The 144,179-nt window shown below is 45.5% G+C and overlaps 2 protein-coding genes across 2 annotated transcripts; both read left to right on the top strand.

Annotated features, from left to right (window-relative positions):
* The first annotated feature begins 44,549 nt into the window (after positions 1-44,549).
* On the top strand, positions 44,550-101,815 carry LOC135903473 (epoxide hydrolase 4-like). The gene is made up of 7 exons (XM_065433796.2): positions 44,550-44,784; positions 48,256-48,860; positions 51,670-51,794; positions 60,859-60,971; positions 76,113-76,281; positions 91,292-91,428; positions 101,497-101,815. Exons 2-7 carry the CDS (start codon positions 48,657-48,659, stop codon positions 101,763-101,765), a joined length of 1,017 nt encoding a protein of 338 aa, XP_065289868.2. The 5' UTR covers positions 44,550-44,784; positions 48,256-48,656; the 3' UTR covers positions 101,766-101,815.
* A 17,904-nt stretch (positions 101,816-119,719) lies between these two features.
* Positions 119,720-125,665, top strand: LOC135903524 (E3 ubiquitin-protein ligase PDZRN3-like). The gene is made up of 3 exons (XM_065433836.2): positions 119,720-121,421; positions 125,381-125,497; positions 125,611-125,665. The coding sequence occupies exons 1-3, from the start codon at positions 119,851-119,853 to the stop codon at positions 125,663-125,665; spliced, it is 1,743 nt and encodes a 580-aa protein (XP_065289908.2). The 5' UTR covers positions 119,720-119,850.
* The last annotated feature ends 18,514 nt before the right edge of the window (positions 125,666-144,179 follow it).

The raw sequence follows: 144,179 nt of genomic DNA, 5'->3' as shown, positions 1-144,179 counted from the left end.
ACTCCGCCATACCTTCTAGCGTGTTGTGCATGCCGAGGTGGAACAGTTGTTTGAAGCTCGTGTACATGGGAAGTTCGAGGGCTCTCTTGACCGCTTTTCTGGACAAGGCATTTGCCTTGTCCCGTTGCGACCTCTGCCATTTCTATACGGCGGCAACAGCGGCAAAGTGACACATCGCGAAAGCATGAACGAGCCCGACCAAGTTGTCCTCGCTCATTCCTTGCTGCCAGTTGGTAACCCTTCATACAACCCTGATGGCTCTGCCCGTTTTCTCGGTGAGCCTAAATACCGTCTGGTTAGTGAAGCCGCCCGATTCGCTCATCATACCCGAAACCCGCAGAGAGTCCACCTTGAGGATGAGACAGCCCTCACCTGTCCTTAGAGTACTGCCGATGTAGTCTACAGGCCTCCAACCATTCGGTTTGGGGCCCCTGCAGTTGGGCCTGTGCAGTAGTAGCACAGATTTCCGCGGCGAGCTTCGGGTCTGGGCGGACTCAGATATACTTCTGTGACTTTGATGGCTTCTCGAAGCGCAGCCTCTCATCCTGCGTCGCTACCACCGGTTCACCATAGGGTGACGTCGTTTGCATATATCTTGTGTTGAATGCCTTCGGAGGGTTTCCTCGCTCTGACTTCCTCAACCGCAAACTCCGCGTCCAGCTCCAAGTTGTCAGAGTTCCCGTAATCCATTAGGGGGGTAGGCTCCGGGCCCGAAGCCACCGGTGTGTCGGTGGGCCCTTACGTTTTGGTCGTGATGATGGCGACGATTGCCTTGTGCTCGCTATGGTACGCACTGATCGGCTCGGCGACGTAGCCTAATGTGACGTTCATCTTGCATAGCGTGCCACTTATGGTCCGCTTATTCATCATGACCTTCGGCGATGTTTGACGCTTGCCGCCGCCGCTGACACTCCAGTTGCTGCTCCCTTCGTCTTTCCTCATATGTACAGTCGCCCAAATCTTTAACTGGTGTGCTATACGTGGGCTTCAAATAGCAACTGCAGAACACAGATGAAATGCGCTGCTCGGTAGCTGCTGGCTTTATTATTGTGCTCCATCGGGGACGACTGCGGCTACTTTGGGGAGCCAGACGGAACTAGCCACGCACGTGATTTGAGCGTGAACCCTGAGAGGACGTACCGTGTTTTTGTGGACGGAAACCAAAAAGCAACCCTAGCCAAGTATAGCTTCGCCATAATATTTTACCCGATGACCTGTTGAAGTGCCGCGAATGAACCGTGCTGCTTTTTGTAAGCTGCTCGAAGTGGTAAATCGTTGTTTCAGCAGGGCGACCTATGGTGCTGAGTAGGACAGTGGAAATAGTTCTAACTTGTGGATGATGTAGCGCACCAAGCGGTGGCCTTAGATACACCACGAGTCATCTGTCGTTAGAGTGGGTGGCTAAGACAGTGCAGCGCATTGCTCTTTCGTATACACGTTCCAGTCATACAAACCGAAGCAAATCCACGAGTTTACCATTTGACGAAGGTGCTGGTGCAACATACGCAGATGCATATACTGAGAACCTGTCAATTGCCCAAAAACCGTCGTTGCCATTTTTCGACGTGATACTGAAAATAACATCGTCTGAAAAACCTCTTCGATCATATTATTGAGCATACATTAATACGTTCCCGATGCGTCAGACTTATAATAAAGTGTTGGTATTCTGACCTCTCAGACACCGCATGTTTAGCTGCGTGGCGCCCTACAATATACGCAGACAGCGTATGTCATTGCTGGAATTTATGAACAACATTATTTTGCACTGTCACCAATTCTTCGCAACAATCCTTGTGCCACCGCCGAACATTTCCTTCGACAGCGTGATGACATCCTAACAGGACGATTCCGTGGGGCTCCTATCCGCAATGATTGCTGCTGCAGCACCAACAAGAACGCTTTTGAGGTTAAAAAATTTCGTGGAAGGCGTCAGATCGCCATTGAGATTCGAGCTCTTCACAGAGCGTTCAAGGTATAAGAATGTGCTATGAACCTAGACATGTGTAGTAGACGCAGTTGGGGTCCGCTAAATCGAGCTGCGCCTTATTTGTAGCGGCCTGGAATCTCGGAACCTCATGGAATCTTGATACCTAACGTTCTGAATTTGGTTTGTCTCGGAGATTTGTTGTGGGACTAAGCGCTTACTCGAGATGCTTGTTTGGAATATATATATGTAAGGCTGGACGCGACTTTATCAGACCTCACCGTTGCTAGGGGAGAGATCATATAATACAACGAAGCCTCGCACAGCTGAGTTTATGATTAAAAAAAAACGAATCACTTCACATCAAATTTTCGTGAAAATACGCCTAAAATTACAAGAAGAAAAAGGAGGGGTTTAGCCTGTACGATGGGAACTGTGGTTCCGAATGATTATACCATGTATACTATGAGCTCATATGGAAAATAATGTAGAATTTCTAGTGCCATTCTTTTTGGAGAAACCCCTGAGCCCACTAGGTTAAATGTTATTCCAGATGTCGCGGTGGCGCACATCCTTCGTCTGTAGATAAACAAAAATAGGCAAGATATAAAACTAAATACTGTTAGGATGATATGAAACGCAGCAGTCCTTGAAATTCAAACGTGAATTGCACCGCGAGCAAAAACAAAATCGAGTGAAAAGAGAAATGCGTACTCTGACGTTGGTGGACATCTGTCACAGCATAACCAAAATTTTCGAATAGGTCTGCTAAGGGGACCTTTACCTCAGCACCTGTATTTTCAATGATCCATTGCTCTGAAATCGTGGTATCAAAATCACCAATATGAAAGTACGCTCTGATGATTGACTTTCGGCATGCAATTAGTAGTCACATGAGCCACAGGCAGACCACTCACAAAATACCTTTTTGGGACAGCTACTAAAACATGTAAAATTAAGCCATTTACATGTATTGTAGAAATGTTTAGAAGCTGAGAAATTTAATCATTACTTATTAAAGTGCGGTAAATCTGTTCTTTAACATTGTATTATCATCTAAAAGTGCTGTGCTTATGATTCTTAAATTTTTGGCCCTCAGTTTTTCGCTGCCGGGTGTGAGTACACAATGGTATGCGTCAACGCCCTCGGTACAGACAATCTAACTGTAAGTCTATTTCCTGTTGCTGATAAGATCTGTGAGAAATGCAAATTTTACCTTAATTGATATTTCTGAAAAAATCTACTTTATTTCTAATAATTGCAAACGCAGTGGTATCTTGAAGGCTAAAAGTGCGCCTTGCGTTCTTGCTGCAAAAGTACAATGCAGACTCACGCCAAACATTCAAGGCGTTATAAAAAGTAGGGTTGCGTGCTACACATGGCCCATTGAAATGCTATAACTCTGTATTTATTTATTTATTTATTTATTTATTTATTTATTTATTTATTTATTTATTTATTCATTCATTCATTCATTCATTGATGTATACATGCTGCAGCCTCAATGAGGCTATTGCAGGAGTGGGATGAACAAGAAACATAGAAACATTTATAAATAAGCTTGCGTGAATTGTTTCAGTGTAGTGAGTGGATGTTGCCCGGTAATGAATACTAGATTTCAATTGTTGATAGAAAAAGTATTATCAGTATTATCGGATTCACACTTTTGTTCGTGCAGCCCGCGTGAGAAACCATCCAAGAATATTAACGAAGCACATATTCCGCACTTATGATGCGATTGACGCTAGTCGTAGCTTTTGACTACTGATTTTCTGAAACCTTCACAGTTTGGATTATATCATCTGCATGAAAGGCCAAGTTTACTACGACAGTGTCTGGAAGATGGATCCAGCTTTGTTTACATCCCCACGTGTCGCAAAAAAAATAATATCCTGAGACGTAAATTCAGCTCCGCGAACTTCTTTTTGAGTTGTTTTTATTCATGTGCCCTAACGGCCCTTTTATCGTATTACATAGGGGGTTCCATTACATTACATAACATAATACGGTGAATAAATAATGAAAACAAGCGCCATTTCTTGAGATCTGAACTTGATAAAACATACTGAAAAATACACTGCGAACGCTAAGAACATACTAGAGAAAGTAGAACTAAAATGGAAGTGGCAACAATAGAGAATAACACAAATCTAAGCAGTCAGCACAATACAATTCTAACAGTCGGCGTGCAATAAGCACTTCAGTTTGTTTACAAAACCGTCATGGTTATTGACAGAAACAATTTCTGCAGGCAGGTGATTGCAATGGTAAATGGCAAGGAACAATGGCGAATGACGCTAAGCTTGGTACGAGGGATCTTTGGTCTTGCTTTAAAGCTCTCGTCTAATCGGGGAAAGAGGCGATGGGCCGGTTTGATATGAGATTCTGTGAATGGCACAGGTTGTTTAGAAGACGTTGTTGGGCGAGTTGCTACATATTAGAGAACGTTGTTAAACTGTGCGAACAAACGGACCACAGAGACAGCATGGGACAAGGATGGGCGCAGACTTGCAACTAATGTTTATTCCACAAAGACCACATATAAGTACACCCCCGACATACACCACTGCGGGTGCACGAAAAAAGAAAAGATAAAAGAGAAGAAAAACTTTGTACATGCAAAACGCGACCTACCTTCGCTCGTCAATAAACCTCATCTCGCTGTTGTGTAAATAAACTGAGGTATCATTGACACAGTCTTGTCCCTTCGGTCTAATATGGTACGCCTCGAGTAGCTCTCTGGCTCGGCTATCTCGGCAGCGGCACAAAACCTTTACTTCCTTCATGGTCGGTGTGCACGTGCACGCCGAGCAGTGGACTGGCAGGCGCCCATTCGTTTTGTTTCTAATTGACAAGTCATGCTCACGCAAGCGCACATTCACGCACCTTCCTGTTTGGCCTATGTAAATTTTACCGCATGATAAAGGTATCTGATAAACTACTCCAACACTGAAATCTACGTGGAAAGTGGAGTGCTGTGTTGCGCACCCTTGGAAGCTATCTTTACTTCTTCCTATGCGCGAGGATAGGAAGAAGAGAGCTTGCCGGGAACCGAGAACGCCATTTCACCTCCATACCGTTTCACAACCTCTGTAAGGTTATGGGAAGTCTTGTAAACATAAGGCACAACTTTACGTTTCTTATTTTCGCACTCCCTTGCGTCGTCAGTTATATTGCCTTCCGTCTTTATTTTCTTAAGCACTGCCTGCACTACTGCTGAAATGAACGATTGCAGCAAACCTGCTTCTTCCAACCTTGCAATCTGCCTGTCCAAGCTTTCCTGTATCCTGTGTGTGCAGGAGTTTCTTAAGGCTGATATGATACACTGGATGGCTATTGCCCGCTTTACCGTTTTCGAATGAGCGGAATCATAGGGCAACAATTTCTTCAGGAATCTTGGGCTGTATTTCCAGCACACATGCTCGTCACAGAAGCTTATAGCGCTGTCTAAAAACTGAATATTATTATCCTTTGTTAGTTCATGGGTGAAAGTCAAACCATTGCCCAGGCGCTGAAAGATGTGTAGTACACCTGCCATGGCGTCGCAATACGTGGAAGTGGCATGGTTTTTTAAAAGTACAAGAAAATCGTCAACATAACGAAACACGGTAACAACCTTGTCACGATGGATTGCTTCGTTTACCGCTCTGTCAAATTCAGATAAGTAAACGTTGCGAAGATAGGCGCAACGCAAGATCCTATACATATACCTTGTTTCTGCACGTAAAAGTCTTCTTGAAACTGGATGAAGGTAGAGTTGAGGTAAAACTCAAGCAACGCAAAAACCTATGAGCAGTAAACCAAGCTAAATTCTGAAAAACCACTTCGCCATTAACTTCAATACATTTCTGAATAGCCTGAAACAATGAAGCTTGAGGGATAGAATCAAACACATCTTCTATGTCAATGGAAAAAGTAGGCCAATATCGTCATTCGACTCTATAAACCTAGTAACAGCTTCCTATTTCTTTGTTTCAAGACGGCCGTCCACTTTAGGGTGCAATAATTTTTTCTGCACATACTTGCTTACTTCGTTCTGTCAAGTTCTTCTTTCACTCACGATAGACCCAAAAGGGATATCCTCTTTGTGTGTCTTGGCCGTAAAAAACACGATCAAGCCATCACTTTTGCGTTTGTTGACTAAGCTAGCCAGTGTGTGCAGTTCCATCTCCTTGCACATAGAAAGGGCCTTCGCCTTTATCTTTGCGGCTTTCACTGGCACAGGCTTGAGGTTCTTTTTCACAGCAGCCGTCGCCTTCTCGTAGAAAAGTCCCGACGGCATTACCAGAAACCCTCCTTCTTTATCCTGGTGTAGCAGTCTGAGGTCGTCCTGTCTAAAAAATCCCGATGGTTCCTGACGTTGGGTCCTTCCCCTTTGGCCTTTCTTCAGTCTTCTTGACTGTGTTTATTAGGCTGTCCACGCCATCCAATAAACACTTTTCTTGATCCTATGCGTCCGCTTGCTTGGCCAGAATCCGGTTTAGGGTAAATCATTCATGCACTTCCAGTGAAGTTTCTATGCTGTACTTAGGCCCTTTCTTCAGGGTGGACAGTATTCTTTCGGGCACCGCAGCTTCTCCGAGCAGCATAACATTACCCAAACCTTGTGGCTTGGTGTTCATCTTTGCTAAGGCATCGCGGAGGTAACAGCGCCACCAACGTTCCGTCGTCTGAGCTTCTAGCCGTTTGGCGTCACGCATTCTGATGACAGCCAGTTATGCAGGATAATTTGCAAAGAAGATGAGTCGTAACAAGGTTGTAGTTATGACAAGGACTGCGCCGGTCCTTGTCCCATGCTGTCTCTGCGGTCCGTTTGTTCGCGCAGTTTAACAGTGTTCGCGAATGACACAGGGTTGCAATAAAGTCAGTGAAATTAAGGTAACACGGTAACAAGTCTTCGCGCTTCCAGTGAACATAAATTTAGACGTGATTTGATATCAGTTATGCCTGAGTAGCGAGAGGACTTCCTTGTGATAAACCTTGCGGCCTTATTTTAGAATAATACAAGTTTCCAGGAAAGGCATGCTTGATGCAGGTTCCAGATGATGGCGGCGTATTCTAGTTGCGATCGCACTAAAGTTGTGTATGTTAGTAGTTTGGAAGAGTTAACTGCTGGGCTAGTTGTTGACCTTCCATACTGAGAGCATTTTTCGCCAAAAAACAACACACACAAGAAAGACGACGACAAGAGTGTACCGGTGGTGTTCTCCGCTCCCCGAAAGCTTGCCCAGCTAAGCCGTCGGAAAACTTGCGAAAGCCAAATGCCTGGCTATCAGAAGATGCATGGCCAGGGTTTCGTAAAGTGTGCCCCAAGCATCGTATGTGCAATTCCTCTGTTCTGCAGGAAATCCTACATTGGGAAGACGGGGCGTTGTGTGGACGACCGGCTTAGGGAGCATGTAAAGGTTATAAAAATAATGAAGATAAGCGACCTGTGGATCACTGCAGGACTTGCACCGATTGTTTTCCATTGTTCCGCGATGCGAGGATTTTGGGTAGAGGCAGGCATCAGACATCGCGTGAAACATTGGAAGCCTTCTACATCAAGAAAGGACGTCCGAACTGTGTTATTGATAACTCGGTTTTTCTTTACGAGGCCGAGCTGAAGTTTCTATCGTGCCTAATCTGATAAAACTTTGTACCCTATGTTGCCTTTTACGCATGCCCGGTGTTTTGGAAGGCTATCTATGTCGAGTGCTGTCAGCCTCATTAAAGAGTTGAAGTAAAAAAGCGCCCGTAATGTCGTCGTCTTCCTTGTATGTGCTGTTTTTTGGCGCAAAATATTTTCATTATGTTAGTAGTTCGGCTTGCGGATTTGTGGAATGTAAGGGATCCCTAATGAAATCCGAGGTCTTCGACGTTTCAGTGGTGAATTAATAAATGTGCTTATGCCATGTCAGATCTTAAGACATTTGAACGTTTAAGTATTTTACTGCGGGAACTTTCTCACTGGCCACGCTGTTCATCGAATAAGAAGAGGAGCCAGTGAATTTAGTTGTGGTAAATGTTACAGTTTTTGCGTTGGAAATATTATTCTTCATTTGCCATTGTTCACACCACTTAGCGAGTTCGTCAAAATTGGACGACAAGGCATTAGTATCTGAAGGGTCATTCATATTTCTGTAGATAACACAGTCATCGGCAAATAGTCTAATAGTAGACGTAAGGTTGCTGCGTGTGTCATTCATATAATGAAGAGAATCGGCCCATGCACAGATCCTTGCGGCACACCGTACTTTACACGGGTTAGTACAGAACAAGATGCATTGGCAGAAAGAAACTGGTGTCGGTTAGTTGAAAAATTATTATCTAGTTTGTGACATTCCTGTTTATATTAGGATTTGCAAGTTTCATTCTAAGACGAGTGTCAGCATCCTTGTCAAATGCTTTTGCGAAGTCGACCAAGCCGGCGTCAATTCTTGTTAGGTGATGAGACCTTTAATAAAGATAGAAGCAACGTTAGCTGTCTGTTATCCAAAAGATATCGGAGGCTTTAATTATCAGAGAAAAGTACAATTTGAGAAAGTGTTAAAGAGCGTCTGATTCACGTATATTGTTAACAGTGTTCAAAGGCCTTCTAGGCAAAGTGGTAAACAAGTATTTGTTCATTCCAATCCTAATACAGTCTGGGCTTAGAGCTTATTTGTGAGCTGTTAAAGTTGTATCAGATATTCTTCTCTGTCATTTCCACAAATAACAAACTTGAACTTGTAGTCCTCACAAGTCTCGACATGGGCCAGCTAAATTGTGCTTCATATCACTACGCAATACATTCTAGCGAAATAGAAGACTCTTGTAGGGGGACTATTGCGAAATGTGACCGCACAGACTGGTGAAGTGATTTATCACTGCATAATATTTTTCAAAAAGGGAGATTATCGTCCGGTTTTCAGTATAAAAAATACAATTATGCAGGTTTCATCTATCTAGCGCTATAGTTCTTTTCAACAGAGTAGTGTAGGGCAGACATATATTTCTACCAATATTATCATAAATGAATATGTTGGAGATCAGCCAGCATCATCACCTCATAACGAGTTTGACGGAGGGCCGCCACATCTATCTGTATGTTTGAAGGGCTAAATTGAAGTTTGTGAAAGTTACGCACCGAAATTAGGTCTTAGTTTGTGATCACATGTAGCAGTTCACAACAACGCTGTATGAATAGATCAGATACAGTGCATCTTTTTCACTAACCACCGTTCTCGCAAGACCGGAGCATGAAGTGCTAGCATAGCATTATAGGCAATGACGACATGACTGATACCAGCCGTATTGTGAAATGTGGTCCCAAATCAAATAACCACCACAAGAACACGCAAGGACGTCTAAAGCAGATAAGGATTGCTTGTGTAAAAACCTAACCAGCTTAATACATTAACGACCACGATACAACAAAAACTATCAGTCTAAAATGATGGAGTTGATCACACGTGTTAAAATGCATCAGTACACTTATAATACATCTTGGAGGATACTAAAATTAGCAGCCTGATGCCTCTATCAGAACTATTTAAAACAATTGTTGGATGTTGGCCTTTCTTATTAGAAAAAAAATATTTATCACCACAACAAAAGACACTTGAAACAAAACAACATTAGACATGATTTTGCGTACTACTTAGGAATGGTGGAGGTAACCAAAGGATGCACTGCCGGAAGATGAATCTGTAAGATTTAACCAGAGCATAGAGTGCAGCGATTTTATTGGAAGGCTCTCAATCACGGTATGGTTTCATTAGTGTGTAATTAATCAGCAGAACTCCTACGCCTGTTAGTAGTATTCCCAGTCTGTATCCCACTATGTCAGTGGCGAGGTCAAACATCTGAAGACAGTGCAGAAGAGGCAGGCATATCAGGCGCAACTTAAGCATGATTGTATATATCAAGACCGTAGCTGCAGGCTGGGCTAGTTAGTAATACATAGTCTGATGTGAAGAGACTCAAAGCCAACACAGGGATTAGAAAAAGCAACGAAAAGCTAGACTTCCAACTGACATTTATTGGTTTATATGCCAAATTTATACATGTGCAGATAAGCTAGGAAGAAGACGCATGTATCAGCAAACCATCGACAGCCCCTTTTCGACCAAGGACTGCAGTTCTTGCAAGACAAAACACAATAAGGTGGCCATTGTGAGTGCACCGGGGCTTAGAAAACATTTCGATACTTTTTATTCAAAAGTTTGCATATCACTGTCCGGACAACTATAAATTTTACACACCTGCCAAAACTCAATACTTCCTACTCATGGCTTCGTGTTGGTTCGCTCTTGTGGCGCCATTGCATTGTACACGCACAACTTAATGCAGAATTTTACTGCTTAGAATGTTTTACAAAACCGTTGTTATGAAAGGAGCAGCAGAAGACAGCGATTGGACGAGGCTGGTAAATCTTCTAGCTAATAAAGCAGTCAAACCTTGAGCAAACGTGCTAAAATACCCCTTCATGTACATTCGGTTCCCCTTGTCACTATCCGTGACAACTAAATTAGAGGCTACAGCTTCTAAGGATTCCAATTCAGGAGACGTAACGGATGCGTAGTTGATATAGCACCCCTTAAATTCCTACTTGTTGCTCCCACTCGACAACAACGGTGTTTCTATTCAACCTAGAAAAACCTGAAACTCACATCTCTCGTGACTGTTACTACCTGTAATTGTATCAAATTCATGACACAATGAACCTTTCGGTGCATCTGATGCGGAGAGAGCGCTATCCCAATTGTATCATCTCACTCAAGATTTGCCGGCATTTCCACTGTGCCCAACTACCAGCAGCATTACAGTCTTCGAGGCGTCGCGGCATCTTCGCCTAAATTTTAGCGTTAGGCCTTCACTTCAGAGGGGTGAGTTAAACGGCCTAACGAGACATGAACTTGATCTCAGTTTCTTAGCTCGAATAAGACTAAACACAGGAAGGCACACATGGTACACCAAGTGACGTGTGTGTCATGTGTGTCTTCTCGTCTCCAGTTTTGTTCCGCTAACAACTTACATGAAAATGCCGAACTAACAAGCCCAATTTGCTACTCGAGGCACCCAAGCACTCAATTGGAGGTCTCAAATAGTCCACTGACTTGTTACACCTGCACGGACAGAGAACTCCCACCACATAAAGCAACCCTTTAAGCAAGAGACATAGACACATCAAAAGAAGAACGTTCGTTTCTAAATCTGCAAAATACCCGGGGATAAACATATTCATCTCAAAAACCAAATATGCTGCGGGAACATAGTTCGACAAAAGGGGCGGTTGACGACTGAACAGTGGAAAGGAGGTCACCTCAAGCCACCTAATGGCTTCACTTCAAAAACAAAAAAGGGGCTGACAAATGGAATAGCACACGTGCTATGAAGTTTGTAAACAGGGATAAGGTGCCGGAGAAAGGCTGGCCAATGTTTCGATAGGAGGACCTATCTTCCTCAAAGGCGGCCTCCTCATCCTCGGCGGGCGTATTAGTATTAAAGGGTTAGTGCAGTGACGTCACGTGCGGGTGTTGCTGGCGGCTGGATTTAAACAGAGAGACTTCAGAGGAAACGAGCGCTGTCGTCTGACGCCTGTGCGCTTCGTTCCCAAGACGAGGGGACAAGAGCGGGAGAGTGGGTACGCGGGGAGAAAAGAAAAGAAAGAAAAGCAGAGTAAAAAAGGAAAAAAAAAGAAAAAAAAGAGAGAGGGAAGGGGTATTCAGGGGTATCGTTGGCGGCATGTGGGTGTGGCATTTGAAGACCAGGTCAGGCGGTCAGTGCGTGAGCAACACAAAAGAAAAAAAGAATAAGACAAACGCAAAAAAAGTTTAGATTGACTTCAGTAGCATAGCAGCAATACGTTGAGTAACTTTGAAATAGTTAAGATGGTGACGAGGAGTCTACGGTGCAATGTATGGGGTGTCTGAAAGGCAGCGGCATGATCTTTCAAGGGGCATTGCCCCAGTCGCTCAACGTAGGTGTCGTTACGCCGGCATCTAGAAATGGCGATATTCTGAGTTGAGGCGCCGAAAAAGGCATATTGACTACAGAATTTATTGATGAGGGGGTTTAAAAATATATATATAAAAAAGGAAGGGAAAAGAGAAGGGTAGGGGGTACCGAAATCGGAATAACAAACAGGAGGGAGACTTGCACAGAAGCGGGGGGGACAAATGTACATGAAAGAAGGGGGTCGTACAGTTGATAAAGACGTAAAAAATTGAAAAGTATAATAAATTCAGTAGTAGGCAAGAAAACATTTTTCGAAATGGAAGAGTAGGTGAGGTTAAGAATAAAGGTTAGCTGGTGGCATAATGTGTTTTGTGTCTTGGCTGATGATATGAGAATTTCCGATTTATGTTACCGCTTTCAAAGATTCTAAGTTGCCGCGTGCCAGATTAATTCCTGTCGGGTGTAGGCAAATAAACTTCTGTGTGAGGTATGATTCCGCATACTTCCTTTCGCGAGGGGAACGGAAATTTGTTTGTAGTATATAGAGCCTTGCTTTGTCAAAAATATGCCCGTGTTCATTAAAGTGGCTGGCTACTGCTTTGGGTAAATTGTGTTTTGTGTCTGCGCGGTGACCGTTGAGTCTTGTATGAATTTGTTGTCCAGTCTCACATATGTATCGTTTGCTACATGCGGTGCACTCTAGACAGTAGACTACGTTGCTTCATGTGCAGGTGAAAGCCGAAGTTATCTTCTGTGCGTAATTCGAAGCTGTACTTTTTCTGTAGTAGTAGATTGAATATGTTTGATGTAGAGCACCTGGGGTGGTCACAGGGATTGGTTCCCAACTTCCTCTTTGTTTGTAGTTTGGCGTGCACACGAACATCTTTAATATTAGTATTGCATCTGTAGGCTACTCTGGGAGGGTCGGGAAAAATCTTAAGTTTCTGGTTGTTGGTGAGAATTGGGTAGTATTTACTAAGGATGTTATTCACGTTTGGGAGTGCGTTTGAGAATTTAGTAGTAAGAAGAGGCGTTGTCATTGTGATCCTCTGGAGGGCTTGAGGACCTCGGCTCGATCAAGTTTGGTTGAAGCGATGTAATCTGTTTGAAGGTCACTGTTTGGGTGGTTCCTGTTTGATAGGGTTTGTTTAGGGTGATCGAGTCTATCTATGTAGTCTTGGTTTTCAACGCAAATGCGACGTAGTCGTGTGGCTTGGCCTTTAAAGATGCCTTGTTTGCAATGTCTGGGATGGTGGCTGGTATATTCTAGGTACTGTTGTTCGTCGAATGGTTTCCTATACAGCGTTGTCTTTAGCTCACCATAGTCAATGTATATTGTTGTGTCCAGAAAGTTTATGCACTCCGTTGAGGATTCTGATGTGAATTTTATTGTTGGGTGAACAGAGTTTAGAAATGCTAAATATTTATCTAGACTGTTTTGACCATGTCCTCTTATTATGAGCATGTCGTCTATGTATCGTAGGTATGTGTGGCGCTTGATAGTGGAGCGTGATAGGAAATCTGTTTCTAGAATCCCCATCAATATGTTCGCGTAGGTTTGTGCAAATGGCGTGCCCATGCTTGTGCCATGTATCTGTAGGTAGTAACTTTCCTCGAGTTCGAAGTAGTTATATGTTAGAACTAATGCAAGGAGAGACAAGTAGACTTCGGTAGAGTGTTTTGCATTGTGTTTATACAGCGTTTGTTTTATCGAAGATAAATCATCAGGGATTGGAATGTTGGTGTACAGCGACGTGACGTCTAGTGTTGCGAGAACTGTGTTGTGGGGTAGTGTGCCTTTAGTATTAATGTTCTCTATAATTCTCAGCAGGTGGACGTATCTTGTACAAATGACGGAAGTGCTTTTGGCAAGTCATCAAGGTAGTTGTTAAGGAATGTGGAGATGCTCTCTGTCGGGTGTTGTTGTTTGATACTATCGGACAGCCTGGGATAATAGCAGTGTATAGTTCACTGGATGAAATTTTATGAATTTTAGAAGGAGGTAAAAACGCCGGTCAGTTTTGTTGCTTGGTGTAAGAAATTTGTAGTCTGACGGTGTTATCAATTCATCAGTCAAAACTGATTTCAGCCTATTGGTAATTGTCACTGTGTAGGACAATGTCGGATCGTCGTCTAGTTTGTGGTAATGTTCTGGGTTGATTAGTTGTCCGTAAGCCTCGTGCTTGTATTTTTCTACTGGCCAAGTAACTATACATCCACTCTTATCTGCTTCCTTAATAAGGAAGCAGATAAGGAGTATCTGGTTCCTTATCTCTTCTTTAATAAGGAAGAGATAAGGATAAGCAGCAGCAGCTACGCCACTGTCTAGAGGCATGAAGATGTGTCAGACGAGGTGCGGGCACTTCACTTCAATCCAACAATGAGGCTTCATGTGCACAATGTGCACGACATCTGGTGCACCCTGCCTCACCCTGGAGGAAGCTTACTATCATGGATAACCTCATGGTTTCAGTCGCTGAAGCATCGTACAACCTTGCACGGACCAAAGTACCTCCTTAGTCGCTTTTCTAAAAGCCCTTGCCAACGGAGGTAACTACAAGCCCACACTTTCTCTCCTGGCTGATATATGATGTATCGGTGCCGTAGATTGTAACATCAAGCGTCGTAGCCCTGTTGTCGGGAGATCCTGACGCGGGTGAGTAGTCTCGCTTCTTCAGCCCGTTGAGCTAAAGCTGCAGCGTCTGTGCCTGTATTACCGCAGACATGTGGCAAAATCACGGCCAGCATAGTGGTCACTTCATGGTGAAGAAAAAGGCTAAATACAGTATTTCGCGTTGTTTCCTGTAGTGCAGGGTTATAAGCGAATGTGATGTATGGTGGGATGTCATCGCAAGTTTGATGCTTTGCGTTTCACTTCTAAATAAATTCTCACCATGTTCGCGATAGTTTTGTTCAAGCGTTCTGTTAGGCCGTTCGTTTGCAGGTGATGGGCTGTGGTCTTGCGGTGAGCTGTACTGCTGAGCACTGTCTTTAGGAGTGTAGTCATAAAGGCAGTCAGTGTCCATTATTATCACCGTTGGTACACCGTGCCTCTGTACCACTTCTTCAATAAAGAATCGCGTTGCTTCGACTGCGGTGCCGCTTGCTTTCTGCAAAACGTGTCAGGTTAATCGGTGGCAACTATTACTCACCTATTGCCAGTATTGCAAGCCGGGGATGGTCCGAGAAGGTCAATCCCGATTAGGGCAGATGGGGTCGTTGGTACTTCGACTGGTTGTAGTAACCCAGCTGGTTTCATATTCCGCGGTTTCCATCGTTGACAATCGAGGCACGTGCGCACGTAATGTCTCAAAATGTGGCAATCCTTGGCCGGTAATATGTCTCCTTGTTTAGGGCCAGTGTTCGCGTGTAGCCGAGGTGGTCAGATGTCGGTTCATCGTGGCAGGCTTGCAAGACCTTATGATGGACTACAAGTAGGCGGCGACTTCCGTTTGCGGAGAAGTCATTCTTGTAGAGAACATCATTACGGAATCAGAATGATGGCAAGCTTCTTGCAAATGTTGTGGACGGCCTTCTAAAAAATCGATTAGTAGAATCAGTTTGCTGTCTTCCCGCGGCTGACGAGCACTGGTGGCCGTGTCTAGAACTCCTATAAAAGTCATCAGCATACCTTGCTGGTGAAGCAGCGCACTGACACGGACACAGTGAAGACGAACAGGAAAAGACGACACTCGCAATAGCAGCGAGTGTCGTCTTTTCCTGTTTGTCTTCACTGCGTCCGTGTCAGCGCGCTGCTTCACCAGCAAGGTATGATGATCACTCACCAACTAGCCCAAATTTCCACTTTAATAAAAGTAATGTCTTCGTCAACTTCAGTAACTTCCTGCTCAATCGCTGTCCTTGAAAGGCAATCGACGTCTGAGTGTTGTCGTGCGGATTTATACACCAATGTCATATCAAATTCTTAAAACCTAACGCTCTAACGCGCTTGTCGACCAGACAGATCCTTCAAGTTTGTCAGCCAGAAAAGTGAGTGATGATCGCTGACAACACTGAGGGAACGACCATAGAGATATTGGCGAAACTTCATAACTGCTCATACCACCGCAAGGCATTTCTTTTCTCTGATTGAGTAATTAGGGTCAACAGGTGAGAGCACCCCGCTTGCGTATGCAATGCCTCTCGGCTGAGTCTGGCCACTGCATGAGCACAACGTTTAGACCTACGGTACTAGCGTCTGTATGAATCATAGTAGGAGTGTTCTCGTCAAAGTGAGCCAGTACATGAGGTATTTGCAGGCGCTGTGGGAGATAATCAGGCGCTGGTTGTTCTTCACCCAATACAAAGGCAACGCCTTTTCTTGTAAGGCACCTTAACGGTGAACCTATATGGGAAGAATTGGCAGAAATCTTTGGTAATAGCCATGTCGCGAATATTATTTCATCTGCTAACATAACGCTTGGCTTCTTAGAGCGTCATCTCCACTCTGCCCCCCTGCATGTTAAGCTACTCGCATATAGTTCGACCAAAATTAGAATACGCATCACCGATCTGGTCCCCGAAACAAGTATACCTTGCTAATTCACTTGAATCAGTTCAAAACAGGGCAACTATATTCATTCATTCCTCGTACTTTTTTGATATCAGCATATCAACTCTGAAATCGCAGTTCAACCTACCTACTCTTGCACTTCATCGCCACATTTCTAGTTTGGGCTTATTTCATAAATTATTTTATTCCGAGCTATCACAGGAACACTACATTTGCCCTCCCCCACCAAGTTTCTCTCTTCGCACCGGACATCAGCAGCAGGTGTCTCGACCACGAGCACACACAAAAACGTTTGCTTCGTCATTCTTCCCCCGGACTGCTTGCGGCTGGAACGGCCTTCCCCAAAAACTTGCTGCCATCACATGCCCATCTATGTTCCTTAACCAAATTACGCGTGCGCTTGCATTACAATAATCATTTTTGTTTCTATAACTCATTCAGAATTTTGCAGTATACTGTTCTTAACCTTCATGTGTCCCACCCCTTATGTAATACCCTCACATGAGGGTCTTTAAGGAAATAAAGTGAAGTGGAGAGACCTAGGAAACACCTCACTGCTCCCTTATCCATTGGCGCTGGAAACTTTGTAATGGCCGTGATCTTGTCGGGGTCAGGGCAGACGCCTTCATGACTCACAACCTGACCTAAGAACCTGACCTAAGCTCCTCGATCACAAAGTGACACATTTCTGCTTTCAGTGCTAGGCAGGCGGACGGTATCGTTCGTAGAACTGCCAGCAGACATCTGAGGTGTTCCTCGAACGTTTTCGAATAAACTAGGATGTCATCGAGGTATACAAGGCATGTCGCCACTTCAGGCCTGACAGAACCATATCCATCAGTCACTGAAAAGTTGCGGGAGCTGAGCATAAACCGGAAGGTAGGACCTTGAATTCGTAATACCCGTGAGGCGTTACGAAAGCAGTATTTTCTCTGTCTCTCTCGTCAACGTCGATTTACCCATAGCGACTTTTTAGGTCCATCCGCGAGAAGTAGCGGGCATGCCTTTGCGTGTCGAGAGGGTAGTCGACAGCCTGTCGAGAGAGTAGTATGCCTTCCTTTTTTTCTTTCAGTTTAGCTTACGGTAGTCGACATAAAAACGTCGACAACAGTATTTTTTTATCTTCATTACCGGGGATACCCAAAGGCTTTTTGTTGGTTTGATAACGTCGTAGTCGAGCATTTCTTTCACATGCTCTTCCATGGCTTCACATTCTTTTGGTGCTACACAGTACGGGTTTTTGTCGGATTGGTCTCGCTGTATCCTCCGTGATAATCCCGTGCTTCGTCAGTTGCGTCTCACCGGCCGTCGGTGTCGACGAGAAGCAAACTGGTGCACTAAGGCCACAAGGTGGTGCCTTTCCGTTGGCGATAAGCTAGCGCTCAGATCAAGAACAGCTAACGGTCCTGAAGCGTCTTGCTTTCCCTGTTGTGATGGAAAACATTCGCTGAATTCCGCAATTTTGTCAAGGTGAGCAACTTCTGCGCTTTCTGTAATGTGTCGTCGTTCCTTTCTGAAGCTTGTGAGCAGTAATTTCTTTGCTCACGCATTAGTTTGAGGAGACATCTGGGTATAGCAACGCCTTCAGTGAGCAAAAGCGTTATTATCTGTTCGGCAACGGCTTCCCTATCGCACTCTGTGTCGCAGCTGACGGAAACAAGACCGCAAGATAACGGTGGCGCGGTCACGTCATCTATGAAGAGCAAAGAATTGCGTTCTAGTTCAACACTTTCGTCCGCAGAAAACGTTAGTATACCTCCTGGTAGGTTCATGACACGCCGTCGTCGCGTAAGAAATCCAACCTAAAATTACATCTTCGGAACATCCAGGAAGAATAACAAAATTTGCGACTAATGCTGAATCTCTTATGTTAATCCCTTCAGTTCACTTGAAAGTTGGTGTCAATAGCTGGCCGCCAGCACTTATAATGTGCGGCCCTGATCACTCCATTTTCACGTTGCGAAGCCTCCCCGCCAGTTTCTCACTTACGATCGAAAAGTACACGCCAGTATGTACCAGGGCCGTGTCGTCATGGCCGTCAATTGATAAAGTAAAATCGGCGCTAACAATCTCGTGAGTCGTCAAATCATCCAGCAGTATCGGCTGCTCGTTGGACGGCAATGATAATTTTCGGCACTTCGACGTGTGGCAACCTTCCCCGCGCTGTGCGCTGCCTTCACTTTCCCCGGCGTCGGCTGGCAGAACGCATCGCCTTCAGGCCATGTCAGTGTAACTGCGTCTTGCAGGGAGGAAATGATGTGACGGATAGGGGAAGCGTGACCGGTAACCGTGAGAGTCGGCTTGCCAGCTCGTCCAATTCGCACCGATGTTCGCTCGGCTGCCTTTTAAAGTGCGACGAGAATTAGGGGATGGAAATTCTGGGTACCCTGCGACGCGATAAGGGACATGACGACAGGATAATGACGACAGATGCGGCCCGCTTCCCCACAGAGGAAGCACCAAGGCCTATAGTCAGCCGTGCGCCAAATGGCGGTTCTGCGAAGCAGTGGTCGCGTCCGTAGTTCCAGACGGAACCAAGGTGATTCCAGCGCTGACTGCAGGTCGTGCTAAGGCGTCGGTATCGGAGGTGGCGGTCGACGGAGATCTGCGTACCTGGGCTGCCACGTCTGAGGACGTGGCTTGGGAGCCGAAAACGCTTGCCTTATTTCTTGGCGCACAACTTCAGCCACCGACGCAGTTATGCATCATTCACTTGGCGTGGGATTGAGCTTCTTAATCTCTTACTGAACAACTTCGCGTATCAGGCGGCGCAATGAACCCTCGTCTGCGACCGTCAGTGCTGCATCGCTTGGGGGTCCATTGCTGGTCAGATGATAATACTGGCGGCAGCGTAGGTGTAACTCGCGCTCTATGGCTGTCGATTCTTTCATAAATTCATCGACACTTCTCACTGTGTTCCGCTCAAGACTAGCAAAGAGCTGATGCTTTACGACACAGATGAGCAGGACGAGTTTGTTTTTTTTTTTGCTTCCGAGATTTCGGGGTCTGCATGACGACAAAGGCAAGCCATGTCCTCAGCAAACTTGGCAAGAGTGTCATTCGGCATTTTATACCACGATTGGAGAGGACGCTGTGAGTGGTCTCGCGTTTCGGTGCTCCCGAACGTATAGAGGCACTGCAGGTGAAACTCATGCCAGCTTGGGCAGATTCTCTCGCTATTTACGAACCACGAGTGGGCTCCGTCTTCATGAGAGATATACACGTGGAATAGTTCTGTCCAGCTGCCACTCAATGTACTTGGTTACGTGCTCGTACTCCTCGAACCAGTCTTCTGCATCATCATAGGCGTTGCGGTGGAAGCTCACGGGAGACCGAGAAGTCAAAAATGTCGCCTGGGCAAGACCTGGGTCATGCGTGTCTTGTGTACTCGTGGTAACAGGGAGGACTTTCTGGTAGGGAACCAAATTCTGGGCTTAGGCCTAGTAGGCGACAGCTGGCGTGCTCAACGGGTGTTTCGACACGCAGGAAACGTCCTGGGCTTGATGTGGGGCTCTTGACATGTGGTACCTTCTTCAATGCACGGCATCTTTGCCTTTATTTACGTGCCGCGTATTTGATGTGGCAATATATAATGTCGCAGACATGGCCCCCGAAGCAGTCAACATATTTTAATTGCGATATCGGTCGATGGAAAACAATGTCACTTGTCAAAAAAATCTCGCATGGGTTTCTGACGTTTGAGATAAACGCAGCCATACAGCCTTGCCGCTGAAGCAGGGCAACTTTTATATGCTAGAATTCATGTATACTGCAGGTCTGCTTAATAGTGTATAAGACTTTTTAACTAAATATTCCAAATGATTCATCAGGTAAAGCGCGAAATCATTGAAGAATATCAGCGCTCTGAAGAGGCCGATTTCATTTTCGAGTCGCTTCCGCGCTGCATATATTTACCCTCTTTTACTTCGACTCCACGCGACAGCTGTCATGAGCCGTAGTTGTATCCTACTGCATATATGAATATATTTTTATTAAACAACGCCCATGGTATTGCCGCAGGCAACAACCTAAGTAAATGACTAAGCCACAATTGCGTGAAACGTATCTGCAAACTGTTATGTCAGTTCCGTGTGCGGACGTGCAAACGACATATGAATATTTGTGTACTGTGTAATTAGCCACTGTTTACCCATTGTCATTCTACGGTTAGTGTAAAACAGTGCATCAAATTGGTTCTGCGTGCATTCCTACAAGCTCTCCCGATTTTTTTCGGAAAGCTGACGAAGTTAGGCTCATTGTGCGATTGTACACAAGTTGCGTGAAATATTAGAAAGCTTTTGTTTGGTAAAGATTTTCGCTCTTCTATCTCCGAAGATACTCCCGGATGTCTTGCGACAGTCAAGAGACATCAGAGATACTTGCTTCGCGCAGGTTGAGGCAGGTTTCTTTGCCAGGCAAAGTTGGTGTTGGAATAATAATAATGAATTCCAACATCTAAGCGATCAAGGAAAAGCACACCACTATTCCAAAAAACCATGCGTTGCTTGTCCCTTTGCGGCTGTTCGATGGTGCAGATTGTGGGCAGCAGTTAAAGCTAAATCGTTGCAATAAAATACCGTGTCCGCTAAACAAGGGTGACCTGGCAACCCAAAAAATTCAAAATACCCCTACCCCCCCCCCCCCCCTTCATCGGCGTTATGCCGGCAGGAACTCACACATTCTTGGGTCCAGAGGTTGCGGGAGGCACATATGCTTAATGAATAATTCTGTTTATTCGAAATGTTCCATTAGGCCGCCTAAATTTCAGCGGGAGAGTCTTCAGCCGATTACAACCAATACTTATTTGGTTAGAAACACAGCATGACGGTGTGCGGCGCGTTTCTATGCGGCTCTACAACTCTGCGCATGTGGCTGTAACATATACGGGTCTTATACGCAAGAGCCACATGTAAATAAGGCGCATATTACTTGCATCAGCAGTAGGGCACTTGCAATCGCACCTCTTATAGGTGTGACATTTTCATCTACTTTACGAAATATATGCGTAGTTTTAAGCCTGTGTTTTCTAAAAGTAAAGGCACGATTTTTAATCTGTAGAAATCACTTGAGCAGACAAAGATCGCAAACATGAAAGCAGAGATAGTAACTTAGTAACTGGTAGTTTAGCCATATTATTGACCTAACAAGAACATGTATGCAAAGACGACAAAATTTAATATCGGTATGTGCCTTTTATATTTATATGATTTTATTTGTGTATTCGACAATGGTATTCACAAGAAGTGTCGACGAGGAGAACCAGCAATTTTTTTGCTAAGAAAACGTTCAGGATTTGTTGTTCCCTTCTTAGCGCGCGTCAATCAAATTTTCTGTCGCAGTGGAACTTGTTTGCTTTTATTTTTCTCATGTGCATTGACACGCATCTGAAGAACACGCATTGTCCTTGTCAAAGTTTTTTTCTTACTGGACTTTCCTGTAGGTGGTACTCGATTACACTGAGCAAAATTGTTGAGCGGCTGCTGAAGGGTTGAGGCACGCTTTTCATGATGTGCACTTGCATTGCTTCCCTCCATGAATTTTAAGAACCCATAGACACAAATGCTCAGTAACTATTGTATTTACGTGCAGTACACAGTGTTACCCGAAACTAGTAAATGAAATATTATACAACATTTTTAAAATTTGTGATGGGGAGCTAACACAGACATTACCAAAAGAAAACGTCCGTTTGTGAGCTTCTAATGGCTTTAATAAATATGAATGTCCTAACCGTGAAGAAAATCGTATTATGCGGCGCAACGACGGAGCAACGAAGCGCAGAACAGCGATTCCGCTCTTAATTCAAGTATTGATAATCTACGTAATCAAAATGAAGATCCGAAAATGTTAAAGGAGTCATTAGGCATTAAAAAAGTGTTCTTTTTCTGACATTGTTGGCGTATGTACTCAAACACGTGATAATATTTCAGGTAAGTTAATCCAACACCCATTTCCTCAACGACGCCAAACAGCAAAACTTCGGTATTGATACTCAATAACATCGAGAGGACATAAATGAAGGAAAATTTTAGAAACAAAAATGCTTCAAGATGCCCAAATCAAATGCTTGAAAAGATTATGGCATGTTGCCTACCTGTAGCAGGAAAGTAATACACGAGGTCTTCTCCAACAAGCATTTACCAAAGAGAGCCAGTATTGTCTTTGGTACAGAAGCGCTTCTGGCTTAACATTTTTACAGTAATATGTGTTTCAGTGTTTGAAAGGCACATAGAATTTTTTCTTGCCTGTTCAACAGTAGCGTAACTGCAAAAAAGGCTGCGCTGCAGGCTTTCGTAAGCAAGTACAAAACACAAGTTTTCGACCAGACATATAGCTTTAAATTTGTAGCTCACGATGTTTTTTTTATCAACTGCATCATATTTTTGTTCTGGAGAAACGTTATCAAATTAAGTTTAGTAGGTATTCGCGCATTTTGAAGGACATTTAGCTAAATGGGCGAAGGAAAAACGTTTTTTGACGTGTGCAACCACAGTATTACCTTGTTCTTTTTATTCCTGCGGCTTGGTATATGTTGTGTACTTTTTAGGCATTCTTCAGCAAATTACAATTAGTGATTTGCCAGAAAGACGGCTAAAAACTATGGTTCTTTTTTATCAGGTAATCTCTGAATGCTCTATGCCTCTTTTCTGGGCGGCCTACGTGAGTATTTTTATTTTGTTGCATTAAGCTTCTAGTGTGCAGCAACCGAAATCTTCACCGCATAAGTTAAACATAATTTTGCTTTTGACTTCGGTATAATTTACAGAAACGTTAAATCTAAAGCAAATCTGACCTCATGAAGAGTTCAGTCTGCTCACTAAACCAGAGTTGCAGTGATGGGGAAGATCTGCCACCCACTCAATTTTAACTTCAAGAAATCAGCTCCAGAGAGTGTAGCTGATTGCAAGCTAGTGAAAATTGCAGCGCTCTGTTGTACATGTTGATTTTTAAAATACGTTAGTCTGCTAATGTGTGGCGATGGCATCAAATATGTAGTGTCACAAGCTAGTGAACAAAAGCATTGAAAGAGTCCTCTGCTGTATAATGGCTTATGCGACATTGTTAACCATGTCAGCAATATACACATAGTTACGTAATGTCATATTTAAACGCCAACACTGTAACAGATATGTACGTAGATCTTATTATAGCTATACTGCACTTTCGGTTTTAAGGAAATGCCATCCCATTCCGTCAATTCATTCCCTTACTCCATTGGCGTTATAAATATCAATACACCTATAGGTTTAGTAACTTCTATTTCCCTGTTAGGTAGACTCGTTATTGGTGATATAACATTCAACGGCTTTTTTATACGCAGACACAACCTTCACTAGTAAAATATGTTATTTCACATGTGGCAAGCTAAAACAAAGGCTGCCTTTATTGTAGGAAATGTAGCAAGAGAAAGTCTGACAACTGAGTGCACTTGCGATAAGCGGGGAGGGGGCGTAGTCTTAAGAATGTCTTGGCGTCGCCTTCAATTTGTGTAGCCCTGCATTTTATATGCATTTTAAATCTTGTTGTACTTTATTTATGCTGTATCTACCAATCCTACCCTTTTCGTGGCGTAAGTAAGCTACTACTGATCCTTTTTCTCGCAGTTTTTAAGTGACGCATGTAACATCTGGCAATACATTAACACTCATGCTCAAATACAGAATGACGCCGTAGCCTTTAGTTGTTCTGTCCTCTACTGAAGGCACCTGTATGGGGCAGCTACTACTTGTTCCGCTCATTCATAGGTGCATACCCAATGCAAAATACACGCATTTGTCCATAATGGTGAGACATGTTAGGTATGGATTATCAGGTAGTGATTCAATAAAAAAATATTTGATTGTGGTCAAGCAATCAATCAAGGGTGCTTAGTAGATGCCCAGGAACAACATCGATGGTGTTGGTGCTTGCACACTCGGCAAAACAATGTAGAGGAAAAACGGCGCACCCTCATACCCACACATATACCCATACACATGCACGCACACGTAAAAAAAATGTAATATCATGAATGGAGATCTTAGCAGAGCCTAAAATGTGTACACGAAGCGAAAGCAAAGCAGCAGGGCAAAAGCAGAAAAAGTGTACAGAATGACGCAACATATAACATATGAGTTTCTGTTCAGGTATTTACGATTTTTATTGTTTTGCAATATAGTTACAAATGACCCAGGTGGTTTGAAGTCTCCCGTCCCCAGACATACTGTCCTGAGCGTTCGAAGTGCACGCTGCCTAGTCTCTTGAGCGTGGGGCGAGAAAATCAGAGGGCTATCGAAGTACCCTGCAATGTCCTTTGTTCCCTGAGCTCTTGCCAGGACAACGTCTTTACCGCAATAAGAAAAGAAAGTCCTGTGAGTCTTTCGCGTGAACCTTACAACTGCCATTTTTGATGTTCTTTAAGACCAGCTTGTTTTCAGCGCACAATCACGCAAGATTCGCAATGTCCTGTTGAACAGCGGCATAATCATTTAACATTTTTGCCACTTTGATAACACTCGCGAGATGAGCATACAAGATAACTGAATAGTTTCGAATGACTGCCTTCATACAAATTTGAACATTCTTGTCGAACATTTTCCTTTTTTGGTCAATATATGGCGATGTTATCAGTTACTACTTAAAACGCCCACCATGAAATAGAGGAACAAGATGTTTTAATGTATTGCCATGTTTTCTTTTTTTGCAGAATAGGAGCGAAATTTCTACGAACACTGATATGGCATGCATCAAAAAAGAAGTAGTATGTTCGCGTCTTCATTTTTGGTACCTCGATTGGACCAACATCAATATTGCCTTTTCTTGAAAATCCTTGCAGTAACAAAACTAAACAAAAAACAAAAGTTTTAGCGCTCCTGTGAGCTGAACGCGTCTGCTAGTTGTTTTATGCTAGGATAGTGGCTTTACTTTTAGGTTCCTGCCACTATTAGAGCAAGTATTCATGTTAACAGTTTGGTACATTTTCTAAAGCATGTGCAAATTTGAATGTTATGAGTGAAAAATTTAACTACCAGGAAGTTGTAATTTTTGTTTAGTGGGAAACGTACATAGACATCTGCATCGAAGAAGCTTCGATCATTGTGTCAGATCTAATGTTGAATACGTCTATGGTTAACATTCTCGTGTGAGCAAAGCGTACATGTAAATCAGGACGACAAAAGCATAATAATTAATCACTCACCAAATATACAAATAGTCATCGAAAAAATATGTATGCCCAGGCGGACTCGCCAGCCTTGTCCGATTCGTGACTCTAAACTCTTCTAACTATTCCGACCTAACAACGACGAAAAGCGGTGCGAAGGTCCACTACCTCAAAGAACAACACCGACGTTTATGCAGATAAAAATTTACTTACTTCATTATCTAGCACTCACTTTATTGAATGAAAGAGAAGACTATCAGCACAGTGCCATTATTTCTTTTCTGAGGACACTGTCGAACTGCGCAATGTAGTTACCTGGTGAGAATTCCATGATCCTTGCGAGGTGTTATTATTTCTTCGCAAAAAACAATTTTGCTCACTTTACGTGCGAAAACAACAAGATTATTCTAAGCATAGCAGTAATGGGCTACTCCTGATAAAATTTACCTACCTTGCGTTCTTGCTGTGCACCTCATGCACAAAACTAGCGAATTTTTGGATTTTGTCCCCATCGAATTGGGGTTGCCACAGCGGGGATTTGAACCCACACACTCGGTGTTACTCGCCCAACGCGAAAGCCGTTGCACCCCCATGGCGAGCGATTCTTAACAAAGAACCCCTCTCGGACATAGGACGACAATAAGGAAATAAAATGCAAGACTTACCCCCGTATGCAGAAATGCAACTTAAGTTGAAGCCCATGCTTGACTTGATCCAAGTGCCGCCAGTCGGGAGCGCCGAAGGAAACGCAGTGAGCGTCTTTGGGCACGTTAACGCCAGGCGTCACCTAAATCAAGTCAAGCATGTGCTTCGACTTATGTTGCATTTCTGCATAAGGGGGTTAATCCTCGGAAACGCCGTTACTGTCATCACGAGCAAAAGGCACAACAGACCAACGTAACTATAAAAATGAGGCAAAACCTCTTCTCGCACTTCCATGAAATTAGAATAGGTTCGAGGAATTCCCTACATGGCTTCAACTTAATTGAATGCGAGGCATTCGAGAATAGACAATCCAATAGTTACAGGCTTTACTTTTATTTGAAGCGGTTTCTTTGCGTACTAACAGTTGAAGAAAGCTTCCGAACTGTCTATTTTAAGGTGAATCCAAAACGATTGCGACTAACTAAATGAATTACAAGTGGACGCATCGTGAGAACGGACCGTTTTCATTTCATAAACTGCAGCACGTGGCTTAAACTGATTACAGTAGAATTCAATCTCGAACATCCGTTATTAGTTTGCTACACACTATGCTTCTTTATGCAAATTATGACCGTTTCTTTCAGCAATCCAGCTAAAGGATAATGATTGTATCTGCCAGACATAACTTTAAAAAATCGACTAACCCCGAAGAGCAAAAATGGCCTATATTCATTAGGTACATCAACACGACTGTAAGCTCGTGCATTTATTGCGAGATCGTCAGCGATTTCATACATTTTTGTCGCTTTTGTACGTCGTGCTCCAATGTCCTCTCTTGTAACATTTGCAGGAATGTGGAATGCAAGGAATTCCAAACTTAACTGTTGGACGGCTTCTTTTGTCACACTTTAGGAAGCTACTTGGTTGACCCTGAACTTATTTTGTGTGGTTTGTGGAAATAATTGATGTCTGAAAATTACTGACCGAAGACCTTCGAAGCAAGATATGAAATGCTTAGCACTGTCAGCGAAAATATCACTCGGCCAAATGACATGTTACTATAAATGGAAAATAAAGTGATCATTTACTTTTGTGCATATAATAGATATGTCTACACGTGTGCTTCTTTATATTGCTACGGTGACCACTGTTTATCGGCTAACAAGTGATAAAAGTTATCGCTGATCACAGGACACGCCTGCAAGTATCGGAAGTTTCTGTAACGTTATCGATGGTTCTATCCGTTGTCTCTTGTCACTGCACCTTCTGTAATTTGATTGTATGTGCGACGCGAATTCTTGAACACTTTCTGCAAGATCCCCGAACATTAGCGATTATTCTAAAACCTTCGATGCCTCATGTATAAAAGCCAACGCGCTTGAACCGAACATGAGATTTCGTCGATTGCCGGCTGTGTTCACCGCTATGGTTGTGCTCGGAGTGCAGCTTGCATTGGTGGAGAGAGCTTCACCAAATAAAAAAAGTTAATTTCGTCGTTTACATTTATCGAACTGTTTTCTTCACTGCCACTATAACGTGACATGTCGTGGAGGTGCTTTTGCATTCGTGTAACAGACGTAGCCGCCTACCCCGCACACCGAAGGCTACACCTGCGTGGCATCGGACCATCGAGCAGGGCGCACGGTACAAAACCTGCACCGGAGCACGGACTTCAACCTGAGAATACCTGAAAGACCGTGGCCAAGTCACCAACCATAATAGTAGGCCCAGCGTCACCTCTCGTGCTGCAGCAGCCAAAGGAGCCGCCTACCCTCCATGGCTCATCGTTTGAAGACCACGAAAACTGGCTGGAAACATATGAAAGGGTCGCTACACTTAACTGGAACAGCGACGACAAGGTCCGCCATGCCTTTTTCTCATTCGAAGATGGCGCCAGGACGTAATTCGAGAAACCAGAAACCATCTGATCAACGTGGGACCTATTTGGACGCGATTTCCTAAAGACCCCCACGAGCGCCGTGTGCAAAGAGCGAGTGCAAGCTATGCTGGAAACATTAGTGCAACTGCCCAGTGAGATCACTGCCATCGTCATGGAAGAGACGACCTTTGTTTTCAAACAGACCGACCCGGAAATATGCTAGCAGCAAGAAAGTCCGTTTACTGATACGCGGCGTAAAGCAAGAACTTTTCACCGGACTGATACGCAACCCCGCGAAATATAGGCGAGCTTTTGATAAAGGCAGCAACAAAGAGCGAAACTCAAGCAGTAGGCTCCAATGAGCTCAGAGATACCATTAGAATCGTTGTATGCGAAGAATGTAACCTTCGACGCAGCCTCAAGAGGTTATCCATTGCTGACATCGTCCTAACAGAGAATCAGCACTAACTTGGACTCCCTTAATCACCGCGACATCAGCAAAAAGCAGTCACCTATGCCACCGTACACGGCCGTCACGATCACTCTCAGTGCGCGCGCCAGCGCCTGTTAACGCCGCAGTTCCGTGGCTCGCTGCCGCCACCGCCAGCTTGCCGTCCGGTAGCCAGTATTAGCTAGCCAAGGAAAACAGATGTATGGCGCTCTCCAGAACACAGCCCGCTATGCTACCACTGCTGAGAACCGGGCCAAGTCACTGCCAGTGCCCACTCCGTGACTTGGCACTGCTTGGCGCACGGACTCGTGATATCGCCGGCTACATCGCCATCCCACAGCGAAGAGCCCGACATTCCTAGCGTTGGCCATCCCCAAGACGTTACCTGTCACCGTAGTGTCAATGGTGCACAGGATCAGCCCATGGTTGGTCCGTGGGCTCATATCCGGACAACTAAACGCAGCAACCGATGAAGGTGCTGTTGCTCTATGTCGAAATACTGAAGATCCTTCGTTGCTGACGACGACGCTTCCAGCTATATCGTGAGGACGTTGGAACGACGGACCGTCATCCGACGAAGCCTCGAAGTCAAGGACACGCCGACAAAAGAATAGCTGACGACAAGGCGTACCAGCTATAGAGCAACACGTTGGAGTTGTGATGGGACGCCACGACCCAATCGCAATGCAAGACCAAGAACCACCGACCTCGACGTGCTTCTCGAGGGCGACACTATGTAACCGCTTTAGTAGGCACATGAGCCCACTTTTCCTTTATCAGTGGGCTATTCGCCGCCAAACTGAAGAAAGTCAAGACTACATATTTCGGCCCTCATATCCCGACAGCTGGAGGGTACCTTATAAAGCCGACTGCAATCTGCGCAGCAAGATTTACGATGCGTGACTGGACATACACTGCAGCCTTCATTATCCTTCAAGAGTGCTCACGCGACGTGTTTTTCGGCATAATTTTTTTAAATCAAAAGAGCACAGTCATTGGCCAAAAGTCGGAAGTTGATAACGCCCTTAAGACAAAACGATGCCACTGGAGAGAACTTCCAGTCAGCGTTCCCTGAGTGTACTTGGGGACCAAGTCAGCATCCAGCCGCCATCTAGAAGTGTCATTTCCGTCGGCATCGAAACGCCTGCAGGCGTAGAAGACGTCATAGACGGCGACCAATGTCTCCTGCTGGACCATGAAATGTACCTCACAAGAAGAATCACGCGACTGCAGGGAGGGAAAGAATAAATGATGCTGGCAAACTTTCACCACGAGTTCAAGCACATCAACAAGTGTACGACGATCGCATTCATATAGCAAATTGCGAAAACCAGCAATGCGTTTGTCCTTTCGAATTCTGCCATATCTACCTCGGCGACCATAGTTCCATAACTAGAGTGCAATGTAAATCCAAACCTCAAAATGAGTAAGCAGCAACAGCTCAGAAGTCTTCTCCGACAATACAGATTGCTTTTCGACGTCATCGAGGATTAACCAAACACCATTTGCGAAGCATAGCAAACAACCGAAGAGGGCGCTCGACCACTCCGCCAGAGCCTTTACTGAGTGTCGACGTGGCGACGTGTAGCTATAAGGCAACAATTCGATGCAATGCTGCGCGGCGACACTTTCCAGCCGTTGTACAGCCCGTGGATATCTTTTGTCGTCTTGCCGAAGCAAAAGAACGCAACTCTATGTCTTGCGTCCATTACCGTCACCTGAACAAGATCACAAAGGAGCAGGTATACACCCTTCTATGCTCAGACGACGCATTAGATCGGCTCTGCAAGGCTACATGCTCCTCGTCGATGGACCTCAACACTGGATACTGGCCTATAGAAGTCAGTGAGGGGGACGGCGAAAAACTGCCTTCTATGCGCCTGGCGGCTTCTGTGAGTTCAAGGTTCCCTTCGGACTGTTCTCGCAAACAGCAACGTTCCAGCGCACGATAGAAACGGTGTTAGCAGGGCTGAAGTGGCAGGCCGGTCTCACCTACTAAGATTACGTTAGAGAAATCGATATTTGGGCGAGTTGGTACTGGTTCGTCGTCTTGCGCTGCCCCTTCAAGATGTATAGATGACGTTGTCATATTCCTCGGCAACTTCGACAATGGTCTCAGGCGGCTTCGGACAGTTATACAAGCCGTAAACTCATGAATCCGCACTCAAGCCGGAAAAGGGCAGCATTATTTACGATGAACTTCTCTTTTTCGGTCCCGCTATCAGCAAATCTGAAGTACATCAAAGCCATCAGTCATGTTTAACTTCCCACCGACCACTGACAAAAATGAAGTGCGCAGATTCCTTGACCTGTGTGCCTAATACAGGCAACTTCAGAAATTTTTACGCATCGCTTACCAATTCTCTTTCGCAAAATCATGCGTTGATTTCAGGTGGGAAGCGCCGCAAACTGAAGACTTCGAAGAGCTTAACCAGCACTTGCAGTCGCCACTTGTCTTCACCCACTTCGTAGAAAGGGCTGACATCGAAATCTACACCGGTGCTAGTAGCAAAGGCCTCGGCGCCGTTTTAGTCCAAAGGAAAGACGGATTTGAATGGTTCATTCTTACGCTAGTTGGTTGCTGTCAAAATCAGAAGCCAATTATTCTACAACCGAAAAGGGATGCCTTGCCATCATTTGAGTGCCACGAAATTTTATCCTCACCTTTATGGCTGGCACTTTAAACTTGTAAGTGACCACGACGCCTTGTGTTGGGTGGTAAATTTAAAGGAACTTTTGGGACGTCTCAGACGATGGAGTCTGAGACTCCGGGAACTTGAGTTAAGCGTCGCCTATAAATCCAGATGGAAACACTCTGATGCTGACTGCCTATCACAAGCCCCCACTGACCCGCCATCGCAAGACGATGAGCATAAGGACACCTTCCTTGGAACAATAAGCATCGAAGACTTTGGTGAACAGCAACAGGGAGACCCGGAGCTAAAATGCTTGGCCGAGTATTTGGAACGTAACACTGACTTTGTCCCTAAGGCATTTAGCCAGGGACCGTCTTCGTTTTTCCTGCAAAACGACGTTCTCGCAAAAAGGAACTTCACACCAATCCGTGTCTGTTACCTTCCTATTGTTCGCTCAGCACTGTGTCCAGAAGTACTGTTTGCATTGTACCGCCTGGCACCTCGGATGCACCCGGAAACTCTCGTGGATGCAGGAAACGCATTACTGGCCGCGCTTCACCGCCGACGTCGTCGATTCCGCCAAGACATGCCGTGACTGTTAGCTACGCAAGACACCGGTGACAAGACCCGCGGGATCGCCACATCCAATTGAGCCTCCTTGCCAACCATTCCAACAAATTGATATGGACCTAATCAGGCGATTTCGGACGTCAAAATCCAGAAAAAGGGGGATCATCGTGGCTTACGACTACCTGGCCCGCTACTCCAAACGAAAAGCCCTGTTTAAAATTAGTGTGGTCAAAATGGCGCATTGTTTCGTCAAGAATATTGCTCTTACGACATTGCACCCGAAGTATTCATCATCAAGCTAGGAACGGCTGTTACAGCGGAACTCGCGCAAGGCATTCTGCAGTACAGCCACACAAGCCACAGGAGGAGAACTGCCTACCAGACGAAGACGATTGGTTTTATGGAGAAACGAATTACAAAGACAGCAAGGGACGTGGACAGGCGCAGACTTGCAACTAAAGTGACATAGCACTAACCAGTACACATTTACTGTGCGCACACAGTACACATAGAACCTTTGCGTAATTTAATTGTGTCATGAAGTATAGGTTCCTAGCTAGAAAAACAAATGTCAACATTTCCACGCAACAAGCAAATGCCACGTTAACTAATTTGGTGATCTACAGGGTTTTTGTTTACAAAGACGGCGCTGAATAAAACAACACACGAAGAAGGGGGAAACGAGACAGCACGTCCCCCTTCTTCGTGTGTTGTTTTATTCGGCGCCGTCTTTGTAATCATGCTTAACCAACTAGCCCACCAACACATGCTCAGGGTTTTTGTGCTTACTTTCTTTTTGCCTTGCTGTGCCTCTGTGTGTACACTGGTACTGACCAAGCAGCAATATAATCAGTTCGTTGTAGTACCTCTCTTGGGTTTACCTTCTCTTTGTGGTTTCCTTTCTTCCCTTGACATGTTTTTCTCACATGCATAAAGTACTGCAAGGTGCCTTTTATCTGTAGTGACCAGTGCAAGGAACTTCAATATCACTATAACAGCTATGTTGACATTGAATGCACACATTTTTGGCGTGAGGTCGCAATTACGTTCAAACACCGCACACTTTCATGCATGTTCATGCACGTTCATGCACCATACACTGCTTCCTGTAGCACACTGTAGTAGTACACGTGCTTCCTGTAGCGCCGGTGCTCACAGATGGTGGTCGCTGCTCAGAGACAGGTGTGGCCTGGCTGTGACACCTCAGCCACAGCTGAGGTGTGAGGTTGCTGGGAGTCGCTCTGCATTTAATAAAAACAAATTAAGCTTAAGAGATGCAGACACTGGTCACAATAGTTACAAAAGGTGAAGCATATTGTGCAATGCAGTAGGCTTTGCTCTTTTAGGTACAGCATTGCCTCCAAGGCATTCATTTGTAATGGAAACTTAATCTCCAGCATTCTTTATTGCCTACTAGTTTTATTTACAAAATCTCATTACGCCCTTCCTTACTGCTTAGTTACACAAGGCAACAGGACAGGTGAAGGTTTCTAACTGCCAATCCTGGCCTTTCTAAAGGAATACAAATATACAAAGGAGATTCTCACTTCGCAGTCGCTGCTCACGATGGGCGCAGGCCGCGCCGGTACGGTGCTCGAAAGGCCGAGTAGGGCGAGCACATGGCCCTCGGCGCCCCAAGAAGTCCACCACCGGTGGACCTGCAGTGTGGTTTGCGTAAACACTCGAAAGAGACGTTACCGGAAAGCATACACGCCTGGTTTACTTCATCTCGCGGAGAGGTTGCCTACGTCCGCCCTGGCCCGACTTACGAACCTATTCCACCAGCAACGCCACTGCACCACGGGTTTTGTGGGAGGGCCGGCATCGTTTAGCAAATTGGCGAGCTCCTCCCACATTTCCTCTTTCCTTTGAGCGGTGAATTTTGGGTCCAGATCTCCGGATGGTTTAACTTAGCGGGGATTTCGTTCCGTAAAGTTGATTATTATTTCCTGTTGCCGATGGTTTATGTGAGGGCCAATGTCCCATGGCGCCATGGCGCTGTGATGGACAAACACTGTCGTCTGGAAGCTTCACGGCATAGGGGTAGAAAATATTCAGGAAAACGTACAGATTGCCACTGGACTCTTTTATTCAGCATCATGAATAAATGCTTTGCAATACACTCTTATTCAACTTGTGGGCCTGCACAAAGATTATTATGCGCAGTCAACACCACTTCCGTCTGTTCAACGCCACGACTTACCGTTGAATGTCATATTTCGTCGACGCAGCAGACGATACAGTTGTCGGTGTGGTAGTAGAGGCGATTCGAGTTGCAAGTTCTCTCGAAGCATTGCAGTCGTGACGACCAGGCATACATCGTCTGGTGCGCGTCCATTGACAACGATTTCAGCAGTAATATGGGAGAACTCTCCGAGACGGCAACCATCAACACGACATACTGCCGCTGCTACTTTACAGGGATTACCCACGCTCAGTAGCCGACGACCCTGCGTCAACTATTCACTGCAAGCGTAGACGCTGTCATTTTGCGCTTCAGTTCCAACATTAGTGTCAGCGAATGCACCGAGACAGCAACTACCAAAAAGACATACTGCTGCCGTCAGTTTACGGGGATGCTCGTTAAGCGACGGTTTGTGGTCAGCTGTTTCATTCATTTCAAACAGCTGTCATCTTGAGTTTCGGTTCGATACGTGGCCCTCTGCTGGCAAACTAGCAATTGCAGTCGTTACAATGCCAGAAAAAAGTGAAACGCCGCTATACCGTACAAAAAGATGATAAAAATAAAATTTGCAGACACATTATGTTGTTACCAGTCACGCGGCCAAGCTCGTCTCACATTTTCACTCGGCAGACCACAACCGAAACTAATAGCAAACGGCTAAACGGCATTTCATTCGATTTACGTTGTCACGGGTGAGTTCTAGGGCGCCCCAGGCACTATGCTCTTCGGGTACGAGGTCTTCCACTTCATTTTAGTGCAAGTTCAGATTCCCTTTTAATGACGTCATCACTCGCCGTAGTTGAAAACAACAGAACGCGCGTCTGATGACGTCAGGCCGAAGTGGACAGTCCACTAGGTGGGCTCTTGCAGAATAGCGCCCCAGAAGTCGCACCATCTTATCGGAGTACGTTTATCCTGGCTTTACCGGATATGGCGTTGTGTCCGTCGGCAGGCATAGGTCCAGTACACACATAAGTTCATTAAATAGCTTGGAACTTTAGCGTTGTGGGCACTTCATCACTGATCATGGCGCAACATGTAAAGGCTCTTGTAGGATACTGTTGTAAGCTATGGTCGTGGCCCAATGCGACGTTATTTTAAATGAATCCACTAAAGCAGTTCAATGTAACGCACCTCTCCAACCAACCAGTGCTCACAGTGCTCCAAATAATTGACACGGCTAAAGAAATGATGACCGATACTCAGCTAAATACTAGTCTGGCCTTAAGCTCTACAGAGCAGTGCTCAGTATTTGTTGTGCGTTTGCGACCCGAGTGAGAAAAATAGTCATTCATTACTGGGCAGTTCGGCTTATAGGTGAAATATTAAATTTCGAAGTTCTGCAGCCCATCAGATGCATGTCGCAGTAAACACAGCTTCTCACCATGTAGGTGCACCGGTATGGCGCCTAGAATGACGTCAGCACCTTATGTTCCCTACCAGACGTGTCCTGCTGCCATGGAGGAAGAAGACCTCCGGAGAGGCACCTGTCCTACCGGCTTTGTTGGAGCAGCGAGAGACGCCGACAGGCGTAGCTGTTCACCACGCTCGTTTACCAGCATGGTGCCTCAGACGAGGCCAGTGCAAGCTACCTATAATTGGCTGGTTTCACGATCTCCACTTACCTGCAAACCAAACCGAGATGGAAAAAACTAAATAAAGGCAGCAACAAGAAGCAGATGGCTGGGTCGGAAAAAAGAAGAACGACTAGTGTCTCAATTGATTGCCCATGGAATACATTCCCTCTGCCGTGCAACACACAAGATGGACCGCGACGGTTTTGATTGTTCGGCTGCAGAATTTCGTTTCAACGGCAGTGTAATTTGTGTCTTCTTTTAAGGTGCACGGGATCTCGAGGGCACAAACATCGAGGCACCCATGGTGCCGTACATCTTGGATACCGTGGAATTCGCTAATGCTCTGTTCACAAAAAATTGCCACTGAGACATCTTAATGAATAGTTGGAAAAGGTATGCCTGGGCAAATTAGGCAAGCATTTATGCACATTTTTAGTGAAATTAAAATTGGATGCCTTCTGTGGTCTGTGCTTTTTGGCCAGCTCCAATTTGATGGCGTTCGTAAACAATGCACGCTTCATCTTCCTGTTCTTCGTCCTGTTCTTTTCTTTAGCTTTTATTCGATCACGAAAGAAGGTATTCCACATTTTCCTTTGGCTGCCTTTAATGAAAGAGGTGCAAATAACTTTGTCAAGCAAAGCACATAACGAATTTCTTTATGCCGCAAAAGGCATCAATATGCCGAGTGATAAAAAAAACATACACAAATCACGGAAGCTTTTCTTCGTTGATGCGTCGGGCGTATATAATTTCTCTTGTCTATGCGACCGCTCAGCCCCGTGCTCCGTGGCCTGACGGACTCGCGTTTGGTGTCCCCTTTCTAATTAGGATTAGATTAATAGGTAATAAAGATGAATTTTCTATAAATAACTATTTTATTAAGTGTCTAAAGGTGTTTATTTGGCAGAGCTCGGGAGCAGCGCAACGTCGACGGGCAGGGCAGTGACAGCTTCCAAGCACGAGATCCGTTGCTGAGCAGGAGCGCTCGACCCACTAGCGTTTAGAGCCAGTAGCGCTGAACCCACTAGCGTCTCTTCTACAATCTCTTCGGTACAAGTGCTTCTTTATTTATTGACTCAGGTAGTTATTTGTTTATTTTGGGACACAGAGGGTGCTCATGTGCAGAGAATAACGCAAGGCAGCAAACTACCAGGAGACGGCCCAGTCCTATCTGATGTAGAATTCCAACCGTACGTACACCTGCATCGATCATTTTTCCGGAGACAATATAACTAAAGCCTTCAGAGACCGGTTGAGTTTTATGCAGCTTCATATCCGCAGTTATATTTTGATTACGCGACCCATGAACACAGCGCTGTAAACAAATATTAGGTAGGGCAACAGGACTCTAAAAATAAGAGAAACGTGGCTTGTAATAAAAAAAGCTCTTAATCTAAATACACGTGACTTATTGCTGCTAATCACGACTTGCGAATAATAAACATTTAGGCTTATGCCTCAGGCGCGAAGAGGCAGCTGTCCCGAATGGACGCCGGAATAAAACTGCGAGCCGTGGCTTCACGTGGCAAGGGAGGCGCCGTATTTATTTTCTTCTCATGCAGGCGCTCGCTATGCAGGTTCTAGGCTCCGCCCAACCTCCTTGTTGTGACTTGGTTTAAAAGCGGAGCTCTTCTAAATCGAGCCTTCACCGTCCGGTGTCAGCTGTCACGCAGGAGGGCAGCTTCTGGAGCTCACAGCCAGGGTGCGCCGAGAGTTGGAGCGGGACCCCGCGAAGATGGGAGCGGACCAATCTGGGGTCGTGCTTGAGGGGGGGGGGGGGGGGAGGGAGGAGCTGGCCATTCAGAGCGCACGCCGGAGGAGGGGGAGGACCGGGGTATACGATCACGTGCTTCGCCGACGCGCGCCATTTCGTCCCATGTAGTCCTCTCGGTGCGAGCGGCAATGGGAGCTCCCATGAGAGCGGCAACGCCGACGTCGCTCAGATCTCGAGCTTCGAGAGTGTGAAACGCAAGCCAAGCGTCGTTGGAGGCAAGCTAGCCCCAACTTCAACAATTGTAACCGAGAACAGACGCAGAGAGATTCCTCCCACGGAAGGTGCCGATGGACAGTACACGAGAGAATTCCTCGGCCGTGAGTGCAACCACAGCTGCAATGTGCGTCATAGACTGTGGTTTGATCACAACTTCACACAACTTAACAGTGTGTGTAATCCGGAACTGATGCTCGAATCTAGCAACACGACGACCACGAGAGAGAAGACTTTTATGAATGTCACGCAAAAGAGGAATTACACTTGAGAAAACCCCCACCAGATTCGCTGTTTTGACAGCTTTTACTGCTTTTCTTCTTGATATAAATGGCAAGTAGTCCATCGAAAACAATACTGAAAACCGCTACTGGCGCTGCGTAGGTAGAAATACGTGCTAAATAGAAAATTGGAGGACTACTCTCAACAATAAACGGTTAATGTCAGATAGTAGCCCACCTAGTCCAGTTCAAACATGTGTAGCCTTTTTGCATCTGAGAGCTCAGACTGAAGTGGTATTCTGTATGTATATACATATATATATATATATATATATATATATATATATATATATATATATATATATATATATATATATATATATATATATATATATATATATATATATATATATATAGTCATATCATGAGAAGCCAACAAACACTGACACCAAGGACAACATAGAGGAAATTACTTATGCCTAATAAATGAAATAAAGAAACGATAAATATATAAAAGAATGGAAATTAAAGTAGATGAAGAAACAAATTGCCGCAGGTGGGAACCGAAGCCACAACCTTCAGTGTTTGTTGGCTTCTCATGATATGACTAACGAAAATCGGGCCCCTCGGTAAACCCCCTTTCTTCTCGCTCATTATATATATATATATATATATATATATATATATATATATATATATATATATATATATATATATATATATATATATGTGCATAATACATACATGCATCCATACATACGAACGTACATGTGTATATTACTGGGCATACATGCTATGTACATTCCCTAGATTCGGTTTGCATGTCCTAAGAGGGGTCGAGTGTTTTTAACGCTGTAGCGTTAACCACCCACTGTCGCGAAAAGATAATGTCGACGCCCGGCGCCGGCCACCAGTGAGCGAAAATTGCCATATATATTGAAGTACACCTAGATGCCATGCCATGCTATATGACATGCGGTATATGTGGGTTATATTGCCACACCATTCTATCACTAAAGTATCTCATATCTTGTCTTATATTCTTGACCAATTTATTCATCCGAATTTTGAGAATCAGAGTCCACAAACGAATGTCCTGAAAAGAAACACCCGCTGCGCAAGCCTTTCATGTGAAGTACTCGCATTCTCAGACTGAAATATTTCAAGTGCTAAACAATAACAGAAATTTGAATGTGATGTATTTGTTCTGGTGCGGCTGTGCCCAACCATGAGATTGGCCCATGCAGGAAACCACGTAAACCACGAGGAGCATCGTCTTCGTGCATAGCGTTCGCCGCCAGCGTTTCTCGGCAAAATTTACTCTTACAGGAGCTGCAGTTGCCGAGAAACGGGAGAAGCAGTCAAGGATCTTTGAATTCTATCACGTTCCACTCTTAAAGGCCAAGCGTGCTCCGAGAGTTGTTTTTTATTTTACCACCGCGTCGGCATTCCTATATTTATAAACTGCAACGTGTTCAGTAACTCCAACAGTACAAAAATACTACAGGCTATAGCGTTCTGCCACATGCATCATCTCCCCGTTCAACTACCCACGAAAAATGTTGGATGATTGTGCTGATATACATATTTTCTTGTCTCGTCTGCTTTCCACATGCATTTGTATTGGGCTGCCTGAAATGAAGCGCTTGCTTATTATTCAATGCTGTGTCCTCCTGCCTTCTATGCACAGCGTCGACCTTTTGAAAGTATGCTCCGTACAAAGATTTAACGTACAAAGGCATTTGAGCACGTGCTTAAGATAATTTCTATCGGCAACAACCGGAAGGCATTCGAGTCCACACGAGATGTTTTTTCGTCTAATAATAATAATAATAATAATAATAATAATAATAATAATAATAATAATAATAATAATAATAATAATAATAATAATGTTTTTGGTCGTCCATCGGGGAAATGGAGAGCCGCTTGCAGGAAGCTGCAGACGTGGTGTGCGACTATGCTAAGTCATGCGGGCTCAGCTGCGTTCCTCAAAAGTCGGAGCTACTCCTGGTCTCACCGCGAAAGAAGCACAGATGCGACTCGCCCACTATCAACATACGACTGGAGGGACACACCATCGTTCCGTCTCAGAGCGTAAAGATATTGGGAATGATTTTCCAGTCGGATCGCACCAATACACTATTAATTCAAAAGCTTATGAATACAACAGCCCAAGTTACGCACATGATACGGCGAATAACAACCAAGACAAGAGGCATGGGGGAGGCGGACACGCTTCGGCTTGTCCAAGCCTTCGTCGTGTCTCGAATAACTTACGCTATTCCGTACGCACTACTCAACGAGACGGAACTCAAGAAAATCAACACAATGATCAGAAAGGCATATAAGCAGGCGATGGGTCTGCCAATCAGTACGTCCACAGAACGCCTACTACGTCTAGGTGTGCACAACACGGCCGAGGAGCTGATCGAGGCACATTTATCCAGTCAGCGAACAAGGCTGGCAATTACGGAAGCAGGGAGATCTATTCTCTTACGCCTGGGGCTCTCTGCCCCTCTGAGCCATCCGCCGCCTCAGACTGTGAGCTTACCCCATGCCATCCGGAGAAACATCACCGTACGTCCTCTACCTAGCAATATGCACCCAGTGCACCACGCAGAGCGAAGGGAGGCCCGCGCCCTGGCCATACACAAGCGATACGGAACTTTACCCTCTACAGCCTACACTGACGCGGCTTCTTACTCCAGACGCGCGGCCACAACAGCCACCGTAGTCGTCAACACAGAACATCGGAGCAGCATTTCGCTCACACGAAACAATCCCCTCCAAGCCGAGGAAGTGGCCATAGCCCTCGCTCTCTCCCTAGCAGAGGTTGAAGTCATAGTGACCGACTCCCAACAGGCGTGCCGCAACTTTGCTAGCGGCAGAATTCATGCCACTACACTCCGGATCATCAATCAAAAGCCGCCAACGAGATCAGTCATGATCATCTGGGCGCCAGCTCATCAAGGCATTCCTGGCAACGAAGTCGCCAACCACGTGGCTCGAGATCTGACCCACCGAGCCGACGCCGAGGAATCTGAACCCGAGCGCATCCACCCTCTAGTCTCTTACCAAGACATCACACAACACTACAAGCTAACCCGCAGAACATATGCACCCCCACACAGGTCACTACCTAGAGAGCAGGAGCGATTCCTCCGAGCTCTGCAGGTTAATACATTCCCCCACCCAACCAGAAATCACCTCATAGATCCTACAAAATTCTCTCCGCAACGCCGCTTCTGCGCAGAGCCCGGGTCCCTCAGGCACATAGTAGGGGGTTGCAGAGCGGCACCATTAAATCATCCGAACCCTTACCCCACTAACGAGCTTTGGGAGAGAGCCTTGGCCAGCTCCGACCTCGAGGATCAGCAACGGCTGTGTGCGAGGGCCCAGGACGCGGCCCGAGCTCAAGGCATTCTGGAATGAGGACGCCTCTCCCTAGCTGCATTTACCTAATAAAAATGTTCATTCTCTCTCTCTTATTCGTCTAATAAAACAGTTTCTATAAACACAATATATTGTAATTAATATAATGTATATAGCCGACATCATATCCAAGCCGTTTATTTGAAGCGCTAAATGCCTATATCGTCCGAACAGGAGAGCCTCATATGAACAACACATCCAAAAAAAGCAAAGGAGAACAACACCCAACACAAAAGCTCACGATCCGGCCAGAAGGAGAGGCAGCTCAGATCTGTGTAACTCTATAATAGAGCCCTACAGAGGCCTCTCAAAGGTGTGCCTGAAAAAAAACAACAAAATTGCTTCTACAGTTTCCACAGATGAGCCGAATAGTTTAATATGGTGACTGACATGACACTTAGTACCTTAATGCTTACATACCTGTATGAAATGAGCTAATGCAGTATTTTATTCTTTTGTTTGTGATTGACCTATTCAGTTTTACTGAGGCCCTACTTAGGCGTTTCACTGTGAAAAATATGTTCTGTTCTGCGAATATTAAGCGGCGTGTCAAAGCTGTTTTATTCCGTCTACTGGGTGTCCCAAACCACGTTACAATTCCGAGGAACGCGGTAACTCTAGGAAAAAGGTGGTACGTGCGTGTAGCTCGCTTTAAAGAAATTACTCACGACACCAGCAGTTGCGGCGGTAGAGTGACAGAGTGTGTACTATAATATTGATAGCTGGAGGCATACTTTTGTGAATGGGGAACCCGAAGTCTGTGTGGTCTAATTGTAGCTAAGTTTCGATGGTTAGCATTCGAAGCTCCACAATGAGCTAAGTGTATCACGTTATCTCGCGGTTAGATCCAGTCCTTCAACGACGTCCCCTACTTAGGCAGGTACTATTCCCGGAATGGTATTAGTCCTCATTTTCATACGAGATGATGAAATATGGACCGCAAATAAAGATGGCGACAGGGGAACATAACATCGAAACGACACGGGCAGTACTTATACATATATATATATATATATACATATATATATATATATATATATATATATATATATATATATATATATATATATATATATATATATATATATATATATATATATATATATATATATATATATATATATGGGGGGGACGCGAGCAGGAGGTTGCGGATGGAGACAAGCTTGCTCGCCCAAACACTGCCTTTATTCTTCGTGTACCGCTTTCTCCACTATTTCACCGTGCGTACTATTCTGCGGTTCGTCACATGATTCCCCTTCCCTTCGAAACAGTCGTACGTACAAGGGCCGATGATGCCGTCATAATGTCCTAACAATTACGCGCAGCAGAGCTCAGGTGGCCTAGGCTGGCTGTTGCACTCCCGACGACTTATGCATGCCCCGATGAAGGAAGGTGTGGACTCATGGGAGATTTGGGAACTTAGGTGTCATTACTGCTTAGAGACACGCGGTGTATCCTGCTTGAACGTTGGGCGTACTGGGCCGTTGAGGTAACGTCTGTGTTGGTTCGGTACGCCCGGAAAAAATCTCTGTATTTTTGGTCTTACTGCACGGCGTTGTCGGGGGAATCCTTGGCGTGGGAGCTGTGCGGATAGGTGGTGCTGCATGTGTGTTCGACAACGTTTCTTTTTTGCGAAACGTCGTATTCGTTGCGTTCGCCTTGGATTTAGGGGCCTGGCGCACTACCGCTTTGTTTGTTGCATCTGTGCTTTCGGCGATGCTCTCCGTCGTCCTCCGTGTCGAAGTAGTCTTCAGGGTCGCTGAAGTTGTTCCTGCAGTTGCAGATGGTGAACATTCTAATGTTGTTGCGATAGTTGTTGAGGTAGCGTATCTATGAAAATATGGTTTTGATTGCTGGCGCTAATTGAGGTAGAGATGAATGACTGGCCTGTACACTGCTCCTTTTTGTGATATTTGGCTGCTGGCAAGTACAGTGTGGTAGCTTTCTCAGAGGGCTTTTCTGAGGCTGCCGCAACCACATGATGAATGGGCGCTTCGGTAACTTAACAGTGCGTGATGCTGCTGCGCGTGTTCGACACTTCTGCACTCGCGGCGTCTTGTTGCGGTGTAGTGCGCATACGAAGGCTTGAGAGTCGAGACGGAACTAGATCTCTAGATGTATATGGCTCCATATTGTCTTCGCCTTGAAAGGTATGTGCGTTGACGCTGGCACTTGTATTCCGATTTTGTCTTGGCCGTTAGCAAGTTGACTTCGTTTCACCAGAATAATGTTTAGGAGCGCTTGAGATGGGGCGTTGTTTGACAACAGTTGAAGTGTCACGTGACGAGGCACCCGTTGGCGGCCCGCGCGTACACGATAACGGTGTGAGCACGTCAAATGTCGAGAGCGTAGATGGTGAAGATGGTTCCGCGGTCGTGCCCGTTAGGCACGGCATGCGTTTGTGCATCCTCTTCTCGGTTGCATGACTGCATGGTAAAGTTGTTGACGATCTGGTCATACGTGGCTTTGGTTGGAATTGATGATGATTGCTAGGTGGAGGCTGTGGGGGAGTGCAGCGACCCAGTCCTAATGTTTCCAACTATTTGATAATGAGGGAGTATGCACTGCATACCTTAAGCCTACTAATGATCTGTTCTTTGACTTTCTCCCACGTTTTTCTCCCACACTGACACAATGGCCCATTCCGAACACTATCGAGACAGCGCCGAAACAATACGGAACATGCTGCAGTTCTGCCATGCTGGAAAGCACCCGTCAGGATGATGTGGCTTTCTCTAGCAACGTTGACGATGTGGACCTTCAACCACCGCTGTCTGAAAAGGGGAAGTACAAGTCGTTTATAAAACTAAAGGCTACTGATTATATTCCAATATACGGATCCGCTTAATGAAGTCACAGACTACCTTGCTCAATAGACTTTCGCAATTCTTCCTGTGTATAATCCATTCGCAGTATGCCTATTCTTATTGCTACCGATGTGGCGTTGAAATATGGCCCATACACACGTGGTGGATTGGCTGCACTGGAGGAAATGAACACTAGACTAAGCAAAAATAACTTCAATATAACGAACAACCTTTTAGGGAACGTCCTGTAACAAAAGAATTCAACGCCATTTTTATAGGACATACTTCACATACAATTTGTTAGACCACTTTAGGCTTTTTAGCTCTAGCTTTAGCCACTTTAGCTTTAGACCACTTTAGGCTTTAGCGAACTTTTAAATACGCTTATTTATATTTTACAAACGCGCCTAATTAGACCTATGGCTGCAGACAAACTAGCACGAACAGTAGGTAAACGGTAGAGTCGGTCCATGGTAATTCGCGTCCTCTTTTTTTTTCTTTGTGTGCATTGTCACACTAAATATTCACGTGGCATGGCCATCACAACTGGCACGCATCGTTTGGCTGGGATTCTGGAATGCTATTTAGTGGGTATGTGGCATGTTTCGAGATCATCATCATCATCATCATCATCATCATCATAAATATGTGTGTCTGCGGCATCAGCAACTGTCAGCGTGGCCGCGCCAGACGACTGCCCAAGATGGGTACACACGCACGCATTTGTCTCAAGAGGTGACGGGGGTATCGTCCTCAATGCTTCCAGCGATTTGGCTTCAGGCGTTAAGGCATCTTGTTGCTTCTAAGCTACGATGGAGACATTTCAGCGATCCACGACAGCTGTCTACACTGCGGTGAACGAAACTGAGCATCTTGGTTCATCAGCAGGTAAGCAATAGAAAAAGTAAATGGTTACGAAAATTTACGGCATGACAGCATTTGTGAAGACGACACATGCTAATGATCGATAGCCGATTCGTAAGCTTATATATGTGTTCAGGGTTTCGCTGGAGTGTTGATATTTTGACCGTTCACGTCATACGTGTCTGGGTATGTTTTCACTCACCCCTCAGCAATACTGCATAGAGTGCATTTGAGAAACCCAGCCACTGCTAGTTGTTGCTAGTGAATGCTTTGTGTCGCTAACACACACAAACACACACGCACACACACACACACACACACACACACACACACACACACACACACACACACACACACACACACACATATATATATATATATATATATATGTGTGTGTGTGTGTGTGTGTGTGTGTAGCGCTAATTAGCAGATGTCCGAGAAATGCATGCGTTTATAAGGGGCGCTATAACGTAAATCAATTCCTAACTTTTCTATTCCAATTCTGCAATCAATTTCGACGGTCGGTGAGCGAGTGAGTGGACCAGCTTTATTTGGTCCAAAGTAGACGCGAGAAAACTCAACGTCACCTGGCTAGGCCCACCCCGGGACCATCAGGTGAAACCTGACTGCCCTCTCGCGAGCCCTCTGTACTGCCAGGATTTGAGAGGTCTGGTCGTGGGCCCTAATGAGATTCATCATTTACTCTTGGGTGAAAGAGGTACCGGCATAGGCGCAGCCCCACAGGACATGCTCGAAGTAAGCATAATCGCCCCAAGAGGGCCATCCGGGCTTGGGAACCGTTCGGGGTACATTGCGTGCAGCGCCGCGGGGCTCGGGGGCTCGGGGAGAGGACGCGTTATTAAGCGCATGGTCAGTCAAACCTCGTGCAGCCGAGTGCGCCTCTTCGTTTGGGTTGATCGAGGCACCCTCAACGGTTCCAAGGTGCGCAGGGAACCAGGCCAAAGAGTGATGTTTCATGTCTTTAGCACTTTAGATGATACGTAAGGCATGGGGATCCACCATTCCCATCTGAAAGGCCCTGGTAGTTGCCTTGGAATATGAATTAATCGTGTCATCTACGGTGTCCGTCAACGCAAGAGCGATAGAAATCCGCTTTGCAACGTTGAAAGTGGAAGTGCGGATGGTAACGCAGCTGAAAACTTTAGAATCGCAGTCGATGACCGCTGAGGAGAAGGCTTCTTCTTGAAGGTACGAAGCAGCGTCTACGAAGCATGTTCCGTCCTTGTTCAAGAGGGCACTGGCGAGCAAAGGTTGACCCCTGGCTCGTCTTCGTCCTTCGCTGTAGGTTAGATGCATATTGCGTGGCATCCGGTGTATGTATATCTTGGATCTTACGTCATTGGACAGCTTCACAGCATCTGGAGTGACGACCGTGGGGTTACATCCCAGCTTGCCGAGTACGGCTAGGCCCGCTGGGGTACCGAATAGTCTGACAAACTGGGAACATTCTTGGGCTTCAAAGATTTATTCGAACGTGTTGTGAATTCCCAAATTGAGGAGGCCGACAGTCGGTCAAAAATTTTCGGGCTACCCCCACTGGGTCTGTCTGTTGTGCGACGTCAGGAAAAGTGCGAAAACGCCCTGTCTCATATGATATGTACACCCTGATTATGCATGGCAAGACCCAACGAAAGAAACGTAATTGCTTATTCGTCGCCTTCCTCGCTAATTCCGAAGAGGGCGTCGTTTGGCTAATTTTTATTGGTCAAATGTTTTCGGGTTGCGCCCACTTCGTCTGTCTGTCCCGTCACGTCACGAAACCACAAAGAACTCACCGCGTCAAAGTTAAGTGCACGCGTTAGCGACACATTATTATGCCGAACCAAACTGAATTTTTTTCTGCATAGCCAGAGACTGCCCCGTGCCGGAAGGAATAGACGATGGCTGCCTGCCGATCGCTCTGGCGCTGGCTACTCCGAACTGCTGAGGGGCGTGACTTTATTTGAGTAGAATAAACGAGTTTGCGCGGAAGCATAACATTATGAGGACCCTTCGGCACGTATACGACATCGCTCTGCCAACTCTTCTTTGCCCAGGATCAGTTTTGGCAACATTTTTAACCTTCTGTTGCACGCCGCCGCGTTTTTTGATCAGCCACTGCAAGCTAAGTAAAGGGAAGCGCAACAATTGCAGACGCTGGCACCTACCTCTTTATCCGGTTGTCTACTTTTACTGTGATAGCTCGGCCACATCGAAACTTGATCCTCTTGAGCGTGCTCCTCACCTCTTGTCAGCCAATTAGATAACAAAAACTGCTCAATGTTGACAATATTATTCGCTTTGAAAGCCAGAAATTAGTTACATACTATAAACGAGAAGCGCGTTTTATTGGGCTTTTCATGCAACGCTGCGGGATACTGCCCGATGCTTGCATAGCTGGTTACGTAAATTTCACGTTACGAGAATTAAAAAGAACTGATTGGAAGAGTTTGATGTTATAGGGCCACAGCGCGCGAACACTGTCAGTTAATATTATTTTATAATTCAAAAAGAATCTTTCTGCATTAACAAAATATGCTTCAGTAGAACGCCTTTATATCGCTATATTCTTGAGCCACCACCTTGAATGTTGCGTTTTTATTGTTTGTGTAGAAAAATATATTTTATCAAGTTTTCTCAACGCACGGTCGTCTTCGCTCTATCTGCACATTCGTGGGCGATGAGTTCAGTGCCGAGAATGCAAACTCATTCTTGCAGTAAACATGTTTATGTAGACATGTGCAGAAGTAGTCATCGAACAACGGTCTGCACAACGTCGCTGACGAAGCGGTGCTAATTCTCCTCTTATCATAATATCTACGTAGCATACTTGCAGCTATTATGAATGTATTTGAGTGGCTCATGTTTTTCTCTACACATAAGAATGTTAACGCTCCTTAAAGCACTTATCACGCCCGTTAGCGCGTAAAGCAAGCTGTGTTCTAAAAATAATGTTGTTCCCTCAAACAAGTAATCCTGCGAAGCATAAAAAATTCGAGAGAGTTCCGGTCCTGTCTAGTCTCGATGGCTGAGCAACTCAGTCCAGATGATGAAAATGATGTATCCGGTTAAACTGTTGCAATCTGATATGTGCTTGTAGGTGGAATGCCTGCGTGAACAAAAAGCGACATATACAGAGAACCCCTAAGTTGCTCATCCTAATACAAGGTGTTGATAGCTCGGTGGCAGTTTTTATGCGGAATACAGCCACTGATTAGCTTTCCTACAGTCAATGTTACTACCGTTCGCTGTAAAGCACATACTTGAAGAGATAGAAGGAAAAATTCCGCACTGAAATCAACAAGTATTCTTGCACCAGTATTTCTCTGATGTAGCTTGATACTGTGTCGGCAAACACTCAGTGCTGAAATCATGAACTATGTTGGCACCCGATGTAAAGATCTTCCCTCTTTTTATAGTCCGGATATAACACGCTAAATACATTTGTTTTATTAAGCAAAATCTTTCTCTTTCATTTCCGCACTTGATCTGCAGGACTTCGGCCAACGTTCCCTCAGATCCGCAAAGCCACGCCATCTGCATCACCTGCAACTGGGAAACCGATGGCGGCAAATCACTGACGTCGAATTTTTCGGAGCGGCGGGAATTAGGAGGTGTTCAACGGGACGGGAAGCATCAGGTGTACATCATGAGTGCAATGCTATTGCAGTTCCTCGCTTGCTGGTTTATACACAACCTTATCGAGTTGCACTAAAAGCAGCGTGCTAAAGATTCGGGCGTGTAGTGAGGACCACCTTCTGAAGCCAAGCACGTTGCACACGTTGCGCACAAAGGCTGGAGGTGCGTCAGTAGGGACGATCAGATTGCTTCCACTCCTCTTCTCGTGCACAACCTGTGAACCAAGTGGCCACTGGCAGCGAGACTCCATATAAAGTATGGCCCTGCTCGCTGCATTGCGCCGCTCGCTGAGTACATTGCTGCTGTTGACTATTGGTGCAGTCCGCTCAGCTATACTGCTCATTCAAATTGGTCTCCTTATATTGCTGAAAGGAAGAGCCGCTCTGAAGCCTAGAGAGCGAGAGGAACCAGAATGCCTCCAGGATCTGGCATTGGGTGGTCACGACTTCATCACATTTGAGGTGAGCCAGCTTTTAATTGTAACTCAGGATTAAAAAAATAGGTATATTTTCCTTCGCTATATATAAGTCCCCCCTTCACTGCCCATTATGTGTATATTGTCTGCACAGAAGGGAAAGGATGTGCTTCCCATTACATACAGGTTCGCTGCAGGTTAAAAAAAATTATGGGGTTTTACGTGCCAAAAACGCTTTCTGATTATGAGGCACACCGTAGTGGAGGACTCCGGAAAATCCTACTACCTAAGGTTCTTTAACGTGCACGTAAATGAAAGTACACGGTGTTCTCGCCCTCATCGAAATGCGGCCGCCGTGGTCGAGATTCGATCCCGCGACCTCGAGCTCAGCAGCCCAACACCATAGCCACTGAGCGATCACGCCGGGTGTTGGCTGCGAATTATGGTTGGCGATTGTGCATTGTAAGGAAATACATGTTTTTTTTTTGCCTCTTGGTAGGCTGATAACTAATATTTCTCCAAAAATGTAAGCGCAACTAAATGACCTGCCCTGGAATCCCAACCTTTTCGGAAATTTGAAAAAGCGTATTGTTATGTCATAAATGCAATCCACAATTTTTTGTCAGCATGGAATATTACTATCGATAGTCCTACTTGACTGCTTCTTCACAATACATCTTCTGGACATTTGTTAGGTCAAAATTAAATTTAGTAATTTTTTGCATATGGGAAGTCTGTTATGCGCAACATGGCACACTTGGCATATCTGCTTGGGTCATGGTCTACTTGCAAACAGCACACACATGCCCACTGTTTTGATCGATGTCCCTGTAAGTATCACTGCAGGTTAGAATACTTTTACATCTTGACGTAATAGTACTTAGGAAACCCGTAAGTTGGAGAGAAGTAATTAATAAAGGGAAAATGAGACGTCCACCCAAACTCAGCTAAGTGCTACAAAAGAAGCCCATACGGGTTCCTCGGGAGAAAAGCTTCGCAGTTGAAGAAAAATTTGTCCGGTTGCCGTGAAGCTTCCCTTTTGAGGAACCCGTATAGGTTTGCATTGTAGAACTTACCTGTGCTAGGGTGGATGTCTCATTCTCCCTTCATTTATTACTTATATCTACCTTGCAGGTTTCCGCAGAACTAGTACGTCAAACTCTTGCCTTTGCTTCTGAGTTGTGGATAAATTCGACTTCACCTGCCATCCCTTAGTCGCCTGGTTAGCTGAGATGGTAGAGCGGCTGCCCCGGAAAGGCGATGCTTCCGGGTTCAAGTCCCGGACCAGTACTAATTTTTCTCCAACTGCGAAGATCTTATTTCGAGGAGCCCGTGTGGGTTTTCTTTGTAGCACTTACCTCAGTTTGGGTGGATGTCTCATTTTTTCTTTATTAACACTTACATCTCTGGAAGTGCACTGTCCAATGAGTTCATCCACCTTGGAGCATGTTCTTATATGTACAGTAGAAAAAAAATGCAGATGTTTTGCATGCCACCCTTGTGATTTCCTTACGGGACGTGCCGTAGTGGGCGATTCGTGATTATATTGACCACTTGGGATTGTCTAACGTGTACCTAAATCTAAGTAGACGAGACTTGTTAAATTTTGTCCCTGTCGATATGCTACCACTATGAATGGTATCCTACCTGCGGCAGCCAGTTCAGCATCGCAATGCCATAGCTGTTAAGCTACCGCGGCTGGTAGCGTATGTCATGTGGGTTATATGTCAAGTTGTCTCTCCTCTTGGACTACAAGATATGTGCTCTTGACTTAGATACCGTCGCCGTCGTTATATTGTCGTCATTCCACCTTTGTGTTTCCCGTTTTTATGACGTTGGATAGGTTAAGTAGCAGTTGATATAGCGTTCTATGGGCTCTTCAACGCTGATATATTTCATGAGAAAGTGGAACAGCATTAAACGTTGTAAGTACCCTCAGTTCCGTTCAGATTGATCTTGGGATAGGAGCTACGATCGCGCATTATCAGCTTTATGAAAGCTAATCTCTTGCATAGACGCCGGATTAGAGCTGCCGACTATAGAAATCATTGTAAGTTTGACGATAATTCTAATCATAAGATCAATACTGGAGGTTAAATTGTTTAAATACCAAATTGGCCATATCGTCTAACTAACCCACAACTTACTTCAAGACCGAGTGGATGGAACTTAACGCTAAACCTCTTCGGAAATATATATCAAGCTAGGAAGCTGCTAATAGACAGGAGAGACGCATATATTTCGCACAAGGGCCACAGCACGTGAGGGACAAAGAAAAACTTGTTGCAGAGCTGTGACAATAAATATATGCTGGTGAAAAGAACGAAATGGTATGGTGCGTACCGCTTCATTAAAGTCTCGTGGAGTAATTGACAATGATTAACCAATGCACTCTGGTTGATATAAAAAAAAGAACTCCATTGTTTGGTGGCACCGGTGCTAAGCTGGTCATGGAACAAAAATCATTCTTTAAGGACATGAATATAAACACCATAAAAGGAGCTGGCTCGTTAGATTATTCAAATTAGAGTCACGCTTGGCTGACAGCGATTAAGTAATGAACGAGTCTGCAATAGTGTATTATGTGTATCGAAGCCCTGTCTACTTTTGATAGAACTATATTTCAAACTAAAGATTTTGCTCAAGATTACGAATGTATAAAAAACACTTAGAGAAAAGCTTGTGCAGAATGATGTTTATAGGTATAAAATGCACCATTGAATATCTTTTTTCTGCCTTGCTGAATTATCAGCTCATTTATATAGACCGCAGTGCCTGTGGTATATGTATACAAAATGTTTGCTATAAATAGAACTAACGATAAGTTGACGGCTATTTTTCTTTAATCATTACAGGACGCCACGTTGCACTATGTTTCAGCTGGAAATCAAGGAAAGCCTCTGGTTTTGCTCTTACATGGATTCCCGGATTTCTGGTTCTCGTGGAAGTATCAGATCCTGGATTTAAAGAAGGATTTCTGGTGAGCGCCACGTAGTATCAGTTGCCCGTCTGCCTAAGTGTAAAGAACAGGCTTACCTACACTGCGAAACGCCTCTAAAGACTGAAAATCCAGCACTTGGAACGCTTTTTTCAAAAAATAAATATTGGCATTGTGTTTTTTTACGTATAAGATTGAGATCGTAAGTGGTCTTCCATGGTCGGCGTATTGAGTTGGACCATACACTTGTCTATAAGAACTGTACATGCCAAAGCTGCTCAATAACTTTATATAGTTTCAGTGCAACTGCGGAATTTTCGGTTATTTTTCAATCGTTGCAAAGATTTGAATGTATAGATGAGATATTGATATAGTCCTTCTTACACTTATTGCTATGAAAAGCATTTTTTCAACTCTATGACGGCACGTTTAAATATGGTGACATGAATGAAATGATGATCTACGAAACACTGTAGATAATATAAGATGAACTATTTCCTTCTTGCGAGGCCATGCTGCCTATCTCCACGACAACATAGAATTAGAGTGACTGGGCAGATCATTCGGCACATTAGGCCGCGACGCGTGCTCCGTTCACTTCAGAACGTGCCAGTCCTGGTTTGCATTAATTTAGGCACGATATAGTGCATATCAAGTGCACGCACAGTACACGCGTTGTCCGTGAAGTGTTTGCACTTCACGTAAAGCAATCCGGCACACACCATGTAAGTAAAACTCTTGCTTGGGCTAGTTGGTTCATGCTTGAAGTAGTAAAGGCAAGGCGCAGAAGATCAGGAGTCATGAAGAAGAACACAAACAACAGGACCGGCGCGACTCACAACTAAGTTTATTTTCGCAATAAGCCTGCCTTATGTAGGTTATTCACGCCGAGTCACGCACAAAACTTTAGAAGTAAAAAACAGCAATCTATCGACCATTCAGGAATGTTATCTGGCACATATTATCGAATGAGCAAACAAGAACCACACGTGGATCAGCACAGGAGGCAATTGATCTAGTGTAGTCTTTTTCCAAGCCAACGGGGACAAAAACGAGACATAACAAGTATCATCTACACTTCACTACCAACCAATCTATCCACGACATAACACACTGCAAATGCCTAAGGCACAGTCAGTGATAAAACCCGCACGACTATGGGAATAATGACCAACAAATAACACGGAAAAAACATGAAAAATGCGTCTAAGTACAGTGTCTGCGTCAAAACTAAAATTTCTAATAGTCACTCACCTAAAATATTGATAAACATGTGACCGCGCGAAAAAATAAAGAACCAGGCAATTATATTGTTTCAAGATTGGCTGCGTGTACTTGTTCTCGGGAAAGGACCAGAAAACGAAAACAGGTGGTTACAGCAGATGAAGCGTCTTGCCGGAACATCCACTGAGTTTCTTTGGCATCGAGCGTTAGTGAGCCTAATATCCCGGTCAAAAAAGCCTCACGGTGCAAGCACCGGCCAGGTCGCCGTGCTAGGAGACGCATCTCTGCCTAGACAACTAGAGCTCTTTTTGGAAAAAGGACCGAAGTTCAGCCTCACACAAGGATCCCAGCGCCAAGAATTACTTGCCCTGGTGAGAAGGGTGGCTAGCCGCGGAAAGAACCACGAAGAAAAAAAAATTGTTAGTGACGGTGTTTCCTGCCTGATGGCGAGTGGTGCATCCATTCCACCGAGAAAGCCTCACCTCCAGAGTATTTCCCAGGATCTGAAGGACAACGACCTTGTGGTGCTACAGGCCGATAAGGAGGGCGGCTTTGCTGTTATGCCGACTGGTGCTTTTCGTGAGAAGGACTTGGTTGCTATAAAGAAGAACTTCAAACAAGTGGCGTTCAAGGTTCGGAAGCAAAAACGTCAGACTCTTCAACTTTTGAGAGAAATGAATTTAGAAAACCTGCACAATATGGCTAAGGATGAAAAAGGGAGGTTTCTTGAGATCTGCTTTACTGTGAAGACACACGAGCCTGAGTGTCCGCTGTGCACCATTGTTTCACCTTTTCATGTCCTTCCCACAACCAGCTGCGGAGAATTTTCTTGAAAACATTGAACGACGCCCTACCCACAACTTGTGCCACTTTCCGTAGCAGAAAAAAATCATGAAGAAGTTGTGAATTCGCCGACTGGTCCAGGAGCCACCTCGCGAAAGAGAAAAGGTAGCCGTTGGGCGTTGCATACACCGCGTGTCGGTTTTTTTTTTAAATTGCCGAGCGCGCTATTGTAAAGGTGGTGTTCTGTGCCCCGTGCATGCTTTCAAGGATGTCCAGAATGACCAAACCCTTTTTTGCGAGGCAGCGCCCTGTGTCACAAATCACGAAAATAAATGCATCGACTGTCAGGCAGGAGTCGTTTATGAAATTCTTTGTCATGCTGTGGAGAGTACATAGGACAAACCAAGCAATGTGTGAATAATAGGCCAAGACAAAAATCAAAACAGTGTCAGTAATGGGAGAGAGGGCCACCTGGCAATCCAATATAGAGATTGGAAATGGAAGCCAAATTTTTACGCCTGCCATGAGCTTTGACAAAAGTGCTTGATGAGTAATTCAGGCCAAAAGGATTATTGATGCAGGCGATAGGTGCATGAGTGTTGCATCAATCTCATTATCCCAAAAAGAACTGCTTTACGAGGACGCGAATGTGCACCGATGGACTGTGATAGTATTCCTTGCTGAAAATAGCGGCTTTTCTTTCCTTATTGAACATTGCTGGGAGCAAATAGGGCGCCCACTGTCCGTATTTCTCTTTTTGTCATCTTTGCGCCTTTCCCATCACATCATGCCCAATCAACACGTAGAATTTTCCAATAATATTATCAAATTATGTGGCGATGATTTACTACAGAAAGTAGAACATTCTGTATCACACACTTCACATGTGCATAACTCATGCGAATGTTCCCAACATTTCATGCTACTGCACTGCGTTTAAAATTTCACTGGCTTTACTAGAACCAAAGTCCATTGAGTACATTGAGTACATGCCAACCATTGAGTACATGCCTAGCGTAAACAAAGTATTCAAGCCATGGCAACAGACGAACACACGTAATCCTTCCAGCAAGCAAATAAAGCGTGCAAAATACTCTCATTAGCGTTGTCGACATTCTGCACGAGCACATTTCCCATATACTTGTCCTCTTCGAAATCAACTCAACGGGCTTGAGCTTATGGTTTGTTTCCCATTCACATTTCTTTACATCTGCAGGTAATCATTATTTAACCCACATTGTCAGCTAGCACTCATGGTACCTTACACTTACTGTCATCCAGCTGCACTGCCATTTATTTACACTCTCCTCAACTCAGCGACTTTCCACTCTTGCAAAATCAGCAGAAATGATTGTCAGGGGTCTTGAAAGTGCGTCTACCTGTAGTCATAACACTTTGCGTGCAAGTGCTTCAATGGCATCCGCATGTCAGCAATATTGCAAATACTTGTCTCTTTCTACGCCCCGTCCCAGTTTCATGTTGGCGAAATGTCAGCTTATTCTCTGTTCTTCATCATCAGCGTATGAACATTGCGCAGTGCAATGAACAGCATTTCTGGGCTTTATGGCCTTATTTTCGCTTAGCGGCGCTGTGGTCCACTGTATTGTTGCACTGGAGAGCTGGGTGATCTGCTTTCCTTGGTGGCATTGTCATTATTGTCGACCTCTCCTGCTTTAATCCTGTACAAAAAAAAAATCAGGTCAAAATAAAAAGAAATTGAAAAAACTTGATACTTTGAGAAACAAAAGCTCCCAAGAAAGGTATTATTCAGGCCTATTTTGGGGGCACAGGGCACCTCAAAGCCGAAAATCAACGCTGAAAAGCAATCACTAGGCATAAGTGAAACGTCCATTTTGTGGTCTTTACTTATTCTTTCAGCTTTTTGGGAATACAGCGCTTGTTTTTTACAACATTATGAAATGACCCAAGTTCTCAAATCCGTAGATTTTTCAGTGAGATCGTGAATGGCATGCTTATGTGCCCAACTTTTCAAGTTACAGCTCTATATCTGAAATTTCCCTGGCATCATTAGCACGAATGTCCATCCCTGCTAAATGCGCATACAATGAGCGCATATGTAGTGTAAATCAGTATTCACGCCATGAAAATATACGAACCCACGCAATGTTCTGTACTAGCCACAACACTGAGCAAAATACGCTCAGTTCCGTTCTTCACGGTTTGCACGAACACATTTCGCATATACTTGTCCTCTTCGATATCAACACAATGTTTGAGTTTATTTGAGTCATATTTATTTACACTTGCACTAATTGGCCCACATTGTCAGTCGTTAAGCTTAAGGCATTCAGCTGCGCTTGCGTTCATTTACACTCGCCTAAACTGACACAGTGACTTCCTATTCTAGTGAAATTAGGAGAAATTAGAGGTCTCGTGAATGTGTCTATACCCGTAGTGATAGTACAGCGCATGCAAGTGCTTCAATGTCATCTGCATGAAAGCTATATTGCGGACACGTACTTGTCTCTTTCTTTGCCCAACCAACGTTTTTTCTGGCAAAATATTAGGTTTTTCTTTGTGTGCTTCACCCCAAGCATGTGATCGTTTCGGAGTGCAATGAGCAGCCATACTGGGCCATATTTTTGCTTACCGGTGCTGTGGTCCACTGCATAGTTGCACTTGAGAGCCGGGCGTTTTGCTTTCCATGGTAATGATATTAGTTTCGACTTCTCCGGCTCCAATCCCGTATAGAAAAAAAATAAATTTGGGAGAGAATAAAAAGAAACTGCAGAAATTTGATAATTCTAGAAACATAAACTCATAATAAAGGCCTTAACAGAGCTTAATTTGGGGCTAGTTCGTACCTCATACAAGAAAATCAACACTACAAAACGATCACTACACAAAAGCAAAATGTCCTCTTTGTTGATATGTTTTCGTTCTCTCAAAGTTCTTAAGCAATGCAGCGCTGATTATTAAACGACGAGAGTACTGAAATCTACAGATTTTTCAATCTGCAATCCATCTTGAAAGTGCTAGCTTGACGTGAAATATCGCGCCGTTCAAATTTTGCCAATGGCACATAACTTCACCAGTAACGAGTGCACTGCTCCTCTCTAATAGATATTGTGGCAGATTCTGCTTCTAGCGCAAATCAACACTTTTTTCTTTGCTGCTGCGTCGTCGGATTTAATGGATACTCTTGCGCCAAACAATCTTCGAGCTAAATCGGGATTTCTTTCATTGAACTCGTCACATTGAACAAGAACGCTAGAAACCAATGCAAATCCACACATTAGACGGAGGAAAGTGCGTAACACACCAGAAAACTGTTCGAAATAAAGACGGTCTTCGACAAACTTGACCTACGAAATGCAATGAATTCATTCTGAAAAGTCCACGAAGGGGATAAAAAGAAACGGAAGATGTCATGGTTAAATGTGCACACGCGATTAGTAGCGGTGCGATAAAACGCAAGCCGTTATAAAAATCCGCCCATGAAGTTTCAACTAAAGGAAGCCTGGCTACATGTCACCCTGTGATCAAAGTTGCAGTGAGTTCTCACAATTTTCTGCAACATCGGCGGAATTGAACATCACTTACATCGCGGAGAGCATTCATCAAAGCGGCCAGATGCCTTCACAATGCGAACACAGTCGTACAATCTCGCTGGTACAAAGAAATGACGATAATTACCACTGGAATGAATGGCCTCGTCCGCCGACTGATGTCATGTTTTTGCTCCTTCCCGGTGGCGCACTCTTTTCACCTCCCTTTCCATCAACGCTACGCACAGAGGCAACGGCTTATATCTTAGTCAATTAGCTCTCTCCCTTTGCCTTTCACTTTTCTTTGCCCCCCCCCCCCCCCTCACAGCTTCTCCCTCATCACTGCTTGCAGATTTCGCTTTGTACCACTCCCTCACTGCTTCTGCGGACTTTTTGGGCGCCAAATTTTCAGGGCTGCATATAAACGTTGCGTGTGCTCATTGGCCAAATACAGGCGCGAGCAGAGAGTGGCCGCCTTTTTCCACGCATGATCTTGCTTGAAAGTACGCGTATGTGCGGTGGTAAGGGATGAACTGAGAACGTGCCGTTTATACGAAGGATGTTATGCGGGACTTGACCAAGCGCACATAGTGTGGAGCTAGCTCACCATCATGTTCAATATGAATGAGCCATTATATATTAATATGACATGGTGCTACAGGCCCTGGGGGTTACGTAACGGAGGGTCGGACATAATTTCGCACGCCAGACGGAGGCATAGAAGTGCTAAGCTGTCTGCCGGAACTGAGCTGTGTGTCAAGCTACGCAAATGTCACTCAACTTTAACATGTAAATAGCTGTATACATATTTGTGCTTTACATTTCATCTTTGTGGCAATATGTAGTTGAGTTATCACAGCGATAGATTTGTTAGGTTGTCACGGCTATCCACCTGTTGTCGCTAACTTGATATGCAAATATTTGGTTTGGAAATACGCGTGTGTGCTAGCGCATCAAATTTGAGTTTGCGGCCTACTTGACCATGCTGGTTGGTTCCGACAATTTTATTGTTTTGCCAAAGTTGATGAAAAACGTGCGAACGATTTTCTCATTATTAACATAGCATAACAATATATATTCGTGTACGTGTAGACAAAAATATTGCAAGTCACTGAGAGATCGCTCGCTTGTAGTTTGATTCCCAGCACTGGAAGAAAACTCGCAATGAGTGGCTATTATTTTAAGTTTGGAATCTGAATTTGCTACAGAAAGTAAGTCACACTCGTATGTGGAGACACAATTGCATGTCTAGAACTTGCGTTGCTATCGAAGTTCATAGTTTTTTGATATTGTGTGCTCCTGGTGAGTGTAACACTGTGTTCTTGCTGAAGGCAGTGTTCGCCTGGTAGTCATTGCTGGCAATTGGTTGCCGGTTTTTGCCGACAATCTCCTATCCAACGCAGGTGTTTGAGCTTATTGTGCTCGCCTTGGATAAAAGGGTGTATGAATAATAATCATAAACTCGGGCGCTCCTTGTGCAGCTGAGGCGAGTGAAGTTTGCGCATTCTCTCATAGACCCACTACAAGTTGCTGCCGCATTTCTTGCAGTTTATGGCGCAGAACGTCTTCCTTCTGCTCAGTCACATTTTACACAAATGTCGCTAAGCTGTCCCCGGCCACTCGGTGGAACGTGTTGGGAGTGGCTAGTGGTGGCTGATTCCTGCTTTCTCTCGATTGCTAAGACGCTCAATGGCCATTGGCCAGTGCCGGCCCCAGGTACATGGTGCACAGACTGCTCGCTGTAGAAGGACGTCTTATCGGACGAGCAAGAAAGGGGGCGCTGCGTCAGGTGCGGCGCTGCTTCAATGTGCGGCCATCGCGTGCTACACAACAATTCGGCTAGGTTTTAGCTCGTTCTCCGATATATTCTCGTGATGTCAGTTCAAGCAAGGTCCTCGAGGAACCACTGCGTAGGATTTAAGTCAAGCAGGAACTACAGTATTTGGAAATAATGTTTCTTGGCTGCGCAAACATGCGACGTACATCATCAGCAGCAGTGTATGTAGGTGTTGCCAACTATTTGGATGTATGGGTTTCCACTCGGCAAGAAACAGCGGCATCATTGAATGGCTAAGCATCAATTGTAAAATCTCATAAACTGATAGCTCGGCGTGGGAACTAAAACATCAGAGTCCTCGTGTGCGGCCAACCCAATGTAACACCATAATTTCTAAGCACCGATCACAAGTTACTTGCGTCAGCCACCGGCATCGTTCTCACAAATTCCAAGGATAGAAGATTTGAAATCACAAGGCTACGTCTATGTTAGCAACCTGTATGAGCCCAATAGGATGCATCATCACAGTGATCACTGCGGTTGGTAAACCAGCATGACAAAAATAGCCCTCGTGCTTTGGCATTGCATTTTGCCCTCTAAAGGAGTAATAATGTACGCTTGTCTGGAGTGACTAATCGGCAGATTTGGTCGTCATTGTTCACGAAAAAAAAAGTATGCCCGAACGACGCAAGAAGACCACGTATGGTGATTCCACATTTAGGGGACATTCCCTATCGAACAAAGAGCTCAATAACCCCACAGTTAAAGTGGCTCTAGACACCGGCGTGTCGGCACCCAGCCGCTCGAACACTCCACATGGGTGATTCAGACTGTACTCGGTGTTCTGTTATTACTAAGGAGAACTATTTTATTCGTAGGCGTAAAACGCACCTAAGGAGCGAGTCACACGTGCAATGTATCTACAGATAGCAATTTCAATGTTTATCAAAGGAAACACCAGAACTTATCGTTTCATATGTTTCTTAACCACTCATTGTTGCTAAACCACGTTTTGGAATTGCAGTCAAAATGTATCAGTAAGGCCACATTTGTGAGGGAAATCTCTAGAGATACACAAGGAGAGACTTTTGAATATAAGCAACACAGAACAGAGGCGGATTGTGTGCTAAAACACGTGCGTACACATTGCCATGGGGGCTACTCCCACCTCAACACAAGCCGAAACTCCGGTCATGTAGACGTGAAATACTTCAGTACGCCACACAGACCTGCATCCCATGCAGCGTACTCTACGTTATACTAAGTAGACCGAGCGAGCATGAAAGTAAACACAAGGAACTCCGCTAACATTAAGATGGCATACAACACTGAGCGCTCGCATACGACAGCATACTGACTGCTCATAAATCATGCCACTCAGCACAGTGGCGCCAATGCAAAAAAAAAGGTATGTAACTATCTATACTAGATCTAAATATAGGCTGCAATTGCGCAATGAAATAATAGAGGCTTCCTCAATATACGACTTCAATTGTATCCCTCCTTTAATGAAGGGAGTAGCTTTGTAAAAGTGTTCTACTATTTGCTTATGTTGACAATAATGCGCCTTTATTTTTTTTATTTTTTTTGTTGCCGGACAATCATTCTTTCAACGGAATCAACACAAGGCTCCCAGGACGCAAGCATTTCTTGATGATTAATATCTGTTCGAAAAGCTTTTACTCACACAATTTAACGTTGTTTATGACAACTTCTTACACAGCGTGGGTAACATAATTTTGATGTTCATCTTTCTTTAATTTAGAATTTCTATGTATAATATCTAGAATACCTATATCTAACCTACTTTCAGGGTCGTGGCACTGGACCTCCGGGGTTATGGGCGCTCTTCGAAGCCCAGCCTTGTCGTCGACTATCGTGGACCCCGGCTCGTGGAGGATGTTCGTGGGCTCCTCGTATCCCTCGGTGAGGTGAATTTTCAGTGCCATTGGTCCTTTAGGAATATCACCTAGACTGCATGTCGTGCCATTCGTTGTGCATTGCGGTGAGCAGGTTTGTTTAATGCATTGCTTAAGTTCAGTATGCACAACAAAACTTTCCTAAACGGTTTCCTGCTAAAATTATTTCAGTATATGGGCGAATTGATTTTCACTGGTAACCTCAAGAAGCGAAATCACTGCATAGAAATTTGTCGGGGCTGACTGTACTTTGATGCTGTAAATATTCCGTAATGGTTTCAGAGGCGAACTTCAATAAAATGCTTGCAGCGACTTCAACACTATCTTTAGATTTGGCGATAACACCTTTTTTTTAGAGGATGCAGATTAAAATGTTTGTTCTCATCACGGGGATGCGAGATACATATAGAGCCATACACCTCGGCGCTTCTATTAACACGCGTACGGCATAGAAACGTCACTCCGCATATTAGAACTTATGGACGTGTATAGACAAATTGAAGGTTTGATGAGCCTTGCTCCTCACGCCTTCTCTTCCCATCTATCTCCTGCGTGAAGTTGTATTGTCGAATGAGATACAGATTGACTGAAAAAGAAAAGAAGATGGAAACCTGCTGAACACGCCGTAACATTCTAGAGCGCGGCTGACAGCCGCACATCCGTCAGCGGTGTGGCGAAATTTGAAGGTGGAACGGAGAGATGACAGGAAAGTGACAGGAGAGAGCGCTCGGAGCTGGCATATCTGCTGGCGCAAGATGCTTTTGGAACGGTTAACGCGTTCAGTAGGTATGCGGAAAGGCACGCAACCTGCTGCGTTGCTGCGTTACGGGCAGCAATCTCACTACTTTGCTAACATTATGCAGGCCATCAATCATGAATGATCAGTGAAGTAGAGCAGGCTACGATGTGCCTGATCTCGTACGCAGGTGCGTCCGCGCGGCTGGGGGAGGCATTACCCTGCGTTTCCCGGAGTCAAAGCACGGGTCATATTAAGGTTGACGGGCTATCTTTTAATGCTGAACGGGCATTTTAATAGCAAATACAGAAGTGTTATAACGAGGTCTTACAAATGTCACACGCGTTTTATAAACGGTTGCTATGATATTACCTCCTCAAATTGGTCCTCCACTGTCAATTGCAAGATTATTTTATTTTATTGCAATGAGAAACGAGTGGCGCGTTTTACAAGGTCGCTTCTTGAAAGAACACGGTCTTATGCAAGTGTAGCCATTTTAACCTATATGCAACGACTTTCCCTAAGGACGTCTAACCTTGTGAAGGCTGCGACGTCTTAAAACGGCTATGGACGTACTTAGGGCGCTTCCCACGAAGCACCAACACCCCCCAGCAGTCGTCACCAACACCGGCGCAGTCTATTGACGGGTCAGGTGACAGGAACCATGTAGGAAGCGGTAACGACACACACAGCCAGGATCCTGACGCTAACGAATTCACCGTCACGGAGAGCCCACTAATTGCGGCAAGTAGGCAATGTCGACGACTTCCGCGGAGCTGCGTAGACCCTTCTTTACCAATTGCTCCTCATTGAAACGCAGGCGAGTTTGGAGGTTGTACATCAGAGCGCAGTACAGCAAGATGGTCCGACCACGGGTGGAGTGATGTGAACAGTTTCACCCCTGTGATTGGCTGAGAGACGGCCATAGAATTCCCTCATCTAATTACCTAGGGAGAATGACTGTTTCAAGAAAGGACATCTTTTGTTTAGCGGAGTGTGCTCGGTCATGCAGTGAGATCAGCCAAGGGATGTGCACCGACATGGAGTGTGCTCCTTTGTCCATAGAGTGTTGTGAGTGTGTGTAAAATAAACCCATTTCTGGTTTCCTTCAACCTCCCGAATTCATCTCCTCACCAGCAAGCAACTCTCGGCTATACAGGCCGACAACAGCGTGGGTCCATTGAAGAGCGACGTTCCGAAATAGCGCACACAGTCCAGCCACCATGTTCTAGGGTCACAGGCAAGCGGCCCTCTTTGTGGCGTCCGAGTCCGAACCAGTGATCCCAGAACCAAATCCCAACAAGCCGTAGCATGACACAACTGTATACGAAAGAAGGAAAATCACGAATGACGCGAGCTCGTCTTTTTCTATTCTCGTTAGTGCAACATTACTTCGCGCCTACAGCCATTTACACAGTTCTAATATATGCGCTGAAGAAAAATCTACATGAGAGACGAAGGAGAATCGCCATTGCATTGCCAAATGTGCTATAGGTTGGCTTTGCAGAGTTAAAAGCGAATTCAACGTCGCTTTCGTTTGGCGGAACCTTATTGAACGACTTATCGAGAACGCCTTGCGCGGTTCCCAATACTTCACGGCATGTGAGCACGGCGCTGCCTTTGAGCGCCTTTTTGGGAATTGCGAATTGAGGAGAAAAAGTGCGCCATCCTAGAGCTCTGTCGTCTGCTGCGGGTGGCTAAGCTTTTTCGTTAAATGCTCAAGGAGCAAAAGCGAACGAATACTTCTTGTTTTTCCCAATAACCTCTATCGGTAGAGCACTACCACGTGCTAATTGAATGAAAGCATGGATTTCGTTTTTTTTTTCTGCAGCCGAGTGAAAACCATAATATTGAAAGCAATTTTCCTCTTTACAATTAGGTCTGTACAATTATGCTCTAACAGCCATGCAGGTTTCGAACTTGTATTTTACAGCCTTATGCTAGACATAGCGTAACTGCAGTAGCCAAAGCAGGAAACATTAAAATCCGCCAACCACGAATCACCTAGCACGTCTGTATGTCCCTTGCTACGGAGAGCTCCCATGACGCTTGACCTTCCTAAGTAGTCAGTGTATCGGAAAACCACGAATTCGGGCTGAGCTGGCCTTGTACGATGTGATGTGGGAGAAGGCAGTGTAGGCGGCGCGCGGTTCACTTTTAATCGGGAAGAAAAGTGCTGCAATTCCTCGAATATTGCCGAATGTGCAGGAAAATCGAAGAGAATATGAGCAAAGACAATCTCGAACAGTTTGCTAACAGAATGCGTCTCAGATGTGTAAACAGTTAGAACACAAAGGACACTGCACAGGACTGTGTCACCGTGTTTATCTGCAAAATGAATGTTTATTTGTTTATTTATTTTTTATTTATTTATTAATCTAATTATTGATTATTAATCTAATTATTGATTTGTTTATTTATTTATTTATACCCGCAACCTCCCGGGATCCGACGTCGAAACATTGTGTAAGGGAGAATGAGTCCAATTTTTGCTGCAAAAAGCAGGAATCAAAACTACATATAGTAGAACAAAAAAGACAACGCAAGAAATTTTTGCTTTTACACAAGTTCTTAACATCGTAAACAGAAAGTGAAACAATAAGCACTTTTAAGGACGACGAACAAAATGCTGCATCTAAGAATACATCAACATTAGGATTAAAAAATCAATTTCTGGAAAAACCGCCTATATTCGCGAAGGTCATTCCACAACCAAATGGCTCTTGGCAATGCACATGTGTTAAATGTTTTGGTTTGGACGTAAGGACGCGGACATGGAGATGGCTGGACATTTAGGCAGTCGAAGGACCGGTAATGAAGATAGTCTTTGCTGTGGATGATTATTGCAGAATACAAAAAAGCGAAATGTTTATGCGAAGGAACTGATGGTGATTATTAGGTACTCGTCACACTAAAATGTGTGCTGTAATTTTGGACAATGAAGCGTGGCGCGTAATTTTGAACTGAGCCTAAACAGCGGATAAGACAGGCTTGTTCGTGCGACAAGATGGGCGACGCATACTTGTGTTAGGCCCTACAATTCTTTGGTAGATTATTTTGCACGTGGAATGCGGAGCGTCCTAAAGATTACGTTTTAAGTCTACTGGCATGCCAGACGCGTCAGCTGTTATCTTTTAATATGACTAAACCAAGAAAATTTGGACTTGAGGTGAGCAAATATGTATTTGTTACACAAAGCTCGTTAAAACTTACAACCATGAATGAAACATTCGAACGCACAGTTTATTCGCTTTCAAGTAATTGTAATTTGGTTGCACTTTTATGCTATGAAAGACATCAGCCAAGAGGAGCGATAGGTTGTAATGCAACCTAGATTTTGTGAGAGAGTGATACGGTCTGATTGTGAGTAGATTTTGCAATAGAATATGAAATCGCACGCAGAAAGGCGACTAGACAACGCGATGTCTGACGGAAGGTTGTTTATGAAAATTAAAAAGAAAGGACCAGCGACGCTTCCATGTAGATAATTAGACATCATTTCATTGAGAATCAAGCAAGTGTCATTTTTGACAACAAACTGTCTGCGAGAGCAAAGAAAATTTCTAATAGAATAGACCGTAAGAGAAGCAATATTACGGGACGATACGTTACCTAATTACGTACAATGGCGACATGAATAAATATGCAATGAATATGCAGTATCGCAAAAGAGCCCGTTGCGAAAGCCGTACTGAAGTTGAGAAAAAAAAAGTTGTTTTTTTTTTGTTTGAAGTGTGATGACACATGCGGTGGAATAGTGCGCGCAAAGTACTCACATGGGATGCTTGTAAGGGATATGGGCCGAAATGCATTAGATACGTATATTTAAACCGGATCTGAAGAAAGGGATGAGTGGGAATTTTCAAGGTTTGACCACGCGTAGGGATTTCTAGAAATTTGTAGGTACTTGTAGCGGGCATCGGCATCAGCCGCACCGCCCATGAAGAAGACAGCCACGCGAACTTTTGATCAACCGGTTCCTGGTCTGTACATCACAGGAGGTTTGTGCCTGTAAGGATTATTATTATTATTATTATTATTATTATTATTATTATTATTATTATTATTATTATTATTGTTGTTGTGTTATTACTTGAGCAACAGATTTCAAGTGGTCGCTACGAATGATAAGGGCGTTTTTAGTTCTAAGCTGTTGTTGAAAGTTACAGTTCCTCGGGGATCTATCTTATCGCCATTGCTGTTTAATATCTTTGTTAATAACTTACCTTTGGCAATTTCCAAATGTTCCGCGTTCCAGTATGCGGACCACACTGTGTTACTGGCAAAACACATTTTTTTACAAAATGTCCACAGAAATTTTGCAAAATGACGCTACACGGCAATGATTTGCTTCACTAATAATGGTATTGTTGTTAATGCCGAAAAAACACAACTTGTTTGTTTTCGCTCTCCACCCAAGGCTACTGTAATTAACATGCTTCTCTACTTACATGATTCAGACTGTGTTTCTTGTAAATGGGCGCCTATCGCATAAGTGGAGTGTGTGAAATATCTGGGAATTTATTTCGATAGTCACTTATCGTGGCAACATCACTTATCACTTGTTTTTTTCTAAACTGAGGCCAGTAGCTTGGCTGTTCTATGAAAAGTTTCGCACCCTTGTCTGGAAAAAAGATTATTGTACATGCACTAGGTTACAGTGTTGAGATACGGTATTACAGTCTTCGGCTTCTGTTTGGATCGTAGGAACGCAGGGTAGACCGGACTATAAAAAATATTCTTAAAACTGTCGTCTACAATTGCCCCACAGTAACAGCTGCAAATGTGTTCCGCGAGCTTGGTCTACCGTATTTTCATTCATTGCTTATGGAGACAATTGCCAAACATTTTTGGAATTCCGCATTAAAACAAAAAAGTACCGCCGCAAGAGAACTTAGAAAACGCGTCCGGTATGTTGTTCCTCGTTCAGCCACAAGGTATGGTGCCGCAAGACGCTGTACATATGTGCCAGACATATTTAACAAATTACAAGGTACAATTTTTCATGCGACATCGAAAAGCACGCTGTAAGAAATATTAAGGCAGCGATGGTCAAAGTAACCTCCAGAGCTTTTCAGCATCATAATATTTACTTCAACTTCCTTCGTTTTAGGTGGAGTAAACAAATGTTATCTTGTTCTTCTCCATTTTTTTCATTCATTTTATTTATTCTACATGTCTCATCAATTTATGAATTTTTTTTCTTTTTCACCGTGTGTATTATATGCATAAGGATGGTCCTACAAGCCAACTGAGGCTTAGACCGGCCTGTTTATGTTTTGTGTTTTGATGGCAAGAAAGATTATTATTATTATTATTATTATTATTATTATTATTATTATTATTATTATTATTATTATCGTTGTTGTGGTTCTTGTCGTCATCATCGTCATCATCATCATCATAATGAGGGCTGGAAGCAACCGTTCCCATTCTGTGCCTCTCATTTTCTGTGCTCTTTATTAATGTGGCCGTGGTCGTCTTGACGACAACCTTCAGTTTTTTTCTGTACATGAAGAGCCTAACGCGTGCACGCGGCGACAGGCTGTCACGGATAACTGGCCGGAGCCGCGATGCAGCCTACCTTCACCACCATTCTGGTCCCACTACGTCGGCACATGCTTCCCGCAGTTTGGCCGTCCTGGAGCTAAACGACTTGATCCAGGATCTTAATAACAAAGTAATACTGTACGTTTTACCAATAAATTTCCAATTCCACCTCATGGTTGCCTTGCCAGAGTCGTGCCTCCCCGACGAGTCGAATGTTGCCGTGCTGAATTGCTTAAGCGCACATACTGCCGGCTCCCAGACTTTTTATGCTACGTTTTAGGCCAGCCAATGCCAGCTCAACAACCTACACCGCCCACTAAATCAACAGCGAACTGCCTTAGCGTCGGCAGTGAAACTAACCGACAGCTTGCTTCGCCCACTGAACTCAATGGTGTTGGTTCTGGAATAATGCGCCGCATCTGCCCTTCTGCTCTAACTCCTAGCCCAGTAAGTGCCTCGACCCTTTCCGCTTTCTTCACAGTGCACTATGGATAATCTCAAGGCTCACCGAGGACTTTCGACTGCGCGAATAATTTCGTCGTTCAAGCCTCGCCGCATGTTCAAGTCTCTCTCGACTCGATGTCAGTTTTCCCGCTTGTTTCTCCGACAGTGTAACAGCGCCTGGACATGTGCACCAAGCATTTCGTTTTCTCCAACCACACTGGACCTGTAGAGGACCGCTGTTCACCGCCTGCCGTCTCCCCTACTATTCCCTGTCAAAGCACCGACAAGGGCAACCTTCGCTGCACTCTTTCCGTCCCTACGTATTCCTACGGAGACATAGCGTCATCAAGGGTGGTGGTCACAACCTCAGCCACAACCTTTTCTTAATGCCGTCTCGTCGGCCCCTCGTCAAACTCACAGGAATATTGGGAGCAATATTGTTGCCAAGCACGTCGTCGATCTACCCGCGTCAATGTGGCGTCCACAAGAATTCCGTGTGACGGTGAGACAGCACCATCCTTGGTGTCCTGACGAATCATCAGTTAACGCAGCGTCCAAACGCACTAGAACACATGCGTGGAGCAACTGCTCGCGACCTTTCCTAAGAGCGTGCTGAATCTCGAACACCGTTATCGGCTTAGGAAGTCCATGCTTGCGCCTGTACTCGCTTGGCGTTCATTGGCTATACTCGGCCTTCACGCCACATAACATCAAACACCAAATTAACCACCATTGCGCCTTGTCTAGCAACGCTGCTTCCCTTTGGTGTCGAGAACTGCCGCTCGCGTGCCTGGCGTCCTGCTCGTTCCCTACATGACCACCACCAGGTACAGACAAGGTACCTACAAAGAAGACGGGCTCAACGCAAGAGACGCCCCCCTGTTAAATGAAGTCTAGAGCAACTACAACGCCCGGCCAACCATGCTTGATGTACAGCACCGAGCAGATGACATATCGATCGGTTTCCCAAGTCCCGATGTACCTCTGCCTATTTCCTTACGAACACATCAGAGACTTGATCATTCTACCCTTTCGCGCTCCTCAGCCTTATCCACCCAATGACGTCACTCGCCTGTCCGGACGCCGCGTCGGCTGATCTTTACTGCCCATTTATTCGACTCTATATGCTTCCGTCCATGTTAATAACACTCACTTCACTTGTCAATCTGTACGTATGTAAATATTATTTGATTTTTACTTTCCCCATCAACACGGCGCTTCTCCACCGCAATACGCTCTAAGGGGAAAGCTATTGTAGACGGGATACTTTTAAGCCCCTCAAGTTACAAGAACAACCTAAATAAAAATGAGGGAAAGCCGCACCACCCAGGTATAGCAGGTTGAAGCCGATCAAAAATAAATGAACAGGGCTAGAAAACCAAATTTTGATTTGAGAGAAGCCACTTGTAGAAAGAAAAGAACACCCGAGGTTAGCCGACATGAAGTGAAGACAAATGAGAAGTAGGGAGCAGGAGTTAAGGCGGAGTGTAGGTCTGAATAGGCATGGCATGCGGCGGCTCGGGATTCCGACCAGTTTTTTTATTAAGCCACAAAGCAGAAGAAAATTATGGAGAGCGAAATTGAGGGAGAGAAGGGAGAGCAAGAGAAGAGGAAAGAAGAAAGAGTCAGGACAGCAGAAGAGGGTAGGGCCTGAGGAGGCCGAAGCAGGTCTTGCAGGATGTCCGACAGCAGGAGCAGATGTTCAGGTGAGCCGGGCTGCAGTAGGCTGGGGAGGGACTGGCACTTGGACTTGGTAGGCGGCTCCCGTTGGCTGACGCAGTGGTATAGGCAGGAAGGCTCGTGGGGTGGCGCGCACGCGCACCACGAGCAGACGGCACTGCCAGCACGCAGGCCACCGATGAAGAAGCAGCCGATTTCTCTCTCCGCCTGTTATCATCTGCGCTTTTCATTACCTATGGCCTCGGTCAGCTTTTACGGCTACCAACACAGAAATTTCGCTTTATGAAACAACAGTGTGCTTTCGAATTTGCGATGTATGGACGTTCACACAACAACATGTTGAATACTTCAGGTTACTAAAATTATGAGATACCAGTAGGTGTAACATCAGAATCGTTCATAAATTGATAACTAAATATAGCAGGTAGAGGCGGAGGGGTGAAGTCTTACATTGTTAAAATTGTGCGGCGACTATTGAGAGCTGATGCACAGTCCACAGAAGCGACTAGAACAGCAACATTATTTAATATCAACATATCCTCAAAAATGGCTGAGGGAGGTATTACATTCAATTATTTATTTTCGTCGTCGTTTGAAACAGAATGAGGGTGTTGCGAAAATGATTTGTCTTTGACTTGAACTAACGCATGATAGTAAGATAGTAAGCTTTTTCAGAATGTTGGTCTTCCGCCATTGCGGCCAGATATTGCTATACCTTAGCGCTTCTGAAATGATAGATTTTTCTTCTGTTTCAAGGGGTCCAACTTGTTTGTTTAAATGTTGGTTTTGAAACATCGACCCGAATGTATAAGCATGATATAGGGTCGCGTACTGGCTGTGGCAACCTTTGTTTAAAACACCAATTTGATTTACCCTACTGGTGGAATAAAGAAGCTAAAATTGCGTGAGAAGTTCTGTGCGCCCGAGTTTGTTGGGATAAAATTAGATTTTGTATAATTGAGTATGGTCCTGAAAGTCAAGTGACGCGACCATGCAGGTAACTGAATAAGCCGATGGGCACTGAAGTCGCGAACATATACGGGGTGTCCCAGCTAACTTTAGCCAGAGGTTAAAAATATGCGAATGGCACGTAGCTGCCCATAACCACGGTAGTATTGTATGCCGTCGCTTGAACATTCTTTGATTATTCTTCTCACCCTACCTCATTATATAATTAGTCCTCATAAATTATACAACTCTTAAAATAATATAATTAGATGAAAAGCGTCATGACGAAATTATAGATCGACATGACAAACTCCCGATACAGCTTTCTGTTCCTCAATACGTGTGTAATGTGTGGTGCGCGACATGGTGCGGTGATCGGGACGGTCAGGAGCAGACGACAAGGAGTGCGCGCGCCAAGGCGAATTCCGTGCTGGAAGGAGGAAAACGACGACGCTGAAGAGCGTCCGGCACGTGATCGCGCGGTGCAACAAAAGAAACTAAAAGAAGAAAAGCAAACCAATTAGGAAAGACCGCGGGGCGTCAGGCAGCCAATCGGAGAATGCCTAATCGGCCAGAACACAAGAAAAAGCGTGGTGCACTGGCAGAAGGGGGAGACGCAGAGGAGACGCCGGGAGAGTTCCACGAAGCGACGCCAAGAGGAGGTCAACCACCGGACCGGGAGTTGAAGACGGGCCGTCGGGTTCCGGACCCGAGCCACCAGGACTTCACCCGACCGGGGCCTCCTGCCAGCCCGTTCCTGTGCGTCGCCCGTCTACCCGAGCGTGCCGTCAGCTCCTCAAGGCCGATGAGCGTCTGCGCCCGTGGGCAGGACGAGAACTGTCGGGCTACGGGCCCGAGTTGTACGCCAGCTGCCCGACCAACGCCGCCCCCGTCTGTCGTGCCACCTGCTGCCCGAGGCCGACGTTCGAGCTTCTGTGCCCATGGGCAAGAGAGAGCAGTCGGGCTATGGGCCCGAGCTCTACACCCAGCTGCCCGGCCAGAACGCCGCCGCCGTCTACTCGTGCCACCAAGCCGCCTGCTTTACCTCTCCAAGCCAGAGCTGGCCAGCTCCGGTCGCCCGGTCAACCAACTTACACCACGACATTTGGTGAGACCGGCGCATCTCCTTTCTTCAGCTTGTCGCCTCGTCGCCGCGTCGAGACTGTTATGTGTCCCTGCCGTCGTGGCAAGCCCGGACTCCCGCACTAGCTAACCTCATGCGAGCCCTATGTGTGTTCCTTGCCGCTATGTCTGCTTGAGTGTTTATTTTATGCATGCTTTCTATTTGCTTCTATTTGCTTTATGCCTCTTTTCAGTTTGATTAAGTCTTTGTGTATGTATGTTCGAAACCAACGGCTTTTTCCTCAATTTGGTTCTCGGAGGCTCCCCCTAAGAGAACCGTTAAAACATTTGAGTACACGAACCTTTGCCCCCATATTAGGATAATCACAACGTGCTACATAAAATGTTTTTCCGATCGTGAAAGAATCCCGCGAATGCACGCAAAGTGCTTCAAGCAGCCTGTCGCGCGGCAATTTTGCGCGCATTTGCGGTCTTCTTTCACGCTTGGAAAAAAACACTTTTATGAAGCACGTAAAGAGCAAGAGCAAACTGTATCGGGATGTTTTCATGTGGCTCTACAATTTCCTAATTAAGATTCTTCCTCTGAATATATCATTTGTAAAGTGCAATAATTAAGATACGGTATTTAAATCGGCGGAACTAAAAAAAAATAGTCTGAGTACTGGCAAGCGATGGCAAGCAAATGACATTCGATTTATCCGGCTATACGTGAAATACACACATTTTAATGTTCTGGCTAAAGTTAGCTGGTACACGCCGCATACTACAGTGCAGCTTACTTTTTTTAGACACGGATGATAAAACAAGGCCAAAGCTGCTTAGGTGGCGTTTGGCTGATAATATATCTGAAATATTTATCAAGTGCTAGATCAAAGTATTCTTTGCCGTTGCGAGAATGGCAATTTAGTTTTTGTCATTCAATGTCAGGGTACGGAATTTCTCCCAATACAAAAAGTCGGCCTTTGGTACCTTTGAGCCGACTATCGTTAAGCTCTCTTAGAAATGAATAATGAAATAATCTGGACTGTCCGGCGGCATGCAACACACGGTGAAATTATTTTTTGCCGCAACTGAAAAAAGTGCTGACCCAAATAATTTCTAACCGCAATTTAATGACCACCACGAAGGATGTTTACCTCTTTCATTACTTCTGCTATTAAGCCACTCCCTGCAGTGTACAGTGACTGCGGAGGACTTGACCAACGTGGTGGTCAGATCTGTCACAAGTCCGAGAGTGCTAAGAATTTCTGGATTCCGACATACCGCCCCTGGAAACTGAACCTGGCGACGTTTCACACGCGAACCCTATTGATTGAAGTTTACTTACCAGCGCTCTTCGAGAAATTTTCAAGCATTGCCTGGCATATTATTGACCTTAGATTGTTTAGAAGAACAGTGATGTTTATAAACTGCTGACTAACGGCCACGCACAAACGTTTTCCAGATAAGAGGGAAAGCAGGGTAAGATTTCCAGTCCACAAGGATATCACTTGCGACATTTACGTATTCAATGGCCTTAATGAAAGGGTAGCAGTCATTGTAATAAAGCTGAATAGAAGGTATAGCATAAAGGCAGTACAAACCTACTATCAAGCCTCCGGTGACGATGATGAAAAAATATAAAACAGTTTTATACAGCTTTAGGAAGATGTTTAATTAGCGATGACACAGGCGCAAACTCATCATACAGCAGCCACGGCGATTTCAGTGTAAATATAAAGATAGCAGGTTGCGGCAACAATCATTTCGCAACTATGGCATCCATTCTAGGAACACTCGAAGGGAGGTGTTGGAAGAATTCATGCAAAGGAAAAGGGTCCGAATAATGAAACCTTCAAGAAGAGCAGTAACGGGAAGTAGACCTGAAAAAGCCCTAAAAGACAAACAAGAAATGAACTAGATTTTATGAGCTCTGCGAATTCCTGCATAGCGCACGACGTAGAAGTGTCAGGTAGGCTAAAGTGTAGCGACTATAGGTTAAGGAAGTATAGGAGTTCTCTCAGTTTGAAGAGAGAAAGAGTAAAATTTGTGAAAGAGAACCCGGCCAACGTAGATGCAGTAAACGTGAGAGCATACTAATTCAGGGTCGTGCTCAAACAAATATGTAGCTTTAGAACTAGCTAGAACCAACTAGTTCAGCAACAAGTTTTGTTGGGAGAGGACGATGATAATACAGTGCTATGACTGAAACTGTAACTAGGCTGATATTAAAAGCAGCAATGGGAAGTAAGGCACGTGGTAAGTTATGTCGGAGGTTAGGTACCAAATAAACGCGCCGGTAAGCTATTTAAGCGGCCAACTCAAGAGAAGATAAAATTCGCTGAAGTGTCAAAAAGGAAGAGCAAGAGAGAAAATGATATTCGAAATTACAACATGGGGATTATTCTGTAAGCAGTAAAAATGGCTGCAGCATAAAATCAGTGTGAAATGAGTTTGGAATATGGCAAGGAAATAATTATGTCATCATACCTTGCTGGTGAAGCAGCGCACTGACACGGACACAGTGAAGACAAACAGGAAAAGACGACACAGTGTCGTCTTTTCCTGTTTGTCTTCACTGTGTCCGTGTCAGTGCGCTGCTTCACCAGCAAGGTATGATGATCACTCACCAACTAGCCCAACTTTCCACATTATTGAATAATTATGTACTCAAGAATAAGCAGGGTGATGTCATCAGCAATTTTGGCGATGCAGTAAATGTACCAGAAAAATTGTTTAATGACCTACACAGTACCCAGTGTAGCCACGATACCTTCACACGAATTCATGATAAACAGGACACAGAGGCTCCTTCTATAACTAGCGATGAAATCAGAAGGGCCCTGCAATCCATAACCCTGGGAAAGCGGCAAAATACAGTCGACCTAATCAAATATGGAAGAAATATTGTGCTTGAAAAGTTTTCCGCTCTTTCTACGCAATGCCTCACGACTTGAACTGTACCAGAGAGCCTGAAGAATACCTACATTACACTGATCCACAAGACGGGAGTTTCTAAAGCATTGAATAATTCAGGGCCCGCTAGCTTGCGTTCAGTATTGTGCAAAATATTCACCAAAAGAATTTCCTACGTAATCAGGAGAACACTACTCTTCAATGAACCAAGAGAACACAAGGCTTCGGGTTTGGATATTCTATAATGCGTCACATTCATGGTATTAATCAGGTAATCGAGAAATGTGTGAAGTACAACCAACTTCTATGTTTGACTATCATGTCATTTGAAAGGACGTTTGATTTAGTTTGAAATACCAGCGGTAATTGACGCAATGCGTAATAAAGGAGTACAGGAGGCATACGTGAGTTTCTTGGGAAATGTCTACAATATTATACAGCTACGTTGCTTCTCCACAAGAAAAGTAGAAAGTTACCTATTAAGAACGAGGTCAGGCAGTAAGACGCAATCTCTACAATCCTACTCGCTGCGCTGTTGGATGAGGTACTCATGCTACTACACTACAAATGCTTAGGAGTGAGGATCACCGGCGAATATCTTAGCAATCATCGGTTGCAGACGACGTTCTCATTTTCAGCAAAACTAGGAATGAATTACATGAAATAATTTAGGACCTTAAGCAAGAAGGTGTAAGATAGAATTTGAAGAATAATGTGCAGATGACAAAGATTATTTTGAATAGCCTGGTACAAAAGTATAATTCAGGATCGGCAGTCAGCCTCTAGAGTGCGTCCAGAAACACGTGTATCTAGGTCAGTTACCCACAGGGACCCCTGATCATCAAAAGCAAATTTACAGATGAATACAATGGGTTGGTGTCCATAAGGGAAGTGTTACCTAATACTGTCATTGCAGTATACCGGTACTAAAATACGGGGGAGAAACTTGGAAGTCAACACAGAAACTAGGCAACAAGTCGAGGACCATGCGAAGAACGATGCAACAAGAAATGTTAGGCGTAACGTTAAGAAACAGGAAGACCGCCGTGTGGATCATTAAACATACGCGGATACCCAATGTCCAACCAACATTAAATGAAATTGGATCTGGGAAACTCATGTATTGTGTAGCACATGTAGGCGGTCGACCATTTGAGTTACAGAATCGGTACGAAGGGTGGAAAAGTGCTGTCGGGGACAGCACAAAACTAGGTAGGGTGATGAAATTAGGAAAATTGCAGGCGCAAGTTGAGATCTGTTAGCGTAGGACATGGGTAATTATTGGAGACCGCAGGCAGTCGACGAAGGCCTCTCCCTGCGATCACAAAAGAGGGCATAACTTTTTTGGAAAATATCTTTTTACCTGATTGTGTTTGAGTACATTGATAATAAGCAGGTTGTCTGCGTACTTTGCTCTAATCTTCATTCTATGACTCTGAAAAGTACGGGGCGTTTCGAAGGGCCATATGGCATTTAGTGAATGCATCCAGGATTTGGAGGGAGCGGGGCATATCTGCCGTTATTAGCAGTTATAAGTTAAAGTTGAATCCTGTGGTCAATTTTGTTCCATCGGTATGTTTTTTTCTGCGGTACGAACAAACATCACAAGTTCTCAAATAATGTAGGAATACACCACATACGACGCGTGAAATACGAGAACGACTGTGTTTTTCGTTACAGAATAGGCATATTACCCACGATAACTTTTAGTGGTCCTTGTTTAGTGCCAGGTTGCGCCGGAATTTATAAAAAAAATTCCCAGAGAGAAGGTGCAATCGTATAAATGGCGATGCGTTTTTTTTTTCGTCATAGGCAAGAAGAAAGCCAGTATTGTGGGGCATGACTGGGGGGCCGTCATTGCCTGGTGGGTCGCCACAAAATACGAGAGCCTGGTGGACAAACTGGTCATCATTAATGGGCCCCATCCCCTGGCTCTAAGCTACCAGCTGGAACACAGCCTCAGACAGATTCTGATGTCCTGGTGAGTGCCGGATCGTGATGTTCAACCTCTGTCTCGTTCGTTGCATTTGCTTCGGCTGCGCGGTCACTTGGGTGAATTGCGCTGGTTTTACTGACGGTATCACTTGTATTTAGTGATAAAGTTTACGGGTTCAACACAGTAGGAGGCTGCTAATATACGATGCCGTTCAATTCATGACGTTGAGTAAGGATGTCAATGGTTCAGTGCGTTATATAAACTCAATATTTGAATATTCCAGGTTCATTCTTAGTTTCTTGTTCTAATAATCGCTACTGTTTACTATTTGTTTCTTGTTTGATTTGTAATCTTGTTTTGCCCAGCATGAAAAGTACCAAGTTTTGCTTGTACAAAAGGTAACGTTATCAGCTTTGAGATATGCCCGTCTCTGCTCCTTGCAAGGAGGTGGGCCATACTGATAAAATCATCGCACAATTTTTAAACTATGCCTTTCATGCCTTATCTCCCATCACACATGAGCGGTACTAAAAGAACAATATACAACAATCTTAAACATTACAGAAAAGCAATTTTAGTATCAATACATGAGCGCTGAGAAATCCCTGCATCTTTGCCTGTAAAAGCAGAAGGTTGCACTCAGGAAGCTATTTATCATGTCATGTTTGTTAACATTCATTGTCAATCCGATCTTGAAATCCGGCAGTAGCACAAGTTCTAACAGTGACCTACCTATATTATTAATCTGGTTTTGCCGTATTTGACCCGTATTTGCCGACTAAGCCGTGCGCAACCGCTCAGCTCCAATTGTGAGATCACATGAGGGCACGGCACCTGGCTGACGGACAAGATGCTTAAGCCACCACTACTGCTTTTGCAGGTATTGCCGTGGATTTTCACCGCCACAACAACGAACAACGGACTACTGGCTTTCTTCCGAGTACCTCGTGGCAATGACACCGTGGACTGCACTATCTTTGATCAACGTTCCGCAAGTGTGACGTCATCACTCGACATCGTACTTAAGGAGCCTCGATGCGACATTCGCTTCAGAGGGCACGGCACCTGGCTGACGGACAAGATGCTTAAGCCACCACTACTGCTTTTGCAGGTATTGCCGTGGATTTTCACCGCCACAACAACGAACAACGGACTACTGGCTTTCTTCCGAGTACCTCGTGGCAATGACACCGTGGACTGCACTATCTTTGATCAACGTTCCGCAAGTGTGACGTCATCACTCGACATCGTACTTAAGGAGCCTCGATGCGACATTCGCTTCAGAGGGCACGGCACCTGGCTGACGGACAAGATGCTTAAGCCACCACTACTGCTTTTGCAGGCAAGTGCTATGGACAATGTAGTTGTTTACCGTAGCGACAACCGCTTTTTGATAGTCTTGCCGTGCCCTCGCAAGTGTTGTGATATTTTGTATGACTGCTGGTCAATGCTTCTTTTGTTGATTATGGCGGGAGATGTTGAGGAGAATCCCGGACCCAAGGTAAACGAAATGCTAGAAGAAATTATTCGCAATCAGACTGCGTTCGCTCGTAAGATGGATGACATTAAAAGTGAAATTGTCACACTGAGCGCAAAGACAGACAGGATACAGAGCCTTTTTGATGCAGTTGATACAATGAACAGCAGGATTGGGCGTTTAGAAAGTATAGTTCATGAACAGGCTGCAAAGTTAGTCGATTACGAGAACAGGAGCCGGCGTAATAATTTGTTAGTCTTTGGCGTCACTGAAACGGGGACTGACTATGGTGCAGAAACAGAGTCAAAACTAAAGGAACTTGTTCTGGAGAATATATTTCAAAAAACTATGGGTGTACAGGTTCACACAGTTGAGCGAATTCATCGCCTTGGTAAACCCCAACCAACAAAATGTAGACCAGTTATTCTTAGGTTTTACGATATCAGAGAAAAGGAAAGCTTGCTGAAAAAAGGCGCTAAATTAAAAGGTACTGCTTGGCGTATTAGCTCTGACTATGCCAAAGAAACATTAGATATACGCAGAAAACTGTGGGAAAGCGCAGCCGCAGACAGGGCCAAGAAGGCAAAAGTCCTGCTCGTTCATGATAAACTTCGCATAAACAACGATACATATTTTTGGGATCACAATCGCAATGAACGCTGCCTGCTGTCTAAAAGCTTAGGGCATAGGGCTGATAACAGACAACAGCACAGGTCAGATCGGCCAAGTGGCACTGATGATCCTGATACCATAGGCAACACCTCGGGCTCGTCATCACAGATATAGCTACGCATTTTAAGTTTGAACGCGCGAAGTATTGTCAATAAGACTACACAATTAGAATATCTGCTCCTTTCACAAAGCCCACATGTCGTGGTAATAGCAGAAACGTGGTTACATAAAAATATATCTGATGACTGTATTGTTCCTCCCGGCTATCGAATGTTTAGGAAAGACAGGGACACACGTGGTGGGGGCGTTTGTATCATAGTAAAAAACTCTGTATCTGCTGTACTGATTGATTGCGATGTTCCTGAAACGGTTTGGTGCAAGATTACATTTCATGGTATTGCCTACATTGTTGGCGCAGTGTATCGCGCACCTTCTGCCTCGCCTGGGTTGCTGGAAGACCTAAACACTTTCCTACGTGCAAATGTCAAAGCAGACGCGAGATTAATAATGACCGGCGATTTTAATCTTCATAACATAGATTGGCAAAACCCATGCACTATTGGCACCGATTCATCTAGAATAGAGAAGCTATTGGAACTCATGTTCATATATAATCTCAACCAAATTGTTCAAGAAGACACACGAGTAACGGCCACATCGCGGTCATTGTTGGATCTGGTGTTTGTGTCAGATAAAATAGGTGCTTATACTGTTAACGTTGCGAATGGTATCTCTGACCACAAGATGATTATTGTTACAATCACAGTGGGAGCAAGTGTTTGTTTCAGGCCTTACATCCCTGTACGCATTAACGATTATGGACGCGCGGATGATGTTTCCATTCTTGACTACCTGGATTCTGCATTTACTGACTTTGAAATTGATTTCCATACTAAAACAGTAGAAGAGTTGTGGCAGAACTTTAAGGTAATTGTACAACACTGCGAGGACACCTATATCCCTAAACGCGTAAAGAAGACAAAGCACCGAAGCCCCTGGATGACCAGGAACATAATTCATATGAAAAGAAAAATAAAAAGGCTACGTAAAAGCAAAAATAAATCTACTCAGGTTTCGCGACTTCGAGCTGAGATGAAGCAAGCCCTGCACGATTCTAAAAGAAAATTCTTCAGTGACACGCTTAGCCGCTTCCTCAGAACATCACCGCAAAAGTTTTGGCGATATTTCAGTGATAGAAAGGAAGAGGTACAGGAAATCAGGAAAGAAGATCAAGTTCTGATAAACAAAAAAGATATTGTAGAGCACTTTAATCACTTCTTTCAGTCCGTGTTCACCACGAACGATGATGACGTCGATGTTAGTTCTGAAAGCACAGAGCCAAGCCAAGTGGATGACATCATAATTACACAGGAGGGCGTATTTCAGCAGCTCTTGAATTTAGATGCAAAAAAAGCGTGTGGACCCGATGACATAGCGACCCAGTTTCTTCAAAGATATGCTGAATGGGCGTCGCATTACTTGACCCTTATATTTCAAAAATCATTGCAAACTCATTCTGTACCCCAAGATTGGCGCAGTGCAATAGTTATTCCGGTGTTTAAAGGTGGCAATCGAACAATAGTGAATAATTACCGGCCTATATCTCTTACATCCATTTCTTGTAAACTTCTTGAACACATAATAGCTAAGCATATCGTTCGCCATTTAGAAAATAATTGTTTACTTTACCCATACCAGCATGGCTTCAGAACAGGCCTTTCCACTACCACACAACTTGTGGAGACAATTCATGATTTCGCAATGGCGATTGATGCCAGAGAGCAGATTGACGTAATCGCCGTAGATTTTGCCAAGGCTTTTGATAAGGTGCCACACAAGAAGCTGATTTACAAACTGGAATTAACCGGCCTTAATGCCACTATAATAAAGTGGATTAAAGCTTACTTAACGAATCGCAACCAGGTGGTCAGAATGGATGGTCATGTCTCCGGCTCACTGGCAGTACTCTCGGGAGTCCCGCAGGGATCTGTGCTGGGACCGCTTTTATTTTTGGTGTATATTAATGACATTACTGCTGTGATGGAACCAGATGTACATCTTAAACTGTTCGCGGATGACTGTTTATTTTATTCTACAGTACGAAGCACCGCTGACCAACTTAAGCTTAATAACTGCCTAAAGGCGTTAAGCGGATGGTGCAGCAAATGGAGTATGGAGATAAATTATTCTAAATCAACATATACACATATTACCACACAAAAAAGGGGCCGTCTTTTGTTTCCATATTCTATTGGTGACAAGTGTCTGATGAATACAAGTCAGTTTAAATACCTGGGAATAACGATAACAGAAAGCTTATCGTGGAGTATACATATAAATAATCTTTGTTCAAAAGCATACGGGAGGTTATATTTCTTGCGAAAAAAATTGGAGGGCGCTACATGCGATGTACGACTGGCCGCATACAAAACTTTTGTAAGGCCACTTCTTGAGTACGCGTCAGAGGTATGGAGCCCTCATCAAGGTTATTTGAAGAAACAACTAGAAAAAATTCAGAGGTACGCGGTGCGCTTTATATGCTCCCGATATCGAAGGACTGATTCAGTCACAGAAATGCTCAGTTTTTCTAAACTGGACCTGCTAGAAACGCGTAGACAAAAACATCGATTGAAATTATTATTCCAGATACTTCAAGGCCAAATAAATATTAGGAAGGAAACTTACATACTCGCACCTGGCAAACGGAGCTCCAGAACCAACCATAACCGGTCTATCCAGGCTTATACCACTCACACTAATACATTCAGGCACTCCTTCTTCCCCGATGTGATTGAAATGTGGAACAAGTTACCGATGTGTGTAGTGGAACATACTGATTTGTCCCAATTCAAAAAATCTCTGGATGACTATCTGTGCGAATGCGCCGCTTGATTTCGATGTATTCTGTGTTTGTGATTATTGCACATGTTCTTTTCTTTTATATGTATTTTTTTCATAACCCTCTCTGTAAGGACCCCCGCAAGGGGGTTGACAGTATTGTTAAATAAATAAAATAAATAAACATACAATACAACAGCACCGCAATGCAACCAATCTGTCATTGTTTTACACTAATCCCTATTTAATGCCCCAAAAGGGGGAATTTTATGTAAAGAAGTGAAATTATTCAGCTACTCTTGATAATTAGGTTTAGGTTAGAAACGCATGTTAAATATAAAACATGCCTTAACACTTTTGCTGTGGAAGGTTCCCGACATGGCGTAATCTACTTCGTCCGGTGGAGTGGGCTGCACCATCTGCTGGCTTTTATAGATGCGCAGCGTAGATTATCGGTGTGCAGGGTAGCAGTTAGTGTTCTTCACAACTGTACCAGGTACGGGCAGATTAAAGACGATGAGTTCACGGTTGCTGGTATACACCACGGATCATGGCAAAAGCATGGAGGTTGCAATAGCACCTTCAAAATAAGTCGCTGCCACCAGCAGTGGCACGTATGCGAAATTGTACGCAGTCAGCTTGATAGTTGTGCCGATAGTGTGCGCTACTCAGCAAACACTGTTTGAACAGGCGATCATATCATCAACTTATTTTTCTGTACACTGCAGGACAAGGTGATCTCCAGTTACCCCTTTCTTGCGCTAGTTGATTCCCACTTCCGCCTGCAACTTCCCTAATGTTACCACTCCCCCTATCTTGCCATCCACGACTGCGCTTCCCATTTCTTGGCACCAACACTATAACTCTAATGGTCCACCGGTTAACTAAACTACGCTTTACATGGCCTGTAGAGCTCCATTTTTTTGTCTTCATGTCATCTTTAATATCGGCTACCCCCATTCGCTCTCTCATCCACACTGCCACTTAACGTAACGCCTAACAGTTTTCGTTTCATCGCTATTTGTGAGGTCGTTAACTTGTTGCGACCTTCTTTGTTAACTTGTCAACATCCTAGTTTCTGCCCCGTTTGTTCACACCGGTAGAATGCAATAATTGTTCACTTCAGAGAAAGTGGTAAGCTCCCAGTCAAGATTTGGTAATCCTTCCCATGGACAATCAAACGCATTTTTATTGGTCTGTAAATTTTCTTCTCATTGTCAGGGTCCCCTGTGAGTATTCACTTAGATAAACGTACTCCTGGGGCCATATAATATAAAACTATCCCAGTGTGTGTTTATTCCGATCTCCCGACGTCAAATTTGCGTAATCGTCGACGCAAGCATCAGGCGGTGACCCTCAGTGTTTTCTGAACAGACCAATCAAGTGCTCTCGCCCTTTATAGGAGGTCAGTTTTGTTTGCTAAAAAAAAATATAACATTTTCTGCACTGAGCCGCTTGTCTTATCTAATTGGCTGACAAGAGGCGAAGAGCACGCTCAAGTGGAGAGGGATTCGATGGGGCCGAGCCAGTGCACTGAAACTTGATAACCGGTTGACAAGGGTGGAGCCGGAGTCTTTTGATTAGTCCGCTTTCCCTTACTTATCTTGCGGTGGCTGGTCGAAAATCGCGACAGCATGCAGGGGAAGGTTAAGAATGCCACTAAACCGGATCCTCACCAAATAATAGTTGGCAGAACGAGGTTGGAAACCTGCTGAAAGTGCTCGAAAACGTTACACGGCCATGCAAAACGGCTTATTCTATGCATATAAACCCGTGCTCTCCGGCTGGTGCGAGTAGCCAGTGCCTGAGTGATCAGCGGCAGCCAGCTTTTATTCCTTTCGGAACCGGACGGCCTGTGGCTCTTCAGAAAAAAACCCTGTTTTGTACGGCATATTAATGCATCTTTAACGCATACACGTCACTTTGATGTGAGTTCTGGTGGTTCTGTGGCGTCACCTTACAGGGAGGTGAAGTGGCCGTCACCCAAAATCTTTTGACCGATAGCCGAGCGCTAATTCTGAAAAGGCGTCGAATCCTAAACACCTATTTTTCTGTAGTTCTTTCCAGTCATGCAGAATCATCGCGTTCACGTCGTATCAGCTGGGAAGCTATCGCGGTTTTCGTGACGTCGCTTGACAGACGGGCGAAGTGGGGGTGGTTGAAAACATTTTTGACCGATGGCGGAGGGCTTATTGCAGAATTGGAATAGAAAGGTTTGGAGCAGCTTTACGTTATAGCACCCCCTTTTTTCTATGGGGTTTTACATGCCAAAACCACTTTCTGATTATGAAGCACGCCGTAGCGTGGGACTCCGGAAATTTGGACCACCTGGAATTTTTTATGCGCACCTAAATCTGAGTACATGGGTGTTTTTGCATTTCGCGCCAATCCAAATGCGGCCGCCGTGTCCGCGATTTGATCACGTGACCTCGTTCTTAGCAGTCCAACACCATAGCTACTAAGCAACCACGGCGGGTCACATATATAGCGCCCCTGTATTGGCTCCAGAGGTAGACTTGCGATGATGAAATCTTTGTTCCTTGCCAGGCTATTGAACATGACCTTTGTCTTCTGCATATTATTCTGCAGCCGAAAAGTTCCACTTTCTCGCTTAAGGTCCTAAATCGTTTGTTATAATTCACCCCAAGTGTTGTGGAACAAGATAATGTTATCTCCAAACTGAAGGTTGCTGAGATATTCGCAATTGATCCTCACTCCTAAAACTACCCAGTCTAATTGCTTGAATACTTTTTAGGATGCAGTGCATATCATTGGAGAGATTATGTCTGTTTGCCTAATCTCTTCTTGATGGATGATTTTCAGCTTGTGGAGAACCATTGCAGCTCTGGAACTTTTGTAGATATCCCCAAAATATTTACGTATACCTCTTCTACTCCCTGATTATGCAATGCCTCCATGAATGCTGGTGGCTTTACTCACTCTAGTGGCGTCTCACAAGCCAGTCTGGTCGGGATGAAATATGGTTGAAAGGAAGACAAAACCGGAGCACTACGCCAACCAAAGTAAAATTTAAAATAAAAGAAGACGTTGCGGCTCCCACAAGGGAGCATTGTTCACAGGCAAAATTTTACCTGTGGACAAGGATACCGGGTGGGAGCCGAAACGTCTTCTTTTCTTTTAAATGTTACTTTGGTACGCGTGCTGCCCCGAGTTTTATATACGTTTTCACTGAAGCCATATATTGTATACCGCAGATTTCTCACTCGCCTGACTATTGACATGAATGTGCCCAATTGTAGAATATCCCTTTGGAAGCCAGCCTGTACTCTTGGTTCATTAAAGTCAAGTGCTGGCCTGATTCTATTGTAACCTATCTTTGTGGACATTTTTACAATACTGAAAGCAAGATAGTGGGCCTATATTTCTGGAGTTTTTCAACGTCTCCACCCTTGCGGATCAATATAAAGTCATTCTTCCAGCTCTCTAGTACACCTGAAGTTTGATGCATTGCTTATAAAGGTCAGGGGAGCTTTTAGGGCATAATACATGCTCCATCTTTGATTAGGTTTACTATTATTTAATTTTCTCCTGTGACTGTTCTCCACGACATGAATTGCAAGGCCTTTCTAACATCAGCGCTCATTATATAAGGAACCTCTAAATCCATTTTGTCCTTTCAATGAAGGCAGCATGACTGCTCTGGGTACCGTACAGCTTCGTAAACGACTAGCGCTGAAACAGTTCGCGGAGTCGTTTTGCGGACGCCGGACGAGCGATAACATAGGATGCACACGCTTGTGTAGAGGGCTAAGTAGGTTTGCGCGTGGGCAGAGCAGGGGTGGAGATGCTTCAGTGCATAATGATATCATTGCACAGTGTGACGTGAACGTGAGTGGTGGGCAGTAGGCGCAATGTCGCTATTAAAGCAGCGTGCGATCATCAAGTTTATTGGCAAATTTGAAAATCAGCCTTATAGACACAATTGGCCCTGAAGCACGTGTACGGTTATAATACACTAAACAAAACCGCAGTTTACGACTAGTTGCACGGCTTAAGAAAGGCAGACGAGGTTAGAGGACGACGAGTGCTACGGGAGACCATGGGCATGCCGAAACAAAAAAATGATTGCTCAAGTGGAACAACTGATTCGCCGTGATCGAAGAATGAGAATCGAGGAGTTAAAGCAAGAAGTGTGTATCTACCACAGATCAATTCATGCGATTTCACCCAATTGTATGAAGATGGCACGCGTCATCGCGAAGTTTGTTCTGTTGTTTCGAGGCAGCTTAAAACTGTTACGGCTCACTTTGTGCGGCAGTGAATGGAACAGATGCCAAACACCTGGAATACGGCGTGCCTAGTCATGCTCGTGAAGATGAAAGTACTTGTCCGTCGGGTATGTGCGACGGGATTATGCGCGGAATGTGTGTATCCTACGCTTCTCTCCCCTACGTTCATCCCCTCTACGCCAATGAGTGGTTTCGCTCCCATGATCATCTCTGTGGGTTGACTAGACACGACCTACGTTCAACAGCTCTACGCCAAGGAGTGATTTTCCTCGGTGTAAGGTGACCCGACGTGTCGTGACAAGGCCCTCTACCAGGAAGCAGCAGTGACTGAGGTTGCCCGGATGGTGCAGGATACAAAAAAGCCAGCGAGACAACATGGGGAGATACATCTTCTATACCCTTGCGTGCAGGCATGCGCAGGCTCAACTTTTCTGTATTTTTGTTTTGAAGCGCACCGCTCAACTGTGACGATGTATTAAACTTCTATTATTATTTGTTTGTACATCACCTGGTCGTCCCTGCCGAACCCCTTCTTGTGGTCAACCTGGTTTGAGCTCCAAGCAGACGCTGTTGAAGGCCACAAAACCCCCGTCTCCTTAACAACATGTATCAGGAGGGCTGTCGCATAACAATCGCTGACGAGCTCTTTCAGACGAGTACGCATAACCTGACGTAGCTGTATCCGATAGTCGCTGCTTATGTGTAGTGGGTGTTTGCCTAGGACTCAGCGACGAAAGAGTAGTCATCGGAGTGGCACACACCAGCGTCTCTGAAACAAAAAAAAATCGCGAATCATTAGATTCAAAGTCAATGTAATGCTCATTGCATTTTTGGACGTAGGCGGTTTGGTGCACAATGAGTTGCACCGCCTGTACAGCCTATTACTGGTCCTTTCTACGTACTAGTATTGCACAGGGTGTTGGATACGGTTCGAAGGACGCGACAGGACAAGAGGCAAGACAAGTATTGTCTGCATCACGATAACGAATCAAGCCACAAATGGTTTGTTGCCAGAAATTCCTCCCCCAGAATAACATTCAGGTCGCCCCTCCAAAACTGTACTCTCCGTATGTCGCTCCAAGTCACTTTCATTGTTCCCTTGTCTGAAATGAGCCTCAAGGGAACGCGTTTTGGAACCGTGGATGACATGAAAGCGAATGCGACAGCTCAGCCCCGAGAGGTTCCGAAAGAAACATTCTACTGCTGCTTCCAAGAATGGCAGCTAGTGATGGAGCAAGTCCTTGTTTGTACAGCCGTCCTAATTCGGAGGTCATTTCGCAAGGCACGCTATAGGACTTAACAATAGCACGCTGAACTGCCATTCCGGGAACTTTTATGCGAAGCATAATACGAGAGCTCAACCCACCTCCTCAGGCGCGGCGGTGTCGCCTTCAATACCACGTGACACCGTGACGTCACGACAGAGGAGAAACGGGGCTCCAACTCGCGCCGTCGCTCGCGGCGTCGCGGCGGTATATAAGCAGCTGCGCTTGCCTCTGCTCGACACTCACCAGGTGAGATGCCTCCTGGAGACTGAGCTGCTCGTTGGAATGAGAAGCGAAGGTTGCAGCGTGCTACAGAGACTGATTGTCTAGGTGGCTTTGGCTCAACTCTTGCAAGATGGGCTGGGTGGGAATCGAACCAGGGTCTCCGGAGTGGGAGACGGAGACGCTACCACTGAGCCACGAGTACGATGCTTCAAAGCGGTACAAAAGCGCCTCTAGTTAATGCGGTGTTGCCTTAGAAACGAGCTGTTTCTAAGGCTCAGGCGTGCGTCGCTTGCTCAGGCGCACATTTCGTCGCCGCGCCGAACGCTGCGTTGCTCGACGCTCACCGCGTCCAATGCGGGGCGCGTAGTCGCTGCGCCGTAGCCCATTGTCTTACACCCCTTGGCGGGTCGACGGGAACGCTGTCGTGTTCCGCTCTTGAAGGCGAAGCAGAGTAACGCATGAGTTGTTTCTTCGTCTAGCCGAACCAAATATAGCCAAGCAACAGCAGTTCACCAGGCTAAACAGTGGTTCAACAACTAAAATAAAGGCTAGTATGCTTCGCATCCTGGGTTTAACCTTAGCTAAGCCACAGCCATTTTTTAACTGCGAATCATGGAATACTGCTGCTTTCCCTTCATCTTTATCTTAACAATTCCTGGGGATATTACCCTGCTTATCTTTCACAACATATTTCTTGCCTTGTCCTATGTGAAGTACCATTCTCACTGATTTCATGCTGCAGATGTTTTTTACTGCTTCCTCGATAATTTCCAGGTTCAAACATGAAATATCCCTTATTTAGTTCCTGTTGAGCAGTTCTGACAGTTTAGCGAACTCCACCTGCTCCACTGAGTTGCACAAGTTTATGTTTGGTGTTTATTAAGTGTTTGTTACGTGAGAAAGCTGACCTATTGGCTACCTTGGCGCCTTAGCTAAATGGCTGCTTCTGAAATCAGCCTAGTTACTCTTTCATGCATTACCTCTACATTATCTTCATCCGCCTCACGTGAAGCGCCATATTTATTTGCGGACACCAGCCTGAATTGGTCTGCTTCTATTGTTACGGCGTCTACGTTGGCCTGTTTCTTCTCGACCAATTTTACACTTTCCCTCTTCAAATTGACAGTCATCCCAGACCTCACTAAACTTTGGCCACTGCACTTTACCCAACCTAACGCTTCTACATCCTGCACTATGCTGAGATCTCTGGATAGCAAAACATCTGTTTTATTTCTTGTTTTTCCATTAGAGCCCCTGCAGTTCCACTGGCTCTTATGGCACTTCCCGAAGAAGGTAACCGTTATTCAGATTGCATTCATTTCCACGAATTCTGCCAATATATCTGCTCTAGCGTTCCTAGAATCGATACTGTAGTTGCCAAGTGCTTGTTCTCCAACATGCGTTTCCCCGCTTATGCATTGCAGTCCGAAATAAACACGGTGTGCCGAGTTTGCCCCTTTGTAATTACTAATTCAACATATCATAAAAGTTCCATTTATTCATTATTATGAGTAGCCGAAACCTTTTTTCTATGTCTCCCGTTATGCTCGATTACGACGACTGCTAGCTACCCTCTCGTTATTGCTGTAGAATTAATCAATGTCGCTCGCTATATCCTTGTAGATCAGAAATTCTACCCTGTATTCTCTCTTTTCTGGACGACCTTTTTTACAGTGAACCTGGCCGGTAATGAGCGCTGTACAAGCCTCGCGAGTTCTTTTAGCCTTTCTCACACTAAGAATACCACAGGTAAAGATGATTATTCTTGAAAGAGCCCTGCTAAGCTACCCTGATTCCAGAGTCTTTGCCCGTTAAACGTTAAACGTTGTTAGGTTAGGTTTCCAGCGGCGGCCTAAGTGGATCCAAATATTTGCAGAACCCTCTGCCTCGTTGCACGTCTGACAGCCGCCTTCGTCAGGTGTACCTCCGCCACAGGGGTCTCAGGACTACGGGTTAATTGCAAGAGTCGTGAGGGAAGTAGTGGCCAAATAGGAAAGTTTTAAAGCTTAGAGATTTTCTAATTTGGCGGCACCTGGAGTAGTGTAGCCACACTGCCTCTCAGCATTTCTTTTTTTTGCGCCAGTCTCAGGCGCCATTGCATGCCTGAAAACAAAGTGTTGGAGTGGACGAGCATTCCACCTTGCGACCTTCAGTTAGAAGTTTGGTGTTCTACGTCTGCTTCAGGCACCCAGCGGCAGATTTTGAATGCCTAATATTAGAATGCCTCATATTGGATATGGAATGTCACTATCCAATACCATGGTACGACATGGAATACCTGATATTGTTTGAGTGACAGCAAGCTTGCTTTCCTGCATTGTGCAAGGGTGGTGAAAACTTATAAATGGCGGTGAACACTTAGGAACACTTTAGATTACTGCATTTGTATCTCCTTTTTGCCTCCCCTGATTGAGCATTCTGCTGTTTTTTAAGAAGCTCTATGTTACCTACCGTATTGTATTCCTATCGAATAACTTGCAGAATCTGCGGTGTATATATTGTGCTGGAGAAAAACAAGCAGCAGGCACTGCTCCAAGAAAGACGACGACAACGAGTTCTTGGAAGCCTTGTGCTTGTGTTCCCTAAACGGTGTGACCACTCGCTTCCGTGCTCTACTATCTGAAGGTTTCACCAAATAAACCATAACGGCTCTTTACAATTGGTGGACGTGAGACCGACGGGCGGGCGCAAATGGTCACTCGTGGTTCCTCGGCATCTACGTTCGGACATATGGGCAGCCTTTCACGATGACCCGCAGTGCGGCCATGCAGGAGTACTAAAAAAACGTGCGCCTGCGACTCCGTTATTACTGGAGCGGGATGTACCTATTCGTCCGCCAATAGGTCCGCTCCTCTTTCGCTTGAAAACGCCGCAAGAGCACCCCTCGTGCCAAGTGGAGTACCCCTCCACTGCATTCATTGCCTTGTCCGCGATGGGCCTTTGACCGCGGTGATATTTATCTGTATGGGCCCCTTCCGAGTACTTCACATGGCAACCGATGGGTGATTGTGGCGATAGACCATCTTACGCACTACGCAGAAAATGTGCCTCAGCCCAACATATCTGCGCATGATGTTGCCTGGTTCCTTCTGTGTAACATCATTCTTCGCCAAGGAACCCCCAAAAAATGGCTAAGCGACAGAAGTCGCATCTTTCTCTCTGACGTCGCAGAAGCCCTACTCAAAGAATGCCACGTAATTCACCGTACCACTACTGCATACCACCCGCAGACTAATCGAATGACTGAGGGCTTTAACCACACTCTTGGCGACATGTTAGCAACGTACGTTGCATCTGACCGAGCCAATTAGGACCGAATTCGACCCTTAGTGACGTACGCTTTTAATACCGCCACACAACGGGGATTTTCCCCGTCCTTTCTTCTTTACGGACACGAGCCTTCCTGCACAATGGGTACCATCCTTCCGTATCACCCTGACACTTCGGAGGCTACTACCCTGTCCGAAACTGCTACACACTTGGAAGTGGGCCGAAGCTCGCCCGCACATTTACTTCGGAAATTCAGCTGCGACAGAACCACCTTCAGGATATTCGCGCCACTCCTGCAACCTGTGCTCCTGACTCCCTAGTCTGGCTTTGGGTTCACGCTACCTGCCCTGGACTTTCACCCAAGCTTGTTTCCAAGTACCAGGTCCCCTACCGTGTCGTCAGTCAAACGTCTCCTGTGAACTATTTGGTAGAAACCCTTAAGCCGCCTTCGGATAAGTGCCGCCGAGGGTGCCAAACCGTGCGCGTTCAACGGCTCAAGCCGTACATTGATGCACCTGTGCTATCCTGCCCGTAGGTCGCCGAGACGGCTCCTCTTCTCCGGGGAGGTAATTGTACTGGTGAAGAACGAGCAGCAGGCATTGCTACGAGAAAGGCGATGACAACTATTTGTTGGAAGTCTTGTGCCTGTGTTGCCGAAGCTGTGTGAGCACTCGCTGCGGTGCTCTACTATCTGAGGGTTTCATCAATTAACCCATAATGCCTCCTGACAATATAAAGAAGTAGACGATGGTTGTTGGTAAGCGTCGCACTGCGAGAAGATTATAAACCAGATCTCCCATTTATTTTGAATTCATCTTGTGACTACAAGCCACCCACATGTAACTGCAGTGGTTTTTGCATATTTAAAACGTTTAATAATTAAATTACTTAGCGTTTTAACGCCGATTGCACCGTGTTATATATCCATTGTGAGCCACTGAGGGCGTCTCGTGCAGTATGTATTCTAACTACAAAATGCAAAAGGACTTGACGAGTGTGCTAGTGCAAGCAATGCGGCTATAGACCAGCCATATGAATGCAACACATAATCTCTGCAGGTACTTCGTGACATTCCAGTTACCGTGGCTACCGGAAGCAAGTTTCTGTGCCAACGACCTCCAGCTACTCGACACATTGCATGGCGCCTACGATGAGGAGGAGCGGGAAGCCTTGAAATACGCATTCAGCAAGCCGGGTACGCATTACGTTGTGACGACCGTTTGCTGACCTTGTTGGTGGCTTGAATTTTATGATATAATGTAGAATTAACCTGGTTAATAATCAGCAATTTATTCAAGGTTCAAGTGGCATCATGGTAATCTGGAATTACTAATACAGCCTTTTGCGTAACAGTTTTATTAACAAGCCTGCTGTTTCATCTCGCAGTGTGAAGCAGCACGGAATAACCGTTTGTTTAACGTAACAATGTTCACTGAAACTCACCGAGTTCCCAAATCAGTCGGCGACGCACAACAAAATACAGAAGACTGCAGGCTTCAGACTGTTATACGCGCACGCCAGCTATGCGCGTACTACGACACAGTTAACAATAGGGAGCTGAGTATCCGAGGTGTCCATAAGGTGGTTCACTACAACTCAGAGAAACATACCTGATATTGTTCTATTAGGGCTAGAAATGTGGGACACCATTTCAGACAAAGACGCTGGCTCGAATACCGCCACGGCACTTTCAGGGGCGCTGTAACTGCCTATCTGTGATAAACTCGCTGAACGCCATGCCTTACGTTCAGTAGCTCTCTGAAACATGCTAGAAGGGTGCCGAAGCCTTTCGCATTCATTGCAAATATTGGATTTCAAAGGCTTACTAGGATGCTGCTACGGGTGCCGCTAAGCAGAAGGTGAGTTGAAAAATTGGAGGACGCTTAAGCTTCGCCTTCAAGAGTGGGACGCGACAGCGTTCCCGTCGACCCGCCAAGGGGTATAAGACAATGCGCTACGGCACAGCGATCACTTACGATGCGCCCCGCATCGGACTTAGCGCCCACCTATCACGCGGTGAGCGTCGAGCAACGCAGCGTTCGGCGCGGCAACGAAACGTGCGCCTGAGCGAACGAAACGAACCGAAGAACTCGGTGTCTCGGAGGGGAAACGATCTACGCCAGCCAAACGTCGCGATCGGCACGGGCAGAGAGATAGATAGTAATCTAAAGAAAGGACCGGGAGCACGGCGAAGCGTCGTCAGGGGAGAGGGAGTCCCGCGACGCGCCTGGCAGCGGTCCCAATGCGCGCGCGGCGCGCCTCCTGTCGGGGCAGCGCCGTACATTGAGAGGAGGGGGTCTTCTGTGTTTGCCGCAAGATGGCTCTGCGTGTGCGGAAAGCGCAGAAGAAATGCAGCGGAAACGCACTTCGCAACTCGTGTAATTGTGACTTCTGTACGTTACATGTTCATAATTACCGATATACACCGCAGTATAACTTTCCACGGCTCGTTTCGAAGGCAACACCGCATTCACTAGAGGCGCGTTTGCACCGCTTGGAAGCATGGAACTCGTGGCTGAGTGGTAGCGTCTCCGTCTCACACTCCGGAGACCCTGGTTCGATTCCCACCGGGCCAATCTTGGAAGTTGCTTTTTATTTATGAAGCGCCTGCCATGATTTATCGCTCACGGTCAACGCCGCAAACGCCGACGCCGACACCGACGCCGACGACACCGGCTTTTCTGCGACACGAGCTCCTTAACGCTATCGCGTTAAAATGCCCTTTTAGCTTGTGTAGCTCTAGGCGTGAAGCAGTAGAAGCAGATTCAAAACCAGACCTAAGTTCTTTCTAAGACCTTTCTAAGTTCGCGCATCGTCGATGCATAAGAACCAACACACAGGCCTTCACACACGCCAATGTGGTGGACTGTGGAACAGTTTTCACCCTGGAAATTACTTACCGAACACCCAATGCAAGACTTACGAGTACTCTTGTATCTCGCCCCAGTTGATAACTATGCATTGTATTTTGTTCTGGATTCATGGGCCATTACCACTGATCGCCGTTAAATAAATATGGCTCCCCTTGATTACTGCTGATGTGCAGCCGTAACATATATTGCATAACCACGTATTCAAAAATGCCACTTTATTTAGGAGTTCTCGGAAGACTACAGCATTATTCGCTGAAGCGCCCCATATGTGTGTGACTTCTCGCACAATATTACATTGTTGAGATACTACCAAAACATTTTTGCGTGTTCGCGTCGCAAATGTGCCATCATGTGGGTTAACTCTATTGTTACGATGGTAACACAAAGTTGTCGTAGGAGAGTCGCAGCACATCACCGTCATGAACTGCCTGCATGGTCAAGGAAACTAACACAGACGTTCATTCTTTACATTAAAATACTGGTGTACTTTCTGATAAATCCTACAAAATGTCTTGACACCCAAATATGTTGTTGACTTCCATACCGGTCCCCTGATTTGAATAGTTGATTCTATGACTTTAAAAGTTGGCCTCTGTGTTGTACATTTCAAAGCGGGGAATATTGCACAGCGTCATGTTGCAGTCGTCACAACAGGCGCTGGTTTGATTGCGACTGCTTATCTTCCAATCATTTGATGATCGGTTCAAGCCTTGTTCGCTTTTAACATTTGGTAGTTTGCGGATTGTACTTGGTGAAGTGGCGAGCGACAAGGCAGGGCATGTTAGCAGCTGAATAATTTCGTCCTAGGTGAGGTCGAGGTCGGGAGCTCTCGCTAATCAGATCTTCTACGAGACTGAATCGGAATTATAAATTGGTATCGTTTCTACTAGTAGCCTTCCTGCTGGAAAGAAAAGCTTTAAACATAGCCCTATCTTAGACGACCAGGCATATTTGTTGGAAAAGCTTTCTGCTGTTGCCGCACGCACGGGCAGTGAGGTTGTGATCAATTATGTCAACAGTACCCATAGTGTAGTTGTAATCTAGTACCAACGCTGGCTTCTGCAATGTTTCTTCGCACTTGTTTCTTACTTCTTTCATTGTCTCCGCATGGGCAGTTTGAAGCGCCAGGCAATTCCCTCGTTGAAATGCAGTGAACATTCCTTTCTTGAAATTTGGACACTTTGGAAATAGCCTTTATTTACCAAGCACTTCTATGCCTACCCCATTATGAAACCTGTCCGTCCGTCACGTAAGACGAATCGCTGTAAAGAAACTGACGCATAAAAAAACAATCAATTCGAGAGTAAAAGCCTTGGTGGCGGTGACTTTCAAAACTACGACCCCATGCACAGAAGCCGCGTGTGTTGCGCACTGGTCTAAACACCCACTTTATTTGTGTATTACACGAGAACAGAATCTTCAGTAAAACAACAATAACAAAGCAGTACAGAAATTTAAGGTGACTGAATACGCATTCAAATGTCACTCGAGCACGTGCAGGCGTCCAATAGAAGCATCCAGACCGGTGGTGTTCCTTGTGCATCGTACACATTGCGAACAGAAACAACAGATTCCATAAAAAAGACCGACTGCTTCGCCGTGGTTCAGTGTGCCTGTCGCATATTCTACAGCGCCAAATGCTAGGTAGGACAAATAACACGAATATGTCATATGGTGGGTCACAGGGATCTGTAAAATACAGCAAGCAAATTGTGCACAGTGTGACGTCTAAATCTAGAACGGTTAAGGATTTTGGTTTAGTCTATGGTATACGATGCCAATTCACTTCGCAGGTATTCAGTGGATGCAGGACGTCAAGTACTCACGTGTACTGTTCTTTCAACATTTCGATACTAAACCTCATTGGTCAGCAGAAGTTGAAGAAGTCCAACATAAGTTTCACAAGTGGTAAGGGAGGCAGTTGTCTGTATTCGGACGAGCGGAAGCTCACAACATATTCCTAGCAACTCGAATAATGTATGTCCAGCAAGTATTACATTGCTTGTGGCTTATGTTATAAGCCATCGTTTGCTTGCTACCAAAGTACAGAGTTCCCGTTTTGACCCCAGGCATCGTGATAACTTTTCTTTTACTCTTGGGAGTCGGGCTCTTGGCGTAGTTTATCTTTTATTAGGGTAACTTGTCTCCCTGTTATTATTCTTTCGTGATGTAAACGGTCCATTTCTAAGACAGATGTTACAGCTTCCAATGATCAATTACCTTCCAGAAATACTTGTACTAACTACCCACGCTTGCAGATGGTGAATATATCTGAACTACATGAATGTGTTGTACAGGCGGCACAAAACAAATGTCAGGGGTGAATAGTTTTAATGAAGGCTTGCTTGAAGTGCTTGGTGATGGTGGAATAAAAGACGTCTCTAGAACCATATCTAGACCCGAGTTCGAACATTGTAATGATTAGAAAATTGCTATTTTGCAAAAAATATATCCATCGGTGGGTTTCTGTGGCCGGGTGATGCGTCTTGCGTTGGGGAGTTACTTCACCGACCGAAACGCCACCGATCTCTGAGGGCTCAAGCACTTGACTCACAGAACCCAAATACATAACCAGTAAATAAGTTCATAACGATGATAAGGAGTGATGATGGGTTATATGGGTCTCATTAAAGCCCTTCACACTTCGTAAAGTAGTTCCTCTCCGCCTCTGCCTTCACTCCCCCTCATTTATCCTCATTTTCGCCCTCCCTCTTCGACTGTGGCACCACCTACAATGCTTTAGCGTAGCAAATGACATTTCTCAGAGTTAATGCTTGCATAGCGAAACAGTGCGCTTGAAGCTTTCGCATTGGTTTTTAATGCGACAGCGTTGAGGAGCCTGAGTTGCAAAAGATCCGGTTCTTCCGGCAATTTTCTCCGGCAAAAATATTTTCGAACCACGCATACCCAGGCCTTCCATGTGACGCAAGGAATTGACTGAAATAAATTTCTCAAACTGAAATATACATGGGCAAATCATATATTACTACTTACACGCAACCTACAGACATGATAGCTCTCGAATTGTAATTTTATTATGCGAGAAATCCTGATTTTGTTACGCGAGAACTTAAACACACCCCTTTTACAGCGTTTCAACAATGCAAAGACCGGAGACGGCGTCCGTCATTTGCGCATCGCGGCACCCAAATATCTCGGAGTCCACTTCGTTGAAACACTTTGAGATGGCGCTCGCCTCCACCGCATTGCGGCCCATGCAAGAGGCCCGGTTTCTACCAGAAAGTTCGCCTTCATCCAAAGAGTTCACCGCGAGCGTTTTTCGGTAAACATAACGCTTACATATACTGCAGTTTTCGTGAAGCGTAAGAAGCAGTCAGAGATTGTTCAATGCTATCACGTTCCACTCTTGAAGGCGAAGCTTAAGCGTCCCCTATTTTTTTTTTGTTGTTGTTGTTCTGAGTAACTTCGTGCAGAGCATAGAATTTCTACATGGAGTGTTGCACAAATTTAGTGACCGCAGCTTTTACTTTCTGTTTCGTTAATTATTTTTCAATTGTCTGAACAAGCGCTAACCCCGCATCATGACTACTCTGAATGTATGGTCTGCGCTGCAATTACGTGCGCAACATTTGTGAAGCGCGTGTCGCAAGATCTCGTTGCGAATGGTTGTAGCAGCAGGTTTACTATCGAAGGCGCCCATTCCGGCCTAAATATTCCGCGCCGTCCTTAGAATGTGAATTTGCGACGCGTATCAGCTGGGATACAAAAATACTGAGAGGGGGCAGGAACGATCGGTGCTCTGAAGGTTCGATGGAGCATAACAAGTTACATTGCCTCCAATGTGCGAAATTACCAAACATCTAAGCACACCTATTCAGAGATGGGCGCTGGTTCAATTGTGTTTCCTGTGCCTCAAAGTCGACAGAAACGCGCGGCCGATCATCGAATGGGCACTCTGCGTTCATAGAAAATGAAATCACTTTTTTTTTTCAGAATTCGTTCGCAAAGCGGGAACGCGGTGTCAGCGCCTCACTCAGTCTTAAGCAAGAGCATAGTGAGCTTACATTAAGGAAAATAATTTTTTTCAGCTTAGTGACTTATGACGAATAACATTTCATCGCGCGTTAGCTCATCAATTCATGAAGTGGGCTTCTTCTCGCAAACCGAGTTGCACTAAGGTGGGTGCATTGAGGACGGTTGCGCTCGCTCCGAAATAATATTTGCAAGATATAACTTTACTGAAGTAATGAGAGCGCGATGAGATGATGCGGTGGAAATTGCGTTATACAAAGTAGTAAATGAAATTTAGGTGCCATTCGGTGCCTCATTACGTAATTAAGCGCACTTTCCTAAGTACACTGCAGATGTGCGCCTCAAAGAGATGGTGGTAGTAGAAACTTATACTTCAACTAACGAGCGTGCGAACGACTAAACGAACAATTATAGCAGCCAGTGCATGAGCTGGCAAATGAACGTTCTTTTTTTTTTGCGAGTGCTCCACCGCCACATCTTAACCTTCACAGATGTTAAAGCTCACGCGAATCAAAACGTGCGGCTCAAAAACCTATGATGCTGTCATTCGGCGACGAACGCGCCCCTTAACTCGGTTTTGGGAGAACACGCACACTTTCGATCGGTGCCTTTGTATCGCTAATCCACTGGGCGACCGCCAATGACGAACAGAAACAAAAAAGGCGAATAAAGCTATTCGCTCTAAAGAAGCCTAGTAATTAACCACAAAAAGCAAAGTGCTTTCCTGCAGTGAGTTTTCAAGTTTTCTCGTTCGAGCCTGAAATTTTGTCTAAGGATTGCACTGAATCGTGAAACTTTCGTAATCATGTTTTCGCGCCCAGCCTGGCGTGCGCGCCAGCCTGGTGACCTAGAGAACGATTAAGCGCACCGAATACGGCCACGTAGCGCTTATATAAACAAGCGCACGTCACGTACGTAATCGTGTTAAAGCGTACAGACAAGTGGCAGCATGCTAAGTGAACTGTGCAATATCTAATACGGTATGACACGCAGTAAATTACGCTAGCCTGACACATACTGTACTGTTAAGACTCACAAGCTACCTCGCATAGTCGTGTGGAGGATGTAGTCTCTTATTCTCCCTCCCATTTCGATTATTCGATGTCTTTCTTCTTAACCCATTGCTCTTACCGGACGGTATTGAGAGGAAATTATTGGCTTTGCTGAAACTATTTTGGCATCCCAATGCGCAGCAGGTCTAGTGATGGAAAATGCCGGGAAGCGTGCCGATCTACGGCTAGTTTAACCTACTTAAACAGAAATGTGAAACGGTTCCGATCCGTAGTTGTGCCAAAAACGTTCCTTTAGAGAATGAGCCCTGACAGCATTGGCAGCGACAAGAAGCAAGGTGAATGGTTGAGGCTTTTCGCATGCCTAAAACAATGCCTAAGTATTCCCAGCCCTTTTGTGAACGTAACCGTTTAGTTATCTTAAAAGCAAGCCGTCGGCATTCAACAAAGTGAGAACATCCCGCTGAACATCGTTAATCCCAAGTAGCAAGCTGGCAGCAGTCTAGCATCAAACTGCGTTACTCCACTACCTCGTGGCTATGTTGCCGCTGTTTGGCTGCAAGAAAGGCCTGTACCGAGCGAGTGCGGACCTGTCGTCAACATGACGAGTACTCAACGTGTACACTTCCGGAAGGAACAGCAGAGAGCGTGCGCTGAACAAAATAACACGACGACAAAGGTGCTGTACTATCTGAACTAGTGCCGAAAGTACTGCCACACCGAGGCATTTGGGCCGCTGATGTCAGTGTTAAAGGTTCGCATGACTGGATAGCCCATCAGAACGTCATGGAAGATGGTGCCTTGTGAACGAGCCGCAGGGAAAATATCCGACAAGTTTACCCATCATCCTCTAGGGAAGTACAGCAATGTCAAGGTAGAAGAACTGCGGAAGCGACTACTACAAAATATGCGTGTAAGGGGTGGTGCAGGAGCAGTGACACACAGGCACGTTAATGTGAGGGTCAGCAAGGAAACCGAGACATCACAGAAAAAAAATTCAACGACGATTACTATACTCCCGAATGCGAAATTTTAGCGCAGCTTTATGCGTGTTCTCACTTCATGATATATTGACTGACGCAGACAACCCGTCTCTTACGGCAAGTTGCAAACGAAGAGAAGTGCGACGCGACTGCCTCGGTAATTGGCAGATCGCGAGAGGCAACGCGTGGGTGACGCGCGGGCGCAATTCCCAGCAGCCGCCGCCGAGACCTACACTCTTGCATTGCTTTGTTTTTATATATGGTATCGATGGCGTCATTTTCGAACAGGCGATGCGTGCTGGACGGGCGCCATCTCGTAGCCATCATCGCCGCAAAGGCTGTCTTGCATGGCACCAGGCTTTTCTTGTCGTACTTTCATCATACCCTTCTTCTCCGATTTCCGCCTTATGGTTACGCTGCAGCACTCTCCTCCTTCGTATTCCTGCTCGCGGTCTCTTCGCTATTGTCGTCTTTCATCCTCGCTCCCCGTTAGCTCTTACATCCTTCGCGGTGGCCGTTCACTCGCTTTCCAGGACGCCGAGGGACGACGCCGACGTTCGCCGCAGAGACGGGCGCCAAACAGCTGTGCTCTAAAGCACGCAAGCGTCGAGCGTTATGCTTTTGCTGCGGTAGCATCGCAAACCAGGAAACGCAAGTGTTCCCAGCAGTAACACTGCAACGTCCTCAGTGCCTACAAAATGCTTCCTTTGTTTTTCACACATGATTGACACATGTTGCCAACAAACGTAAGCATTAAAGCTAGGCATATCAATTCAATCCTAGAGCCTTCCCCTCTGCACGTACTGATAAACAGTTCATGTTATCAAATGTGAATTCAGCGTAGGCCAATTATCTGTTGCATCATGGTAACTTTTACTCTATAATTACGCGTCTTTGTGTACGAACCATATATGTCAGGCGCTGTGAAAAGCTTGCCTCTTCACCCATTGATATTCAGCGCTCTTAGTATGGCGCCGGAAAAAAGCGACCCTATATTACAACGTATTGTCAAATGCGCAAACATTTCGCGACTCAGTTTAGTTCTGAGTTTATCTGAGAAATATAATTGTGACAAGTCGGGCGAAGGACGAGATCTCACTGGCTCTAATTTGTAATGCGGCTTAGGCATTTTGTTGCGCAAGACCACCCCTGTGCGAATAGAAGTATCAGTATTGAACGTTTACAAAAGGCGTGAAAGTTCATCACCTTTTATGGCTTATGCGTGAAGTTCTTGCTGTATTGAAATAAGCATCAATGAAAGAAGAAATGACAGTTTTTTTATCGCATGTGCACAAATGTTTACAAATGCATCCATCGTTTGTGCTCTCTAATTCGACGTCAGGGTCGGTCCAGCAGGCATCGTGGGAGCCATATACACAAATCGCAACCGTAACATTTGCTCAATATTTCTCTGGGGTTTATCTCACAAAATTTATCCAGTACGTCTGAAAAACTTCGCGGCCCAAAACACTCTCATTTATTTACTGTATATGGTCATATTCCATTTTTAGCATTTTAGGATAAATAAAAAAATCATGGGCTTTTACGTGCCAAAACCACGATCTGATCATGACGCACGCCGTAGTGGATGACACGGGAAATTTCGACCACATGGGGTTCTTTACCGTACACCTAAATCTAAGTACGCCCGTTTCGAAATTCGGCCAGCGTTGCCGGGATTCGATCCCGCTACCTCGTTCTTAGCAGCCCAAAACAATAGCCACGAAGCGAGCGCGGCGGGCTCTTTACGATAAATGTACCTTGATTTCTCAGCTATTGTACAAAAAGACGTTTCGGGATAATGTGCCTAACTGCATTGTTCACGACGGCGCTAATTGTGTTGGAATGCGCTGCTGAAGGTTTATTTATACAACAGAATTGCTTTTTTTTTGCTTTCTAGGACAGTTTAAGCTGGACTGTGGTGGATATACTTTCACCAAAGTTACAAAGGCATGAATGCAAGGGACGCGTGCTCTTGTGCCACAGAGTTTCAGGGCACATTCTTCGCTGAACACAACACAAACTATTATGCACTTTGCTGGTTAACGCGCTGGATCTTTGGGGTGTCCTAAAATTTGGAGTCGTAGTTGCACTCACCATGCCGGTTTTCTCTCCTCTCGAGACCACACACTGATGAGCGACGGGCCTGTGTCTACGGCCACCGACACTAGCGTTAAATATGTGCTCGTTAATGTTTGTTTTTTCTACAGAATTGAGCACTACCACAACATACGCTACCTAAACACCCTTGCTACTATAAATATACGCATTTATGCGAATAAATATTTTTACATAAAGAATAGCTCTCTAGAACGTTCCACGTGTACGCTTGATTTTAGAGTCATCCTCAATGGTTTCCGCAAAATTTAGTAAGTGAACCTTTCTGATTGATTACTTTACGTAGGTGCTTTCACTGGACCCGTCAACTACTACCGAGCGTCATTTCGAGTACAGTCTGAGGACCCGTTCAACTACCGGCAGCTGTATGTTCCGGCCCTGGTTCTGTGGGGCTGCCAGGACACGTCCCTGACCAAAAATATCGCAGCGCTCTCCCTGCAGTACGCAGGTAGCGGGCGCGTCGAGTACGTGGCCGACGCCGGCCACTGGCTTCACCGCGAGCGGCCCAAGCTCGTCAACGACCTTATCAGGCGTTTCCTCTCGAATGAGAAATAAACGCGTTCGCAGTTCAGCGATACTCTTATCTAGTATATAAACGTGTGGCAAGACTTATCCATGTAATTTACCTGTCCCTAAAACATTATTCGCTGAGTGCCTAAAATCGCAGTGCAGAAGAATTTCAAATGCCAACAATAAATCGTACACTTTCACGACGCTGGTGAAAATCCAAATATGTTTAGTTTAAAAAAAGAGCAGAAATTCTACTGAATTTATATACAAATCTCTGGTAACCTGGCATATAGGCTCACAGATGTTTTGCGAGTATTCCAATCAAATCCTTTAACAAAGTTCACACACACTGGTGGCCAGAGCAGTTGAAAATGTTTAATGATACCACTATCATAATATGTCACGTATATGAAAATTCATAGCATAGAGATTAACTTTTATGTTCCTTAAGTACTGAAATACATATTTTCAAAGCTTACTTTTAGGATACATTGAACACAACTTTTGTACAAATGAAAATATAAATTATCAACAGAAAATGGGAAGAACACAGGACATCTGTGAACTTTCATGTCGACGACAGACATGCCACATTTAGGAAGGCGGTCCGTCGTGTGTAAGACCACAGGGTGGGGAGGGGGTGCGATTCTCAAAGCGCACACCTAGTGCAGATGTCCACAGCACCTGCTGCTGAAGCTATGATTGGCTGGTCTGGGGTATGCGTCACAAGGAGACAGGCACCCCAGTCAGTCATGACATCGGCAGCAGACGAAATAAACATGTGCACTAGGTGGATACTTACCGATTACTTCACCCCTACGCCCATGTGGCTGAAGGGCCGGTTTGTTTAATAGCATCATGTACTAGTAAGAAATGAACGGCAACCATCCCCTCATAAAACCCATTGAAGTAAAAAGTATTGCCGACGAACTCCTTGCGCTGTATGTATACGTGCAAATGAAAACAGCAGCAGTGTCGCACGAAAAGCGAAGCATCGACTGCGATAGGAAATTAGCGGACAGCTAAACGAAGTAAGGATAGTAGCTTCATCGGTCGTATCAACTTGGAAACATTCGCTTACTAACTGAATTAACAGGCATGGTGTCAGCGCTCAAGCAAAGATGAACACATCACACACGGTAAGCGCGTACGCTCGCCGTCAAAACGCTGGTGTGAGCAAGCGCGGCTGCACCAGCGAGCGAAATGACCTTCGCGCGGTCTATTGCTTCAACGGAAGAGTGGCCAGAGCAATGCGTTCAAATGTAGAAGTATCAGCCGTCAGCATATCTCTGGTGCGAGATACGGCGAACGCTGGCACGCGTGGCCGTGCACCGAATGCGCCTCTCGGCGGAGTCACAACCGTCACCCCCTCCTTCGCGTGCTGTATCCCCGCTTTCCTGCATATATGACACGCGAAACTGAGCTGCGTCTCCCTTTTCCCGTGCATCTCTTCGCGAAGTGCGCAGTTGCTGCCGGAGCACAACGCCGCCCCCTCCTTCCCATCGTCCCCCCAGTCTCGCGGCCTTCCGCGCGACGGAAGACGGCGCGCTTACCACCGCTTTGTTCCTTCGCGCGCGCCAGATTGAGCCGCTATCGTTCGTCGGCGTCCCTCGCGTGCTTTCCCTCGCACATACAGGATACCGCGTGCGGCGACGCTGTTATCGACCTTACAATTTAAAGAGCGCATCAAGGCGGCGTTGATGGCAAAAATGTGTTTGTCGTCCATATTTTAAAGTGCTATCGCAATTAAGAAAAGACAGTACTGTTGAAGCGTCACTAAAATTTGAAATGAAAGTATCGCAGCGAAGCCCAAGCCAGGCCACAAGCTCTTTACAAATATCAAAACTCTAAGTTTAAGGTTGCATTCACAGCATATGTGTAGGTTACTTCAGCAGAGTAGACAAGGTGTAGATGGAAAACAAAATAGGGAATCTTCAAACATGACGAAAACCGGGAAGAAGGGAAACCATTAGTATCCGAAAAGTATCGATAACAGTGTAACATTGCGTGGCGTTCGAAAGATTACGAGTGAGAAAAGGAAACCACTGCTGTGCTGCGTTCTGTCTCTCCCGCTCATGTGCTGGAAGGGTGACTCGCCATGTTGCCTAGTGGTTTGGGCGCTGTATTGTCTAGCAAGAACTCGCGGTATCGAAACCCTGCCACGGCGGCGACATTTCTATAGGGGCGAAATGCGAGAACGTCCGTGTACCATTCATCCCCTACATATTAAACAACCTCAGGCAGTTAATCTTAATGCGCAGTCCCCCACTACAGCATGCCTCATAATGGCATGGCGGTTACAGCACGTAAAACATCAGAACTTTTTAATTTTCTTGGAGGGCTGCTGACCTAAAAGCTGTCATCAGGTTCGGCCTTCCAATCATCGCATGGAACAAGCTCTATGCAGTAAGCCAGGAATTTAGCCTCTACCAAAAATTTATTACACAATAAAACTAAGCGCCGGAACCTATGAATGACAAGGTTTTGGGTCGACGGCTCCTAAAAACAACCACCGAGTACCTACACAAATTGAATGCAGTTCTTTCAGGTAGAAACCTTAGTGCTAGAAAATAACTTAAATACCTTTGCTGACTGATAAATCCGCGTTGAACAAGATAGCAGAGATTTCTGTTGCAACTATGCAAGTTCCTTTCCTACGGCAGAAATTCTTTATGTTTCTTAAGTTTCCACAGATATTTCTGATGTTACGACATAAATTCTAAAGTCGCAACAGAAAAATTGTGCCGCGAGGACCATGAGTTCGGAAGTAGCAACAGGAACGTTCTGTCGCGACAACAAGAGTTCTGAAGTTGCAACAACAACTCTCTATCGCGACAGCGATTCTGACGTCGCAACAGGAGCTCTCCGCAGCGAATGCAGACACTTTCTGTCATGGCGTTAGAAGTGTGAAACTTTCTATCGCTACGAAAGTTCTGAGCGCTTTGCATCACGACGCTTTAAAATTGTATGTCAGTTTCATATCGGCGGTGTACGCTGTTTTTTTCTCTTGCGCGGTATTCAACAGTGCGTTCTCTGAATTCGGCAATGCTGGTAGCCGCGAGAGCGGTAATAAAGCCGACTTGGCCAACTGTCGTAATTCTGCCGTGACGACGAGGCACCAGCAATGCCCTACCCGCCTCCTCAAATTCAGCAGCTGATCAAAATCATAGCATGTGGGGGAGCGGCTGCGTATCGATTTTGTTTTAGTTGGTATTATGTGGCACACAGGCCTGTGGACTTGCACGTGCCGTTAGGATGACACATAAGTTGTCTCACAGAAATATTGCATAAGCTTCTACGAAGGGAAAAAGAAGTTTTTGGTTGTTCCACAAAGTGGCGTGAAAAGCTGTCTCACTCGGTTGTCAGAATTCTGGCAAAGCGCTGCCGTATGAAACCGGTAAGCTGTCTAAATGAATGCTTATTTATAGAAGTTTGTGTAGCTATCTGGTACTGAACACACGAATTATATGCGCGCTCAAAAGTGTAAAGAGCGAGAGACAGCTGCAGCAATTAGCAGAACAACCCTAACAGTGTCCTCGGCCACCTTTGTGTATTTCTGAATTTCTTATTTAACATAGATGTCGCAAAGCAAAATTGATGTTCTGGCACTCCACGATGCACTTGTCCATGGTAAGAACACTTTTGCATTTCTAGAGAGGCATCAGTTGACGCGGCGAAGTGAAAGTGCACCTTGGCTCTAACACACAAATGTATACGTGAACGCACACAAATATCCTTACTGTTTACATGACCAAAATGTACATGTACCGTCGCGTATTAGTTTGACACTACTCATAATTCCGTGCAACAAAGAAAACAAAATTCGGCGTGGTGCACTGGTAAGATGCTGGGTTCTGGTCATCAGGCGGCAAGTTCGAAACCGGGGCGGGAAATTTTTTTTTACTTTTTTGCACTAACAAATTCACATAGCCCTAAAGCGGCCCATGCCAATTTTTAATGAAACATTGATAAAGAACTAGAGAACGTCCGACTACAGGACTTCCCGCTACAGGCAACAGAACGTCAGAAACAGAGCGTCCAAAAATACGATGGACTGGAACTACATGCTGTGTTTTACAACTAGAATATTACTAACTATGAGTAACGCAGCCGTTTTGTGAGAATATTTCGCTTCTATAAACTACTTTGACCGACCTAAAATATCTTGCCTTAATTTTCTGTGTTGGCGGAACAATCAGAAAATTAGCCTGTTGCGGAACACAATTGCTATGTCTGAGGCAGGCAGGGTTTAATAAATAATCGTCTAGCAAAACATTATACTAGAAGAGTGACCACACTTGTCCACGCAAAAATTTAATTTTCAACGACACTTAGGCACCAAGTGCGAGTGGCCTAATCGCCCCCAAAAAAAGAAAAATCTCACCAACGGCGTTCGCTTGGAAAGTGCCTTACTCTACACTTCGTTTTTGCGAACGAGAATCGCATACTCAACGCCGAAGAAAGGCTGAACAGATGTTCCACACCTCTCACCCTAGGTGCAACACAAAAATTAATACACCCGTCGCAGTAGCTCAGTGGTTGTGGTGTTGCGCTGCTGAACGAAAGGTCGACAGTTTTATCCCAGCCGGGACGAGCGCATGGCGCGCGCATTTCGATGCGGGCAGAATGCGAACTTTCTAAAGTAGCGTGCATTGGGCACATTATTTAAACGCACATAGGCAAGATTAGTCCACTACATCTCTACACAGTGCCTCGTTATCATGTCGCGAGTTTAGGCTGTAAATTTCAACAATTAGTTTTTCCCTATATATTTTAAGAAGTAAACAGTAGGCGAGTTAGTTTAAACGCGCTCACGGGCACGTTGCAAGTGCTTGGCAGCACCCCGTCTTTCCGACCCCTAGCGCCATCTGACGAATAGTTGCGTAAATATGGTAGGATTACTCACGGCGTCAGCAGGTCGCGCTGCCTGTTTGGCGCCCTATGAAACGACAGTGAGGGCGCGAAACAGCGTGCTGATAATAAATTTAGCCGGGTTTTGTGAATAACAACATATTGACAGCTTTTTTTTGCGGATAGAATTTTGACAAAGGAAGTCGTCTAATTGAAGTGGGGCACGTGTACGACGTGAGGGAACTGCTGAACTCGCACGGATTGGAGGCGACTGCTAGGTGTATTCGTCAAACGAAAATCAACGCACCAGCGTGATGCGTGAAGCTCATCGTAAGTTACTTCGTTATATACGATGTGGACGCATGAAATTAGAGGTGACATTGATTCCTGCAGGTCAGCGACAGCAGACGAATCCGATCGCGGAGCTGCGATTGCCTTGCTGGCATTCCAAGCTAGTGCAAGCACGGCGCGGCAGTTGCCCTGTACATACAGGACTGCAAGTGCGACTCCAAAACATATCATCCAAGAACGTGGGGCGTACCAACGTCTCGTAAAACCTACCCGAGGTATTCTAGCGCTGCTCTCCCCAAACAAAAAATTAAGGTGAGGAACTTACCAGTTGTGTTAGACTACGCTGGGAAAATATTTTGGCCCAAGATACCGGAAGTCCAAAACCTTTTATGTTGTTGCGATTTTTCACTGCGCACAAAGGAAGTTCCGATAAACCACGTCATCAAATATTTAGTAACCTGAACTGCCCCTTAGTTGATATGCTGGGCGCAGAAGGGTGTATGCCAGCTCAGCCAGCTGCAAACCTTCCTCATAGCTCTCAGCAAGAGATGGCGCTGTTTGAATGGCAGATGATTGGGAAAGAGTCCCACAGCTTTAGTGTGGTAAAGTGTGGAACAGTGGCGTGGCAACGGGGAAGGGTGTCCGTGGGCCCTGGGTGCACGGGGCCAGTAGCGGGGGGAGGTGTCCTATACGTCTGAAGACACCCGAAAATTGTCGATATCCTCGCCTTCCTCGACTACACCCGGGGGGGGAGGGGGGGGGGGAGTTGACAGAAGAGCTATCGGCCCCGGGTGCCAGAAAACCTAGCTACGCCACTGGTGTGGAAACAAACTACTTTGTTTGCTGCATATCCTGGTACGCACTGCAGCTGTCCAGTTGCTGCCATCATTGCTGTAAAAGCAACAAATTCAGCGTTAACGCACTTGGCATAACGCTGAAACATAAAACAGCTTACTTCTGTGTCGCAAGAGCGCGATCCAGCGTTGACGCCGTTCTCGGAAATGCTCGCCGTGCTCGGAAACCTGAAAAACTTCGTTCCTAGTGAGTTGTCATACCAGCTATTGGAGTCCACTACGCAATAATTCGTGTTGCATTTCGGCATTGCACACAAAAGGCAACAGCTACGCGCGAAACAGTGCAGAGACAGGCTTCCCGTACACGAGCGGGCCGGTCGTATCCTGCCAGGTGTGAGCTCGCCGCCGCGAGGGGCGCCCTAGTAGGCGCTGGGAACTACGTTTTGCATCCTGCCTTAGATAAAGCTCAACATACCTTTGGCACTGCTTGACTCGACGGACGTAGAAGCTGCTTTTGTGGCTGCGCATGTAGGGTTTCCTGCGATAACTATAATAGAGGGAACTCTAGCGCGGCAATCCTTCAGCAGCCCTTGGCATGGGGGCAGTACAGGGAGTACTGCCCCCATGCCAAGTCTGGTATTCGTTCTTGTGGTTTGGGATGTTCTTGTGGCTTTGCTTTGCTACGTTTTATGCGCCTTCATTGTCATAAATTTCAAGGAAATATATGTTTCTCTAAACGCAGAAGAGTGCGAACACGCACAATGGCTACTAATTGCAGTGACTAAAAGCCTGCCGCCGCTCTCGCGGTGGCCAAATCGAAACGCGCCAAGCGTCTCAACGTGCTGGCTTGCCGGAGAAAAATTCATAATGTCGTTTTAGGCCGATTGCCGATGTATGCGTCCATTGAGTACTGGGGCCTTATAACGTAAAACTATTCCAATATGCTTTTGTTCCAATCTTCCGACGTCAAATCTGCGTAACCGCTGACGCAAGCATCGGGCGGTTGCCAGCAGGGTTGTCTGAAGAGACCAATCAAATGCTCTATAGGAGGTTATTTTCGTTTGCTTAAAAACGGATAACATTGCCTACAGTGAGCGGCTTGTCTTATCTAATTGGGTGACAAGAGGCGAATAGCACGCTCAACTTCAGAGGGATTTGATGGGGCCGAACCAGTGCATTCAAAATCGATAACTGGATGAAGGGGTTGGTACTAGCGTTAGCGATTGGTCCGTTTTCCTTCACTAGCTTGCGGTGGCTTGGCGAAAATCGCGGCAGCATGCAGCGGAAAGTTAAGATTGCAGCTAAGATGGATCTTCGTCAAATAGAGCTGGCAGAGCGAGGTCGTAAACTTGCCGAAAGTGCTCGAAAACGTTACAGGGCCACGCAAAAAGTTTGATTGTACGCAAATAAACCAATGCTCTCCGGTAGGTGCGTGTAGCCAGTGCCTGAGCGATCGGCGGTCGCCCTCTTTTACTCCTTTCGGAACGGGGCAGCCTGCGCCTATTCAGAAGAAAATTGAGTTTTGTTCGGCATACTAATGCTTCTTCAACGCGTACAGGCCACTTTGACGTGATGAGTTTTTGTGGTTTTGTGACGTCGCGCGACAGGCATATGTATTGGGTGCAGCCCGAAAACGTTTGACCAATTGCAGAGGGCGAATGGCGAAAAGCGTAGAATCAGAAATATCTATTTTTCTTTTGTTCGGTCAAATCATGCATAAGTGTACACGTCATATCAGATGTGGAGCTATCGCGGTTTTCGTGACGTTGCACGACAGGCAGGTGAAATGGGGGTGGTCTTAAAAAGTTCTTGACCAATCGCGGAGGGCTGTTTGCAGAAATGGAATAGAAAATTTCGGGATAGTTTTACGTTATAGCGCTTCTAGTCCAATACGTTTTATTCCAAATTTCTGACGTCAAGTTTACGTAACTGCCAACGTATGTATCGGGCGCTGACCCACAGCGTTGCCTGAACAGCCCAATCAACTGCTCTTCCTGTTTATAGGTGGTCACTTTTGTTTGCTTTCAGAACGAATAACATTGTCTACATTGAGCCCTTTTCTTATCTAACTGTCTGACAAGACGCGAGGAGCACGCTAAAGTGGAGGTGGTTTCGGTGAGGGCGAGCCAGCACACTGAACATGGATGACCAGAGGAAGAGGGAGGTTCCGGCGTCTGCGATTGGCCCGCTTTCCTTTATTTAGCTTGCGTCTAAAATCACGATGGCGTGCAACGGAAGGTTAAAAATGCTACTAAAACGGATCCTCAGCAAAAAAGAGTTGGGAAAGCGATGTCGCATATGTGCCGAAAGGACTCCATAAAGTTATACTGCCACGCAAAAAGGTTTGTTACAAGCAAACGAACCCTTGCACTGCGGCACGTGTGAGTAGCCAGGACCTAAGCGATCGGCTACTGACGTCAACATGCTCTCAACATTGAACATGCTTTCAGGAACGGAGAAAGCCTAAAAGCAGTAAGGAAGAAACTAGGAATTGGCAAGAATCACATGTATGCGTTAAGAGACAAAGCCGGCAATATCATTACTAATATGGTGAGATAGTTGAAGTGGCAGAGGAGTTCTATAGAGATTTATACAGTACCAGTGCCACCCACGACAATAATGGAAGATAGAATAGTCTAGAAGAATTAGAAATCCCACAGGTAACGTCGGAAGAAGTAAAGAAAGCCTTGGGAGCTATGCAAAAGGGGAAGGCAGCTGGGGAGGATCAGGTAACAACAGATTTGTTGAAGGATGGTGGGCAGATAGTTCTAGAGAAACTGGTCACCCCGTATGCGCAATGCCTCATGACCTCGAGCGTACAGGAATCTCGGAAGAATGCGAACGTAATCATGATGCATAAGAAAGGGGATGCCAAGGACTTTAAAAATAATAGACCGAACAGCTTACCATCAGTTGCCTACAAACTATTTAGTAAGGTAATCGCAAATAGAATCAGGAACACCTTAGACTTCTGTCAAGCAAAGGACCAGGCAGGATTCCATAAAGGCTACTGAACAATATACCATATTCACACTATCAATCAGGTGATAGAAAAATGTGCGGAATATAACCAACCCTTATATACAGCTTTCATTGATTACGAGAAAGCGTTTGATTCTGTCGAAACCTCAGCAGCCATGGAGGCAGTACAGAATAAGGGTGTAGACGAGGCGTATGTAAAAATACTGAAAAATATCTATGGCGGCTCCTCAGCCACCGTAGTCCTCCATAAAGAAAGCAACAAAATCCCAATAAACAAAGGCGTCAGGCAGGGAGATACGATCTCTCCAATGCTATTCACAGAGTGTTTACAGGAGGTGTTCAGAGACCTGGATTGGGAAGAATTGGGGATAAAGGTTCATGGAGAATACCTTAGTAACTTGCGATTCGCTGATGATATTGCCTTGCTTAGTAACTCAGGGGACCAATTGCAATGCATGCTCACTGACCTGGAGAGGCAAAGCAGAAGAGTGGGTTTAAAAATTAATCTGCAGAAAACTAAAGTAATGTTTAACAGTCTCGGAAGCGAACAGCAATTTACAATAGGTAGCGAGGCACTGGAAGTGGTAAGGGAATGCATCTACTTAGGGCAGGTAGTGACGGCGGATCCGAATCATGAGACGGAAATAATCAGAAGAATAAGAATGGCCTTGGTGCATTTGGCAGACATTCTCAGATCATGAACAGCAGGTTTCGATTATCGCTCAAGAGAAAAGTGTATAATAGCTGTGTCTTGACAGTACTCGCCTGCAGAAACCTGGAGGCTTAGGAAAAGGGTTCTGCTTAAATTGAGGACGGCGCAACGAGCTATGGAAAGAAGAATGATGGGTGTAACGTTAAGGGATAAGAAAAGAGCAGATTGGGTCAGGGAAAAACCGCGAGTTAATAACATCTTAGTTGAAATCAAGAAAAAACAATGGACATGGGCAGGACACGTAATGAGCAGGCAAGATAACCGATGGTCATTATGGATTACGGACTGGATTGCAAGGGAAGGGAAGCGTAGCAGGGGGCGGCAGAAAGTTAGGTGGGCGGGTGAGATTAAGAAGTTTACAGGGATGACATGGCCACAATTAGTACATAACCGGGGTTGTTGGATGATGATGATGATGATGAGCGATCGGCGGCTGACATCTTTTATTCCTTTCGGCACGGGGCAGCCTGCGGCTATTCAGAGAAAAATTCAGTTTTGTTCAGCATAATAATGCATCTTTAACCCGTTAGACGTCCCTTTGACGCAATGAGTTTTCGCGGTTTTTTGACATCGAATGACAGACAGGTGAGGTGGGTGCAGCCTGAAACCTTTACCAGTAGCAGAGGTTTAATGGCAAAAATGCCTGGAATCAGAAATAATTATTTTGCTTTTGTTCGGTAGAATCATGCATAATCAATGTGTACACGCCATGTAAGATTGGGAGCTGTCTCGGTTTTTGTGACATCGCATGATAGACAGGCGAAGTGGGAGTGGTCCAAAAATGTTTTTGACCAACCGCTTAGTGCTGATTGAAGAATTGGAAATGAAAAGTTTGGAATAACTTTACGTTATAGCGCCCCTGGTTACTGGTTCTATGCTACAGAGGTCCTATGTTCGAATTCTGCAGTAGGACACTTTTAATAATATTCAATTCATTGTTTATTACGCAGCACCTCGAGAAAAATGAATAATCCCGAAGCCCTTGGAAACCAGTAGGGCGAAGCATAGGCACATCCATGTTCTACCCATCATTCACATGCTGGTTGAACTGCCGCGCTTGTTGCTCCCGAACACGACAGCGCCATAGTTTCCTCTATACTCCATTCCATAAACGCTGTGGAGGCTATAAACACTCCTTGCAGTGGCTTCGCTCACACCTGGATATATTTCGATGTCTTTCGACCGCACCTGTGCGTAACTGTTATTTATATAGGCTCAATATCGAATGAAACAAGTTTTAATCCTCAGAAAAAAACACACTGTGATATACGGCTGCTAATGCCTCGTTTTAGATAATTTTTGCTTTGGTCGCCCTTTACGGTTTTTTTTTTATTTGCAACCCGTTGTGAAAAGCCTGACACGCATGCTCGCGCTAGCGAGTGATGTTGTCGCGCAGCGGAGCGTGGACGGAACAGCGAAGCATAGACGCGACGCGCTAAGTGATAACGTTTGTTGACCGAACTTCTTGCATAGCTTCCACAGCGTTCACTGCTATGTATGAGACGGAGTATAGTAATTATTTATTATTGTTTTAAATACTGCAGTCGCAAGTGAGAATTTTTGCACGGTGGAGTACAGCATGATGCGCATTTGATAAGCAACAGGAGAAAACCATAGGGTGCAACAATATATACAAATTTCCATACAAATATTCAAAAGAAACAAATCTTGCTCATCGTAAACAAAATACAGATTTGCTACAGCAGAAATGACAGATCCAGACGCGAGCAAAATAGATATCGAGAAGGCAGTGTTACGAACGGCCTGCAAGGGTACCGACCCAGAAATGTTTGCAGCCAGGTGCAGCTGTGGAGGCCGCGAGCTTCCGAGAAGCGATCGTGCAATCCTTCCCCACCTGCTGCGGCGACACGTATTGTAGGGGCGACGATGTGCCGCATCAACACCCCCTCGGCTCCGCTATGACTAAACCCGGTCGGCGGACCAAGTATTGTTAGTGGATTCGCCGTAGCCGTCATGGCTTGTTAGAAGCGGTGGAAATCTTGGGAGAAGATCTCATGCGGCCGTCTCACGGAGCTTAGAAGTCATGAACAGACATGGTGGCCATTGTGTGCAGGGTCAACATTGGGATGAAGAGGCGCCTACTGGGGGCAGGACCCGTGTCTGCGAGAACCCTCTCACCTTGGTGTGGTCAGTGAAAGCTGTCGGAAGTGAGTGCTTAAATACTTCCTCTCAAAGTCTACGATGACTTTGGATGCTCCGTTTGGTCGAATGGCTGTTTTCCCTCACCTAGGAATCTAGGGGGGATAGAGTGTACTTAAGGAGCCGTTGGCGGCTCCTCATTGTGCATTCCTCTTTCAGTCATGTTAGACTGATGAACGGTAGCGTTCTCATGTCAATACTGTAAACAAACCCATATTTCTCGTTCTCGATGAGAGCAAGCCTCTCAATTCAACAACGTTCTTAGCGTGGATAAGTTGGACGACGGCATGGGCCAGGTACCTTCTATTTCATGCCCGACCCCAAACATTACAACTGGCTGACAGCGGTGAGACGGACTTTACGACGTGGTGCTGAATCTGCGGTGAGTGCTTGGTTCTTGCTTTCACTCTCTAGCCTCCATTTTATGGTTGTTCTGTTTAGAACAGTAGGGAAGCTGAATTGTTTATTGTGAGCTAGGTTGTGTTTTCCTATGTAGGTATATCGAGTAGGACCAAGGCAGTAAAGCAGCAATTATGGAGCTAAGGACACTGCTAAGAGACGAATTGTTGATCGTTGGTGCGAAACTGGGCCTAGAGGTACGCAAGGGAATGCTAAAATCGGAATTATTGCAACTAATTTCTGAACAGGCCAGTGAGGAAGACATTGAAATTGGGTTACAACATTTTAGGGAAAGAGAAGAACGGGAAAGAGAAGGACGGGACAAAGAGAGAGAGGAGCGCTAGAAAGATGGTGCGTTAAGAAAAATGCAATTTGAACTTGGCAGCAAACGTTTGGAGTTGTCTCAAGGAAGTGAAGAGGCTCTGGGTCGATCAAGTGAGGCAGAATCATACCGTATGGACACGCTGTTAAAGCCATTCGAGGTCGCGAAGGACATAGCTTTGTTCCTCTGAAATTTTGAAAGGACTTGCGAGAAGATGAACTTCGGTCCTAGTACTTGGCCACAGCGGTTGCTGTCTATGTTGCCATGTGAAGCTGTGGAAGTAATCGCCAGACTCTGTGCACATGATGCATATGATTATGCAAAGGTTAAGGCTAGTCTTTTAAAAAAAGTACTGTCTTTCAGCCGAAGCTCTTCCACAGAGGTATAGAAGCACAGGCAAAAAGAATAGCGAGGCATATCCGGAGTTTGCTATAGCTTAAACGCCAATCTAGTCGAATGGTTGCAAAGCGCGGAAGCGTACGAGAGCAGATACATGATTATTGACTTCATACGTCTAGAACAAGTTCAGAGTAGTATCCCACAATCTGTGGAGTTGTGGGTGCAAGACAAAGGAAATGTAAACACTGTGGAAAGGGCGGCTGAATTAGCCGAAGTACGCAACGCGTAGAAAACTGAATGCTGAGGACGGAGATTGAGACGCTCGAAATGGACCGCGCAAGTCATTTCCGTTCAAAAAGTGTTCGCATAATAGACGAATGGAGCCTGTAGACGTGGCGGAAAAGCACTCAAAAAGAGCTAGGGGAAATCAAACGCGGAAAGTGTACAAAAAGAACGTAAACGAAATTCCGAATATTGTAGACCAATCCGCCGCTGTAAGTGCCACAAACTGGGACATTTCGCTGTAAACTGCGGGTAGCGTAGCGCAGTATTCTCCTGCGTGGACGAAAAAGACGAGAATATGGAAATTTTAAGCCCATATCTTCACGACCTGCGAGTGAATGGCAAACCATGTAGGGTGCTGCGAGAGAGTGCCGCCATGATGGACATTGTCCATTCGTCTTACGTGACGTCTTACGTGACTGGAGAAGTAGCACGGATTAAACAGGTTCTAGAAGTGCACAGCGTGTGTCTGCCCATGGTCAAACTCAAAATTAGTGGACCGTTCGTGGAGTTCATGACCGAGGCTGCAGTTTTTAAATTTTTGTCGCTGCAGTACCCTTACATTATTTCGAATCGGTCGGATGAGTTACTGCATGAAAAAGGGCTTTAACTGGGATAGGGCGTAGTACAGGCGTTGACGCGAGGCCCAGCTCGTTCAATCGCGTCGCTTTCGGCTGAAAATACAAAGGCTGCTCAAGCGGAAGTAGCAAAAGAGGTAACTTCAGTAACTGAATCTGAGCTAGGCTCCGGGTACGAAAGAACGGTTGAGGAATGCCTGCCAGCTGACCAGCTCAATGAGAGCGGATCACTAGGGTATCAATGTTCACGCCTGCAGGAAGAGCTAGCTGATGCACTCGCAAGCGAAACAGGGTCGTTAGTATCACCGGCCTCGAAGACGTTAGGTCAGTTCTTACGTGTGGACACTGGCAGCCGAGCAAAAGAATGATGACAGCTTAGCTAAATTGCACCACACAGCTAAAGAAGGCGTTGCTAGGCGCAACGTGACGATACATGACAGATGAGGATTGTTGTATCCGCACTGCAGAGACCGAAAGGGTAGGATTTTGGATCAGTTAGTCATACCTACTAAGTACAGGGAGGACCTTTTGAGTCCCTGTCATAGAAATGGATGGTCTGACCACCTAGGCATAAACAAGTCAATGGAAAGATTGTTTATGGAATACTACCGGCCTGGCTCGTTCAAAGACGTAGAAAACCTTGTAAGATCATGCGACGCCTGCCAGCGCTCGGATAAACCAGGAGAAACATTGAAAGCTCCAGTAAAGGTAGTGCCCTTAATAACAGAACCTTTCAGACAACTTGTGATAGACACGGTAGAGCCTCTACCAAGAACAAAGTCGGGTTACCGGTACTTGTTTACCATGCTGTGTCCCGTTACAAAGTTTCCAGAAGCAATCCCTCTCAAAGAGCTCAGCTCCACCGAAGTAGTAGACGCAGTTTTGACAGTATTCGCACGAATTGGGCTACCATTCGAAATTCAGGTGGATCAAGGGTCAGTATTCACGAGCGCACTCACTTCCAGATTCTTACTAAAGTGCGGGGTAAAGTTGATACACATTTCCGTCAATCACACTCAGTCAAATAGTGTAGAGAGGTGGCATTCAGTGCTTACGCTAGATCTGCGGGCGCTCTGTTACGAGCACAAGGAGGACTGGGAGAATTGCCTTCTCGCCACTTTGTTTGCTTTGCGAACAGGTTCTTGAGGCTACATGAGGCTACAGGGTTCTCGCCAGGAGAACTAGTGTATGGGAGGACACTCCGTTGTCCACTGAGAATGTTAAGAGAGATGTGGGAGGAAAGAGGAGAAGGTCTAGCAGCAGTAGAATACCTGCTAAATTTGCTAGAATGGCTAAGTGCAACCCAAGAACTAGTAGAAAAGAACATGGGAGTAGCTCAAAAGAACGCCAAGTTCTATTATTGCAAGAATGCAAAACTTCGTACGTTTAACGCTGGAGACCATGTAATGATCCTCAAACCTTCAAAAAAGAAAACAGCTTGAAGTTTACTCGGACAAGCCCGTTAAATTGTTGCACAAGCTTTCAGATACCAACTATGCTCCAAGATTGACCGGTCGCAGGAAAGAGGTGAGGAAATACCACTGCAATTTGATAAAGCCGTACGTAGAGCGGAGTGGAGTCGTTAACTGTACGATCGAAGAGCAGCATGACACTAGTACCAAGTTTAATAAGTATAAGGCGTCCTCCAACTCCTAAATCAGCCTAGAAGGAGTGGTAAAACATTCGGTAATCACCCACGCTCTTAGATTCGAGCAGCTAGATGAGCTATAAGGGCTGTTAGGGCAATATCTCGACAGATACCGCGATCGGCCAGGTAGAATCGAACTCATAGCCCATGAAATAGAGCTGACATCAACCGAACCCATAAGATCAAAGCCTTACGGGTGTATCCACGACACAGAGAAATTATGGAGGCAGAGATACTGCGCATGCTAGAGTTGGGAGTTATTGAGCCCGCTGAGAGTGACTACACGTCACCGCTAATACTTATAGAAACCTCTAATAAAGACCATCGTCGGTGTATTGATTACAGGAAGTTAAATGTCATCACTAGGGATCAGCTGTACCCAATACCCAACATTGAGGAACGAATTGAAAGGGTTAGTGCTGCTAAATATATTTAAACTATAGATCTCGTGCGGGGATACTGGCTAGTTCCCTTTTCAGAAAGTGCCCGCCGCTATGCGGCATTTATTTTACCTGTAGGCACTTTTGGCCCTCTCACCCTTAGCTTCAGGCTGAAGAACGCCCCGTTTACGACCCTTAGCTTCAGGCTGAAGACCGACCACTGTCCTCTGACATGGCTCAATCAAATGTCACACAAAAATGGCCGCTTTCTCCGACGATATAATGATGATATAATCCTTTAATGCACTTAAGAATGTTTTCTACAATATTTGCTTTTCCTAGACAAACATTTACCTAACATTTCTAGGTTCCTACACACAAACATTCCCTAGCGCTCCTAACCGCATCCCTCGCACTAAATTTGATAGAGTTAGGCCCGGGCAGTGGTCTCAATTTTCCACCGCTCATAAAACACATAGCGCTTCGCAGCAATTTAAAGCCTAGTTTATTGCGAAAACCGTTGTTGTTAATTAAGATTAGGTTAAATAAGGCTCCGGTAATTAAAACAGTTAATTAGGGGCACTCGAACCCATGATCTTGTGTGGGAGTCTAACCCTCGACATTTGGAATTAAGAGGGATAACTAATCGAATTAAGTGGTCGGACCAAGCGAAATAGATTAAGCGAATTTTGGAGGAGTGTAGGTCATGTCTCCGTCTTATGGCACCGGCACTTGGGCTTGTGCCTTCAAGTGGTCTCAGAGATAACATAAGAGACCCTGTAAATTTATGTCTTTTTTCTGCCCAACATCACGAACGTACTTTGTTTACTTTTCACACCTGAGGAACCAACGACGAATGCTGTGTAATGCGTGAAAGCGTGAAAAAAGTAAAGGTTTTCATAGTTATTTGGCACAGTGCTTAGAAACACAGGAACTACAGCGGTTCGCCACGCGTTATACGTAATGTGCCAACCACTTTCACCAAACTAAGAGATGGTGTGTAGAACAATTGCGTTTTGACTGTTTTACCGGTCGTTGACACGCTGGAATGCTTCAATAATAAATTTTCTGCAGCCGAAACAAAAAAAAGGTTATCTTTAATCGCTTACATCATACTGCATACTACAGCGAAATCTAAGCAATCTACATTGTTCACCGAGGAGACTGGACAAATCAATTACACACCTCGCATAATGCCCGAAGATTTCGAAAAAACAGACATCCCGTGATCATTTTTAACACAATTACCCTACAAACACCTAAAGTTCGGTATACGTCACACATAGCATGGCCCCTGTTTCCTCTAAATGTCAAATAGTTGCGGTACTGGTCTCTCTAGGAAAGCGACGAAAGGCTGTAATCATTACCGACAATGCCTCCACAATGGCCGAATATCAGGGTTAATTCCTTTCCTATCACCCCTTAAAACACCGGCCTTAAAATTTGCTTCATATTGCCTCTAACATTTCCTGCTTCTTCTGAATACAAGCTTAGTGAGCGTTCCAGTTACTCAGCTTTTTTTTATTAAAACCGTGACTACAGGTATATAATGTTCTAATAGTTTCTAGTAGCCTTACGAGCTTCGCCCTAAAGGAATACGCCAGTCATGAAAAGGGATGTATTTTGCGGCAAAAAAAAATTCTTGACCAATTGCCAGCTGCACGCTGTCAGAAAATTGTGACAAATTTAATGTTTGGAATTTATCTATACGCACACGTCATATCCGGTGTCACGAGGCAAAGAAGGCCCGGGCAAATCGCCAAAATGGAGTGGCAGAAAAGAGTATTTCTTTCTTCAATATTAGTTGTTTTAGTACGTGTAACCAAGCCTTGCCACCATGTAATAAGTAAAGTAAGACAGCTATATCTAATTTGGCGTGCGTGCTTAGAAAGCGGAGATATTCAGACACAACAAACTCGCCATCTTCTGCAATCCACTGTTGTATGCGGAATACATAAATTTCTAGGTTCCCTTTATTTTGTTATTGTGACTTTGTTCCTCACTGCCTCATCTGTGGTCTCGTTAGAGTGCTTTACGTCTAAAATAACGCCTGCTTTCGCACATATAGAGAGGAGGATGAAGAATGGTAAACTGATAAAGGCATCGTGACGCTTCGTTACAATTTTTTATGTACGTACAGTATTCTTAATTGCGCATCTTCTCTTTATTTTTTCAATGTATTGCCTTTCCGTCTCTTGAACTGCACAGCTTTGGGCCACCACCTCGTAGTGGGTTGTGCCTTTATTTAGGATCAACCAACCTGCGCGAGATGCACTGTCATCGTGTCATGTCGACGCTCTCACGGAATACGACTTAATTTGCACCCTGTTGCTAAAGAGCGTTTCGCAAAGTTCATTTACGCAGGGAATAACTTTGCGGCGTAGTCTACGGGATGAGTGCGGTGAAGCGCAGTGGTTCACAACGACAACTGAGCGGCTTCGGTGGACTCCTGGACTGGCGACCGCTCGACTTCACCGAGAGCGTTCCATACGTATTCTGTTGCACGCTCTGTGGCGTCGTGGCAGCGTTTCCAAAGAGACTAACGCCGTGCTGTCACGTATTTTGCCCGGCGTGCTTTGACAGGATTGCCGTGGGACAGCGAGTATGTCCCTTGGACCAAACTTCCTTCACGGACAGCATGATCGAATCACTAGACTCTGTTCACAGTGGCGTCAACTGGCTGCGGGTGCGTTGCCCAAACGCGACTCACGGCTGCACCTTCGTCACTGCACTTGGTGAGCTCAAGGATCACTTCTCGAACCAGTGCGATCACCACAGCGTGGTGTGCAGACGCTGCGGTCTCACCATACTGCAGCGTAATGCACTGAGCCACTACTCACTGGACTGCAGCGGTGTGCGCAAAGTTCTATCTGCATCCGAAGACGGGAGCTCCTACAGGGACGTTTCCTGCAGTCTTGGCCGCATTCGCAAATCTCGGTCAGCGAATAGCCTCCTGGGTTCCCCAGGACCTACAGGCCGTTACGCTGACGCTCGCAAATCAACCTCGGCTGATACCGCAGCACATAAGGCTCAGACTGGCACCGCCGTCAGAATATTGGCTCAGGAGAAACCCGAAACATCTGTTCCTTCGGTCTCCAGCAGCAACAGCGGTGAATCCTCCGTAGACTCGCCGCTGATAAAGAACCAAGACTACGGAGCATTGACCAAGCAGGACCGTCAGCATGATACCAACACTACGAGCCCACCAAAGAGAGCCGAAGGCGCCGCGAAGAAATATGACACCCTCTCTGAGATTCAGCTCCTGGATATAGTGGAATCGATGATAGCGCGGGCTTCTCAAAAGGCCTCGGACGCTGCCGTTATCGTAGAAGTGGACGTGCAACCACCAACCAGAACCAGAGAAGGAATGAGCACCTCTGTCGCTGAGGCTCAGAACAAGACGTCCGGCACAGAGGTCCCGACATTATCATCGGCGGAACCGCTCAGCCACTCGTGTGGAGTGACGCTGCACGATAACGTCGAGAAGCAGGACAGCGAAGAAGGCGTCATCGCCGCTGCGTCTCTGGCCGGCTTTGCGTTCTGCTACATCACGGGTCTTGTAGGCTCCGAGTCTCGTCTGGCGTGCGGGGAAGAGTTGTTCCTACGCAGCGACAGCTCGAAACTGGCCGAGTGTGCATTCCGAGTGCACGCAAGGCTGCGCCGCGATTCAGACGGGAACGTGCTCATCTGCTTCACGCTCTGCATATGCGGCGGAACTTGGCGCCAAGTTACCGAACTTGCTCTCTCCAAAAGAATCAACCTTGTTCTTGTGCACCCGTGGAACCAAGCGCAAAACGAGCAGCTGCGGCTGTGTCTAAAACGGGATGCGATGCCAAGACGCAAGACAAGAAACCCTCTTGGGCGGTGGGACTTCTGGACTCCCACGACCGAAATGAAGCTAAGGGAACTCGCAGCCCGCGGGTTCGTCTCCAGTGGTGCCCTCTGCGTGGCACTACAGATGGAGTAAGCAACGTAGCATGCGTATTTGGAAGGGCGAAAACTATATCCGGGCACTATGGAACGGCGGGGGCGGGGGGATGAATCTTTTGTTTTCTCCACAATAATTCAAGGGACCGCAGCGTCTAGGAAAAGCGATAAATATTATTAACCTTTGCTTTTCACGCTATCATTTACCAGGTATATGAGTTCAAGTGGTTTTAGCGCTCTCGCTGTACTATATTGATGCAGAATTTTGAACATGATACAAAAAATGGTGAGCCTCAGCAGTTGTTTTGGCGGAGTACACCGTGTCACTGCATAGCATAATATTACTTGTGACCTCGCACCGCTTCAGAGTTGAAACATTTCGCTTATTACTATTCGGACGTAAAAGACTAATAGCAACTTATATAAATCAGTTCGTGCAATGAACCTCTAGGTTGAGTGATATTTCTCGCGTTTTATGTCACTTGTACTAGTGGATCGACAGTTCAAAAAAATTCGTGCAGAATGCTTGTTACTGCCTTCATGATCGCGCTTTTTGCTAGTACAGTTTATTATTTTATATTTTGCGATACCGCGACGAATCTAACAGAGTGGGATTAAATGCTGCGTGGGCTAATAATGCAGAGTTCACTGTTATACATTAGCACAATCCTGCTCCTGAAGTTGATACTTAATAGAAGCAAAACATCAGAGGGGCGGCCACACGAATCTTGTGACATCTTGATAAAAACTTAGAAAAGTGTGCTGTATGGCGAGCAGATGGCGGGTAAACAGCTTTTTCGCGATTCAGGCGATCTGCATGACGACGAGCTGGCGTAATGACTGTAATACAAGGTGACACGTAATAACTAGAAGAAATTGCACAGACGAGCAATTCTTTGGCGTAATGAAAGACTTGCAAGGTTAGCACAGGACTGTAGTTCGTTGATACTGGACCAATAGGGTTCATCGGAGAAAATGAGTTGTGGTGCAAGGTTTCGTATTGTATTAGTATAGAAAAGAGTTGAACTGAGCAGTATTTAGACAGGGATTTGCTGGAAAGATTCGTGCAACATGAAAACATGCATGTAAGTTTCTGCGGATGTAGGCACAATTGCTAGTGTTGCCAAATTTCCAAGGGGGGCTGTGTATCTTACTTTGAGTGCGACTTGAAAAACAATAAAGACATTTAATTCCAGTAGGGAAAACACAAAATCGATCTTATGAGTCACGCATGGCTGTCATGAACTAAAAGTACAAAGTAAACTCCTCTGTCTAACAAATTCAAACACCATTCATAAGAACAGGAAGTCAGTAGAACACTGTATATACCTTTACAAACTTTCAATAACTCTTTGCCCAACGATCACTGTGGTGTGTGCAAAAATAATAAAATATGGACGCAATACCAGTACCACAAGCACCAATATGTATATTGAACGCAGTTTTTTTTTCTCATGACAGCTGGCAAATATGCGTGAGTAAAATACTTGACAATGACTACTAAGACGAACAAAGAGGAATTGCAATGAACAGAAAACACGCGCATATGAAAAGTAAGCCATAATCGCAATTCCTCGAACGCACATGGTTTATAGGGGAAAAAAACTGTCGCAGGAGTACTGCAAGTAAACCGACGAGTTTACACCCTGACGTTGGCAAGGCAATCATTGCTGACCTTTGGTGAGCAATTGTCTTACTCATCTTCACTGTGGACTAACATCGTTCTTCATATATTTACAGAGCTTATCATTTCAATAATATGCAACGTTCAAGTACCATGAAACAATCGCAACTTTCACGTAAAACAAACCTGCTAGACTAAAACGAGGAACGAAAAAAAAAGCATTGCGCGGAGTCCCAGTTGATACTTCTAACACCGGCGATCTACGCAAATGGATTAACTACACAATCTAGCCCCATTTCAATGACCTTCCACTGCCACTTGGACCATACAGAACTGCAGAGTTGAAACGCGACATAAGCTGCTCCTCTGGCTCACAACTATGCAGCAATCCCCACTCTCTGCCAGGCCAAACGTAACCTGAAGGAGAGCTATCAGTGTCTCAATCGACATGGGGTTTCCAAATAAAGTCCGGCTGAACACGCGTACGACCGCTGTATTGGAAAGAAGCAGCGCAAGTAGGGACAAAGCAAGCCAGACAGCAGGGGGAACAATTCTCGTTTACGGCGACTGGCGGATTCTTTCGTTAAGTTACTCGAGACAAAAAAATAACGCGGTGATTTGCTGGAACACCAAACAATAGGTTTCGAGGAACCCTTGATAAAAATTGAAAGACCACGGATGAAAATGACGCCCCACGACATGCGTGCTGCCGTGTAAGTCCACATATAGTTTTCTGCGTAGCAGCCTGCACGGAACACGTACTGGACAGCTGTCAGGCCCACTGTTTTTCTTACTGAACCACGCGTCAAATGGCAGCAGATGGCGCCTGTACCAAGGCAAAAAGAAGAAAGGAAGGAAATCAACTTTAGTCATGGTCCTTCAGGACACGAGAGCTTTGAGCTCTCATGGAGTGCTTAGCGCTCGAATGACGTATAAGCATGGCAGCCATGACATAACGGCGTCCTCCGAGCTCAAGCGTTGCCTAAAAACACAACCTAAGATATTCCCTACATATATTTTTTAGCAGCAATGAGTTTTCGGTTTTGATAAACCGGCGTTCCTGAATGTTGTCCCGTACTTTCAAGTTTCAGCGATCACCACGGAGGGTGAAAAATCAACCGCGGCGCGTTCCAGCATGAATCGCGTTAGTGGAGCTACTGTAGCTTGGTCCAATACATTATTTCGTAAGTTTTCTTCTAGGGGCGCTCAACGCGGCTAAATAGGGAGGGAAGCACGCAGTAAAATCGAGTATGAAGAACCACTGTGGAATATGCAAGGAAGCAAGTTTGCTGGGGGAGTGTTCAGGTATATGTACAGGAAAAACATTGATTCACAGTACAGCAAAAGAACTAGGAAGCTTACCAGCAAGTATGCGGCCTGTAGGATGGGCAACACAGCAACAAAGAACGTGAAGTGGAAAGTCAGAGAGGCTGAAATAATCTCATGGCTGGCGGCAATGGAAAAGAAAACTGCTATCAGTAACTACTTAAGAGGAAAAAGCGGAATCAGGAAAGAAACCTTATTATAATTTAAACGGAAGCTCATTACTTTTCGAAGCGAGATCGGAACGCCCTGGAGCACGCACATAGAAAGCGAGATATCAGAAGGAAGAATATTCATGTGCTTGCTGCGGTAAAGCTAGAGATACTACGGAGCATGTTTTATTAGATTGTGAAGACGTCTCCTCAGTGGTCGACATGGCACCACTGGCCTCCTTGAAGCCCCTGGGCTCAGCGAGAGCAGGGGAAAAGCAAACATGTCCGCAATAGGGACTAGTAAGAGACGACTGCAGGATTGATGGAAGAAAAGTAGGGATTCGACAAAACGGAGACGTACAAAACGAAAGTTCGCAATAGGGGATCAGAAAATTTGGTTTTGGGAGTTCATAATGTTCTTTTTTTATTTTTTTATTTTTTAACTTAAGACATTAGGCAGTGTAATAACAAGAGCATGGTGGTGCAACCCACCTCCCCGTTCCGAAGGGGACGCTCATAAAATCGATCCATATATATTCCGTCTATAAATGTACGTAAACAACCGACAAACTGATACCATGTCATTTTTTTACAAAATAAGCAGAACATCATTTTATTGGACATGTGTTACTAAAGTACGTGCTTTAGTACTTGAATGAGGGTTTTGAGACCACACTGACGTGTGATAAGCAGCAGCCCACTGGTATCGATAGCAGTCCGTACCGTTCATCGATTGAAATTGTGCGGCGGCAACAATTGCGATGTGTGTGTGCGTGTTCTTGTCTGTGCTTTCATGTCATTTAGCGTTTTGTGTCCTGTTCTTAGTCATGTATGAATCACAACCTCACTCACATTTGCACCATAGTAAATGAGGCTCTTTTTTCTTACTACTCCAGCTTCCGAGACGCTGCTCATGCTTGTTCACCCCTTTGGACTCTATTGTCTCTGTACGTGCAAGTTAACAGTGAATTTGTCAACAGTGGCAGCAAGATCAAGGGTAAAAATCCTCACACGTTATGTTTCTTAACAACAACTAGAACTGCGATTTGTTCATTTGTTGGATTAACTTTTGTTCCACCACTTTTAGTTTGCATGTTTGTCATGGCTTCATCATTTCTCTTTTTAGGAAGATGGACAAAAGTGAGGTTATTGGTCTGCAAGCTGCCCACGCCAAGCCATAAGAAGCTCAATGCTCACAATAATGACAACTTCTCCTCTTGAACTATGTGCTTCACCATGAAATGTTTGCAAGCTTACCACACAGAGGGGTGTGAGTCCTATCAGGAAAGCAACAGTCTACAGTTTAGTATCGTACCGAATGCGAATGCTGAAAATTTGCATTCAAGCTTACTTGCTTTTAAGCGCATGTTATGACAAACCGAGAAGTAGCATGTTGAGTACCAAGTTGTTTTTTCTAGTCATTATAGCCATGACGACCAGAGCAGAAGCAATATAGCAAGCTCCTACTTCCTAATGCACAAACTATTTGGTCTGCCCTTTGCAAATCAGCTTGATGGGCATTACTGATATAAAGTGCTGCGCTACCACATGTCAAACATAATTCGTTCTTTTGTGTTACGTCATAGGCAAGCAGCCTATATATATAGTTCGTAGTCTCTGAAATAAACTTTGTTGTGGGTTTGCCCTTTGGCCGTCACCTTCACACTGTCACCCGCTACAACAGTGGAGACAAGAATGACCACCCCGCGGAGCCCCAGCTACCAACAGTGGCGTCTGGGTAGCGCTGGGAGTCCTGCTGGGTACTGGAAGTAATTGAGCCTACGGAGCGTCGGCAGTCATGGCCCTGGCTACGAACGTCGGCACCCCGAATTTCGACGAAAGTCATGATAAGTGGGATATTTATTTGACTCGACTGGAGGCATTCTTTGAAGCAAATGATACTAAGACAGGTCATAAATAAAGGCGCTCTTGGTTTCAACACTTTAAACGAAGACCGTAGGCATTCTTGCTGGACCCTGCGACCCCCCCCCCCCCCCCAGGAAGTCAATGGCTTGAGTTACAAGGAAGCACTTACCTTCCTAAATGACCGCTATGCGCCGAAAAGTAATGAGGTTCCCGTAAGTTACAAGTACTTTACAAGGGACAAGGCTGCAAATGAATGTGTCTGGGACTATGTTATTGAGCTACGCAAGCTTGCGGATAAGTGTAGTTTCGATACCAGTTTGGACTGCATGTTACGGGACCACATTGTTTGTGGCATCCGAAATCGTGCGGTGCAGCAGACACTGCTTGAAAAAACTGAGCTCACACTTGTCCAAGCTGAAACTATTGCCACGGCGGCAGAGACAGCTGCACTGGAAGTAAGTGCCACGACCAGACGTGATAATGAGGCAGTGATGTCAACTGTAGCGAGAAAATCGCGCTGATATCAGAGCTTCACCAAAGATAAGCAAAGCCATACTGAGTGCGCACGCTGCGGAAACTACGATCACGAAGCAAGAAACTGTCCGCAGGAAAGGGAGCAGTGTTTTCGCTGTCGGAAGACTGGTCATTTCGCAAGGAAATGCCGCTCCCAATCGGGGCTCTGGGCTGGTCGGAGGCGCGATGGCGTCGCTAACGCAGTTCATTATGAGAGCGCTGTATCCGAAACGGAGGAAAGCGATATTTCAAGAGTCTTCACATTACAGTAATCACGAGAAAAGAAATCTTCGCTCCAGGCGTTCCGCAGGGTTATCCGCTGGGGTGACGTGCCCTTGAACATGATTATTGACACGGGATCACCGTTTTCTATCATTCCGCAGGAGGTGTATCTAAAACACCACCTGAGTTCACCACGCTTATCGAAATGCAAACACACGCTCAGCTGTTACTTGGGCAAGCTAACCATCGTCGGTGAACTGCATCTTCAAGTTTATTTTGAGGGGAAGGCTGTACCTGCCACTCCGATTGTTATAGGCTGTTCGGGTCCCAGCCTTTCCGGAAGGGACCTAATCCAAACGTTTTCGCTTCGGCCGTCCGGATTTCTTGCTACGGTTAATCGACGTCAGCAGATCTTGACAGCTTCAGGACCGAGCTTTTTGCCCTTTTTTGAGCCAGGCATTATAAACATTAAGGGCCACCTGTGAGATTCCACATTGAAGAAGGCACCCAACCGAAGTTCCACAAAGCGTCTGCAATCCCTTATGCTCCCTGCGAGAAAGTGGGAATGGAGCCGGACCTTTTACTGGAGCAAGGCATATTATCGCCCATAGCACATTCTGAGTGGCTGGCGCCAATCGTACCAGTACTGAAGAAAAACGGGTACCTTCGCATCTGCGGTGATTTCAAAACCACAATCAAAGCTGCTGCATGACTGAGCAGTACCCTTTATGAAACTTTGAAGACATTTTCGCGTCGCTGCGAGGGGGATCGTTTTTCCAACACTGGACTTTAAGGATACATATAACCAACTCAGTTTGTATGAGGAAGCGAGGAAGTTGGCCGTGATAAGCACTCACAAGGGGTTGTTCTGTTATAACCGTCTTCCGTTGGGAGTTGCCTGGGCTGCCATGATTTTGAAGTGGCGCATGGGAAAAGTCCTGGCCGACCTTTCAGCCGTGCAGGTGTATTTGACCGATGTATTTGAACGATGTAGCGCAACGTCAAGATGGTAATAGATCAATGCTCCGGGACGTTTTGCGCAGGCTTCGAAAGAATTGTATCAAGCTGAAGGCCGAAAAATGCCATTTTTGCAAAAACTCCATCGTCCACCTGCGCCATCGCATTGACAAAGACGGCTTGCATCCTCTTGAGAAGAACCTAGCAGCAATACGCCACTCACCACGGCCTACGAATGTGAGTCAACTGCGCTTGTTTTGGGGTCTGTTGACTTATCATCACCGGTTCTTGTCAAACATGTCAATAATGTCGGCCCCGTTGTATCTTCTGCTTCAAAAAGAGCATAAATGGCAATGGAGAATGGCGCAGGAAAATTTATATCTCAAGGTTAAACAAACACTTCTGAGTTCGTCTGTTCTGACGTATTTCGATCCCAACCAACCTGTGTGCTTTGAATGTGATGCGTCACATTCGGGTTTAGGTGCCGCAATCTCGCACCGAATTGGGAAATTAGATAAGCCCATTGCCTTCCGTTCACGCACGTTACCACACGCCGAAAAGAATTATTCTCAGCTCGAGAATGAAGCTCTCGCACTGGTGTTCGGAGTAACAAAGTATCGAGGCTATGTGCTAGGCCGCAAGTTTGTATTGGTCATGGACCACCAACCACTAGCGCGACTTCTACGAGAAGATCGACTTGTGCCCCCAATGGCTTCGGCACATATTAAGAGATGGGCTCTGTTTCTAAGCCAATATTGGTACCGCATCCAGTACAAGGCCGGCAAGGTAAATGCCAACGCGGAGGAACTCAGCCGCTTACTCGTGCCGATACCAGACACGTTTCGATCAGGAACCTTACCAGAACACGTGCTGTCTTCAGAGACACTTGATAGCTCGTTCGTGCCAGCGGGTGTCATACGGGCGCTGATGAACGCAGAAGAAAACTTCAGCGTTGTTGAGCACTTTTTACCTAATGGATAGCCTAAACGCTAGTCACCGTGTCACAATCACCATCAACCTTATTTTTGGAGAAAGCGGGAGCCGTCAAGCGTAGAAGGCTTGCTCTACTTGGGTCATTGCATCGTCGTACCCCGCAAAGCGCGAGTCTCTATGTTCTCTGAGCTACATGAGTCACACCATGTATCACCAAGTATTACATTCTCCCTCACAACAATAATTTGTTAGATGAAAATAAAAAAAAATTAAAACGGCCAAACGTGATCAATGCAATATTTGGGACCTCATTAGTGATGTTGACTGAAACTCTTGCAGTCATTGTTCATTTAATTATTTTATTTTTTATTCAAATACCCTCAAGGCCATATGGCATTATAGGGGAGTGATTACAAAGTAGTAGAGTAAAGCAAACAAACATACAAGTACGGTGAGTTCTAGTAATCTAATAATTCACCTGATTATACAATGTTAGCTAATGCTTTGCGAAAAAAGTTCGTGATCGGGGATTGCTACGATACTTGCGAGAAGGTAGTTTTATTCCTGGAGATGTACGGGGGATGAAAGACAGAAAGAAAAAAATTTTTGTAACATGAATGAATTCTTTACATACTGCGATGGTGGGCGCGTTTTGAAATGTACCGAGGCCTGCAGTATGAAGTCGTCGTGAAGTGTGGTGTGATGGAAAATTTTATGAAATAGCGAAAGACAGGCAACTTTGCGGCAGTTAGCTAGTGGAATAAGTTCTAGGCTAGATTTAATTGAGGTTATACTCGCAGCACGTTCATAATTGGAAATAATGAAACGAGTAGAGTTATTTTTTATTAGTTCAAGCGAAGTAATAAGATTAGCGCGACTGGGATCCCACATTTCAGATGCATATGTGAGTTACAAGCGTGTTAGAGTCTTGTGAAGCTCTACTTTTAACCTAGACGGTGCTTTAGAAAAATTGCGCCGCAAGTACCCGGGTATATGATTAGCGTTGTTATTGACGTACTATATCCTAACGGTACACTTTGTTTTTTGTAATGTGTACAGCAAAATATGGCATGACGAAGTCTAAAGGAATCTTGTTGACATGGCAAGTGCTGTGATTAGAATTAGATATGGATGCGCGCATTGTTTACATTTGTTAGCTGCAAATGCTTCATGTACAGTTTGCATGAACTCAATAACCAGTCTAGCCCTGCACCGTAAGAGATACCTATAAAAGGTATGCTCACACAATCGCCCTACTCCACACTTCTCAAACAGACAAATCACCAGCATTTTGTTTTCTCTTCAAACAGCAAATGACAAGCATGAGCAGTGTGTTCCCAAAAACTTTTTTGAAAAATACTCTAAGTAAGTTTCCATTAACACTCATCCAATCAACAATAGAGAAGCAAGGGAAGCCTCAGTGTGGGAACTTGTCGTCATGGCCCTCACAATTATGTTTCCTTGTTGAAACGGTGGCTCCAGGCTGAGCCTTCCCTTGCTCACCTCTGTTACTCAATTGAAGTGGTCATCTACTTGCAACCTATTTGCCTTGTTTGAATACACAAGCCGAGATGTTTTTCTTTCAGCATGAAGCCGTAATTTGCATTCTGGAAGGATCCGTCAGCATCCTTATATGTTTATTGAGGGTCCTTCTTCATTCACACAATATTTGCTGTAGTCCTTGTAAGGGCTGTTGTCCGCATAATGTTACATGCTTCCTACGAGTACTCCACAGGTGTCAAAGCCTTTACTGCCGCATCTGAACAGTAAATGTGCAGCATAAGTATCAAGAGCAGACAATACGTGCTCTAAAATTAGCATAGCCCTTCCCCCCTCCCCCCCCACTGGCCTCTCACCAATTGGCTATGAAAACGATGGGAAATTGCAGCCCGAACTTACGTTGCTGACAGTACATCATTGCCGAGCACTTTTTATGCGTGTGTGTGTGTGTGTGCGGGTGGGTGTGTGTGTGTGTGTGTGTGTGTGTGTGTGTGTGTGTGTGTGTGCTGCACTGTACGCAAATACACGTACGAGGGTAGCCCTGCATAAATATGATTGTCTGAAGTATCGCTCTCCCTACTTTACCGGCACGCCAAACATGTCGAGGAAATTTTGCTCGATTTTGGTTTTCAGTTCCAATAAATGGATGGCTATCTATGTTTCTGTACGTTGGAAACCTGGTGACTGACGGCATTCAGTCCATCTGACTTGTACGGAAACAGTGAACATGTACTTCTTCATTGACAACTGGTAATAAACAACGTAAGCTTGCTTGTTTCAAGTGTTTTGTGCAAGTTGAGATATCTCGTTCACCAGGCAACATAACAAAGATATCTGTAGTCACATTAGAGTACTGTACAAACGAATACCGCCCCGAAAGCGGGAACAAAACGGATGAAACACGCAAGCGAGCAGCGCTACGAGCCCCACCAGCCGCTACCCCAGCGGCCATATTGCTCATTACACAATGATGGTGATGTTAGTTTTGGTTTTGTCTGCTCCATCTCTGGATCGCATACTTTAGTTCACTACTCCACCGCTACTCTTATTTTCGTTGCACTGTGGAAGGTACAGTTTACACTTCTCGAAGTTTATCTAGGTGTTCTCTGACGTGGTCCTCGGTACTCTCAAATGCTTAAGACAAAAATAGTCCGAATATAGTCATTAAGCCAACTCGAAATTTTCTAAGCCAACGCGCATGAAATTTGTCTAATTTCGCTATTAATAGACCAATTTGGCAAACCTGGCGATAAAGGCCGCAACGGAAGAGCGCTGGGGTGGAGAGGGCGTCCGGGGGCCACCATTCAGGAAGCCTGCCACGGCGCGTTCCAGTGGCACTTTTACATCATCATCATCAGCAGCAGCAGAAGCAGCAGCAGCAGCAGCAGCAGCAGCAGCAGCAGCAGCAGCATCATCAGCCTGCTTACGCCCACTGCAGGGCAAAGAACTCTCCCATACTTCTCCAACTACCCCATTCATGTGCTTATTGTGGCCATGTTTTCCCTGCAAACTTCTTAATATCATCCGCTCATCTTACAGCCGCCCCCTGCTACTCTTCCCTTGCAATTCAATTCGGAACCCTCAACGACCATCGGTTATCTTCCCTCCTCATTACATGTCTGGCCCGTGCCTATTTCTTTTTGTGATTTCAACTCAGATCTCATTTACCCGCGTTTGTTCCCTCACCCAATCTGCTCTTTTCTTATCCTTTAAGGTTACACCCATCATTCTTATTTCCATAGCTCTTGCGTCGTCCCCAATTTAGGTAGAACCCTTTTCGGAACCCTCTATATTTCTGCCCCGTAGGTGAGTACTGGTAAGACACTGCTATTATACACTTTTCTCTTGAGGGATAATGGCAACCTGTTGTTCATGATCTGCGAATGCGTGCTAAACGCACCCCGGCCCATTCTGATTCCTTTGATTATTCCAATCGCATGATCCAGATCCGCAGACACTACCTGCCCTAAGTAGAGTTATTCCCTTACCACATTCAGTGGTTCGCTACCTATCGTAAACTGCTGTTCTCTTCCGAGAGTGTTAAACATTTCTTTAGTTTTCTGCCGAATAATTTTTAGACCCACCGTTCTGCTTTGTCTCTCCAGGACAGTGCCCATGCCTGGCAATTGGTCCGCTGAGTTACTAAGCAAGGCGTATCATCACTAGGCGTATCATCAGCGAATCGCAAGTTACTAAGGTATTCTCCAAAAATCTTTTGCCGAATTCTTCCCAATCTAGGCCTCTGAATACCATCTGTAAAGAAGCTGTGAATAGCATTGGAGAGATCATATTTCCCTGCCTTCATTGGAATTTTGTTGCTGTATTTATGGAGGACTAGGTGGCTGTGGAGCTGCTAAAGATATATTTCAGTATTTTCACATACGGCTCGTCTACACCCTGATTATGTAATACCTCCATGACTGCTGAGGTTTCCACTGAATGAAGCGCTTTCTCGTAATCAATGAAAGCTATATATAAAGGTTGGTTACATTTCGCCCATTTCTCTATCACCTGAATGATACTGTGAATAAGGTATATTGTTGAGTTGCCTTTACGAAATCCTGCCTGGTCTTTCGGTTGACAGAAGACTAAGGTGTTTCTGATTCTATTGCGATTACGTTTGTAAGTACTTTGTAGGCAACGGACAGTAAGTTGATCGGTCTATAGTTTTTCAATGCTTTGGCATCCCATTTCTTATGGATTAAGATTATGTTGGCGTTCTTCGAAGATTCTGGCATGCTCGAGGTCATGAGCCATGGCGTATACAGGGTGGCCAGTTTTTCTAGAACAATCTGCCAACCATCCTTCAACAAATCTGCAGTTTCCTGATCCTCAACAGCTGCCTTTCCCCTTTGCCCCGCTCCCAAGGGTTTGTTTACTTCTTTAATTTCCTCTAGACTATTCTCTCTTCCATTATCGTCGTGGGTGCCACTGGTACTGTATAAGTCTCTATAGAACACCTCAGCGACTTGAACCATCTCATCCATGTTAGTATTGATACTACCGGCCTTGTCTCTTAAAACGCACACCTGATTCTTGCTTGTTTCTTCTTCACTGCTTTTAGGCTTCCTCCGTTCCTGAATGCATGTTCAATGCAATCCATATTATGCTTCCTTATGTCAGCTTTCTTAAGCTGGTTGATTAACTTGGAAAGTTCTGCCAGTTCTATTCTATCTGAAGGGTTAGATGCTTGCATACATTGGATTTTCTTCATCAGATCTTTCCTCTCCTACGATAGACTACTGGTATCCTGTCTAACGAAGTTACCACCGACTTCTATTGCGCACTCCTAATTATGCCCATAAGATTGCCGTTCATTTGTTCAACACGAAGGTGTTATTCCTGAGTTAAAGCCGAATATCTGTTCTGTAGCTTGATCCAGAATGCCTCTATTTTCCCTTCTACCGCTAACTCATCGATCGGCTTCTTATGTGGCATTTTCTTCCGTTCCCCCCTCAAGTCTAGTCTAATTCGATTTCTTGTCATCCTATGGTCACTGCAGCGCAACTTGCCGAGCACGTCTACATCTTGTATGGTGCCAGGAGGATTAGCGCAGAGTATGATGTCCATTTCATTTCTAGTCTCGCCATTCAGGATTCTCCTCGTCCACTTTCGGCTATCCTGCTTGCTGAAGAAGGCATTCATTATCCTCATATTATTCCGTTCTGCAAACTCTACTAATAACTCTCCCCTGATATTCCTGAACCCTATGCCATATCCCCCACTGACTTACCTCCAGCCTGCTTCTTGCCTACCCTGGCATTGAAAAAGTCATCCAGTACAGTGTATTTTGTTTTGACATTACCCGTCACCGATTTCACGTCTTCATAGAAGCTACGGACTTCCTGATCATCATGAGTGGATGTGGGGGCGTAGGCGTGTACGACCTTCAATTTGTACGTCTTATTAAATTTCTCAACAAGACCTACCACGTTCTCGTTAATGCTATGAATTCCTGTGTTTTACCAGATATTTCCTTGTTAATTAGGAAACCGACTCCTAGTTCTCCTCTGTCCGCTACGCCCCGATAGCGCAGGACGTGCCCGCTTTTTAGCACTGTGTATGCTTCTTTTTTATTCTTAACCTCACTGAGCCCTATTGTATCCCATTTATTGCTCCCAAATTCTTCCAATACCACTGCTAGGCTAGCTTCACTAGATAACGTTCTGGCGTTAAACGTTCTCAGGTTCAGATTCCAATTTTTACAATTGCTAATAAGTACACTGGAGCGTGGCACTTTGCAAGACGGCTGACTTATCTGTGCAGGCGCAAGTAAGATTGGGTGCAAGAGAGTAAATATGGAGACTTTTGCTTCTTGAATATTTGACTTTGCCTATGCACTACGTAGAAGACTTTTCTTTGCCCGTGTTGTTTGCGTTTCTCCCCTAGGCGTGCCGATAATGCAGAGCGGGGTCGAGTTTACGCTCCGACACTGGCTGCCTGTGCGGTGAGGCAGTGGGCACGGACGCCCCATGCAAGGTCGCTGTGTCTCTAGGTACGCCAGAGACACATTCTCGCGCCTGCGGCTATGATGCTGAGTCATTCCTCCGGGGTTAAACCTTTCTCGTCACTTAAGGCGCTCTATATTAAAAAAAAAACTGATGTTTCCGCTGAAGCAGCAGGTGCCCTAGTAGAGGCCCGGCGCGCTCTCGTGATGCAGTATCTTCGCTCTTGGGAGGCTTTTCGCATTCCGCTTTCCGTGACATTACAGGAGCATTTTACAACGAAGCTCTATACCTCTGCCCTCCAAGGAAATTTCGGCGTTGTAAGCGAAGAACTCCACATACTTGCGCTGCTCCTGGAGATAGTGCAGCGCCGGGCTGACCCGCGGCTGACGTGACGCAGGCGTTAAGCGTTAAGGCGTTAAGTTGACGCCGGTGTTAAGCGCTCCCCATACTTGGGCTGATCCCGAATGTAGTGCAATAACGGGCCGACCCGCGGCGGAGGTGATGCAGGCGTTATGCCCTCCCCATACGTGGGCGGATGCCGAAGAAAGTGTAATGACGGGCTGGTCCGTGGCGGAGTTGAAGTAGGCGTTAAGCACTCCCGATATGTGGGCTGATCCTGAAGATAGTTCAGCGCGGGCCGACCCGTGGTAAAGGTGAAGCAGGCGTTAAGCATGCCCCATATATGGGCCGATGCCAAAGCAGTGCAATACCGGCCCGACCCGCGGCAGAGAGAAGCAGGCGTCAAGCACTCCCCATAGATAGGCCGATCCCGCAAATAGTGCAATATCCGCGCGACCACGACGGTAGTGAAGCAGGCGTTATGCACTTGCCACAAGTGGGCCGATCGTGCAAATAGTGCAGTGCTGGGTCGACCCATGGCGGAGGTTAAGCAGGCGTCAAGCACTCCACATACGTGGGCCGATTTCGATGATAGTGCAACGCCGGGCCGACTGGAGGCAGAGGTAAAGCAGACTTTAAGCACTCACTCCCCTTACTCGGACCGATCCTGAAGTAAGTGCGATACTGGCCCTACCTGCGGCGGAGTGAAGCAGGCGATATGCACACCCCATACGTGGGCCGATCCCGAAGTTAGGGCAATGCCTAGCCGGCCATAGGCGCAGGCGAAGCAGGCGTCAAGCACTCCCCATACGTGGGCCGTTCCCGAAGGTTGTAAAATACCGGCCCGACCCGCGGCGGAGTAAAGCAGGAGTCAAACACACTTCATACGTGGGCCGATCCCGAAGATAGTGCCGTGCCGGGCCCACCTGCGGCGGAGCTGAAGCAGGTATCAAGCACTCCACATACGTGGACCGTTGCCAAAGTAGTGCAATACCGGCCCGACCCGCGGCGGAGTGAAGCAGATGTCAAACACTCCCCATACGTGGGCCGAACCCGAAGATTGTGCAATGTAGGGCTGGCCCGCGGCGGCGGTGAAGCAGGCGTCAAGCGCTCCCCATACATGGGCCCGCCCCGAAGTTAGTGCAATACCGGCTCGACCCTCGGTGGAGTGAAGCATACGTCAAGCACTCTCCATACGTGGGCCGATTCCGAAGATAAGGCAATACCGGCCCAACCCACGGGGAAGGTGAAACAGGCGTCAAGCACTGCACATACGTGGGCCGATCCCGAAGAGTTTGCAGCACCGGGCCCACCCGCGGCCGAGGTGAAATAGGCGTTAAGAATTCCACATATGTGGGCTGATCCCGAGTATAGTTCAATGACTAGCGGGTACGCGGCGGGGGTGAAGCAGACGTTAAGCACTCACCGAATGTGGGCCGATCCCGAATATTGTGCAGTGCTTTGCCAACCTGTGGTGGAGGTGAAGCAGGTGTTAAGCAATCTCCATACGTGGGCTGATCCCGAAGATGGTGCAATGCCGGCCCAACCCGCGGCGGTGGTGAAGCAGTCGTTAAGCACTCCCCACCCGTGGGCCGATACTGAAGATAGTGCGCCGGGCCGACCCGCGGCGGAGGTGAAGCAGGCGTTAAGCACTCCCCATACGTGGGCCGAACCCGAAGATTGTGCAATGTAGGGCTGGCCCGCGACGGAGGTGAAGCAGGCGTTAAGATTTTCCTTTAGGCGGGCCGATTCCGAAGAGTGTTCAATGCCGGGCTGACCAACGGTGGAGGTGCAGTTCGCTATTAGGGGGCCCACTACACAGCTTCGCTGCTCATCCTTCTTCACAGAGTGGAAGGGCACTGAGATTTGTGAGTGGCCTCCTTTGAGTGAAGTAAATGCTCAGCGTTTTAGCAACCACATTTGAACGCTACCGCCTGATATCACGCCATGAGGATTATTGGCTTATTTTTATGATAGGTTTAAGGTTATCTTAGGTTAGGATAACGTAAAAGGTGTTAGAGTACGCGAGGCGGTTACGCCATGCGGACTTATCAATTTGTGTCTCGGCGACATTTGGCTAGGTTAAAGTTACTTTAGGGTAACGTTAGGTAAGGTTAGCGTAAGAGATGTTAAGGCAGCGCAACGTATTCATATAGTGGTTGCAAGGGCGTCTAGCGTCACCGGCCGCCTTCCAGCCACTTGCGTTCCACCGCGGTTGCTAAGACGCTCTTCATTCTTGGTTTTTCAGTACATGTGCCTGAGTCTTTCATGCGGTTCTTACTGCTCGCACGGAAACATCTGTGATGCTATTTGCAGGGTAGGTAGCCCTAAGGCGCGAGAAAGCTTTGATCCGGCGTGACTTACTTAGCACGAGCGCCGCAGGTGCGAGACAGTCTGTCCGACACAACGATCACCAAATGGGTTATCAGTGCCCGCTGCTTCACCTATTTCACCGCGCTGGCAGCAAGCATCCGGGTGTTAACAATCTTGAGCCCATTCCGCGGTCCCAGCACGCCTAGGGACAAACGCACACAACACGCGCTAAGAAACCTTCTCCGTAGTGCCTAGGCCGAGTCATATATTCAAAGGGTAAAAGCCCACACATTTTCTCTTTCGCACGCGCTCTTACTCGCGGATGCGCACATACGTGCAGCGCCTCCGGAAGCGCCACGCCCTGCAGTACTTACTACCAATCGTAAAATCGAGTCGCGGTGACACTTGCTCGCGCGGTGATTGGACCCAGGGCGGGAGAAGCACGGTTTGCGAGAGAAATTCGTTCCAGCGCACTCGCCGTGTCCTCCCTGTTGCCGTCACGTCGGTGGTTCCCGGAGATCGAGCTAACCACAAAGCGGTAGCTGGGAAAAAAGGCACGGAAAGGCACTTCGATCCCCACAAGACGAACTGCCTGTCGACATTGACTCTGTGAAGGAGTACGAGGACCGGGCTGCGAGAAGCGTTGGACTTCTACAACAGCAAATCCAACAGCGTTTCCTCCCGATTTTGTTGACGTCAAGGCCCAATGGTGATCTACCAACTGGCTCATCTTTGTTGCATCCAACAAGCTCGAGAGAAGCTCCGTCGTGTCCGTAACGTAGCTGTTTGAGCTAGGCCTAACGAGATACAGCGGTGCCCCTACCAAATGGCTTCCATTCTGGGACCTCTTCCGCCATTCGATACACAAGTACCCAGCACTTAAGTACGGCGATCGGATTCGCTACCTCCAGTATCTTCTTGACGGCCCGGCTGCAAAGGCTACTGCAGTCATAGTGATGACAGACCGCAGCGTTCTCTGTGCTCTGTCGCTATTATCGGTGAACGTAAGTTCGTTGAGAAGCCTTTACAACTTTGTTCAGGAAAACAACCAAGGACCTCAAAGGGCTCGGAACCTTGTATTCGAACTACACCGCAATGCTGTGTGATGGGCTGACAAAATCGATTCCTGGAGGCACAACAGGGGAGTATTATCGACGACGTCGACTCGAGGCATCAAGTGTAAATGACCAGCTGAGCTCAGAGCAAGAACTTCAACTGGCCCAATACCTTCGTATCGAGGTAGAGTGTAGGGAGCCCACGACGTAGCAGTAACGTGTCTCACACGGTGGTGAACAGCAGCCTTCCGGCAGCCGTAAACATCAATCAATGGCATCACCTACAAACAATCAGTAATAACGCCATGACTAAAGAGGAGGCGGAAGCACTTTGCCAGAAGGCACATTCAACGTAGGTCTGCAAAGCATCGATGGATAACGTCGAGAAAAAGCGTCTTGTGCCAACGGCTGGCTGCTGCTTCTGGTGTACAAGCAAGAGAGCCGAGCAAAGGAACTGTCAACTTAAGGCGAGCTCCTCGCACTGTCAAAAAAGACACGCTTCTTTGATTTGTTCCAGAATGTACGTTAAACGTGCTCACGTATCAACTCCACCAGAACACGCAACAAGCAGTACTTTGTACGCTGTGTCAGACGTAAATAAGTGAAGTAACAGAGACTATATTTCTGGAAATGTTCAGAGCTTGGATGAAAGGCGCGAAGAGTTCACGCTACATAAGAGGCATTCTGGATCGCGGTAGCCATCGCACTTTCGTAAAGAAAAATGTCTCAAGAAAAATGAGCCTCAAGCTGATAGGAAAGATTAACTTTACCGTCAATGTTTTTGGGAACAAATATGAAGATCGTAGTACACGTCGAAGACTAGGGGAAGCAACCTTACAAAGTCAGTGCGATGGGGTACTTCATGTGATTCAAGCAATAGAAATAGCCCACATCTGTGAAGTCCTTCTTGAGGTGCCAAACGATCACGAATTCATCAATGGCCTACAACATTGCGGCCGATGATAGGCTTATCCCCTTTGCATCCCGAACGATCAGCACGAAGGACGCATTAGATTATTATTTGGATTAGGCAAAATGAGGAACCTGCTTAGAAATGACGTCATTTGGGATGAGAAACAAAAAGGTCCTCCTTTCAACTGACACTGTACTCGTCTGGACATTCCATATATACAGCGGTCATATATACAGCGGTCAGACCATGCACCCGCACATAAAAGCAAATATATGTATACTTCGGATGAATTGCTGCGTGAACGAAGATGTATGCTTGGAACTGCAAACGTTTTGGCAGCTCGAAAGCTTAGTGGTCGCAGATAATATTGAACCATCCGACAATGATAAGCAAGTTTTGAAACGTTTCAAAGAAATCATTGAGCTGCACGATAACAGATATAAAGTTTGTCTGCCTTGGAAATGCTTGCAAGCAGACCTGCACAATGATCACGCGCTGTTGATCAAAGAGCTTCGCTGCCTCTTTTATGGGCTGTCTCAGAACAAAGACGTTCTGAGTGGCTATGATGCGGCAGTCACGCGGTATCTTAAGGTGGCCATGCGGGATTATTTCGCGTGATCAAGCATAGAGCTACCATGAAGTACTATATCACCCATCGTGAAGTAATGAGGGAATCGTCCACCACTACTAACGTGAGATTCGTCTTCAGTGCGTCGTTCCATGGCACTGGAATGACGTCGTAAACGACCACATGGAAGAAGCTTCGCACCTAAGCAATGATATGTTGAACATTCTGCTACGCTGTTCCGGCACCAGTTCGGAGTTGCCGCCGACGTTCAGAAAGCCTTCTTGCACATTGGAATCAAGCCGTGCGACATGCATGCTCTGAGATTCCTTTGGTTTGTAGAAACACCAAAAGGAATGTATTACATACATCAGCTTCGTGACTGCCACATGAGCCGCGTGCTACTACGTGTACTACGACAAGTCCTTCTCTACTGAATGTGACACTGGAGTAAGACTTCCATCACGCATCCAGAAAACACTGTGGAACAGCTGATAAGTGGGCGAGTTGCTTTTATGTGGTTGACGTCGTACCCACCGTTTATAATAGCCAGAATGCCTGTCAACTATACAACCACGCAACAGAAATATTTGTGGAGGCCGAAATAAGTTGCAGAAATAGGCGACTAATTGCGCGAACCTGTAAAGTCGCATACAAGAGCAGGAGCAAACGAACACACTCCGATTGCCGTGAAACACCATACAAGACAAACTAAGTTGAAACCTCCATCCGATTTTGTCGATCACTGCCGTCTTTGCCGGCTTGGTTTGCCAATGTCTCGGTCGAAATCAGGGGCCCTATAACGTAAAACTATTCCAATATGTTTCTATTCCAATTTCCTGACGTCAAATTTGCGTAACCACCGACGCAAGCACCGGGTGGTCACCCATAGGGTTGTCTGAACAGACCAATCAAACGCTCTCCTCGTTCATAGGAGGTCCCTTTTGTTTGCTTTAAAAACGAATAACATTGCCTACACTGAGCGGCTTGTTGTATCTAATTGGCTGACAAGAGGCGAGGAGAACGCTCAAGTGGAGAGGGATTCACTAGGGCAGAGCCAGTTCACTGAAAACCGATAACCGGATGAAGAGGGTGGTGCCGGCGTCTGCGATTGGTCGGCTTTCCCTTACTTAGCTTGTGGTGGCTGGTCGAAAATCGCGGCGGCATGCAACGGAAGCTTAAGAATGACGCTTAAATTGACCCTCAGCAAAGAAGGGTTGGCAGAATGAGGTAGTAAACGTGCTGAAAGTGCTTACAAACGTTACAAGGTCACGCAAGAAGTTTTATTATACGCAAATACACCCATGCTCCACGGCAGGTGCGAGTAGCCAGCGTCTCAGCGATCGGCGGTAGCTATCTTTTATTCCTTTCAGAACGGGGCAGCCTGCGGCTATTCCGAAAAAAATTCAGTTTTGTTCGGCATATTAATGCATCTTTATCGCGTACACGTCACTTTGACGCGGTGACTTCGTGCGGTTTTGTGACGTCGCCTGACAGGCAGGTGAAGTGGGTGCAGCCCGAAAACTTTTTACCAATAGCCGAGGGCTAGTGGCGAAAAGGGGTCGAATCAGAAATAACTGTTTTTCTTTTTTTCTGTCAAATCATGCATAATCAGTGTGCACACATCATATCAGATGGGGAGGTATTGCGGTTTTTGTAACGTCGCGTGACAGACAGGTGAAATGGGGGGTGGTCGAAAAAAGTTTTTGACCAATCGCGGAGGGCTGATAGCAGAATTGGAATAGAAAAGTTTGGAATAGTTTTACGTTATAGCGCCCCTGTATTGAACAACTTTTATTCCTTAGAAAAGGTGAATTTATTCCGCCGCTCTTGGATAATTATCAATGCAAAGCGAGAGGAAATTTACCTATTATGGCGTTCGTTTCTCTCTTTATACATACTTAGCCTGTGGCTTTAAGTTTTAGTGGGACATCAGCGCTTGTGCCATGTGTTTCCTGAGTGTTAGTCCCGTCCTCGTGTTGCCTGGAACAGGACGAAATATTGCTTTTGTAAAAACTGCTTAAGAAATCCTCGACAGCTTCATCTATGGCCAAGTTTTTAAACGAACTGGTGATTGGACCCCAACGTATTAAGGTATTGAATTAAACTAAAGAGAACTGAATTTTTTGTTGTAACTGTTGAAAAGAAACAGCTTCGCTGGAAATTCCATTGTTATTCTGCCTGGTCGCACAAGTGTGCTGCATTCTTTTGTTGCAGGTAGCGTTTAAATTTAGGCCTTGTGTTTACATATCAGGGCAGTTTTTTTCGTCAATAAGTAATTCCGTAGAAAAGAAAACATTTAACTAGTACAGCTGAACCAGGATTATAAGTGGCTGCAGATATAAGCAGATCGTGGTATGTGTGTTGCTTCCAGCAGTGCGGGCCGCGCCCCACAAGGCGGCTGAATTCTTCTCCCCCCCCCCCCCCTGCCCCATCTTGTCTCGCAGCAGCCACTTCACCACAGTATGTACACTGTGACGCTCTAAAGCTTTCGTGGGACAGGACGTGCATATGAGACAGCTACAATACGTATAATAAAGAGCTGTAATGGTTTGCCAGCACCTGCACCTCTCGTGCATTTTGATGAGCCCCATTGTATATGTGGTAAAAGTGTGACTGCCGGTGACCAAGGAAGCCGGCGAAAGAAAAACAACATATTTTCTGTAACAACGAAAATTAATTTTCTTGCACAGCTGCGTGACGTGAAAACCTCTCAATCACAATGCAATGGTCAGGCAGGTGCACATAGGCTGTGGCATCGCGGCATGTGTGGTCACCAGACATGTGTTCGTGACCGTACGCTGAGCGTGCTTAGTTGCACTTATAAAGAGTGCTTTGGTTTAATACGTCAAGATTGCCCAGGTGCACGTCGCACATGCCCATCGGCTTCTCCAAATCATACGTTAGATATGTAAATGGAAGTTCTTCCGCACAGCTTCGCCACAAAAAATAGAGGGAGAGAAAAACAGCAAGCCTCTTGAGCCGGGCGCCCACTTGGGGAAAGGGGAAAGCAGATGAGGAAAAGAAAAAAAAAGAAAGTGGGGGCAATTGTCGCGCTGCATGAAGCTTCAAATTGTTAGGAACAGGCTTATTGCGTTCCAAGTGCGTGACGTGGCACCCACTAACGTGAACTTGTTTCCCGTTCGCCCTGACAGCGCTTGTGTAGGATTCTGCACACCATCAACGCCATATATACCAAAAAATTTTTCTTACCTTGTAAGTTGCAGAACGATTGAAAGTCAGCTCCGTGTTGTTACAACTCACAGAAGAACGAGCGTGGCAGAAACACCTGCGCTAAGAGCCACCGCTTATTCAACGATCGCAATTTCATACAGCGAAGAGCTGCGGGATATTTCTGCGGCTAATAACAAGCTGATATCGAAGAGCTTACATTTCGGTGGGGATAACAATGACAACTTCCAGCTTTGTACACATTAGACAAAACAGGCGACAAAACAACTTTGTCGCCTCATTCAAACATGAACAGCCAAATGAAAACACAAGAACAGTGGCGGAAAGCTGCTGCGTCAAGCAATAAAGCTGCTTACAGTAGCTACGTCGGGTTACACCCATAATCTACAAGTAGAAAATCGGAACATGACCTCGCGTTTAAACTATTATTCGTTGCATGGACACCAGACCACGTTCCGTTGCATCGCTCTTGTTGAATTTTCGGTTTATACAAATGACCGTTTGCTACGCAGCCCACACAAATTATGAGCGAGTATTGCATATTCAACACATACACTAAGTTCAGAACGTCTCTCTCGACACAATAATAAATGGTAACCCGCCGTGGTTTCGCAGATGGCGTTGGGCTGCTGAGCATGAGGTCGCGAGATCGTATTCCGGCCATGGCGGCCGCATTTCGATGGGGACGAAATGCGAAAACACCCGTGTACTTAGATTTAGGTGCACGTTAAGGAAACCCAGGTGGTTGAAATTTTCGGAATCCCCCACTACGGCGTGCCTCATAATCAGGAAGTGGTTTTGGCACGTAAAGCCCCATAATTAATTTTTTTTATAATAAATCGTAGTCTTAGTGATGTTCATTGCCGTAGAAAAGAGCTA

Source organism: Dermacentor albipictus, chromosome 7 (assembly GCF_038994185.2).
Source record: "Dermacentor albipictus isolate Rhodes 1998 colony chromosome 7, USDA_Dalb.pri_finalv2, whole genome shotgun sequence".
Classification (NCBI taxonomy): Eukaryota; Metazoa; Arthropoda; class Arachnida; order Ixodida; family Ixodidae; genus Dermacentor; species Dermacentor albipictus.
Note: the sequence above shows the minus strand (reverse complement) of the source record. Positions and strands in the feature narration are given on the sequence as shown.

Excerpts from the sequence above, each read along its gene's own strand:
- LOC135903473 (XM_065433796.2), top strand. The coding sequence starts at position 48,657 with ATGGCCCTGCTCGCTGCATTGCGCCGCTCGCTGAGTACATTGCTGCTG. Across the intron at positions 48,861-51,669 it reads ACGACTTCATCACATTTGAG|GACGCCACGTTGCACTATGT; the intron begins GTGAGCCAGCTT and ends TAATCATTACAG. Across the intron at positions 51,795-60,858 it reads GATTTAAAGAAGGATTTCTG|GGTCGTGGCACTGGACCTCC; the intron begins GTGAGCGCCACG and ends ACCTACTTTCAG.
- LOC135903524 (XM_065433836.2), top strand. The coding sequence starts at position 119,851 with ATGAGTGCGGTGAAGCGCAGTGGTTCACAACGACAACTGAGCGGCTTC. Across the intron at positions 121,422-125,380 it reads TGCGTGGCACTACAGATGGA|CTTCCGAGACGCTGCTCATG; the intron begins GTAAGCAACGTA and ends TTACTACTCCAG. Across the intron at positions 125,498-125,610 it reads AAGGGTAAAAATCCTCACAC|GAAGATGGACAAAAGTGAGG; the intron begins GTTATGTTTCTT and ends TTCTCTTTTTAG.